Source organism: Heteronotia binoei, chromosome 14 (genome assembly GCF_032191835.1).
Source record: "Heteronotia binoei isolate CCM8104 ecotype False Entrance Well chromosome 14, APGP_CSIRO_Hbin_v1, whole genome shotgun sequence".
Taxonomy (NCBI): Eukaryota; Metazoa; Chordata; class Lepidosauria; order Squamata; family Gekkonidae; genus Heteronotia; species Heteronotia binoei.
This window is the reverse complement of record NC_083236.1, coordinates 52,589,790-52,712,408: the sequence shown is the minus strand read 5'-3', so window position 1 is coordinate 52,712,408 and position 122,619 is coordinate 52,589,790. Positions and strand designations below refer to the sequence as shown.

The 122,619-nt window shown below is 45.7% G+C and overlaps 3 protein-coding genes across 5 annotated transcripts; 1 reads left to right on the top strand and 2 right to left on the bottom strand.

The window, feature by feature from the left end:
* Window positions 1-4,778: 4,778 nt before the first annotated feature.
* LOC132582562 (borealin-2-like) lies at window positions 4,779-19,686 on the bottom strand. Of its 3 annotated transcripts, none has more exons than XM_060254185.1 (10): window positions 19,296-19,686; window positions 18,780-18,908; window positions 17,317-17,366; window positions 16,864-16,924; window positions 15,676-15,809; window positions 13,887-13,951; window positions 12,361-12,459; window positions 9,001-9,130; window positions 6,243-6,329; window positions 4,779-4,981 (listed from the first exon to the last, which is right to left on the bottom strand). In XM_060254185.1, the coding sequence occupies exons 1-10, from the start codon at window positions 19,429-19,431 to the stop codon at window positions 4,934-4,936; spliced, it is 939 nt and encodes a 312-aa protein (XP_060110168.1). In that variant the 5' UTR covers window positions 19,432-19,686; the 3' UTR covers window positions 4,779-4,933. The 3 variants fall into 3 exon arrangements, with proteins under 3 accessions (XP_060110168.1, XP_060110169.1, XP_060110170.1); XM_060254186.1 differs by having other exon boundaries at window positions 15,676-15,752; XM_060254187.1 differs by lacking the exon at window positions 18,780-18,908 and having other exon boundaries at window positions 15,676-15,752; window positions 19,296-19,443.
* A 4,168-nt stretch (window positions 19,687-23,854) lies between these two features.
* On the bottom strand, window positions 23,855-70,763 carry GPT2 (glutamic--pyruvic transaminase 2). The gene is made up of 11 exons (XM_060254184.1): window positions 69,915-70,763; window positions 48,631-48,720; window positions 47,681-47,789; window positions 42,611-42,744; window positions 35,202-35,445; window positions 33,372-33,451; window positions 33,120-33,256; window positions 31,010-31,184; window positions 28,762-28,917; window positions 27,507-27,619; window positions 23,855-26,649 (listed from the first exon to the last, which is right to left on the bottom strand). The coding sequence occupies exons 1-11, from the start codon at window positions 70,257-70,259 to the stop codon at window positions 26,559-26,561; spliced, it is 1,674 nt and encodes a 557-aa protein (XP_060110167.1). The 5' UTR covers window positions 70,260-70,763; the 3' UTR covers window positions 23,855-26,558.
* A 14,633-nt stretch (window positions 70,764-85,396) lies between these two features.
* C14H16orf87 (chromosome 14 C16orf87 homolog) lies at window positions 85,397-104,047 on the top strand. Its single transcript, XM_060254183.1, has 4 exons — window positions 85,397-85,546; window positions 101,123-101,219; window positions 102,383-102,565; window positions 103,481-104,047. Exons 1-4 carry the CDS (start codon window positions 85,481-85,483, stop codon window positions 103,597-103,599), a joined length of 465 nt encoding a protein of 154 aa, XP_060110166.1. The 5' UTR covers window positions 85,397-85,480; the 3' UTR covers window positions 103,600-104,047.
* The last annotated feature ends 18,572 nt before the right edge of the window (window positions 104,048-122,619 follow it).

Sequence of the window (122,619 nt, the reverse complement as noted above, 5' to 3'; positions counted from 1 at the left end):
CCCAAAGAGTGATTAACACATGGAATTCACTGCCGCAGGAGGTGGTGGCAGCTACATAGATGGCTTCAAGAGGGGACTGGATAAACATACGGAGCAGAGGTCCATCAGTGGCTATTAGCCACAGGGTATAGATGAAACTCTCTACCTGGGGCAGTGATGCTCTGTATTCTTGGTGCTTGGGGGGGCAACAGTGGGAGGGCTTCTAGTGTCCTGGCCCCACTGGTGGACCTCCTGATGGCACCTGTTTTTTTGGCCACTGTGAGATGCAGAGTGTTGGACTGTCTGGATGGACCATTGGCCTGATCCAACTTCGCTTCTCTTTTGTTCTTATGATCCCAACTGTTCTCGTTGCCCATCTTAATCCGCTTTTCCCTTAAAACTCTATGGTGCCACAGAGACCACCACCCTGCTGCCCTACTTGTCACATAAATTATGGAAGATGGCTAATAGAATTCAAACAGGCTTGGGCAGCTGTTGTTTAAATGGGGTAAAATACCAGGACCCAAATAGGACTGTGGTACAGCCCACCAAACTATTTTTCTCCATGTCAACTGTAAACAAGACAGCCATACACCTGGCTAAAGATACAGGAATCCTGCACAGGCTGAGAAGATAAGGCCAGTGCTTTTGTTGCTGTAAGAATCTATTAATAACCACCAGTTGCTTAGGGACTGAGCAAACCTTAACAGAAACATCCCTTGAGCAAAGCTCCAACTAAGACCTTGGCCATCTGCCAGCACCCACTAACCTGCTCTGCTCACTCTCAAGCTAGCCTGACATCATTCAGCAACGGGGTTGCCCGGGGACAGCCCCGGATCAACTGGGACACGCTCAGTGCCAGCCAAGTTCCCTCACGGTCCACGCATCTGACCCAAGTCTTTAAAAGAAAAAAAAAATCTTCATTTACGGCAAAAATAACACACAAGGTAAACTTTGAGGAACAGCAAAATAACACAACATGAGGTAAGTTTTAAGGAAAAAGCAGGTTAAGATGAGCAACAAGAACCGTTGGGATCGTAAGAACATAAGCCATGTTGGATCAGGCCAATGGCCTATCCAGTCCAACACTGTCACACAACGGCCAAAGAAAGGTGCCAACAGGAGGTCCGCCAGTGGAGCCAGGACACTAGAAGCCCTCCCACTGTGCCCCCCAAGCACCAAGAATAAAGAGCATCACCGTCATGGCCTGGTGGCAGAGTTATCTGCTTGGCAGGCAGAAGGGCCCAGGTTCAACCCTCAGCATCTCTGTTTAAAAGGACCAGGCAGTAGATGATGTGAAAGATCTCTGCCCGAGACCCTGGAGAGCTGCTGCCAGTCAGAGTCGGCAATTCTGACCTTCATGAACCAAGAGTGAGGCCTTTTTTTTGAGCAGGAATGCAGTTAAGAACATAAGAGAAGCCATGTTGGATCAGGCCAATGGCCCATCCAGTTCAGCACTCTGTGTCACACAGTAGCCAAAAAACGAAGTGCCATCAGGGGATCCATCAGTGAGGCCAGGACACTAGAAGCCCTCCCACTGTTGCCCCCCAAGCACCAAGAATACAGAGCATCACTGCCCCAGACAGAGTTCCATCTATACCCTGTGACTAATAACTACTGATGGACCTCTGCTCCATATGTTTACCAATCCCCTCTTGAAGTTGTCTATGCTTGTAGCCACCACCACTTCCTGTAGCAGTGAATTCAATCATGAAAGCTACTGTCAGACTGGGAACTAGGAGACCTGATCTTTGACATTCCTACCATGCTTGCTGGGTGGCCTAACCTCCCTCACACCCTGACCTGAATTGCCTAGGTTAACTCGATCTCATGAGATCACAGAAACTAAGTAGGATCAGCCCTGGTTACTACTTGGATGGGAGACCGATCAAAGAGGTCTAAGGTTGCTATGCAGAGGAAGACAACGGCAACCACCCGTGTCAGCCTTGAAAACTCTACAGAATCGGCAGCTGTGACTTGGCAGCACTTTACACACACACAACCTCCCTCACAGGGTAGGGGATAACAGGAAGCAGGAAGCCATTTATGCCAGCCTAAACTCCTTGGATTTAGGGGTGGGAACAAAATAATCAGCCAATAGTGTTCTGCTTTGAGACAACCGTTCTCAAAAAGGCTTTAAAATAAGAATTGTATGAAGATAATGATGATATTGGATTTATTTCCTGCCCTTCACGCTGAATCTCAGAGCCGCTCACAATCTCCTTTACCTTCCTTCTCCACAAACACCATGTGAGGTAGGTGGGGCTGAGAGAGCTCTCCCAGAAGCTGTTCTTTCTGTGAGAGCTACGGCTGACCCAAGGCCATTCCAACAGGTGCATGTGAAGGAGTGGGGAATCAAACCCGGTTCTCCCAGATAAGAGGCTGTGCACTTAACTGCTACACCAAACTGGCTATACGTTTTCTTCTGCAGTTGCATTAACCCTAGTGACGATTCTACTTTCTACAAAAGTGTCATCAGAAGCAGGAAGGTTTTGTTGTTGTTTTTAAAAAGCACTATGCAACAACTTTTGGTCCACATATAAAAATCTGCTGTTGACCAGAGTCTACAATTCATTAGCTTTGATGTAAATTCAGTAGCATTGGTATTAAGTATTGCTGTCGTACAAGAAGTCAACGGAAAGAATTACTTGCAAGTAATGCGAGAGGAGCTGGAGGAGGGAAGGGGCTGTGGCTCAGAGATGGAGCATCTGCCTTGCATGCAGAAGGTCCCAGGTTCAATCCTCGGCATCTCCCGTTCAAGGGATCAGGCGGTGACATCTTGTGAAGTTATTTACGTGTATAATAATTTCTTCACGATGAAGAATATCGAGCCCTTTGTCGTGGGTTACCAGCATCGCTTGATGTCACTTCAATTAAATTAAATGTAAATTAGGTGGACAAGAACATCACTAGGAAATGCATGTCCTTTTGTTTTCCCTAGTCTTGTAGCAAAAGCAGTTAATAGGCAACTTTTATTACCTGCTATTCAGACCAAATGGTCTTCTTACTTATTACACTATTTTGCCATTTGATTCTTGGTATCAGTTTACACTCTTAACCCACCAGCTATATGTATTTCAGCTCACTGTACCCCATTTCCTCATCTGAAGTGTGCATGCATACGAAAGCTTACATTCTGAATAAAACTTTGTTGTCTTAAAGGTGCTACTGGACTCCTACTTTGTTCTATAATAACTCAAATTTGAATACATTTTAAGCTTTGCTAGTACTTAATGGATGTAATATAATTATGATAATAGATATATTAAGTTCACTCACCCTGCCTTATAAGAGCTGCACAGAATAAACACATCATATGTTTGACAGCTGCAAGAGGGAGGGAGGGAGGGAGGGAGGGAGGAAGGAAGGAAGGAAGGAAGGAAGGAAGGAAGGAAGGAAGGAAGGAAGGAAGGAAGGAAGGAAGGAAGGAAGGAAGGAAGGAAGGAAGGAAGGAAGGAAGGAAGGAAGGAAGGGGTGTCAAAAGATAGCAACTTCGATTTTAAATGCATTCTCCAAGCCGCCAGTTGGCTTGGCTTGAAGAAGTGATTTAAAGAGACATCCTTTCTCCGAGGTGGCTGACAAGAGGTGGGGGCTTTGAGAGCCACACAATATGTGTGAAAGAGCCGCATGCGGCTCCCGAGCTGCAGTTTGGCCACCCCCGATCCTAGTCTTATTGTTGACTTAGGGGAAGATTGTTTTTTTCTTCGATTGAAGGGGGTGGGGTGGGTTCGGGGAATACGCACTGTTTGATATTATATAAGTGTCACTGATAAAATGTATTGAGAATTGCTACAAATTTAAAATGAAAATAAAACGAGAATTGCAAAAGGACCGGGCAGTCGGTGATGCAGAAGTCCTTTGCCACTGCCACTCCTGAGTAGAGAAGACTGACCTTGAACAATTGAACATGTTTTATCATACACAGGCTCAAGTCCCACCAGTTTTCCATGGCAACAAGCATTCAAATCAATATAATGAATTGTAAGGACAGCATATGATTACAACACGGGGACACAGCTCAACACATATCAATATCACGCAGGGCTTTTTTTGTAGCAAGAATCCTTCGCACATTAGGCCACACACCCCTGATGTAGCCAATCCTCCAAGAGTTTACAGTAGGCCCTGTAACAGCAGCCCTGTAAGCTCTTGGAGGATTGGCTACATTGGGGGTGGGGGTGGAGCCTAATATGCAAAGGAGTTCCTGCTACAAAACAAGCCCTGAATACCAGTAATAAAGCCACAACCACTTCAAACTAGGGCCCTGCCAATACTCCCTCTAAACTGTGGAGGCTTGTGAGCAAAAACCCCACTTTGTGAGCTACTTTATAAATCAGTTTATTTGGGGGCAGTTTTTCCTGAGCTAAGACAGGAAAATGTGTGAGCTGGAGGCTAAAAAGCTGTGAGCTGGCACACACTACTCAGCTTAGAGGGAACACTGGGCCCCACCCTCAAATCTTGATCTGGTCTAGACCAGGGCTTTTTTTGAGCAGGCATGCACAGGACCGCAGTTCTGGCTTACTTGGTGTCAGGGGGCGTGGCCTAATAAGCAAATGAGTTGCTGCTGGGCTTTTCCTACAAAAAAGCCCAGCGTAAAACAATGATGACATCAGGGGTGTGGCCTAATATGTAAATGAGATACTGCTGGGCTTTTTCTACAAAAAAAGACCTGATCCAGCCTATTCTATTTATTGCAAAACATCAACATCTCACTCAAGCTGAGCAATCTGTGTGGAACAGGGGTAATTTTTATTGGTACCACACCTTCTTTGCACAAGCATCCACACTGAAGTCAGTTCTACGAAAGAATGCAAAGTTTAATATATAATGTATACGCCATTAAAAGCAAAGGGGGAAGGACTGTCCAATCCCATCACATCTGAGAGCACCACAGAGACCGAAGTTATTCAAGATGCTCCCATGCAAGGTTGCAAAGAGTTAATGGAAGATTCCATCAGCTTGGCTTAACTGTTGTTTTTCCACACAAGACCGTCAACTGGTTCTAAGGAATAAGCAAAAGCAACAACCATTAAGTAGAAGGTGTCAACTTTCTAACCTATCCCTCAACGTTATACCTGTTTATCATATATAGTCAGTCTGGAAAATAAAACCAGTCACTTTCTGGACTTCAGCAAGTCTGTACGTTTTATTTGCCACTTGATCCCAAACCCATCCCAATTAGCTTTGTGGCCAAGTATTAACCACCATGCAAATAAGAGGGTTCTAGATCAAATCAAGCCAGAACTCTCCCTAGAAGCTAAAACAACCAAACTGAGGCGATTGTACTTTGGACACCTCAGGAGAAGACGAGACTCACAGAAAAAGACAATACTGGGGGGAAAGTTGAAGGCAGCAGTAGGAAAAGAGGATTGACTCTATAAAGGAAGCTTCAGGGCTTTTTTTGTAGCAGGAACTCCTTTGCATATTAGGCCACACTCCCCTGATGGAGCCAATCCTCTTGGAGCTTACAATAGGCCCTGTACTAAGAGCCCTGTAACTTCTTGAAGGACTGGCTACATAAGGGGGTGTGGCCTAATATGCAAAGGAGTTTCTGCTACAAAAAAAGCCCTGGGAAGTTTTATTGATTCATAGGCTCACCATAAGCCAGGAACAACTCGATGGCGGTTAACACACTTTAATCACCGTTCTTTGGGCATTTATAGCACAAAGCATAAAACTTCCAATCCTGTTGAGGGCCATAGCCTAGTGGCAGAGCATCTGCTTAGCATGCAGAAGGTCCCAGGTTCAATCCCCAGCATCTCTGTTTAAAAAGACCAGGCAGTAGGTGATGTGAAAACCTCTGCCTGAGACCCTGGAGAGCCGCTGCCAGTCCAAGTAGACAAGACTGACTTTGATGGACCAAGAGTGAGGTCTTTTTTCTTTCTTTTTTAGCAGGAATGCAGTTTCAGCTGTCTTGGCATCAGGGTGTTTAGCCTACCATGCAAATGAGTTCCTGCTGGGCTTTTTCTACAAAAAAAGCCCTGTGTGAAACAATGGTGATGTCAGGGGGTGTGGCCTACTATGCAAATGAGTTCCTGCTGGGCTTTTTCTACAAAAAAAAAGCCCTGACAAAGAGTATAAGGCAGTTGTGTGTGTGTTCTGTGTTCATGTGCCAGCGAATCTATTTTTGAGTTAATACTTTAAGGACAAGCTACACTGGATTGTTCCTGCTTGGGTCTGGACCGGGGGAAGGCTACTTTGAGAAGGTGGACATTCAACAGACATGCTTTTTCTGTGGAAGGAGCTAGCTAATACACACTTACCACTAGAGTATGAATATGCCGGACAGTGTCATCATTTAACAAATCCACGTTGATGTTCTGGAGGTCACTGTTAGCTGAGCAGAGAGTCTGAGCAAGAGGAGAAAGACACCAGTTAGACCCAGCAATGCCAACCCCAATTCAAGAAATATCTGGGGACTTTAGGGGTGGAGCCAGGAGCAAGGTTGTGACAAGCACAGCTGAACTCCAAAGAGAGTTCTGGCCATCACATTTAAAGGGACCACACACCTTTTAAATGCCTTCCTTTCATTGGAAATAATGAAGGACAGGGGCACCTTTTTTTTTGGTGGTGGGGGGGGGAGTCATAGAATTGGACCCCTTGGTCTAATCTTTTTGAAATTTGGAGGGTGTTTTGAGGAGAGGCACCAGATGCTATGTGGAAAATCTGGTGCCTCTACTTCAAAAAACAGCCCCCCCCAAAGCCCCAGATAATCACAGATCAATTCTCCATTATACCCTATGGGAATCGGTCTCCATAGGGAATGATGGAGTGTCCAGCAGACATTTTCCTCCCCCTTCCCCACCGCTTTCTGATGACCCTGAAGTGGGAGGAGGGCCTCCAAACCATGGGGTCCCCTGCCCCTACCTGGGGATTAAACAATCAAAGAAGAGCAACGCAGGTAACAGAGCAGGAGAAAGGTATAAACCCTCTGCGAAAACCAGCCTCAAAAATCACAAACTCAATATTTTACATAAATATATGTGTAATGATAGACTTATGTTCACAAAGAATATAAACAATTGATACAAACAAGTAAGGAGTGTCTATGCCCACACCCAAAGTCTCTCAAACTGCAAAAATGTCCATATATTCCATAACAGAAGGGTGCAGGTGACTATCCCACAGGTAATGTTCTTCACTGAGACCAGAGCTCCAGATGATATTTCTGGAATGGCTAGGCACCAAGAATCATAAACAATGCAGTAGTACACAATCCCACATTTCACATAAGCTTCTACGAGTTTCCCAGAATATTTTGCAAATAAAACGCCATTGCTTTGTGCACATAAGTCTATCATTACATGTTATATATTTTTGTAAAATACTGAGTTTGTGATTTCTGAGGCTGGTTTCCATGGAGGGTTTACCCAGCAGTGCCTTCCAACACCAAGAAAACTGATTCCTGGGGCCATAAAACCCAGGCAGCTATCAGCCCACACCCAAGTGCCATGACCCCAGAAATAAACTTCCTTCCGTTGCCTTCGTCACCATGGGCTGGACCTTGCTGCACAAGCTCCGAGCTTTTCCCTTGCTGTTTCTTCCATCCCCAAGGAAGCGTGCAGCATTTTCCATAATCACTCCTCCACCCAGCTGAGGGTTGGCCAGAAACCCACATCAAGACTGGCACCCACTCTGGATTAGACAGGAGAGGGAATGTTCCCTTGGTAAGGAATGCAGGAAAAGAGGGGCTGCAGCAGCGAGGACAGTGTATGCGAGATGGTGGAAATTACAAGTAGTACCTAAGCGAGAAGAATTTATTCAAAAGCTTCCAGAAACTACAGAAATGGACATACTCTCTGTTAAATTAAAAGACGGCAATATACAAGAAAATAAAGAAGAAGATGATATTGGATTTATATACCGCCCTCCACTCCGAAGAGTCTCAGAGCGTCTCACAATCTCCTTTACCTTCCTCCCCCACAACAGACACCCTGTGAGGTGGGTGGGGCTGGAGAGGGCTCTCACAGCAGCTGCCCTTTCAAGGACAACCTCTGCCAGAGCTATGGCTGACCCAAGGCCATGCTAGCAGGTGCAAGTGGAGGAGTGGGGAATCAAACCCGGTTCTCCCAGATAAGAGTCCACACACTTAACCACTACACCAAACTGGCAACCATTATATGATTGGTTAAGTAGTATATGAAAAAATAGGGTATGAAATAAATTTTCTACAGTCTTTATAATCATGGAGACAACAATAAGACGTTAATGTTTATAAGATGTATATGATTGGACATAGGCATAATAAATAAGAGGTTGACAGGATGTATTGTAACAGTGGTAACCTGTATGATGTAATTACAAGAAAGGTGAAAATGTGAACTACAAAGGAGTCTTAACAAAATGTTTGGATGATATGAGAGATGAAGTGAAAGAGTAAATATAAATGCTAAGGTTATAAAGATTATGATACAATAGTAAATGTCAATTGATAAAATGAAAGGAAGATGTAAATAGAAAAGGCATATGCTCTCCCCCCCCCTCCAACCCGCTTTTTCCTCTTCCCCTTGTGTTTCTTTTTCCCTTCCCCGTAACTGAAATTTAATAAACTATTTATATAGCATGAGAGTCAAGGAAAAGGGGGGCTACAGGCAATGCTGTGACCTGGGTATTTGGCTCCCATTCCCACAAAATGCGGCCAATTCTGCAGAGTAGGTGATAAGAAACTCTAGGGCAGTGTTCCTTCTAAGCTGAGTTAGTGGGAGCAAGCTCAGTTTTTTAAGCCTCTGGTTCACACTTTTTTGTTGTAGCTCAGGAAAAATGGCCCCAGAGTAAATGAGTTTATGAAGCAGCCAGATTCCCCGCTCACAACATCAACGCCAGTAGCTCACCAAGCTAAGCAGCATCAGCCCTGGTCAGTATTTGGATGGGAAACCACCCAGGAAGTCCAGGGTCGCTGTGCAGAACCAGGCAATGGCAAACCACCTCTGAATGTCTCTTGAAAACCCTTTGGGGGTCCCGAAAAGTCAGCGGTGACTCAATGGCACTTTGCACCACCACACCACAGCCCCAGCACCATACCTGCCCATCAGCCAGAGGGATGTTGACAAAAGGAACTGCTTTCTTGTGCGGCATGGAAACGCTTCTCAGAGTCGGGCCGCAGGTTCTGTCTGGAGCAGATGCACTGTTGGAGAGGACCCTCTGGGGAAGTCTAGGATTAAGGAAGAAGAGGAAGCAGTCCTGGTACTGCCGACGTAAAAAGAAACCACCAACGGGCTAAGCTTGGGAACGGCTGCTCCACTGCTAAAGGAGATTTCTGGTTCCTAGCAAAGCAGCACATGCGAAAAGTCTGCTAATACGAAAAGCACACTGGAGAAAGAAATAGACCTGCCATCAAGTTCAGAGAGCTCATCTGGATTTGTGCACAGACACCACATTTGTGGAGGCATTATAAGCGTATCTCCACAGCACATTCAAATCCCTTGACTGACCATATCAGTAGAGAGGTTAGTGCCAGATATGGGATTGGGGAGACCCAGGGCTTTTTTGTAGCAGGAACTCCTTTGCATATTAGGCCACCCACCCCTGATGTAGCCAATCCTCCAAGAGCTTAGAGGGCTCTTAGTACAGGACCTATTGTAAGCTCTACGAGGATTGGCTACCTCAGGGGCGTGTGGCCTAATATGCAAAGGAATTCCTGCTACAAAAAAAGCCCTGGGAAAACCACAATTCAAACCAATCATGCATCTCACTGGGTAAGCCAACTAACTGGCTTCCTTATTTGAGAGCCGGTTCGGTGTAGTGGTTAAGAGCGTGGACTCTAATCGGGAGAACTAGGTTTGATTCCCGCTTCTCCACATGCAGCCAGTTTGGTGACCTTGGGCCAGTCACAGCTCTCAGAGCTGTTCCTGTCAAGAGCCATTCTGGGAGAGCCCTCTCAGCCTCACCTACCTCACAGGGTGTTAGTTGTGGGAAGAGGAAGGGAAGGAGATTATAAGCCGCTCTGAGACTGTGAGTGAAGGGTGGAGTATAAATCCAATCTCTTCTCTCCTCCTCCTCTTACTTCACCCCCAACAAGAAGCGGAAGTGCCTTATTTAGTTCTTTTCTCCATTTTATCCTCACAACGACCCTGTGACGTAGGTTTGGCTGAGACTGTGTGACCGGCTCAAGATCACCCAGTGATCTCCCATGGCAGAGTGGGAATTCAAACCTGGGTTTCCCAAATCCTAGCCCAGGGGTGGCCAAACTGCAGCTCAAGAGCTACATGTGGCTCTTTCACACATCTCGTGTGGCTCCTGAAGCCCCCACTGCTCCATCAGCTGGCGTGGAGAAGGCATTTCTCTCTCTAAATCACTTCTCCAAGCCAAGCCAGCCGGCAGCTTGGATAATGCATTTAAAGTTAAAGTTGCTTTCTTTCTATCTCTCCCCCTCCCTATCTATTTCCTTCTTTCCTTCTCTCCTTCCTGTCTTGCAGCTCTCAAACATCTGATATTTTTATCTCGTGGCTCTCAAACATCTGCAGTTTATTCTATGTGGCTCTTATGTTAAGCAAGTTTGGCCACCCCTGTCCTAGTCTGACAGCCTAATGTTCTCTGCTGTTGCATGGATTTCATGAACGTCTGCACCATTCACATATCCTTAAGAGAAGGATTCCATGAGGCGATATAAAAACCAGTGAACAAACCCAGCAAGTGTGGTCAATATCTTTATCCCAGCACTACAGGAAGGGTAACTGTAGGGCAGCTACTGGCTTAAAGCTGCCTTGCAGATTTTTAGCCAAGATGAAATTTGACTCAAGGACTTCCTGGAAAACAAACTCAGCCTCTTGGACACCACCAAGTCCCACTACGTTGGATTACAAGTTTGATGTAGCTACACTCAATACAACGAAATCAGGGGTGTCAAACTAATTTGTTATGAGGGGTGGATCTGACATCAATGAGACCTTGTAGGGCCGGGCCATGTCAGGCCAGGCCATGTGTGTGCCTATTTAAGATTAGGTAGCAGAGATATAAACTTTTTAAAGGACACAGACAAACACGACTAAAGATTTTTAAAAAAAACCCTTAAGCCATGCTTTAAAACATTAGCACTCGTTGGTCTTAAAGGTGCTTTCTTTGTATCTTTCCCATGAGATCTGGGGAACTGGGCAAAGGAAGCTCTGGCTCTTTCCCTCCCTCCCCAGGGGACCAGAAGGGGGAGGAGCCTCAACCAATGGAGAAAATCAAGATTTTGCTCTGTAGCTCCTGTGCGATTGAGCAAGCCTTGACAAGCAAGCTGAGATGAAGAAGGAAGCAAGAGAGAGGGAGAAGAAGCAGACAAGAGCCAGTTGCTTGGGGGCCTGATAGCAGCCCTCCGGGGGCCTCATTTGGCCCCTGAGTCACATGTTTGACACCCCTGGTCTAAATGGAGTCCTCCAGGATCATCTACTGATTCCTTCTCAGAGACCGCCGCCCTTTTGCCGTCCCTTCAAACTCCTTTCCCCCCTCCCCCAATCTCCTTCCTTCAGAGATCTCAAGGTGGCTTAAATGTGGCTTCTCTGAATTTATCTCCACAAGGTGAAGATTTAAACCAAGGGAGATGACTTCCAAGGCCATCTGGACAGAGTGTAGGACCAGGACCTGAGACAACCAGATTTGAATTGTTCACTCATAAAAACATAACAGAAGCTGTGTTGGCTTCGGTCAATGGCCCATCCAGCCCAACACTCAGGTGCCACCAGGAGGGCCAGAACTCCAGAAGACCTCCCCTGGTTCCCCCCCACACAAGCACTAAGAATACAGAGCATCACTGTCCTAGACATAAGAACATAAGAGAAGCCATACTGACCAGGCCAGTGGCCCATCCAATCCAACATTCTGTGTCATACAATGCCCACAACCCAGGGCCATCAGGAGGTCCACTGGTAGGACCACTCAACCATGGACGCCTGCCAGGTGCTTCTTGTTTCTGTCACCATCTCTCAGCCTACCCTACCCTCACAGGCTAGTTGTTGTGGGGATTAAGTGGAGGGGAGGAGGAACACAAGCGGAAAGCTGTTTCGAGTCCCTGATCAAGGAGAAAAGCAGGATATAAATTAAAAAAACAAACCAAAATAATCTTTTGAGCTTTTGCAGCCAAGCAGGGATCCAATCAAAAGCTCAATCCCAGGTACTACAGTCAGGGCTTTTTCTGAGCCGGAGCGCACAGGAACGCAGTTCTGGCTGGCTTGGTGTCAGAGGGTGTGGTCTAATATGCAAATGAGTCCCTGCTGGGCTTTTTCCTACAAAAAAACCCCTTGTGCAAAACAATGGTGATGTCAGGGTGTGTGGCTTAATATGCAAATGAGTACATTAAGGGGTTTAAAGAAAAAATTGCCTATATGGAAGTCCAAGTAAATTGTCTTTTATCACAGGTAACAAAGAACCTGAGACCAAAACTCAGAAAGGTGCCAGGCTGACCTCTTAGAGCCTACTGGAGTGCACTTTGGGGCAGACGCTGACCGTTCGAGCTTGCAGGGCTTCTCAGGATTCCTTGCATTTGGAGTGGAGCACGCAGACCTGCCCAAGGTGGACCAGAGAAGGAAAAGAAGAAAGTGACACACAAAATTACCACAATAGCCACTGACAGGTTTTCGAATCTAAAAAGAGCTTTCCCTTATACCTGCTCCCACATTAATCTTCCATTTGGCAGAAGTTTACCACAATCAAGCTGACAGTTAAGAACATAAGAGAAGCCATGTTGGATCAGGCCAATGGCCCATCCAGTCCAACACTCTGTGTCACATAAGAACATAAGAGAAGCCATGTTGGATCAGGCCAATGGCCCATCCAGTCCAACACTCTGTGTCACACAGTGGCAAAAAATTTTATACATACACACACACACTGTGGCTAATAGCCACTGATGGACCTCTGCTCCTTATTTTTATCTAACCCCCTCTTGAAGGTGGCTATGCTTGTGGCCGCCACCACCTCCTATGGCAGTGAATTCCACATGTTAATCACTCTTTGGGTGAAGAAGTACTTCCTTTTATCCGTTTTAACCTGGCTGCTCAGCAATTTCATCGAATGCCCACGAGTTCTTGTATTGTGAGAAAGGGAGAAAAGGACTTCTTTCTCTACTTTCTCCATCCCATGCATTATCTTGTAAACCTCTATCATGTCACCCCGCAGTCGACGTTTCTCCAAGCTAAAGAGTCCCAAGCGTTTCAACCTTTCTTCATAGGGAAAGTGCTCCAGCCCTTTAATCATTCTAGTTGCCCTTTTCTGGATTTTCTCCAATGCTATAATATCCTTTTTGAGGTGCGGCGACCAGAACTGCACACAGTACTCCAAATGAGATCGCACCATCGATTTATACAGGGGCATTATGATACAAGCGAGCCTTCTTGGTGGTGACTCGGACCAAGGGATTGCACTCCTAGTTTTCCAACGGCTGTTATTCCCACATGTCAGCACTTATAACCAGTGCTCCCTCTCTGCTGAGTTAATGTGAGCTAGCTCACAGTTTTTTAGTCTCTGGCTCACACATTTTTGTCTTAGCTCATGAAGGATAGCCGAGAGCAAACTCATTGACGCAATAGCTCACAACTTTAAGGCCAGTAGTTCATGAAGTAGAATTTTTGCTCACAAGTCTCCACAGCTTAGAGGGAGCATTGCCTATAACCCTCCACTTTGCAGGGCCGCACTTTGGAAGAATACATTTAAACCAACACAATTTTAAGAAATAAGAATGTAACACAGACAAAGCATTAACACTCTGAATGCCACAGGCGCTAACAGAAGAGGTATCTTAAGGAGAGGACTACTATTTATCGTCAGTTGGATTTGACCTTGGAGTTTCATTTCAGCTAGGCGGCGTGCAAATCCTCCACTGTCCAGCAAAACTGTGGTTTTGCAAGCTGATGCATTTTGTCATCTCAGCTAAACCTACTTCAAGACGTTGAATGAAGGATAGCAGAAAAGCAGCACCATATTCTTCTTACCGGGAAGTACTCTGCTTGCCTTTAAAGGAAGAAGTCAAGGAAGCCAGCGACTTGGTTTTAAAAATCTGGAGAAAGAGGAAGCAATAAAACCAAATTACAGGCAAAGACCTGGACGGGCCACACTGGACTGATCTCATCAGATCTTGGAAGCTAAACAGGTTCAGCCCTGGTTAGTACCAGGATGGGAGACCACCAAGACAGACAAGGGTTGCTACACATTCCCTGCCACTCTTTTCAAGTGCTCAGGTACGTACACACACACTACAGTGAAGCAACCCCAGCTTCCAAACGTATTCTTATTTTATTGCGCACATGCAGCCAGGGAAGAGCCCCTGTGGGAGGCCAGCACAGAAGGTACCCTCCAACCTTCGCACAGAGCAAACGCACATCGAAGTTACATCCGCCCCCTTTTCTTCTAAGGATCATATCACCAAAGCACTGGAGAACCAGTGAGGAGCAATGCTCCAGAGCAGGGGTGTCAAACACGAAGCCCAGGGGTTGAATCAGGCCCCTGGAGGGCTCCTAATAGGCCCCCGAGCAACTGGCTGTCATCTGCTTCCTTCTCCCTCTCTCTTGCTTCTTTCTGCATAACAGATTGCTTTGCAAGGCTTGCTCAATCACACCGGAGCTACAGAGCAAAGCCTCTATTTTCTCCATTGGCTGAGGCTCCTCTCTTGGGGAGGGAGAGCTTGATTTGCCAGGCTCTCTCAATTGCAGAACAAAAAATGCAAGCTAGTGACCAATTTACTAAGAAGTATATAGAAATCAGTCCAAATGTCCAAAACATGTATATTCAAGTCCCAAAATAGTGTGGTGACAAGCCAATCGATTAAGTACTTGTTTCTTTCCAGTCTTCATCAGACCTGGGACCAATATTGATTCAATTATATAGATTCTTTACACAATTTTCAAAAAAGAGGGACGCAGAGCGTCTCCAGCGAGAAGCCACAAACTGAGCTGTAGCCGATGTGAAATTGCTGCTGGAGACGCTCAGCGTCCCTCTTTTTTGAAAATTGTGTAAAGAATCTATATAACTGAATCAATATTGGTCCCAGGTCTGATGAAGACTGGAAAGAAACAAGTACTTAATCGACTGGCTTGTCACCACACTACTTTGGGACTTGAATGTACATGTTTTGGACATTTGGACTGATTTCTATATACTTCTTAGTAAATAGGTCACTAGTTTGCATTTTTTGTTGTGTAATCCATTATAGTGACCTCTCTCAGACTGTATTCTATTCTCTCTCAATTGTAGAGCAGAGCTACCGAGCCAAGTCTCCCTTCTATTGGCTGAGGCTCCTCCCCCTCCCGGTCCCCTGGGGAAGGAAGGAAAGAGCCAGAGCTTCCTTTGCCCAGTTCCCTGGACCCCATGGGAAGAGGCACAACGAAAGCACCTTTAAGACCAATGAATGCTAATGTTGTAAGCATATTTTTTAAAAAAATCTTTGTGTGTGTTTGTATAAAGTTTATATCTCTGCCACCTAATCTTAAGTAGGTACACGCATGGCCCAGCCCAACAAGGTCTCATTTATGTCAGATCTGGCCCTCATAACAAATGAGCTTGACATCTCTGCTCAAGAGAGCTCAATTTAGGACTGGGGAGCCTCCAGTTCAAATCCCCACTTAGCCATGCTACTCAGTGGGTGATCTTGGGTCAGACACTCTCTCAGCCACCCCTGCTGAGGATGGCTTTCGTTTTAAAAATCCAATCAAGACTTGCTCATCCACACGAAAGAAGAAGTTCTGAAAGACAAGAACCCCCGCGGAATACCCTTTCCGGACTTACTTTTTGCGATGTCTTCTTCCCCTGCAATCCACTTTCCCTATCGGAATCTTCGTATTCCACGATCGTGGTGACCTTCACTAGAAGAAGCATTTCACAGAGTGTCATCAGGCACACGGTGTTTGGCTTTCGATTAACTAGGGATGGAAGGCCAACCATCTTTCAAAGATTTGCAGGGATATTCTAGCTTGGACTGAAAGAGCCACATGATGTTCTGCGTAACCAACAAACTTTTACACACACACACACAGACAGAGAGAGAAACCCTGTTGTCTGTCCTGACCCCGTTGCCCACCAACGTCATTAGATGCCCTGGAGTTCTACCATTATGGGGCAGGGAGAAAAGTTCTCTCTTTCTCTGCTGTTTCCACACAGTTTCATAAACCTCTATTGGGTCCCCCTCAGTTGTTTTTTCAGAAATAACCACTGGGGAAGTCCCAGGCTCTTGAGCTTTCCCTGACAGGAAAGGTCTCCGATACCCTCTTGTGGGGAGGCTGTGCCATGGGCTGGCCCCTTTGGCTGCCCTGTGAGGCCTGCCCGTGTTTGGGGGCGGGCTTTCCCACTCAGCACTGACCCTCCTGGTCTTTATCCAGGCTGCCCCCTGGAGTCCTTTGGAAAGAACTGCACCCACCAGTGCCAGTGCTGGAATGAGCCGCAGTGCCGTCTGGAAACAGGGCGGTGCTCGTGTCTCTCTGGCTTCACTGGTGCCTGCCGTGAAACCAGTAAGTATGCCACTCTGTCCCACTTCCTCTCCCTCCCTTGATCTGGTCCCTGGGCAGGGCCCCCTAAATTACCTCCCTCAAAGGAGACCGACCTCCAGCTCAATTCCCCACATGCGGTCCAAGAGCTGAGATCAGCCACCTCCCGGAATACCCTTCAGGCCAGAGATCGCCATAACGTCCACTCACATTGAGACAGAGGGTGAGAGAGACAGGGAAGAACGGAAGGAAACAGTGGAGGAATTCAAGGTTTCATTTTACCGCGACTGTCCAAGGCCCCAATTACAGTCATAGCTTGAACAAAGCAGCAAATCCCTTGGGGACGTTCCGGAATAATCCCCACCCCATCCTGGGAATTGAAAAGACAACAAGAACTGCCTCTACCAGGCATAGTCCGTATCCTCTCAAGCGCATCTGCGGCAAAGACGCATCAGCCTTCCAGGCTGCCTTCTAGGCCCTGAGATTGGCTCACCTCGTTTGCTGCCTGACCTCACCAGCTTGGGAGTGGCCCCCTCTCCCACCGAGCAGTCAGTCTGCAGTGGAGACAGGTGGGGTCAAAAGAGAAACAGATGGCAGGTTCAGCTTGATGCACTGTAGTGGTTTAAAGCAGGGCTGGCCCTGGACTGTGTGTCACCCTAGGCAAAGCTAACTTCTGGTGCTCCCCCACTGCACTGATAACATTACCGAGTCACATGGGGACACCCAATTTGGTGCCCCCAGGCCAGCGCCCTAGGCAGTAGCCCAGTTTGCCTAGTGACAGGGCCGGCCCTGGTTTAAAGGCAGACCGACAACCAGGGTGGGGTTGGATTCAACACACGCCTTTAAATAGCTGTGCCGCAAAGGAGCTTACTGACACAGCTATCCAAAGTAACATGGCGATCCCATTTCTGTGAAGCTGAGAGCTGCTACATGTAAGAAAACTTACCACCATCGCTGCGGCCACAACTGTGGCGGCTGCTTCGTCTTCCTTCAGATCTGCAATGCAGGGATAAGACAGTTAGATCTATACTAGCCCTGTACTGAATCAGACCACTGGTCCGTCAAGATCGGTATTGTCTACTCAGATTGGCAGCCGCTCTCAGGCTGAGGTCTTTCGCCTCACCTCTTACCTGATCCTTTCAATTGGAGATGCCTAGGATTGAACCTGGGACTTCAGCATCCTAAGCAAATGCTCTACCACTGAGGCACAGTCCCAGATCCACACATAAAACTGCCTTATACTGAATCAGTGCTTTGGTCCATCAAGACCAGTATTGCTTGCTCAGACTGGCAGCAGCTCTCCAGGGTCTCAGGTGGAGGCCTTTCACAGGAGCCTTTTCACTGGAGAGGCTAGGGACTGAAACAGACCTTCCACCTTCCCGGCAGATGCCAGTTTGGTGTAGTGGTTAAGTGTGCGGACTCTTATCTGGGAGAACCGGGTTTGATTCCCCACTCCCCCACTCGCAGCTGCTAGCATGGCCTTGGGTCAGCCATAGCTCTGGCAGAGGTTGTCCTCGAAAGGGCAGCTGCTGTGAGAGCCCTCTCCAGCCCCACCCACCTCACAGGGTGTCTGTTGTGGGGGAGGAAGGTAAAAGAGATTGTGAGCCGCTCTGAGACTCTTCGGAGTGGAGGGCGGGATATAAATCCAATATCATCATCATCATCTTACCCCTGAGCCACAGCCCGCCCCCCCCTTAGAGGCAAACCACTGGTCCATCAAAGTCAGTATTGCCTTCTCTGATCAGCAGCAGCTCTCCAGGGTCTCAGGCAAAGGTTTGGAGGCCCACCCTCCCACCCTCGCCACTTTAGGGTCATTAGAAAGGGGGGGAAGGAAATGTCTGCTGGGCACTCCATTATTTCCTATGGAGACAGAGTCCCATAGGGTATAATGGAGAATTGATCAGCGGGTATCTGGGGCCCTAGAAGGGGGGCTGCTTTTTGAGGCAACAAATTTGCCACATACCATCCAGGGCCTTTCCCCAAAATACCCTCCACATTTCAAAAAGATTGGACCAGGGGGTCCAATTCTATGAGCCCCGAAAGAAGGTGCCTCTATCCATTATTTCCAATGGAGGGAAGGCATTTAAAAGGTGCGCTGTCCCTTTAAATATGATGGCCAGAACTCCCTTTGGAGGTCAACGATGCTTATCACAACCTTGCTCCTGGCTCCACCCCCAATGTCTCCTGGCTCCGCCCCCAAAGCCCCCAGATGTTTCTTCAACTGGACCGGGCAACCCTGAGACACACCCCTTCTTCTCCCTCTTTTTGAATTTTGCCCGTGCCTGCTGCGCAGGTCAAAGGAGCTTACTCCGCAATCGGCGGGCCGCTGGAGTTCCCCTCCCCCGACAGGAGGGAGAGCCCCGCGCGACCCCTCCCTTACCCCCGAGTAGACGCGGCCCGGCACTCAACTGAGCAGCTCCTTCCTCCTCATCCGCCGCATGACCACCGGCCGGGTGAGGAGCTCCACGCGGAACGCCTTCTCGGCCGTCTGGAGCAGGGACTCCAGGTCTTGCTTCATGGCTCGGAGGTGCTCCTTCGCTGGGGGAGGGAAACGAAAAGCCCCCCACGGAGACCGGTCAAAACAAGGCCAGCCCATTATTATAAAGGAGACCCCACCCACGTTGTGCTCGCTGCTTTCGTGCAGGCTGAAACCATGCGCGCTCTCCTTGCGCTCTGCGTGCGTCTTTTTGCCGTTGCGCGCACTGCAAACCAGTTCCAGGGTGGAGTGGGAAGGATATTATTCCGCGTGCATGGGGGGTTGGGGGGAGTGTCCCCTCACTGGTCCCGAAAGCGGCGCCCAAAGAGAGAAAGCTGGAACCGGACGCCGCGGATAAAAAAGGCTGCAGCCAAAACACTCCTCTTCTCCAAACACTGGGAGGGCCCCAATCCCGCGGCCCATTAACAGCCTCTGCCCCTCTCTCTCACCTTGCTGGTCGAAATCCTGGAGGAACAGGCTGATCCGCTGGTCCCGCTGCTCTTTGCTCAAGAGGCCCCGATCCGGCACCACTCCGGAGTCGCCGCTGCGCTTCTTGCTCCCGGAGTAATACTTTTTCAGCGCCATGGCTCACCCTCCTCTCTCGACGCGCAAGGGGAAGCCTTTATTAGGAACCCCGCCCCGGGGAAAGAGAGAGGCCAGACACGCCCTTTCCTGGGGAGGGGGAAGGAATATTTGAGATGGGGGCACTGGCGGGCTGGGACTTTGTTTTAGGGCTGCCAACTTCCAGGGGGGACCTGGAAATCACCCGGAATTACAAAAATTATAATTATGAATCATAGAATCACGGAGTTTGAAGGGGCCATACAGGCCATCTCCTCCAACCCCTTGCTCAAGGCAGGAAAAAGTCTAGAGCAGTGGAGTCAAACTTATTTGTTACGAGGGGCGGAGCTGCCATAAATGAGACCTTATCAAGCCCGGCCATGTGTGTACCTGTTTAAGATTAGGAAGCAGAGATATAAACTTTATAAAGGACATAGACAAACACAATTAAAGATTTTTTTTTAAAGCATACTTAAAACTTAGCACTCATTCTTAAAGGTGCTTTCTTTGTATTTCTCCCATGGGACCCAGGGAACTGGGCAAAGGAAGTTCTGGCTCTTTCCTTCCTTCCCCAGGAGACCAGGAGGGGGAGGAGCCTCAGCCAGTAGAAGGAGGAGAGGATTAGCTCAGTAGCTCTGCTGTGTGATTGAGAGAGCCTGACAGTGCAAGCTATTCTTCCCCAAGGGAGGAGCCTCAGCTTTGCTCTGTAGCTCCTGTGCGATTGGGCAAGCCTTGCAAAGCAAGCTGTTATTCAGAAAGAAGCAAAAGAGAGGGAGAAGGAAGCAGATGGCAGCCAGTGGCTTGGGGGCCTGAAAGTCCTCTGGGGGCCTGATTCGGCCCCCAGGCAGCATGTTTGACACCCTTGGTCTAGAGCATCCCTGATAAGTGTTATATCTGTATCGCATTTTTTAATTCAATAAAGCATTCTAGTTTTAAAAAAAGAAGCGGAGATTGGTTTTATACCTTGCCCTTCACTACTCGGAGTCTCAGAGCGGTTTACAATTTCCTTTCCCTTCCCCTCCCCACAACAGACACCCTGTGAAGGAGGTGGGGCTGAGAGAGCTCTAACAGAAACTGCTCAAGCAGAACAGCTCTGAGACTGTTATGACCAACCCAAGGTCACTCCAGCAGTTGCATGTGCAGGAGTGGGGAATCAAACCCGGTTCTCCCAGTTAAATTCACGTCCCAGTGTGGTGCATTTAACCACCACACCAAAATTGAATGGTGGCCTAAACATTGAATTTCATAGACAGTAATATTCACATGAATGCACTGTGTAAGAATTAAGGTGCTAGTCTTCATCAAAGAAGGGCCCATTCCTGGTGGTTCTTTCAAACTCAGCTCTTTGGGAGGTGTCTGTATTGAGGGCATTTGAAGCTTTATCGTTTGGTAGCTATCACCTGTGAGATACCCTCCCTACAGTGGCAAACTGGCATGATTGGGGGGGAAATCTGGCATGATTGGGGGGCACCGAGCACGTCTTCTGGTCCAATTCTGGACTCCTTCGGTCCACTCAGTCTGGAGGAAGTCGACAGGATCCTTGCAGCTGTGCACCCTACGACCTGTAGGTTAGATCCGTGCCAGTCTTGGTTTATAAAGGCTAGCCAAACGTGGCTGCGTGAACCACTACAGGACATCATCAATAGGTCCCTGATTGAAGGGATCTTTCCCACACCTCTTAAAGAGGCAGTGGTCCGTCCCCTCTTAAAAAAAACATCAGCAGACCCGGCCATATTGGCGAACTATCGGCCGGTGTCAAACCTTCCCTTTCTGGGTAAGGTCATAGAGCGGGCGGTGGCGATTCAGCTGCAGGGATTCCTGGAGGACACTTCCGCACTGGATCCATTCCAGTCCGGCTTCCGGCCAGGTCACGGGACGGAGACAGTTCTGGTCACTCTCATAGATGACTTTATGCGACATCTGGATCAGGGCGGCTCTGCAGTGCTGTTGTTATTAGATCTGTCAGCCGCTTTTGACACGGTTGACCATCAGCTACTGACTAGCCGCCTTGCCGATGTGGGGATTCAGGGATCTGCCTTACAGTGGCTGACCTCCTTTCTCCAAGATCGGGACAAAGGGTGGTGATAGGGGAGGAAGCATCCCAGAGGCACTCTCTTAGTTGTGGGGTGCCGCAGGGAGCGGTCCTATCCCCGATGCTATTTAATATCTATATGCGCCCCCTTGCCCAGATTGTCAGGAGGTACGGACTGGGTTGCCATCAATATGTGGATGACACCCAGCTCTACCTATTGATGGGTGGCCAGTCTGACTGTACCCTGGAAAATCTAGACCTGGCGTTACAAGCCGTGGCTTCTTGGCTCAGACTGAGTCGGCTCAAATTGAATCCGACGAAGACGGAGGTTCTCTACCTGGGTCGGGGCGGTCCGGGGAGAGAGATCCAGCTGCCGGCCCTTGATGGGGTACCACTGATACCGGTCCCTAAGGTCAAGAGCTTAGGCGTGCTCCTTGAGTCCTCCCTTACAATGGAGGCTCAGGTGGCAGCCACTGTTAGATCTGACTTTTTTCATCTTCGGCAAGCGCGGCAGCTGGCCCCTTACCTGGAGCACAACGACTTAGCGACGGTAATCCATGCTACGGTCACCTCAAGAATAGATCACTGTAATGCTCTCTACATGGGGCTACCCTTGACGCTAACCCGGAGACTACAACTAGTGCAGAACGCTGCTGCACGGCTGTTAATGGGGCTGCCACGACGGGAGCACATTCAGCCAGTGCTGAGAGAGCTGCACTGGTTGCCTGTTATGTTCCGAGTTCGCTTCAAGGTGTTGGTATTAACCTTTAAAGCCCTCTATGGTCAGGGACCTTCCTATCTACGGGACCGCCTTTCCCCATATATCCCCCAGAGAGCACTGCGATCAGGGACAAAAAAATCTGTTGTCTGCCCCTGGCCCAAAAGAAGCCAGGCTATGTATAACGAGATCCAGGGCTTTTTCAGTGGCAGCACCAGAACTTTGGAACACCCTCCCAGAAGCTATAAGGGCCCTGCGGGATTTGTCTGCGTTCTGCAGGGCCTGTAAGACCGAATTGTTTAAACAGGCTTTTGCAGTTTGATTGAAAAAGGGTTGCCACCAGACATCCTACAGAATGCTGGCGATCATAGTCGGGAAGTCAATACCGCCTACATTGGACTGAAACAGCGCTATAGAATGGTTTTAAAATTGATATAAGTAAATTATGGTTTTATATGTTTTATTGAATTGATTGTTTTTATGATGTTGTAAGCCGCCCTGAGTCCGCTTGTGGAGAGGGCAGGATATAAATGGAAAGTAATAAATAAATAAATAAATAAAAGAAAATCCCAACTTCATTGTCACCTGTAGGACACAGCTGGATTATTCAATGGCAAGGGTGGCCAAACTGTGGTTCAGGAGCCACATGTGGCTTTCACATATATTTTGTGGCTTTTGAAGCCCCCACCACCCCATCGGCCAACTTGGAGAAGGCATTTCTCTCTATCACTTCTCCAAGCCAAGCCAGCTGGCAGCTTGGAGAATGCAGTTAGTTAAAGTTGCTTTCTTTCTACCTCTCCCTCCCACATCTTCCTTCCGGCTCTCAAACATCTGTGTGGCTCTTACATGGAGCAAGTTTGGCCACCCCTGCTCAATGGTAACAGTGATTACTAAGGGCTAATAGCTGCTGAATGGAGAACAATGAAGATAGCTTTGATGTGTGACATGAAGAACTTCTTGCTTTGCATGCAGAAGGTACCAAGTTCAAGAAGACGACGACTGCAGATTTATACCCTGCCCTTCTCTCGAAATCAGTCTCGGAGCGGCTTACAATCTCCTTTATCTTCTTTCCCCACAACAGACACCCTGTGAGGTAGGTGAGGCTGAGAGAGCTCATACAGCGGCTGCCCTTTCAAGGACAACTCCTGCGAGAGCTATGGCTGACCCAAGGCCATTCCAGCAGGTACATGTGGAGGACAGGGGAATCAAACCCAGTTCTCCCAGATAAGAGTCCGCACACTTAACCACTACACCACATTGGGTACACCAAACTCAACTGCCTTAGTCAATTGTAGCTTTTTGGTTTAAAATGGGAAGTCTGGGTGTGCTTTCAACCCCTAGCATCTCCAGGATCAAGTAGCTGGTCTGGTGAGAGACCTCTGCCTGAGACTCTGGAGAGCAGCTGCCAGTCTGAGCAGACAATATTGGCTATGACGGACCAAAGGTCTCATTAAGATAGGTCCATATGCGATAATGTATTTATATGCACTTTTAATCCACTATCGGTGCACTCTGCAGTTGGATTTTACTGTGTGAAACGGCAAAATTCACTTGCAAACAGTTGCTAAAGTGTATCAAATAGTGTGTAATTCGACATGTGAATCCAAAGTATTAACCACTCAAAATTCTTCTCAGGATGCAACAGTCTACCATGTCTGTGAAAACTCAACCCCAGTAGACTTTGTAATGCCACAAACTGTTTTCAATAGCTTTTATTTATTTTGTTAGATACATTTAAAAAGTCATCTCGATACAGTAGGAGGAGCACCTGTAGGAAATTCGCACCTACGAGCATGCATCACAACAGCGATATCACTCAAGATCTGAACCTAAAAGGTAAATGACAGATCAAAAAAAAAGTCAGTGTCTAAACTTTCTTGGTTTCTTAGGTTGCAATCCTCAAATTTGTCGGTTTGCAGAAGTGTCCGTCCAAGTCCATTCCAGGTTTCGGAGGACAGAGGCCTCAGTTCAAGCATGACAGAATTTAAACGCGAACTCATTACAGCACATACAAATGCGGTCAATCAACCTCAACACGAGTATGTCATTTCCAAAGAAACGCAAAAGAACACGACCCTCCCCCCCCCTCCAAATCGTACATTCTCCTTTACCGTACCAGAAACCAAAAAGGCACCGTAATAGAGTTTATAAACGCAATTGAAAGTAGGACATCATTTCCTTGACTTAACAAGTAAGTTTTAAAGGATCGCTGCCCCTATTTTTAAGACAGAAGGAGAAAGAAAGAAAAAAACCCTTTTAAAACACCCGCAAAAGTGTTCTTTGGAAACATGTAAACCTCTTGCATTGTTTTCGGGAACATCGGGTGTAAACACAAGGTCAATACAAAACCCACTGGCTTGTTAAGACTACAAATTCTACCCACCCCTCCCACCCCTACAGTTCCCCATGAAAAAACCTCTACTTACAAAAAAATTATAAAAATAATGTACGAACTGCCGTTTTGAGCGCATGGGGTTGTACCTCCATGTTCGACACGGTAGCTTCTCCCAAACAAAGCTGGATTGGAGAAAAAAAGTGCAATTTTAAGAATTCTTATGAAAACGCTCCAAGCTCGACCGTTTCTTTCAACCTTTCACTGTTCCAGAGTTGCTTAATGTTTACAAAACCGTGGAAGAGCATAACGGTGGGAAGTCAAGTTTTTCTGTCAAAGGGCATGCTTTCTGCCACGGCTCTCCTCGTGAGTATGAACAGGACAGAGGGAATGAGAGTCAATGGATTGACAAGCCCTACAAGGGAAACAATGAAGTCTGAGCCTGCTGCTCCCAGTATCTGACACTTGATGGTATTCACTTTTGTTTCCCCTTGTCAGGTTGGCTGGTTTGTTTCTTGGAAGCCTACAGCCAAGTAAGGACAGTGGCCAGTCGTTTTCAACCAGAATAACTTCCTCCAGAATAACTATTCACTCGTCTGAGAACTTGGGCTGGTACCAAGAACAGGCACAAATACCAAGCCAAGAAGATGTATAGGATGTGATGTACCAACAAACAAGTTATAGTACTTTCACCTTTATCATAGCGTTAACCCCAACTGGATCTTTCGTGGAGGACTCCTGGCTACAATAATAGGGTGCGATGATGATCAAGTGGCAAAACCCACTCTGGTTTGCCCCATTTGCCACTACAACCTAGTACACGTTACAAAACCGGGAGCAGTTCTGCCACTCCGGGTGATGGGTTGGTTTGGATCGTTCCCACCAGAAATCTTACCGCCTTTCCAAAAGGAAAAAGCATCAGGAGGTAATAGGTTAATGTTTGTTGCTGAGCATCCAACATGGTGTTGGTTGAAAACGACAGCTCTGCTAGGGAGGTTGTGCAGACGGACAATATTGTACCTTTAGCTGGAAAACTGCCCCCTTTTTGAGACTGGCTTTGGCCTTTCAACATCAGGCGCTATTTGTGGACTGTCTGGTATCTTTCTCCTAGCACCAGTGTTTGGTATACATGTATGAACGCAGTGTTGTATTTTCTACTGGAATCCAATGGATTCCAATTAACAGCATTCTCTCCCTTGCATTACTCATTTACTCTGATTAGTTTCTAAAGCCGCATAGAGCCAAATGCAGCAGGAAAGCATGAATCTGATTATTTCTGTTCTCCTCTTACTTCAAGGCCCATAATTTCTTCCATGCTCATAAGCGGATGAATTGACATTATTTGTTTCCATGCAAAGACCCTGGATAGTAGTATTCTCATGCTTAGCCAGCCTAGCCCACAGAAGAAAGGCAGAATTCAACAGACAGAGCATAATTTTGGCAACTTCTTGAATCCCGCCCCCCCCACAAAAAAAGAAATTTGACACATTTTTTTTTTGCTATTAATGCTCAAATCGTGAGGATCCACAGAATGTCTGTGGGCATGATCCACCATGAACTTCTGCGTGAGACTCAAGTAAGTGAGAGTTACTTAAGAGCTCACACAGATGATATCTCAGACCAGTTACTAGCTTTCACGCAAGACAGAAATGTGTTTTCTGTATAGAAGGTAGGGTCTTCCTTCTTTAAAGTACAGCGAGGTATACACCAAGTTGTCACTCCGGTCCAATTTTGCTGACGTTTCATATTTAAATCTCAGTATTTCTCCAATAACATCCCCCACCCCTTAACCAGTCCAGCCACGGAAACTGAGCATCTAATTTCTGATCAAGGCACAAAATCTTACTTTTAAAAAAACAATTACAGCTCTTACTCCCCCCCCGCCCCTTTCCATCGTGTTAACACTTAGCGATACATGCCACAATGTACTCAGATTTCACCGCTGGGTTCTAGCTATCGTATTAGGGATTGGATTTAAGGAGATAAAAAAAGTATATTCCCTCCCTCCCCGTCACAGCTTTGTTTTATTTTCCAAGTTCACTCAAGGAAAAAAAAAGTCTTTGTTTTGCTTAAGAATATTCTTCAAGGAACTTTATATGAAACGCTTTCACTTTCTCCAACAAGATCTGTAGCTTCTCGACGGGAGGGAGAATCGTCATCCTGGGGAAACAGGAAAAGGTATTTTAAAGAAGAAGGAAGGAAGGAGAAGAAGAAGATGATGATCAGTGTTCCCTCTAAACTGAGTTAGTGTGAGTTAGCTCACAGATATTTAGCCTCCAGCTCACACATTTTTGTCTTAGCTCAGGAAAATTTATGAAGTAGCTCACAACTTTAATGCCGGTAGCTCACAAAGTAGAATTTTTGCTCACAAGACTCTGCAGCTTAGAGGGAACATTGATGATGGTATTGGATTTATATCCTGCCCTATACTCTGAATCTCAGAGCGATCACAATCTCCTTTACCTTCCCCCCACCCCGCACAACAGACACCCCGTGAGATGGGTGGGGCTGAGAGCTCTGATAGAAGCTGCCCTTTCAAGGACAACTCCTACGAAGCTATGGCTGACCTAAGGCCATTCCAGCAGGTACAAGTGGAGGAGTGGGGAACCAAACCTGGTTCCTTCCAGATAAGAGTCCGCACATTTAACCACTGCACCAAACTGGCTCTGAAAAAAAGAACAGAGACTTTGCAACTGCTGGTACAATCTGAAGCAGAATTATACCCAGGGCTTTTTTTGTAGCAAGAACTCCTTTACATATTAGGCCACACACCCTTGATGTAGCCAATCCCCCTGGAGCTTTCAGTAGGCCCTATACTAAGAGCCCTGTAAGCTCTTGGAGGATTGGTTATACTAGGCGGTGTGGCCTAACAGGCAAAAAAGTTCCTGTTGCAGAAAAAGCCCTGAATGCACCTTTCTTGGCCCAATGACTTCCATGGATTTGAAGGGGGTAACTGTGTTTAGGATTGCCCTGGGTATCTCCAAATCCCCATACTTGAGTGTCAAACCACCCTGTACCTGAAGTGGTATGTTCCTTCTCTTTGTCCGAACCCGCTGCCCGGAACCACACAGATCCCCGTTTCCTCCAGAAGTTTCATACAGTAGAACATGTCGGGGGCCATTTTGTGAACCTGAAGAGAAAAAAAGTGGACTAGTTTGTGTTCTCGCCAGATGAATCTAGATGAAATGTGATCAGAAGTTTCTTCCCTTCCCTTTTATTAACAACTGGATTTGAGCCCAGTAGCACCTTACAGATTTCGCAGGGCTTTTTTTGTAGCAGGAACTCCTTTGCATATTAGGCCACACACCCCTGATGTAGCCCATCCTCTTGGAGCTTACAGTAGGCCCTGTACTAACGGCCCTGTAAGCTCTTGGAGGATTGGCTACATCAAGGCAGATGTGGCCTAATATGCAAAGGAGTTCCTGCTACATAAAAAGCCCTGCAAAAGCAAGATTCTGGGGGATTAAAAGCTTTCAAGATCTGATTTGAGGGAGTTTTGACTCCTGAAAGCTTATACTCTGCAACTCTTCTCCATCTTTTTTTTTTTTGTATTTTGTGTGTGTGTGTGTGTGCGTGCATCTGGATGTCATGGCAACTTCTGGTGACTAACCTCTACTGTGGGCATGAAGGATATTCAGAGAGGTGTCAGAGAAGGAAGAGGAGAAGCAGCAGCAGCAGAAGATTATATTGGATTTATACCCCTCCAGTCTGAATTTGAGTCTCAGAGCAGCTTACAATCTCCTTCACCTTCCTCCCCCACAACAGACACCCTGTGAGGTGGGTGGGGCTGAGAGAGCTCTTATAGCAGCTGCCCTTTCAAGGACAACTTCTGCGAGAGCTATGACTGACCCAAGGCCATTCCAGCAGCTGCAAGTGGAGGAGTGGGGAATCAAAACTGGTTCTCCCAGATAAGTCTCTCTGCACTTAACCACTACACCAAACTGGCTCTCTATTAGGGTGCAATCTCTAATAGGTTACAAGTAGAAATACTAGATGTGATATGTCAAACAAATGCAGAAAATGAAGTAGACCACGCAGTGAGTGCTGTATGTATTATCCTGCTAAGAGGTAATACGTTCTGTATGCAATGGTATAGTCCACAGTGCCCTTCCTTTCATTTAAGCCCCGCCCCCACCATTCCATTATAATATAACCACGACATTAACTTTTTTGCCAGAGCCTAAATGGGAGTTAAACACTTTACCCATATGTTTTAGTTTGGTTACATCCAGGGTTGTCTCATTCTCTCCTCTGCTGGCACACAGTTCTCACCTTTGCAGTCTCAATAGCTTTGGCAGGGATAAAGATCTGCGGGAAAGCATACATGGCTCCCTGAAGTGGATTGCAGTGGATGCCCGGAACCTGATTAAACATGTCTTCTGCGAGTTTGGCTTTCCTTGCCAGGTTGTTCAAGACAGATTCCTTTTCCTGTTTCGGACAAGGGGAACAGACTCACACAGAGGGCAAACGAACCGCACAATGCAAAGCCACAGACCTAAGTTCCGTGCCTCTTCCTTTATTCCTAGCAAGCTGCGCTTCTGCTACTGGATTCAGGGCCGGCTCACCCACTAGGCAAGCTAGGTGGTTGCCTAGGGTGCCGGGAGGGTGGGTGCGCCAAATTGGGCTCCCCACACCCTCCCAGTGCCCCGGCAAGCACCTAGTTACTTGCCTCCTCCCCCGCTGGAAGCTACCACCACCTGCCGCTGCTCCACTTTTTTCCTCTTTGCCTCCCCCCCAGGACTCCTTTCCCAGGAGGGAAGGAGGCAGCAGCAGCAGAGATGCGTTTTCAGGATGCTGCCTGATGACAGACTGAACGCAGTGCGGCCCCATGGAACAGTTTTGTCCTCTGACCCAGAGATCAGGCGAGTGGAGGGGGGCTTTAGAGAGCCGGAACATGGTGGTAGAGCCAGTTCCAGCGTTGAAAACCAGGTGGCGTGGGGAAGGAAGGGTTGGGAGGGAGGAGGAGGAAGTGGCAGCGGGGAGGGGGGGAGGCGCGGGGGGAACACTGAGCCGTGGGGGGGGGGGGCTCCAGGCAGCGAGTCTGCCTAGGGCGCCATGGGGCGTTGGGTCGCCCCTGAATGGATTCGAGTCCTGCTCTCCTACGGCGATCCAAGACGGCTGCCCACCTGAAACTCCATAAAACTAGCAGCAGATCACCATTAGGAAGTTTGCTCTGAGCTCCTCCTCCTCCTGGAGCCAGCACTGAGGAGCCGACACAAGGCTGGCACCCCAGGCCAGGTGCCCCCGCCCACCCTTACCTCCTCAGTGAGGGCAAGCTCGATGGCAGCTGGCGCAGGGCTTCTGGGCGCAGCATGCAAGCGTGCACACCTGCTGTCACTCCAACCCTTGCAGTTGTGCCAGGAAGCACAGATGCGAGGGGCCGAGTGGCGGTGTGCATGCGTGTTGAGCCCAGAAACCCCATGCCAGCTATTTCCCTCACCTCCGAGGCGAGGGTGGGCAGGAGGACCAAAACCGGTGCCCTCTCCCAAGGGCCGTACTCCAGACATGGCTGTGTAGCCAGCTAGCCTGTCCCTGTCTAGGAAACCACCAGTCCTATTTTTGTTGCAAAATTTTGTGAGGAAAATTGTTTAAAATTTCCCAAACAATTCAATGGACTGCTGGATCACAAAAGAAATTGAGAGACCTTTACTATTGAAAAACATATATTTTATTCCTGAAGGGATAGGGACACTGGGACGAAAATAATAACGCTATAGACTACATCCTTACTCTATAGCTAACAAGCTTGGTACTCCGTCATCTGCCCACAGATCTGAAGCTGCCAACCGCTCTTTTTAAACCATCATTTCCAACTCTCTCTTTAACACTCCATCAGCTCTCATCTCATTGGCAGTGAGCCAGATATCCTTTCCCGAGTCAGCTAAACCAGGGGTCCGCAACCCACGGTCATCGGACCAGTTGCGGTCTGTGGCCTGTTAGCAACCGGGCCGTGAGTTGTATAATTATTTCATTATATATTACAATGTAGTAATAATAAGATGACGATGACATTGGATTTATATCCTGCCCTCCACTCCGAATCTCAGAGCCACTCACAATCTCCTTTATCTTCTTCCCCCACAACAGACACCCTGTGAGGTAGGTGGGGTTGAGAGAGCTCTCCCAGAAGCTGCCCTTTCAAGGACAATTCTTGTGAGAGACATGGTTGACCCAAGGCCATTCCAGCAGCTGCAAGCGGAGGAGTGGGGAATCAAACCCAGTTCTCCCACATAAGAGTCCGTGCATTTAACCACTACACCAAAATAAAGTGCACAATTGTATCACCCCGAAACCATTGCCCCCACCCCCTCCTGGTCCGTGGAAAAATTGCCTTCCACAAAACAGGTCCCTGGGGCCAAAAAGGTTGGGGACTACTGAGCTAAACAATACGAACTGGTAAACATATTTAACCCTATAAAGGCTGAACTTAGACACTGCCCGGACATGCAATATAAATCCTCAGAATGCCAACAATCTTGAGACCTGCGGGAGAAGGAGGAATGAAGCACACGCCACCCACCTTGATGAACTGTGCGTAAGATTCCTCTCCGGGGACTGGAGGGTTCACTACAATGTCCATAGCAGCTTGGCCCGAGACGGGTGGGCACAGGCGGACCGACAGGAGCTTGACCAGCTGCCCTTTGATCTCTGGGTGCAGGTTGATCACCTCCATGTACCCTCCTCTGTAGCCGCACCTGAGAGTAACGGGGTGGCAGGGAACAGGAGAGAGGAGAGAATTTAGCAACCGGCGGGCCGGCAGCCAAAGTGCATCGTTACAGAGAGAGGGCACTGTACTCTTTTCCCTGTACTCCGTGAAAGAGAGGACAGTAACGACAAACTGGAATAGCAACGAGAACTCTACTGACGCGGGGAGCTTTGCATTCTATAAACAAGTAAAAAGGTTTGCCTCTCCCTCAACACCACAGTTTTTAAGTTACATGACAAGCGGAGCTCAGTAGCTGCAATCCCAGGGCCAAATGACATGTGATTTTAAAATAGGCAGGATCTCGGTATACTCCCAGAAGAGCATTACGCTCTGGGGAAAAGAACTTCCTAGTAATCCCTGGCCTGAAAGATATCCAGTTGTGCTCGACCAGAGCCTTTCCAGCCCTGGGGCTGGCCCAGTAGAACTCTTTGCCTAACCACATCAGTACCTGCAGAACCTCGTGCAGCTCCGCAGGGCATGATGTTTTGACAGAGATGCTTCGCCAGGCCTATGGGGGAGGACAACAACAGTTTTCCCACCAAGCCTAGCCTCCCTCATTCTCTCCTCTCCCCTCATGGGGTAATGACATAAACTGGACCTTTAACACCAACTAAAATAGTTATAGAAGAAGAAGACTGCAGATTTATACCCCGGCCTTCTCTCTAAATCAGAGTCTCAGAGCGGCTTACAATCTCCTATATCTTCTCCCCCCACAACAGACACCCTGTGAGGTGGGTGGGGCTGAGAGGGCTCTCACATCAGCTGCCCTTTCAAGGACAACCTCTGCCAGAGCTATGGCTGACCCAAGGCCATTCCAGCAGGTGCAAGTGGAGGAGTGGGGAATCAAACCTGGTTCTCCCAGATAAAAGTCCGCACACTTAACCACTACACCAAATTGGCTTGTCTATTTTTAATTAATCTGATTGTAATGTGTTTATTGAATATGTTGTTCACTGACCTGAGCCCTATACAAAGGGGAGGGTGGAACAATAACAACGGCTTTTTTGAGCAGGAACGCACAGGCTTGCTTGGCATCAGGGGGTGTGGCCAAATATGCAAATCAGTTCCTGCTTGGCTTTTTCTACAAAAAAGCCCTGTCCGGAACAATGGTGACATCAGGGGGTATGGCCTAACATGCAAATGAGTTCCCGCTGGGATTCAGTCATTCATTTGATTTTTAGCCCGCCCTTCCCGTAGAACAGGCTCAGGGTGGGTTACATCATAGAAGACAATCAACAGTTAAATCTAAAATCTAAAATTACAGAATAACAATAGAGACTAAAATGGCAAATTCTGTCTCACAAACGTGGCCTATTGTCCACGTCCAGCAAGTCCTACAACACTGGGATGGAATGAAAGGGGGGGGCGCCAACAGCAACAATAACAACGGAAGGATCCCTTGACTGGACTGTCACATGTCAAGCGCAAGAAAACTCATTTCCAAAGCACACAAGACCCATTTTGGATCGAGGTCATAGGAAAGAAGCTCCATCCTCTCTCCTGCTAATTTTGCAGTCTTGAAATGGTTCTGGGGAGACACGGTCCGATTCCCCACTAGCCTTATGCCACTCTAATGCTCCTCAGCGGGGCTTCTGTCGGATTTCACACTATCTGCCCCAGGGATGCAACTTGCTTTGCCTTTTTCAGGCAGCAAACAGAAACCAGTTTTTAGAGGATCTTGTTTGCTGCACAAAAGAGGAAGAGCTACTTGCAGCCAGGGGACAGATAGTGTGGAATCTGACAGAAGCCCTGCGGAGAAGAGGAGAGTGAGAGCGGCATAAGGCTAGTGGGGAATTGTTCACGGTTTGCCCCGTTGAAAGGACTGAACCTGTGTTAATGGGACCTACAGCTGAGCTGTGACTCTCTGCCAATACTGCGGCACAAAATACAGTGGGGAGAAAAGGAGGGAAGGATAGGAACTTACTCGCCCATGTAGCCCTTGGAGGTGGAATGAAAGGAGGCCAGCTCCACGTTATTGTAGTAATCTGGGCCCATCTCATAAAGTACCTTTTTGAAAGAGCTAAACTGGCAGCTCTCAGAGTAAACATTATCTTGATAGACCTGCACCATTAGAGGGTGGAAGAGAGGAAAAACAGCATTAAAGGAGCTCTCAGCTTGATTAGGAGCCATCAAAAGCACTTTCCCAAGCTCGGGGGTTCTAACAGGGTGTTATTACCTCATCAGCCAGAAGAAAGAGCTTCTCTTCCCAAGCAAAGTGTATCACGTCTTCGATGCACTTTCTGCTTTGGACTTGACCTAAATACAGGGGTGAACGCGAAGAGTTCTGATCAGTTATGATTGCAGAAGGTACAGTGATAATTTTTCAGCCCAGTTCCCTGCTGGTCCCTTTTCAATAGGCTTTTGACTGCAGAAGGAACATTCGTACACATGCATCCTGCCATAAATGCATGAAGTAGGCAAACTCTAACAAAGTAAAGGCAGTAGGGGTGCTGCAAGAAACAGAGGGGCTGTGGCTCAGTGGTTAAGAGCATCTGCTTGACATGCAGAAAGCCCCAGGTTCAATCCTCAGCGCCTCCAGTTTAAAAGGACCAGGTGATGAGAAAGACTGCAACCACAGAGAACCTGTCTGTCAGAGCAGACAGTACTGCCCTTGAAGGACCGAGCATCTGATTCAGTATAAGGCAGCTTCCCGCGTATCCAGATGCCAAATAGCAAGGTATGCAATAGCCCACTATATTGCCAAGAGGCAGACGGCAAGCAGGTGAAATTGCAAATGCCATGTTAAAGACAGCACAGACAAAACCAAGCTTGGTCCCATTGAGATGTTTTCAGAATCAGGAACAGTTGGAACCCAGAATCAAGGTGCTAGTCCTCACCAAGGGGGCATTTACACAACACTAAATAATGTGTTTCGCAACTGGATTTTTGCTGTGTAAGAATACCAAGAATCCAGTTGCAAAATGCATTATTTAGTGCAGTGTGAATGTACCCAAGTGTCTTCAATCCAGCACTCTTGGCTGTTCAAAGGTCTCTTGCGCTCTTGAAGATTTCCACCCTTTCTCCCTTGCTGCCCATTATGGCTGGAACTGCCTCCCAGAGTGAGAGCCTGAAGTCACTTCCTTCCAACGCTTTCTCAAAGCCCACTTTATCCAGGAAGCCTTTGTCCCAACCCCTTTGTCCCCATCCCTCCTTTGCTTTGCTTATACCACTCTCCACTTTTCCCTGTCTCAAACTGGCTTTTCGGGGGAGTTGTATGCTCTTTGGGGCAGAGACTTATGTCCTGTAATCCATAAAATGCCATGCACCCTGTTGGTACTAGAGAAATGAATAATGTCCATAGCATGCAGTCCAGCCCTTATTCTGAGCCAAAAAAGCAACCCCACCTACCCAAAATGTAGAACAGTACTAGCAGTGACCAGCGTCTTGAACAGGGGTGGCCAAACTGTGGCTCAGGAGCCAAATGCAGCAATTTCACACATTCTGTGTGGCTCTTGAAACCCCTGCCACCTCACTGACCAGCTTGGAGAAGGCAATTGTCTCTTTTAACCCTTCTCCAAGCCACGGCAGCCTCCCCCCCTTCTTTCTCTTTCTCTCAGGAGCCAGAGAATGCTTGCCAAAATACATCACTTTTAAGCAGGGGTTGTTTTGTAGAAAAATAGGTGGTCGAGCTCATCCAGGGATTGTTATGCAGCTGCACCTACTATTCAACGGACAAGGAGGTGAAACTCTCAGAAGGAGGAGGTGGAGCTCTCAGAAAGGTTCAGGAGCTGCATTCCTGTGAGCTCCCACTGAATCTGAGGCCTGCTTTTAAGAAACAAACAGTTCCTGTTATCTAGCAGTTCAGTTTATTACTATCAAAGATCGGTTAAAATTTAAATAGCTGGTGGGTCAGAGCGACTCCAGCTGCATTCAAGTCTGGTGGCTCTCAACCATCTGACATTTATGCTATGTGGCTCTTACATTACGCAGGTTTGGCTACCCCTGGTCTTGAATGATACACAAAGCTTTCTTTGTTTGGTGCAGAGTTAACCGAAGTTCTGCTGACCTGTGGGGTTTCCCGGGTTGATGATACACAGAACTTTGGGATTGCAGTAAGCTTTGGCCTCTTCCAAAGAACGACGGAGCTCATTCACATTGAGGGCCCAGCAGTTCTCTTCGTCAAGGTAATAGTTCACCTGAACGGCATCCAACTCCGAAATGACTGCTGAATACAAGGGGTACTGAGGGATCGGGATCATGACTCCGGTTCGGGATTTCCCTCCTCCCGAGACGAGGATCTTTAGAATAGTCTGGAAGAGAACAATAAGGAAAGTTATTTTAACAAGGACATTGTTCAGCTGTTGACAATAATTAGCACCACTGCTGAAAAAGCAGTGAAAGAACAACAGGTCTCTAAGGAGGATGTTCTGAGATGGAGTCAAATCTCACCTCTAAGGGCAACGGTACCTAAAGCCAGGCTTATTTAAGAACATAAGAGAAGCCATGTTGGATCAAGGCAATGGCCCATTCAGTCCAACACTGTGTCACACAGTGGCCAAAAAAACCAAGTGCCATCAGCAGGTCCACCAATGGGAGCAGGACACTAGAACCCCTCCCACTGTGCCCCCCCCCCAAGCACCAAGAATATAGAGCATCACTGCTGCAGACAGGGAATTCCAAAAATAAACTGTGGCTAATAGCCACTGATGGACCTCTGCTCCATATGCTTATCCAATCCCCTCTAGAAGCTGTCTATGCTTGCAGCTGCCACCACCTCCTGTGGCAGTGAATTCCACATGTTGATCACCCTTTGGGTGAAGAAATACTTCCTTTTATCCTGACTGCTCAGCAATTTCACTGAGTGCCCACGAGTTCTCGTATTGTGAGAAAGGGAGAAAAGGACTTCTTTCTTTACCTTCTCTATCCCATGCATAATCTTGTAAACCTCTTATCATTCTGCGATATTAAAACAAGGGTAGGCACATTATAGGGACTCGGTCCACCTGGGATGTTAAAAATCACTGAAACTGGCACTTTTCAAACTAGCTAATGGTGGTTTACCCAGTAGAGTCTGCAACATTATTGCGCTCCTGACCTTCATGAGGCCCCCCAACCTGGAAGTCCCAGGCTAGCCCGATTCCATCAGATCTTGGAAGCTAAGCAGGGTTGACCCTGATTAGCTCCAGGATGGGAGACCACCAAGGAAATCCAGGGTTGCAATGCAGAGACAGGCAACGGCAAACCACCTCTGTTCATCTCTAGCCTTGATCACCCGATGGCGCTGTTGTAAGCCAGCTGCAACCCGATGGCAATTTTCACCCCCAGTCTTCATCGGAACAACAGGCCTTTGGCAAAGCTTTAATCAAAAATACCAAAAGGTATTAATGCTTGAGAGCTGCAAGTCAAGAACATCAGAGAGTCTGAGAGCCACAAGACAGAGAGGGAGGGAGCAGGGCCAGCTCACCCACTGGGCAATTGCCTAGGTTGCGGGGAGGGGGGTGCCGAATTGGGTACCCGGTATCCAAGACAACAGCCTAAATTTGCCTCTCCCCGCCCCCCGCCATTCCCTTCCCTTCCGCCATGCTTTGCCTGCCCTCCCTCTCAGAGAAGCTTGCCACAACAAGGCTGGGTCCTACCAGCTTCAAGGCAGCCAGCAACTGGGTATTTTTTGAAGAGCGCACTGGAGGAAACTTTGCTCCACCCCCACTTCCAGTTCCGGTAAGGAGAGGGGAGAAGCCGCCTCCAGTGGTTTCTTCAAAAAACTCAAAGCTGGTAGGGTCCAGCCTTGTTGTGCTTCTCTGAGGGAGGGGGGCACTGCAGAGGAAGGGCGGGAGGTGGTGGGGAGCAGCAGGCAGGGAGCCTGCCTGGGAGGCCATGCTTCCTAGGGCCGGCACTGGGAGGAAGGGAGGACAGAAGGAAGGAAGGAAGCAAGCAAAGCAAATCAGGTGTCCAGAAAACCAGCTCTTCATACAAAGGACACTCCTCATAGCAAATTAAATTGCAAGTTTAGGCCAAAGGCTTAAACTACCTAGGATCCAGGCACTCTGAAGGAATGCCTCCCCACAAACCTACCTGTGACCTTTGATCTCTTGCTGGGGCCCTGCTATGGCAATGGAAGCAAGCAGAATCGGCACACAGCGAAAAGCTTGCCTGAGCGCTGATGGAATGCATTTGCTCAAGCTATAGGTTTGATCTCCTCCCTCCCTCCCACCTCCCCAGTGATCCCTGCTACATGCCCAGAAGATGGCAAAAAAAACCCCACCCCTCCAGGATCCCTGGTCAAACTGGGCTGGAGATAAATTGCTTCCTGACCCCAAAGTGGCGATTGGCAGTTCTGTGGGCATGTAAGAAAGGGCCATGAGAACTAAGGACTGATACAACCCTTTCTGCCCTCCCTCTCACGATCTGCCTAAGTTTGCAGAATTAGCATTGCTGTCAGATGGCCATCTAGCTTCTGCTTGAACACCTCCATCATCTGGAGTTGTTCCACTGTCTTTTATTTTTAATTTTGTACGCCACCTCAGGAACCATTTATTCAGTGGGCGGGCTACAAGTTTCCTCAGGAAGTATCAGGGTTGCAAAGAACCGCTTCCCCTGGTTACCTGCACAAAGGCCACATCCAGGAAACCAGACAGGAAAGCTCTGCAAAAGTTTATTTATCTTTAGGCCATGTATAACGAACAGAAGGGCAGACGGACGAGACAAAACATTTTTGTGGGCTTGTAACTTCTGCCCTGTCTTGGATCGGGCTAGCTTGATCTCATAAGAACGTCATAAGAGAAGCCATGTTGGATCAGGCCAATGGCCCATCCTGTCCAACACTCTGTGTCACACAGTAGCCAAAAAACCCCAGGTGCCATCAGGAGGCCCATCAGTGGGGCCAGGACACTAGAGGCCCTCCCATTGTTGCCCCCCAACAAGCACCAAGAAAACAGAGCATCACTGCCACAGACACAGAGTTCCAACAATACACTGTGGCTAATAGCCACTGCTGGACCTTTGCTCCATATGCTTATCCAATCCCCTCTTGAAGTTGTTTATACTTGTAGTCGCCACCACCTCCTGTGGCAGTGAATTCCACGTATTAATCACCCTTTGGGTAAAGAAGTATCTCCTTTTATCCGTTCTAACCCGACTGATCAGCAATTTCATTGAGTGCCCACGAGTTCTTGTATTGTGAGAAAGGGAGAAAAGGACTTCTTTCTCTACCTTCTCTGTCTTGTCAGATCCTGGAAACTAAGCAGGGCTGGCCCTGATTACGCCTTGGATGGGAGACCACCAAGGAAGTCCAGGGTTGCTACGCAGAGGCAGGCAGGCAGATAATGCCAAACCACCACTGGTAATCGCTTCTCTTGAAAACTACCATCCTGGGGTCACCATAAGTCAGTTGCAACTTGAGGGCACTTCCCATCACCATCTTCAGCTTTTCCCCATAAACAATCCCTCATGTTTATTAGGGTTTGTAGAATCTTTCGGGCTCAAGTGACGCGGTTCTACTGGAGAAAGCAATTAACACAGAACAATGGTCACATTCAACAGCCGGTTTCCTTATCACTTCCCTTCCAGGAAGCCCCACCAAACAATGGACACATCCAAAAACCAATTGCCCTTTCACCACACCCCCTCCAGCCTAGAAATAGCAGCTCTCCAGCAGCCCTGGCCCCACTCAATGCACAGCAACCAAGAAGGTCAGAGCGCCTGCTCTGGCTGCAACGCCACTGAGGATGTTCTCCGCAGCTGAGAACGAAACGTCTGGAAGAAAAACTTTCTCCAGTAGAACACGGCACTTGAGCCCAAAAGATTCTACAAATCCTAATGATGTTACCAGCCGTGAAAACCTGAAATCTTTGATAATCCCTCATGTCTCTGGCTGTGGTGTTCTTCTCCACCATAGCCTACATATTGAGATTCTACCCCATAATGCTTTGCTAGGGTTGCCAGGTCCAGTTCAAGAAATATCTGTAGACTTTTGGGGGTGGAGCCAGGAGCAAGGTTGAGACAAGCATAATTGAACTCCAAAGGGAGTTCTGGCCATCACATTTAAAGGGACGGCACACCTTTTAAATGCCTTCCCTCCATTCAAAATAATAGATAGGAGCACCTTGTTTGGGGGCTCATAGAATTGGACCCCCTGGTCCAATCTGTTTGAGACTTGGAGGGAGTTTTGAGGAGAGGCACCGGATGCTATGCGGAAGATTTGGTGCCTCTATCTCATAAAACAGGCCCCTTCCCCAAAAAAGCCCCAGATTCCCATGGATCAATTCTCCATTATACCCTATGGGAATCGATCTCCATAGGGAATAATGGAGTGCCCAGCAGACATTCTCCCCCCGCTCCTGCTTTCTGATGACTGTGAAGTGGGGGGAGGGGCTCCAAACCAGGGGATCCCATGTGCTCGCCTGTGGACTGGCAACCCTACGCTGTGTGGACACTGCCTTGCCAAACACCAGAACATCTGGAGAAACGGCTACAGGAAACCAGCTCTTTCCCACTCAAAGGAATCACCTGATTCTCAACAGATGGCCTGCTGAAATGCCCATGATCCCAAAACCCAGCTGCTGCCATCAGCTATAAACCTGCCTGATTCATTGAGTCCTTTTGTCGTGAATGAAGCCATTCCAATTTCATTAGCGGGAAAGGCATGAGCAGAGTGCCAAGCCGTACTTTCTGGCAAAGTCTTCCATAAGCGTCTCATCGTGTTGGCGCACCGGCCTCTGAACAGCCGCCAACGTAAATGCCAAGAAAGCCGGACGGATCAATCAAGACTCCGGGCCAGAGAGCCCTGCAATACCAAACGGTGCCGGCGGCTGGCAGTTTAACTTTTTGCAAAGCGCTCTGGCTGGATAAAAGGGAAGGTTACGCACACAATGCACAAAAAAGCAAGGCAAATATTGACAGATCCGGGCTGAAGCAACCACAAGGTACGCCAAAGCGCAGATGAGCTTTCGGCTCAAGGTCAACCAAGCCATTTCCACGCACTATTGCACCCACTCGGTTACCTAACGCAAGTGGGAGGAAAGGAGGCGGCGAGAGGCGGAGGGTTTTAAAACAGGCTTACATAAAATTACCCAGATTCACGTGGGCAGTCGTGTCAGTCTGAAGCAACTGAACATAGTTGAACATAAGGGGAGGGACGGTGGCTCAGTGGTAGAGCATCTGCTTGGGAAGCAGAAGGTCCCAGGTTCAATCCCTGGCATCTCCAAAAAAGGGTCCAGGCAAATAGGTGTGAAAAACCTCAGCTTGAGACCCTGGAGAGCCGCTGCCGGTCTGAGTAGACAAGACTGACTTTGATGGACCAAGGGTCTGATTCAGTAGAAGGCAGCTTCATATGTTCATATTCATAGTTTGAGTCCAGAGACACCTTTAAGACCAAGAAAGTTTTATTCAAGGTATATACGAAAGCATATACCTTGAATAAAACTTCGTTGGTTTTAAAGAACATATGAAGCTGCCTTATACTGAATCAGACCCTCAGTCCATCAAAGTATTGTCTACTCAGACTGGCAGTGGCTCTCCAGGGTCTCAAGCTGAGGTTTTTCACACCTATGTGCCTGGACCCTTTTGAGTTGGAGATGCCGGGGATTGAACCTGGGACCTTCTGCTTCCCAAGCAGTTGCTCTACCACTGGGCCACCGTCCCTCCCAAAGGAGCCATTGGACTCATAAAATAATGCAATGAAGGTATTTAGCTGAGCAGGCTGAGAAATCAGGTATTCTTAAAGAGCGGGGGGGGGGTGTTCCCTTGGAGTGGTCAGAATATTATTTAGATGCTGTCATGGACACATGGAGCTGCCTTACGCTGAATCAGACCTTTGGTCCAACAGTCCATTTTCTCTACTCATTTTGGCAGTGGGTCTATGGGGTCTCAGGCAGAGGACCCTCACATCACCCTACTACCAGCATCTTTTAAACTGGAGGTGCTGGGGACTGAACCTGGGACCTTCTGTGTGCCAAGCAAATGCTCTACCACTGCACTGAGACCTCTCCCCATGATCATGGAGTGCATGAAACTCAAAGAACAGAATCCAGGAGGAATGGAAAACCATCAGTGGTCAGCAGGTCCTGCTAAGATTATAGATTCATAGAGCAGGAAAGGACCTCCAGGGTCACCTAGTCCAACCCCCTGCACAGTGCAGGAAATTCACAAATACCTCTCCCCCCAACCCCCTTCCACATACTTAGGCACATAGCAGTGTCATGGTTAATACTTTTCTGGTAGTGATCCAAGTGCACGCACACACACATTTTTTGGTCCAGCTGGTGCTAGGCTAAGAGCAGGGCATTTTTTCGTAGCAGGAGCTCCTTTGCATATTAGGCCACACACCCCTGCTGTAGCCAATCCTCCAAGAGCTTACAGAACTGTTGGTATAGCGCCTACTCTAAGCTCCAGGAGGATTGGCTATATCAGGAATGTGTGGCCTAATATGTAAAGGAGTTCCTGCTAAGAGCATCAGCAGCATCTTAACTGTGACTCTAATTCCCTCCCCAAACCCTCCAAGTCTGGATTCCTCACTTTATCCTCCATGATTCTCCTGGGAACCTTCAAACAACTTCCAAAACTCTGCAGCTACGCAAATTGTGCTGTCTGAAGAACTGAAAACCTGAAGAAGTGAGCAGTGACTCACAAAACTCCTCCCTTGCCAAAAATTTCATTAGTCCTTAAATTGCTGCTGGACTCTTGCTCCTTTCTACTGCTAAACGGTAAAGGTAGTCCCCTGTGAGAGCACCAGTCATTTTTGACTCTGGGGTGACATCGCATCACAACATTTTCACAGCAGACTTTTTACAGGGTGGTTTGCCATCGCCTTCCCCAGTCATCTACACATTCCCCCCAGCAAGCTGGGAACTCCTTTTACCGACCTCGGAAGGCTGGAAGGCTGAGTCAACCTTGAGCCAGCTACCTGAATCCAGCTTCCGCTGGGATCGAACTCAGGTTGTGAGCAGAAGGCTCTGACTGCAGTACTGCAACTTTACCACTCTGTGCCATGGGGCTCTTCACTTTCTACTGCTAGAGACAGATTAACACGGTGACCCATCTTGATCCATCCTGCAAGCTAAATACATCTGTGTGCATGCATTGACTCTGCACCTAGACTTTTTCCCCACTAGCCTAATGCCGGTCTCATGCTCCTCTTCTTCACAGGGCTTCTGTTGGATTTCACACTATCTGCCCCGGGGCTGCAACTAGCTTTGCCTTTTTCGCGCGACAAAGAGACACTGGTTTCTAGAGGATCTTGTTTGCTGCGCGAAAGAGGCGGAGCAAGTCACAGCCTCGGGCAAGCTGGTTCAAAATCCGACAGAAGCCCCGCTGAGAAGGGAAGAGTGAGACCAAGGTAAGGCTAGTGGGAAATCGGTGCTTTTTGAAGCATTGGATTTGGATTTTAGAAACCCCCAAATACTCACTGCTCAGAATCTCAGAAGCATGGCGACCCATTTAGTTTGCAACCACACAGCAGGCAAAAGGGACAAAACCTACCGCAATGCCGTCACTGGCTCCTGTCGTCAGGTAGATGTTATCTGGATCGGCAGGGACCCCTCCATCACGTCGTTCGATGTAAGCTGCAACGTCCTCTCGTATACAGTTGACACCTTGGCTGGCACTGTAAGAACCTGCCAGGGAAAGGGAAGACAGGAAGAAATGTTACAGTGGCAACCCACTGGCCATTGAGATGCCAGCAGTTGACGTTGAATTATAATTAAGAGAACAAGCAAGGATTTCAGTGTCACCTTTGCCACACACTGATTATCAGTGTGACAATGTCAGTGTGCTTGGGAGGGCCCAGGCCTCATTTTGGGCAGGAGCTCACAGGAGTTGCGCTCCGGAACATCTAAGCATAGCAAACTTCAAGAGGGGACTGGATAAACATATGGAGCAGAGGTCCATTAGTGGCTATTAGCCACAGCATATTGTTGGAACTCTCTGTCTGGGGCAAGTGATGCTCTGTATTCTAGGTGCTTGAGAGGGGCAACAGTGGGAGGGCTTCTAGTGTCCTGGCCCCACTGAAGGACCTCCTGATGGCACCTGGGGTTTTTTGGGCCATTGTGTGACACAGAGTGTTGGACTGGATGGGTCATTGGCCTGATCCAACATGGCTTCTCTTATGTTCAAAATTTTATTGTGCTCTTTCGCCCCGTCACAGAATACTATAAATACTGTGAATAGATTAATGACTGAACCATGAAAAGTTAACACAGTATCTGAGACAATCTCAGAAGTGCAACTGCGAAGTCCAGTATCAAAAGTCTCACTATAAAGTTCAGTCAATAAAGCTCCAGTCACAATTCAATCCATACGATTTTTGACAACTCCCCAAAGCGCTGTTGTCTTCTCTTATGGCTTCACAGATCAGCTGAAGTTCTGAAGTGCTTGTCCTATGAAATCCAATACTACTACTCGCAACAGTCTCGCGTGTGATTCCTTATTTCGTGTTGTACTTCCAACTTGGCAGATACGTCAATATGTAAAGCTGTTTCCCACCAATGCTTTCTCAAAGAGGCAGCCCACAATCCACCTCACCCAGGGCTTTTTTTCTGAGCAGGAATGCGCTTCCAGCTGGCCGTGGCCTAATATGCTAGGCTTTTTAACCAAAAAAAGCCCTGTGAAAAACTATGATGACATCAGGGGGTGTGGCCTAATACACAAATGAGTTCCTGCTGGGCTTTTTTATATCCAGGACAGCATTTATCAGCACCATTTTCGGACAAAAATATTGAGACTTTTGATACAGGACATTGAAGTTGCACTCATTAGATTGTCTCAAATAGATATTGCATTAACCTTTCGTTGTTTATTCATTAATTTATACACAGTTATAATATTCTCTGACAGTCAACTGTTCCGTGGATCTCTCTGTGCTGTGTCTTCCTGTCATCCTTGCAGTTAGAAATTCCAAAATGTTACCTCCTCGACTAACAGGAAAGTTTACTGTCAGGTCAATTATCTCATGTCCACTGGGGGGGGGGTGGATTCAGATCAACTCTGGGGCAGATTCTCTACCCAGCAGCCTCCTGAAAGCCTGCAGGCAGAAGGCAGTGAATTGGCTGTGTTCTTCCTCGGCCTGGCTGCCTCAGCCTCAGGGGGACTGCTAGCTCTTACTTGTTCCTCCCTCTTGAAATCCCATTTGGCCTCAGAGAAAAGGCTTGTCTTGCACATGAAATGGAACAGTAGTCGTGCTCTGTACCCGTGACTGCCAAAGCAGCTTTCCACCAAAGCGGGAGAGGTACAGCGTTTACGTGCAGCAGCAGGGATCTCTCACAGAGTTCGCACCAATGTATTTTAAACAAAAACTAAAATATATAGGTTTAACTTGCAGGGCTTTTTTTGTAGCAGGAACTCCTTTGCATATTAGGCCATACACCCCTGATGTAGCCAATCCTCCAAGAGCTTACAGGGCTCTTAGTACAGGGCCTACTGTAAGCTCCAGGAAGACTGGCCACATTGGGGGGGTGCGGCCTAATATGCAAAGGAGTTCCTGCTACAAAAAAAGCCCTGTAAAACAGTTTTGGCAGGTGACACACAGATGATCGAGTGCACACAGTCCTGTTTGCATGACCCACTGCCCGTCCGAATCCCAAGTTCTGGTCCTTATGACTGCAAAGAGATGCTGGGATTGTAAGTTGCCTTGAAACCCGAGGAAAGGTGGGAGTTAAATGTTTTAATAAAGGCTTCCGAAACAGGATCATGACACGGGCTGCGATCACACACGCTGAAGAGTGCGCGTCCAACCCACTTTCCAAACTGGATTTTGCCAGTTCACACAGTAAAATCCAGTTGGAAAAAGTGCACTGAAAGTGCATTGAAAGCATGTTATTTAATGTGTGTGATCACAGTCCAAGAACTCACAAACTAGAAAGTAAAATTAATCCATTGGGGTCCCCACCAATTAAAGAATTTTAATGCTTTCCCTGGGATATCTACAGTGGCATCCTAAACAGAGTGCCACCCTCCAAAGCCCATTGACTTCAACAGACTTAGAAGGGTTGCTTAGGCTACTAGCCACAGTGACTGAGGGAAACCTCCATGTTCAGTAGAGGTCAATCTGTAAACCCCAGTGCCAGGAGGCAACATCAGGAGAAGGCCTCAGCCTCTATGCCCTCTTGTTGACCCTCCAGAGGAACTGGTTGGCCACTGTGTGAGACAGGAGACTGGATGGGCCACTGATCTGATCCAGGAGAACTCTTCTTGGGTTCTTATCAAGGGAAAGCCTCGGCCTCTGTGCTCTGTGATTTCTCCTCTAGAAGAACTGCTTGGCCACTGTGAGAGACAGGAGGCTGGACTGGATGGACCACTGGTCTGAGCCAGCAGGGCTCTTCTGAAGTTCTTATACGACCACAGTGCAAGGGTGCTGCTGCCATTTGCCCAAAGCGTTTTTTATAATTGCAGGTGCTCAAAAGAGTTTGAATGCAAACGTACACAAACACATTCATACTGCTGGTTTCGTGCTGGACACCAAATTCCACATTGCATGTGGCTCGACTCCGTTTCCCAGAACCACATTTCCTTATACTGCAGTTAAACCAGTTCATAAACTGAATCAATAATTGCTTTGTGGGCGTGACCAGGATGTTGGAGAACACAACTCTCAAACAGAAGGTCAGGCAGCTGGATAGGTCACATGGATGCTTCTTTTTTTTAAAGATCAACCCAAGCAGGGTTTGTTTTGTAGCAGGAACTCCTTTGCATACTAGGCCACACCCTCACGATGTAGCCAATCCTCCTGGAGCTTACAGTAGGCTCTGTAATAAGAGCCCCGAAAGCTCTTGGAGAATTGGCCACATCAGGGGTCTGTAACGAAATATGCAAAGGAGCTCCTGCTACAAAACGAGCCCTGAACCCAAGCATTTGTCAACTGAATGGGAATTATTTCAGAAACCACACAATGCCCTGACCGGGATAACCCAGGCTTGCCCGATCTCATTTGGTCTTGGAAGCCAAGCAGGGTCGTCTCTGGCTAGTATCTGGATGGGAGACCACCAAGGAATCCCAGCATTGTGACGTGGAGGCAGGCAATGGCAAACTTCTGAACATCTCTTGCCTTGAAAACCCAACAAGGTCGCCATTCATCAGCTGTGACTTGACGGCAAAACACAACAAATGGACGCAGTCAGGGCTTTTTTTGTAGCAGGAATTCCTTTGCATATTAGGCCACACACCCCAATGTAGCCAATCCTCCTGGAGCTTACAGGGCTCTTAGTACAAGGTCTACTGTAAGCTCCAGGAGGATTGACTACATCAGGGGGGTGTAGCCTAATATGCAAAGGAGTTCCTGCTACAAAAAAAAAAACCCCTGGATGCAATACATTGTGCAAACCTTCAAGCTCACCAGAGTTCCTCATCGGCCTGATGAAGAGCTGTGGTGAGTTTGAAATCTTGCAGCACAGGGTCCATGCGGTTGATTGTAATAAAAGGTATTATGTGGAGTTCCTTCTTGTTTGGGGATAGTCTTTCAATCCTGGCTTCAATGTTAAGTAATGATACGTTTTTAATGTCAATTTTTAAAAATGTATTTCAGTAAACAATGACGACTACTCTTCCTTCCCCCCTGGCAAAGATAGTAATTGCAGCAGTAGGATCTCACGATTCATAAGGCAGAAACACACACACACACGCAATCTCTTGGCTGCATAAATAGTCACTGCTTATTGGAGGATAGATTTGGCAGATTCTGGTCATCAAGACCCAACATGTCTGTGTTGTGTGTCTGAAGAAGTTTTACATACTTCACTGGCTGTTTTTATACAGAAAAATCAAGACTGAAAAGTATTCATTCTCCAGCAAGAAGAGTGTTTTGGGTGCCTTTGTTTCCACACACTGGCAGCAGAAGACAAAACTGCCAGGCTATTTGAGTCCACTCTGGAACCCGTCGAAAGCTTGCAAGCAACTTGACAGTTAGGAGAACAGCAAAAACTTAGTCCAGCTGTTTTTGACCTTGAGAACAGGATCCTCAGGCTGATTCCACACTAACCCTGCTCCGCGCCAGGCTTCCGTTTCTCTCCGGAGCAAGCTAGAGATTTTGCACCAGCTGCTCCGTGCCACCATTTTGTGCCAGGGCAACCTGCGATTTGCTGTGCCACAGCGTGAACCTGGAAAAAACAGCGGGTGCGAAATTGCTAGTTTGCTCTGGAGAGAAACAAAAGCCTGGTGCGGAGCAAGGTTAGTGCAGAATCAGCCACAGTGAAATGCATTCCTTACATGAGGGTCCCTGACACAAGTACAGGTATTTCATCTTTGGGAGATCCTTAAATTCAAGTCAAATCAAGTAAAGATGCAAACCAGATGAACACAATCCAGTCTGTTAGGACTTCTGAAATATTAAACTTTTGGTAACATTTGGAAGCGGAGGACAAAAACCGTTAGCACGCAACTGGGGGAGAAAGAAGGCAATGCCAAGATGAAAAGAAACCAACAGAATCCGTGTGGCTGCCTGGCTGCCATTAAATACCCACAGAAAACAGACAACACACTTACCAATCCCCCCTCCCCCACCAATAAAAAGCCATGACCACGAAAGAAATGCCATTAAGATTCATCCTGTTCAAAGATTACCTAAGCTGTTCCCTCCACATCCTTGCAAGATCCGTCTTGCTCTTTTCTTTGAGTCCTCAGGGAAGCTTGGGCTGTCCAACAGGTTTGGGTATGTGCACAGTGCAACCACCTGCATGGCCCAGGAAAAACACACACACATGTTGTTATTGCTAAGAACGGAGGATTAACAACACTGCTTTCAGTTTTCAGAACACGATAACAAATCCTAAGCATCCCCCATGCATATTATGTTACACCACATTTGCAGTTTTCTTCCATGACCCCAAATATCCAACTGCTTTCAAAGGACATTATTGCTGAATGTCTTTTTAAATCAGAAAAGTATGGTTCCGAGGTGGGGGATGGGGGAGTGGGGAACAGCAGTATCGTTTCTTAAGATTCTTCTGTAGAGCTTGGAGACTACAGAGTGAAGGAGAGATCAACAAAAACCACTATTACTGCCAAGGGTCGTTTTGTAGAAAAACAGGTGGTGGAGCTCATTAGCATATGCTGCAGCCCCCCCCCCCCAGCCAAAAGCAATCCGATGTAAGAAAGGAGACTCCCAGGCGAGCGAGGTCTGCTTCCGCAGGCTAGAGATCCAACCAGCCCAAGCAGGCCTTGCTCACCTGGGGTTATCCTGGGCCGCCCCCAGTTGAAAGGCCAGCAAGCCACATAAGAAGCGGCGAAAGGGTGGTGTGGGCATCTCCAGGGGTTAATGAGGGTTCCTGGGGGTGCGGCAAAGCTCCTGGTGGTTGGCTGCTCTCCAAATCCAGGGATTGTTATGCAGCTGCACCTACTATTCAATTGACAAAGTAGGTGAGGAGGAAGAGGTGGAACCCTCGGAAAGGTTCAGGAGCTGCTCTCCTTTGAGCTCCTGCTGAATTCAAGGCCTGGTTACTGCTACTCTTGCAGGACAAATGGAAAGGGTTTTTCTCCCTCCCACCCTTGTAGGAGTTCAAAGGTCATCCTACCTGACGAAGGAAGGTGATTGGCCGCTGCCCCATTGCATGCGCATCTCCAATGTTGGCCTTGATGACTTCCGTAAAGGGCTTTTTGATTCCCTGTGAGGAAAAAAAAATACGCAAGTTGTGAATACGTACTGTCTAGAAAGAGAGCAAATTATGGAGGTGACCTTGCTCTGACATGCACTGTCATTTGCAAGTATCGCAGGGATCCTCATAGGTGGAGCTTCAAAAACATTTTTTTTGTCTAGGGTTATCTGGGGTTAAAAAGAAAAACTGCCATCATACTACTTGCAAAATGGCACCAGCCCAGGAAGAACTCCATGTGTGTCAAGAAAGCAAGAGTGGACAAATGTTTAGTTAGCTGTGCCGCCTTCTTAATCCATGTGTCTGAAGTAAAATAAACATTCACACCAGGCCTTCACACTCTTTCTACACATACGGCAGAGGACAAAAGGCACACCTTCAGTTGCCTTCTGCAGTGCCATATCCTGAGGAAAACAGTGGATAGGCAGGAACTGGAGTTACTTTGATTCATTTTTTTGGTCTTTTTTTGTTCAGTCACACAGTGGAGTTCGACTTTTTGCGACCCCATGGACCAAGTCGTGCCAGGCTCTCCTGTCTTCTGTCATCCTCCAAAGTCCGCTGTCCAGCCATCTCATGGAGAGCCAGTTTGGTGTAGTGGTTAAGTGTGCGGATTCTTGTCTGGGAGAACTGGGTTTGATTCTCCACTCCTCCACTTGCACCTGCTAGCATGGCCTTGGGTCAGCCATAGCTCTGGCAGAGGTTGTCTTTGAAAGGGCAGCTGCTGTGAGAGCCCTCTCCAGCCTCACCCACCTCACAGGGTGTCTGTTGTGGGGGAGGAAGGTAAAGGAGATTGTGAGCCGCTCTGAGACTCTTCGGAGTGGAGGGTGGGATATAAATCCAATATCTTCTTCTTCATCTTTTGCCGACCCCATCTTCTTTTGCCTTCTAGGACCAATTTCACACCAATTTCCAGGTGGAGAGCCCTTTTGCTCCCAGTTCTTTTGCTCCCTGGAGCTGACAGTTGGCACGCTGCTTTTCTGCTTCAAACGAGATCCTCTTACAAGTGGTTTCTGCTTGCTGCAGAAAAGCAGCGCACCAACTGCAGCTCTGGGGCAGCTTGTGCGGAAACGGAGAGAAGTGCCAGGAGCAAAAAGGCTCTCTACCCAGAACAAGCCCTAGTGCAAAATCGGTCTGTCTTTCCCAGCATCAGGGTCTTCTCCAGTGAGTGCTCCCTTCTCATTTGGTGGCCGAAGTATTTGAGCAACAAACAGAAGCAGAAGGAGGGCTGGTTTTTATACCCTACTTTTCTCTATGCAAAGGAATGTCCAAGTGGCTTACAACTGCCTTCCCCTCCTCTGCCCACAACAGTCACCATTGTGAGGGTGGTGGGATGAGAGACCTCTGAAAGAACTGTGACTAGCCCAAGGTCACCCAGCAGGCTTCATGTGGAGGAGGAGTGGTGACTCAAACCTGGTTCTCCAGATCAAAGTTCACCACTCTTCACCACTACACTACACTGGCTCTCCCCGAGGCAAGGCCTTGTCTTGCGACCCAACCTATTTCACAGGTTTCTATGGAGAAGATTTTTTAAAAAACACACATAATTCTACATATATCTCCTGAGCTTCTCAGAAATTCTTTTAAGTGTGGGATTCAGATGCAATTAATTTATTTTTTAAAACCCTTCTTGGGCACTCCCATGCCCTGCAGGGAACCAGATGTACTAACAACACAGCCCGTTTTCGTTCTGCACCAACCTGCCAGGTGTTTGGACTGACGGGAGCACAGTAGGTTGAAATATGCGGCAAGTCTGGACTAGAAGCATCAGAAGTGCTTATATCCCTGCAGCTGCTATAATCAGAGCGTATCTGAAATCAGGGGTCCCCAGTGTCAGGCGTTGGTTCATTGAAGCTCACAAGAACGCAGACTTAGTAGTTTAAAACAAAGTTGCATTTATTGGATACTTCAGAGTTACTCCAAGCAAGCAGGTAAATTGGAACTGATAGAGACTGTTTCAATCTATGGCTATTTATCCTCTACTTCAAAAGCATTCACATCTACCCCACAGTTCCCAAAACTTTTGCATGTGAAACATTCCCAGCGCTTCCCCCCTTATCTCTTCCGTTGGTGGTTACATTGCCTAGAGGCGCTGGCCTTGGAGCCCCTGGAGAGGAGGTGAGAAGCTGGCACCTACGGGTGGCTTCAAAGACTTTTGGCAACCTTTGACGGTCCTGGGAACGGCTCTCTACTCTTCCCCCCTCCCCCCTAGTTGGCCCCGTTTCTGGTTAGTAAGAATCTCCCCTGCATATTTGATCATGGTTAGTAGCAGTGATTAGTAGCATGGTTAGTAGCAGTGATGAATGAACAGAGCCTGACACCCAGTACCCTGCAACACCTTTCTTGGTGCTCACCAAATATTTATGGGCCACTGGAGACACAACTGGCTGTGCAGGTTTTGGTGTACAGCCAGTTTGGTGTAGAGGTTAAGTGTGTGAACTCTTATCTGAGAGAACTGAGTTTGATTCCCCACTCCTCCACTTGCAACTGCTACAATGGCCTTGGGTCAGCCATAGCTCTTGCAGGAGTTGTCCTTGAAAGGACAGCTGCTACGAGAGCCCTCTCAGCCCCAACCACCTCACAGGGTGTCTGTTGTGGCAGGGGGTAAAGGAGAGCCCCTGCCGCGAGAGCCCTCTCAGCCCCACCCACCTCACAGGGTGCCTTTTGTGGCAGGGGATAAAGGAGATTGGGACCACTCTGAGACTCAGTGTATAGGGCAGGATATAAATCCAGTATTTTCTTCATCTTCTTAAAATGTCACTTTGGCTCCAGTTGCTACCACTGCACAAGGATCTTCCCTGTGTGAATGAAGGTAAGCGGTGGCAGCCATTTTTTGCCTGTGTCCACCGTGCTGTGTCAGAATTCCATAGGTACCCATGGGCTCAGAAAGGTCAGGAGCAACTATCTTAAACCCAGGGTTTCTTTTCTAGCAGGAACTCCTTTGCATATTAGGCCACACACCCCTGATGTAACCAATCTTCCTGGTGCTTACAGCAGGCCCTGTAAGCTCTTGGAGGATTGGCTACATCAAGGGGGTGTGGCCTAATATGCAAAGGAGCTCCAGCTACAGAAAAAGTCCTGCTCAAACCTATATAGGAATCTGCCTCCTATGGAGTTGGAGCATCAAATTCATCCAAGTCTGTTATTACCTGCTCTGACTGGGAGCAACCCTCCACTGTCTCAGTTTAAGGCCCTGAGATCCTTGAAGGAGACAGGTCGTGGCTTAGCAGAAGAGCATCTTTTTTGCTTGCAGAAGATTCCCAAGTTCAATCCCTGGCATTTCCAGTTAAAAGGATCAGAGAGCAGGTGACAGGGCTTTTTTTGTAGCAGGAACTCCTTTGCATATTAGGCCACATCCCTTATGTAGCCAGTCCTCCAAGAGCTTACAGGGCTCTTAGCACAGGGCTGCTGTAAGCTCCAGGGAGATTGGCTACATCAGGGTAAGTGGCCTAATATGCAAAGGAGTTCCCGCTACAAAAAAAAGCCCTGGCAGGTGATGTGACGCACCTCTGCCTAAGACCCCGGAGAGCCACTGCCAATCTGAATAGACAACGGTCTGATTCAATAGAAGGCAAAAACATGTGGGAGTTCCACTCAGAGGAGGAGCTGTGGCTCAGTGGTAGAATAACTGCTTGGCACAAAGAAGGTCCCAGGTTCAATCCCTGGCATCTCCAGTTAAAAGGATCAGGTTGCAGGTGATGTGAAAGACCCTCACCTGAGACCCTGGAGAACTGCCGGCAGTCTGAGCAGACAACACTGACCATGATAGATCAATGCTGTGACTCAACACAAGGCAATTTTGGGTGTTTGTGAAATGCTAGTTATTCAAGCCAGGCCCTGCAATCTCCAAAAGCACACCCTCCACTATGGGACCTTATGAGCCATCCCCATAATGCTGCTCTTCAGAGAACGACTCAGCCACCAGACTTCTGACAACAGTGATGGCATATATTTCATTCATTCAGACTAAGATCTAAAGCAGGGGTGCCAAACATGTGGCCTGGGGGCCAAATCAGGCCCCTGGAGGGCTCCTTTCCGGCTCCCGAGCAACTGGTTGTCGTCTGCTTCCTTCTCCCTCTGCTTCCTTCTGCATAACAGCTTGCTTTGCCAGGCTTGCTCAATCGCACAGGAGGTACAAAGCAAAACCTCTGTTTTCTCCATTGGCTGAGGTTCCTCCCTTGGGGAAGAAGAGGGGGAGGCAGAGCTTGTTTCTCCAGGCTCTCTCAATTGCACAGTAGAGCTACTGAGCCAAGCCTCTCTTCCTTCTATTGGCTGAGGCTCCTCCTCGTCCCCAGTTGCCCAGTTCCCTGGATCCCATGGGAGAAATTCAAAGAAAGCACCTTTAAGACCAACAAGTGCTAATGTTTTAAGCATGTTTTATTTTAAGGGTTTTTTTTTTAAAAAAATCTTTGTGCTTGTCTGTGTTCTTTGTAAAGTTTATATCTCTGCTACCTAATCTTAAATAGTTACACACATGGCCCGGCCCGATAAGGTCTCATTTATGTCAGATCCGGCCCTCATAACAAATGAGTCCGACATCCCAGATCTAAAGTAATCTCTATCTCTAGAAGAGGGAGAAGAATATATATTGACCAAGCCACAACAGAACTTGAACCCCAAAGAGTGACTGTCTCAGCATTCAAAAGGTTTGAAATCGAAACAATGCAAAGAGAAGGCAGAAAACACAGCCTTTTATGAGGTTACACTGCCAAGCGCTGTTTACCCATGTCTGGCCTCTCACCTCTTTTGTAACGTAAAACACTTTCGTGACTCTGCACTTTTAAAATTTCATGCTATGCTTGGCACAAAGAGGACTGCGGTGACAAGTTATTAAAAATACACTCCAGAGGTACGGTGTGCCCCCTTTAGCATTATGATTTACAGCGCTTGGAAGAGGGTTTCTTTGAACAGCACACGCTGTTTCCTTTTTCTGGGACTACAGAGAGAAACTTTTCACGGCCGCCAATTTGCAATCAAGCTCTTAATCGAAAAATTCTTCTGCCAAGGATGATGGGACGCACAAAGACAACAATTAATGTTTCATTGGGAGATGCCAAAATACGCAAAACGCCCCCCCACCTCCAAGAGGATGAACTTGTTTGCTTGTTCTCGGTTTCCCGTGAAGATCAGAATGAAAAGAATGTTCTTTTGTTTGGAAAGAAAACCTATTAAACAGTAACTGGATACAGTTAGTATAGTCACGGCTGCCCTGAACGTAAAAATCTAAAATTCTCAAAAGTCAGCAAAGGGAAATTATGTTAGTTCAGATAATACAACTCAGACCAGTGTTCCCTCTAAGCTGAGTTAGCATGAGCTAGCTCACAGATTTTTAGCCCCCAGCTCACACATTTTTGTCTTAGCTCAGGAAGGATGACCCCAGAGTACACGAATTTATGCAGTAGCTCACAGCCAGTTTGGTGTAGTGGTTAAGCGTGCGGGCTCTTATCTGGGAGAACCGGGTTTGATTCCCCACTCCTCCACTTGCACCTGCTGGAATGGCCTTGGGTCAGCCATAGCTCTCGTAGGAGTTGTCCTTTAAAGGGCAGCTGCTGTAAGAGCTCTCTCAGCCCCACCTACCTCACAGGGTGTCTGCTGTGTGGGGAGGGGGAAGGTAAAGGAGAATGTGACCGCTCTGAGACGCTGAGACTCAGAGTATAGGGCGGGATATACATCCAATATCAGCATCTTCTTCTTTAATGCCAGTAGCTCACAAAGTAGAATTTTAGCTCACAAGACTCAGCATCTTAGGTGGAACATTGACTCAGACTTCTCCTTTCTTCTCCCAATTAAAACGCTGACAAAAGTAGAAGTGCTTCCTAGGAACTGGGAACTGAAACGCCATTCAGAGATCTGATTTCAGAAACAAGGTCTTCCTTGACAAGATGAGGGTTTAGTTGGAATTAGGGTTGCCAGCTCTGGTTCGGGAAATGACTGCAGATTTTGGGGGTGGAGCCTGGGGAGGACATGGTTTGTAGAGTGAAGGGATTTCAAGCAGAATGTAATGCCATGGAGTCCACCTTCCTGTGCAGCCATTTTCTCCACATGCACCAGTCTGTCATCTGGAGATCAGTTGTAATTGCAGAAGAAATTCAGCCCCCACCTGGAGAATACATGAACCTGTCTCACACTGCATAAGACCGCTGGTCCATCAAGGTCAGTATTCTCTACTGAGATGGACACTGGCTCTCCAAGGTCTCAGGCAGAGGTCTTCCACATCACCCCCTACCCAATCCTTTTAACTGGAGACACCGGGGATTGAACCTGGGACCTTCTGCAGGCCAAGCAGATGGTCGACCCCTGAGCCACAGACCCCCCCAAAGACACTGACAATCGAAGGCGGAACCAGAGCTGGAAAGAAATGGGGCCACAAACTTTCTTTATAGCGAGCCTCTTATATCACCATTTTTTGACTGACCAGTTCTTATTCATATTTGTAATCTCTCTTGAGTCCCACTGAGAAATCCCTCTTGAGTAGCCATCATCATCTACATACAGACCAACAAGTAAATCAGACCCTGGTTAGCTTTTGAGACCGGATAAGATCAGACTTGTTCAAGGTAGTACAGCTGCAGGCCAGGCTGAAAACCAACAGGTGAGCCCCTCCTTCATATCAGGAAAAGCTACAGAAATTCTGGAAAGGCAAAGAACTCCACCACCCCAAGCAGCTGGTGGCCCTAGATCAGAATCCCCCACACCGTGTCTCCTAAATTTTTCTACTGGAAAAATTGAAAAAAGAGTCCTTGGGAAAACTTCTCCACTTTTCCACCCCGGGTCTTCACATCTCTAAACCTACACCACCCCACTAGTTTTTTGACACTCTCTCTCTCCCTCTCCCCCGCTTTTATTGGTTGTATGTACTTAATAACTATTTTCCCTTTCCAAGGGAAAGAAGAACACTAAATTTAAGCCTGGACTGGTTTAGCATCCTATCAGATTAATACAGGAGATTAAAAACACACTAGAAATCACCCACCCTCTGGGGCGTCCAAGCGAACAAAAACTCTTTAAGGCCTGAATTAGCAATTTACGGCACCATTGTAAACAGAGTTAGACCCTTCCGGGCTCACTAATTTCAACAGACTCGGAAAGGTCTAACTCTGTTAACAGTACAATCCTAAACCCGTACTCCTGGGAATAAGCCCCATCGAAGACACCTGAGTAGGATTCTGAGCAGACCTGTCCAGGTCGGCACTGTTAATCTCCTTTTATCAAACAGCCCCCCAAGCCACACAACCGTCCTGCTCTGTCTTTTTCACTACGGTGACTTATGTTTAATGCAAGCTGACAGGGACGACCGTCACGGGGGAAGGAAGATAAAACTGCCTACTTATTGACCTCAGATGGCACAGGGACGCTTTGGTTAAGTCTTTCAGCTCCTGACAGAGGGGTGATGTAACTGCAGGAATTTCATAACTACAGTCCAACCTGAGGCTAAGAGATATCGAGTATATTGCAAAGTATTATGAACTTGGGGTGTGTGTATGGAGAAAGCATCCAGGGAAATGTAGAGTCTTGATGTATTTCAGCTGCAATGTGGGTTTTTTACTTCTCGGATAATGCCCAAGGGGATGTCACTGAATGTTCTTGCTTCTATTAAGGGATCTCCGAAGGGCCGGATAATTTGGAATAATTTGCAAGGAGAGGAATAGCCTTGGGTATTTCAACCTAAGTTCATCCAGCACACTGCATTATTCCTGTAAAGCCAACCGCTCCATCTTGAGTACGTAAAAGCTTAGTGCAAGGAACGTCCTACGGCCGCCTATCACAACATGCAACAATCTATCACCACTAAAATGCAAAGCAAACATATAATTTCAAGAAAAACATCCAAGTAGGCAAGAGCTTCTCTCCTTTCCTTGCAAAGAAGGTTCTTTTGTGGTGTCCATCGTACTAGAAAGTGCTGCAGAGTCCTCTAGGTCAGCTCGTCTTGTACCTTTCTGATTTCCTCCAAGTGTCTGGTATAAGAGACTCAGTGTCATCAAACAGCATTAGACTTCTATTAGCCAGCACAAAGACTAGGAGGATAAAAGAACATGTCTAATGTCCTTCCAATGCATAAATTAGGAAGCAGAAGTAGAGGGATCATGCCTAAGATCCTATATTCTCAAACTCTACTGCAGGGGTGGCCTCATGTGACTCTTTCACACTCACTGTGGCTCTTGAATCCCCCACCACCCCACTGGCCAGCTTGGAGAAGGCATCTGTCTCTTTAAATCACTTCTCCAAGCCAAGCCACTTAAAGTTGCTTTCTTTCCACTCCTTTCCCATTTGCCTTCCTTCCTGTCTTGCAACTCTCAAACATCTGAGGTACATGTCCTGTGGCTCTCTGACATCTGACGTTTATTCTAGGTGGCTCTTACGTTAAGCAAATTTGGCCATCGCTGCTCTACTGGAAGGGAAAGGATGTCCCCAGGATTGTTAACACTGATCGCTGGAATGCCTTCCAAGAATTTGGGGCCATTGTTTCTAGACTTTGCTGGTTTATGTGTAGGATGGTCCTGGATTCTTGGGGGGGAGGGGGGAGGTTGGAGGCCTCCACATCTAGAAGCTCACCAAGTGAAACACAGTCTTCTGGGCGAGTTCAATAAACCTTCCAATGGGCTCTGTTCAGCTTGCTGTATGTCTGCCCAGGGTTTTCAACCATGCCTACAGGCAGGGCTTTTTTTGTAGCAGGAACTCCTTTGCATATTAGGCCACACACCCCTGATGTAGCCAATCCTTCTGGAGCTTACAGGGCTCTTCTTAGAGGGCCTACTGTAACCTCCAGGAGGACTGGCTACATCAGGGGGGCGTGGCCTAATATGCAAAGGAGTTCCTGCTACAAAAAAAAGTTCTGCCTATGGGACTCAGTGCTTTTTGTCCCCTTGAGAAGTCTGGTGGTAGAGGAGGGGGGAAATGTCATCAAGACACAGCTGACTTATGAAAACCCCATAGGGCAGGGGTGGCCAACAGTAGCTCTCCAGATGTTTTTTGCCTACAACTTCCATCACCCCCAGCCATTGGCCATGCTGGCTGGGGCTGATGAAAGTTGTAGGCAAAAAAACATCTGGAGAGCTACCATTGGCCACCCCTGCCATAGGGTTTTCATGGCAAGAGACATTCAGAGGTGGTTTGCCATTGCTTGCCCTTTGTGTTACAACCCTGGTATTCTAAATACTAGCTAGGGCCTTGTTTACCTTCCAAGAACAGGTGAGATTGGGCATGCCTGGGCCATCCAGGTCTGGGCAAGAACTCTACTTTGTATTATACAGTGAACCAACGGCTGTCTCAATAGTTCAGCGTTAAAAAGGCAATAGGATAGCAAACACGAAGTAGAGATTCAAATTTTGCTGTGACACACTGTGCAATCACCATTCAAACGTGTGCCTCCAACCAAGCATATCTGATGAATTTGAATGACAAATGTCACTTCAAAATGTACATGTTCCCCAGAGAGTGCTTCAATCTAGCTCGCAAAATCTGCTGACAATCCCTGGGCCAGAGGAGGTCAAATTGAAAACAACAGGAGAGAGGGCCTTCTCGGTTACAGCACCCCGCTGGTGGAACCAGCTACCAGAAGAGGCACAGGCCTTGCGGGACCTTAACCAGTTCTGCTGGGCCTATAAGACCATCCTCTTCCAGCTGGCTTCTTAATGTGGAAGTATTATATCATCACTATGCAAGCTATGTGGTATTTGTAGCACCAAATTAAGCTGTGTTTTAAAATTGTTTTACTGATGTTTTAATGCTTACCTAATGTAATTTAAATCGGGGCATTTTGTTTGTTTATTATCTACTATTGCAATGCTGTATTTATGTTACAGTATGTTATGTGAGCCGCCCTGAGCCTGCTTCGGCGGGGAGGGCGGGATATAAATTAAAAATTATTATTATATTGCTGAGCCTGCCAATGTACATAACTGCTATTCCACATGGATAATCACATTCACCACTCGCAACATGTGGACATGCTCTTCATACCCATAGCATCCTTTCTCCCATATCCCTGGTAGGACTGAACCTATTAGACTGAACCTACGGGTGTACTGACAAGCATATCTTGTGTATACATTATCACGTAGCATTTGAAGCAAGAACTCCTTGAAGCAAGAACTCCTTTTTTGTAGCAGGAACTCCTTTGCAGTTTGGTGTAGTGGTTAAGTGTGCGGACTCTTATCTGGGAGAACCAGGTTTGATTCCCCACTCCTCCACTTGCACCTGCTAGCATGGCCTTGGGTCAGCCATAGCTCTGGCAGAGGTTGTCCTTGAAAGGGCAGCTGCTGTGAGAGCCCTCTCCAGCCCCACCCACCTCACAGGGTGTCTGTTGTGGGGGAGGAAGGTAAGGAGATTGTGAGCCGCTCTGAGACTCGGAGTGGAGGGCGGGATATAAATCCAATATCTTCATCTTCTATATCCATTTTCAGAGTACAGGAGGCAAGGGTCTTGGTTTCAGTTAATCCTTGACAACTTTGGTTTTGATTTCAGGTATGAAGCACTACACAAACAGCATTCTTTGCCTTAAGACCCTGGATAAGAGTAGATAAATACCATGCTAGACAACTCACGGTCTGATTCTGTATAAAGCAACTGCAGATGTTCAAGCATAGCTCGACATATCGCATGAGGGGAGAGGGCTGCTGTTCAACGAAAACAAATCCAAAACCCCATCGGGTGTACAGAATTCATTACTCAGGTGCCTTGGGATCCTGACCCACTCATGAGCTGCCTCAGTGTACTCTGGGAAAAGCCATTCTGGACACCGCTCAAGTTGTTTTTGTCAAACAAGTGAAACCAAGCCCAGCATCACACACTTAGTAAATGCACCGAATATAGACCTGGAGAGGGCCTTTGGGAAACCCAGGTTATATTACCCCTTGGAATGACTACCTCCTGCGTTTGTAGAGGGCTGTACGCACCGCAAAAGAAAGGAAGCGTCCCTCGAATTGTGGCACTTTTGAAGGAAAAAACAAGCAAACATTAATCATTGTGCCACACAAAGTTTTTTTTTTTTAATTACTGCTCCTAGGCCAGGGATGTCAAACTCAATTGTTATGAGGGCCGGATCTGACATAATTGAGACCTTGTCATGCCGAGCCCTGTGTGTCATAAAATGTAATGCCAGGTAGTGGAGATATAAACTTTATAAAGGACACAAACACAAAGATTTTTTTTTTAAAAAAAAACTTAAAATAAAACATGCTTAAAACATTAGCACTCTTGCAATATGTTGTTTATTTAACAGTCTCTGATAACTGACTACTCTTGCTCTGAGGAGCCTTAGTCAATAGAAGGAAGAGAGACTTGGCTCAGTAGTTCTGCTGTGCGATTGAGAGCCTGGAAAACAAGCTTTCCCTCCCCCCTTTTCCTCCCCAAGGGAGGAGACTCAGTCAACGGAGAAAACAGAGGCTTTGCTCCATAACTCCTGCATGACTGAGCAAGCCCGGCAAAGCAAGCTGTGATACAGAAGGAAGCCAAAGAGAAGGAAGCAGATGACAACCAGTTGCTCGTGGGCCTGAAAGGACCCCTCCAGGGGCCTGATCCGTTCCTCAGGCTGCATGTTTGACACCCCTGCCCTAGGCCATTCAAAAGAGAACAGAACACTTTTTATAAAATTAATTACCTACAGGCCTTGAATTCTGCAGGAGCTCACAGGAGCACAGCTCCTGAACCTTTCTGACGGTTCCCCCTCCTCCTCCCCACCTCGTCCATTGAAAAGCAGGTGCAGCTGCATAACAATCACTGGATGAGCTCCACTACCTATTTTTCTACAAAAGGACCCCTGGTTACCTCCATAAAATCTCAGCATACATCATTCATCTCAGAATAATCAAGAGGTTCAGGGTTAGAATCAGAGTAGACTGTGCACAGGATATTAACTCGGCCCATATTGTTGGGACACAGTACAGAAACTTCGCCACAGATAGAGGAATTCTTTGAGCGTGCAAAGGAACCGAGTGGCAAAACAAGAATTTGCTAACGAAGCATGTTCCCAGGCAGGCTGGTCCCGGAGTCCCTGCAGATAAACTTAACTCAGCTTTCTCAAATATCACCTTCTCTTCCCCCCTGACACACATTTGGGGGATGGTTCATTTTGTCGGCCTTACAGATGTCAATCAGCATCTACATTCACAAGGCTTGAAACATGGCTGGTCAGTAACAACGTCCTCCTGGAGTGACTAGAAGAGGGGGACCTTTTTTGATCATTTTACCCTACACTTATCCAGATAGCGAACACTTAGGTTGTAAAAGTTGACCTGGAGCAATGTTCCCTCTAAGCTGCAGAGTCTTGTGAGCGAAAATTCTACTTTGTGAGCTACTGGCATTAAAATTGTGAGCTACTGAGAAAGAAATGCCTTCTTTTTGGCCCAGGCTAATAACAACAGAGTGATTAACAGACATTCTCACATACTGACATATTACTGTTTTATTGCTTTCTCATGCTCATGCTACCCAGATCAAAGGTTTGCTCCATTAGTTAATTTTACTGTTCTGTCATTGGATCTTAAATTTGTACCATTTTGCATTCCAAACCACTGCCTACTTGCTATATATAGGTCTGCTCAAGGACAAGCTCTGCGAGAGCTACGGCTGACCCAAGGCCATTCCAGCAGCTGCAAGTGGAGGAGTGGGGAATCAAACCCAGTTCTCCCAGATAAGAGACCACACACTTAACCACTACACCAAACTGGAGGACAACGTCACACTCTGAGAGTCACGGCATTCTTCAGATCTGAAGCAAACCTGCTGACATCCTGATGATGGAAAATTCTACCAAGTCACAGCCAACATATGCTGAGCTCCACTGAGTTTTCAAGGCAAGAGGCATCCACGAGGTGGTTTGCTGCCTGTCTCCGCATAGCAACCCTGGACTTCCTTGGTGGTCTCCCATCCAGATACTAACCAGGCCCAACCCCGCTTATCTACCAAGATCTAATGACGTCAGGCTAACCTGGGACACGTTGGCCTTCCGGTATGCATACAAAGCTACCTACACCCATCTGGTTAAGTCATACTTATTCTGGCTGGCAGCATCTCTCCGGAGTCTCAGGCAGAGAAGGCTCTTCCTCAATTTGCCACCTGGTGTTTTTTGGTAAGGGAGGCCAAGGACTAACTCCGAGATGTCCTGCATGCGAGTTCTGCTCTTCTGACAGAACCACAGCCATCCCTGTACCCCCAAAATTGTGGGCAGGATGGGCGATAGCTAAATCTTACACAGTGACCACCTATTTCATATCGCCAATGACCTACATTTCAACCAATGTTCCCTCTAAGCTGCAGAGTCTTGTGAGCAAAAATACTACTTTGTGAGCTACTGGCATTAAAGTTGTGAGCTACTGCATACATGAGTTTGCTCTGGGGGTCATCCTTCCTGAGCTAAGACAAAAATGTGTGAGCCGGAAGCTAAAAAACTGTGAGCTAGCTCACACTAACTCGGCTTAGAGGAAACACTTCAACCACATGAAAATGAACATATCAAGACTCATAGTTAGCTAGCCTAGATTCACCCAAGTCAACTCTCAGTTTCCACGGGAAGCCTTTAAAAAACTTCTCTTGCTATCAGAACCAGAGCACTACAATTGTTGCTAATAGCGAGGCTCCCTATGTAAGCAAGAGTTACGCATTGAAACCGTCTGAGCAAACATTTAAAAGATAATGCAGACAGCTTGAGTAAATAATTCAAAGCTAAGCAACCCAGTGAATGGTTTTTAAGAATATATATTTGTTCCCAGGGCTTTTTTTGTAGCAGGTACTCCTTTGCATATTAGGCTACACTCCCCAATGTAGCCAGTCCTCTGAGCTTACAGTAGGTCCTGTGATATGAGCCCTGTAAGCTCTTGGAGGATTGGCTACATCAGGGGTGTTTGGCCTAATATGCAAAGGAGTTCCTGCTACAAAAAAAGCCCTCATTCCTAAAGGTTTCTTAGCTCAACAGGAACGAATTCTGAGTTAACTATGAGCAATTTCTTTGAAACTCCTGAACAAAGTCTGAGTCCAGTGGAACTCTGTTGGCCTTAAAGATGCTAGGACTCAAAATTTGTTTTGAAACTCCTAGTTTTGGTAAGTATCCACTGGAGAGCGAAAATGGAACGGTTATCTGCTATCCTGTTAGGTAAGGCAAAGAGAATTTTAACTGCATCAGAGAGTACCAGAAGCAGATGAAAAGTAAATATTCTTTGACTGATTATATAATAATACTTACGCCATTCAATGACACAGAAGGTAGAAGGGTGCTGTTTGTTTTGGTCTTTTTCTTTAAAGAGTTCTGAGTAATTGTCTGACAACAGTGTTGCAGAACAGAATGTTGGCATGGAACAGAGGGTGGCTGTGTTGGGTTATGAGGCTGGAACATTTCTATGCAAGCATTCTAATCAGGGCTTTTTTCCTGTCAGGAACTCCTTTGCATATTAGGCCACACACCCCTGATGTAGCCAATCCTCCAAGAGCTTCCAGTAGGTTCTGTACTAAGAGCCTTGTAAGCTCTTGGAGGATTGGCTACATGAGGGGTGTGTGGCCTAATATACAAAGGAGTTCCTGCTACAAAAAAACCCCCTCGTTTTTAAAGGTTTCTTAGCCCAACAGGAACAGATTCTGAGTTAACGATGAGGAATTTCTTTGAAACTCCTGAACATGAGTCCAATGGAACTCTGTTGGCCTTAAAGATGCTACAGGACTCAAAATTTGTTTTGAAACTCCTAGTTTAAGAACATAAGAAAAGCCATGTTGGATCAGGCCAATGGCCCATCCAGTCCAACACTCTGTATCACACAGTGGCCAAAATACACACACACACTATGGCTAATAGCCACTGATGGACCTCTGCTCCATATGTTTATCCAATCCCCTCTCGAAGCTGTCTATGCTTGCAGCCACCACCACCTCCTGTGGCAGTGAATTCCACATGTTAATCACCCTTTGGGTGAAGAAGTACTTAGTTTTGGCAAGTATTCACTGGAGAGCAAAAACGGAACGGTTATCTGCTATCCTGTTAGGTAAGGCAAAGAGAATTTTAATTGCATCAGAAAGTACCAGAAGCAGATGAAAAGTAAATATTCTTTGACTGATTATATAATAATACTTACGCCATTCAATGACACAGAAGGTAGGAGGTTGCTGTTTGTTTTGCTCTTTTTCTTTAAAGAGTTCTGAGTAATTGTCTGACAACAGTGTTGCAGAACAGAATGTTGGCATGGAACAGAGGGTGGCTGTGTTGGGTTATGAGGCTGGAACATTTCTATTCAAGCATTCTAATCAGGGCTTTTTTTCTAGCAGGAACTCCTTTGCATATTAGGCCACACACCCCTGATGTAGTCAATCCTCCAAGAACTTCCAGTAGGTCCTGCACTAAGAGCCTTGTAAGCTCTTGGAGGATTGGCTACATCAGAGGGGTGTGGCCTAATAGGCAAAGGAGTTCCTGCTACAAAAAAAGCCCAATTCTAATTCTTCAAACTATGAAGAACATTAACTGCCCTTTCCTCAATACTATTCGATAGTCTTTCAGCCCTCCACCCCCCAAAAAAGCCAATTTAGAAGGAGATCCAGTTGTTTTAAGAGTTTTACAGAGTCCACAGACTGCCCCAAAGACAAATAAGTGGGCTCTTCAGCTAATCAAGCCTGAAGTCTCCTTAGAACAGGATGGCCAAACTTGCTTAACATAAAAGCCACATAGAATAAATGTCTGATGTTTGAGAGTTACAAGTCATGAACATCAGATGAAGGAGGGAGGGAGGGAGGAAGGAAGAGAGAGAGAGGTAGAAAGAAAGCGACTTTAAATGCATTCTCCAAGCTGCCAGCTGTCTTGGCTTGGAGTAGTGATTTAAAGAGAGGAATACCTTCTCCAAGCCAGCCAATGGGGCGGTGGGGCTTCAAGAGACACATTATATGTGAAAGAGCCACATCTGGCTCCCAAGCTGCAGTTCGCCACCCCTGCCCTAGAAGTTAAAATGACTAAACTGAGGCTATTGTACTTGGTCACGTTATGAGAAGACAAGAGCAATAATGCTAGGAAAAGCTGAAGACAGCAGGAAAAGAGGAAGACCCAACATGAGATGTTTATCTGCTACCGGCTGGAGATGAGTACAGCGAGATACTTTTTTTTTTTACCAGTTTATAGCTCTGATTAATTTGGTCTCTGTAAGCTGGAGGCCTCTATTTCTTATGGGTTATTAACACCTGAGTAGGTATGGAACTGTCAGTAGAAAGAAGCAGACTCTCAAGTGGTACTGATATAGAAATTAAGCGGTTTATATGAATACCTGGGATTTTTTTTGTAGAACAAGCCCAGCAGGAACTTATTTGCATATCATATGGACATATGAAGCTGCCTTATACTGAATCAGACCCTTGGTCCATCAAAGTCAGTATTGTCTACTCAGACTGGCAGCGGCTCTCCAGGGTCTCAAGCTGAGGTTTTTCACACCTATTTGCCTGGACCCTTTTTTGGAGATGCCAGGGATTGAACCTGGGACCTTCTGCTTACCAAGCAGATGCTCTACCACTGAGCCACCGTCCCTCCCCAAATATCAGGCCATATCCCCTGATGACAAGCCAGTCAGAACTGTTTTCTTGCTCAAAAAAAGCCCTGATGAATACTACTCATGTCCTTGAAGCCCAACTGCTGCAGGAATCATGGAGTTTTCTCCCCCAGCAACTGCAGGTGCATATATTTCTGTTTGCTTTAACAGACCTTCTGTAGAACATTTTTCACTGATCTTTGTTACGTCTCTTTTCATACACTCCTCTGTGCAGTGCAAACAAACCAGAATGAAGCCAGGATCCTTGCATTCAGACATAACTGGCCAGTTACTATGAGCCAAAATTTAGAAAGTGAGATGTGACTTTGATGAAGAATTCCTGTTTGTGGCCAACAGCGATGAAGACAATATTGCCCGCATCAGTAGGTGGAAAAAATGCAGAAAACCAGGTGCAAGGTGAAATAATATTTATTAAGTTCTTGTAGATCCCAGATGAAATAATGTTTATTATCTGAAGAAGTGTGTATGTTGCACACAAAAGCTTATAAGCTTTCATGTGTTACATACACACTTCTTCAGATAATAAATATTATTTCACTCGGGATCTACAAGAAAATAAATATTTCACCTTGCACCTTGTTTTCCATATTTTTTCTGATTGCAGCCAAGCCAGAACTAGCAGTCTGGTATCATGCTAAGCCAGAGTTGAATCAAACCATGGTTGAGTGTCATGTCTAAATGCAGCCATTCTCATAAAGTATTATGGAAAACCAGACATTTGACAATATACAGGAATGCTTCACTGATTTGAAAACAGCAGAAACTGTATCATTCTGACCACATTTGTACAAAAGAATTCATTTCCACCTTAATGTGTTGATTTTATTTATTTCTGTTAATTTATATCCTGCTCCTTCCCATGAACGGCTTGATGATTAGGGTAATTCTAATATCATCAAATCAACAAGAAACTCATCAGTGAGTACATTCAGGGGTGGAATTCTAGCAGGAGCTCCTTTGCATGTTAGGCCACACCCCTGATGTAGCCAATCTTCCAGGAGCTCTTGGAGGATTGGCTACATCAGGGAGGTGTGGCCTAATATGCAAAGGACTGGAGCTCCTGCTAGAATTCTACCCCTGAGTACTTTCCACTGAAATCTATGGAATGTAATAGGTATAATCTAGATGCTGTGGATATACCACCCAAACTACTAGGGAGGAGACACCACTGAACTCAGTGGTTGTTTACTTCCAAACAGGGCCGGTGCGTGGGAGTAAGCAAAGTAGGCAGTCGCCTAGGGCGTCACCTGGCCTAGGGGGCACCACTGGGTGCCCCCTCCCCAATGCATGACTCTGGCTCCTGACCACTGTCCCCTTGTCCTCTCTCATCACCAAGCTGCCCTCAGCAAAGCAAAGCCACTCCCTCTTCCCGATGTGTGACTTGGCCTCCCACCTCATCCTATCCCACCACCCTCCTTCCCGGCATGACCAGCAAGCACTTATTCTCACCATTTTTTTAAATAACTTATCACATTTTTTGAAAAATTAAAAATCAGTAAATTAAAAATGTGAAAAGTTTCAAGTTTGGAATTCTTCATTTTCCCTATGTTTTTTAATAGCCGGGGGTGGGGGGGGGGTGCTAGTGGGTGATTCGCCTAGGGTGCCAGAAAGTCTATCCCCGGCCCTGCTTCCAAGTAAAACTGCACTTCCGTTACCCGCCTAAACCATATTGCTGTCAACTATCTTTATTCTAAAGGGATGAAAAGATAGCTTTATTCAAATTGTGGCCAACTGGGATTATTAATGTAGTAAGGAAGAATGGTTTTATTCCAGATACATTCTATTTTTCCACACGCAATCCAAGGAGGTGGCTGGGACAAGGGAGATCAGGATCCAAACACTAGCCTTACCATCAACTGACTCCATGGCCTTGGGCAAATCATTTTTTTCTGTACCCTGCTGGGGTGATGTTAAGGATGCCAAGCTAGGATCAGAGAGATCTGAGTTCAAATCCCTACTCTGTCAAGAAGCCTGCTAATGTAGAAGATGAAGAAGAAGAAGATATTGGATTTATATCCCGCCCTCCACTCCGAAGAGTCTCAGAGCGGCTCACAATCTCCTTTACCTTCCTCCCCCACAACAGACACCCTGTGAGGTGGGTGGGGCTGGAGAGGGCTCTCACAGCAGCTGCTCTTTCAAGGACAACCTCTGCCAGAGCTATGGCTGACCCAAGGCCATTCCAGCAGGTGCAAGTGGAGGAGTGGGGAATCAAACCCGGTTCTCCCAGATAAGAGTCCGCACACTTAACCACTACACCAAACTGGCTCTCCAATCACTTTTTTGTAACCCTCCAATCACCTTTTTTCGGCTTTACCTACCTCATAGGACAGACATAAGACTAGAACAGAGAAGGAAGAACACCCTGTGATCCTTGGAGGAAGAACAAGATAAAACTCTACTGGCAGGTGACTTTGGAACTGTCAAGTTGAAACGACAGCAGCTTTGCTCGGTGATGCTGTTGTGACAGTAACACACCGTGAGGGCTGTGGAAGCACCCTGCAAACTGACAAGTAAACACTACCCAAGTGTCATATAAATACTGTCACTTTGGCTTACCCCTGGAATCCTTCTTCCTAACTACAACAAAGCTTTAAGTACACAAAACTAGACATGCCCACAATTCATCCTTCCCTTTATTGATTCCCCCACTGCTAAGAACATAAGAGAAGCCACGTTGGATCAGGCCAATGGCCCATCCTGTCCAACACTCTGTGTCACACAGCGCTTGCTTCAGATTGTAAGCTCTTTGAGGGCAGGAACCTGCATACTAATAACAGTAACAATATATAACCTAAATACAGTTTCAGAGAGCAGCTTTGTTGGACCGCGGTAGAACAGGAAGATTCAAGTCCAGTAGCGCCTAAGAAACCAAAAATTTTGGGGGGAGATCGTGTTTTGAAGACTCAAAGATACTCCCTCCAAGTAACTGACCAAGGAAAGTTCGGCTCTCGAAGGCCTGCAACCCCGCCCCCCCCCAGAAGTGGAATTCTAGCAGGAGCTCCTTTGATTATTAGGCCACACACCCCAACGTACCCAATCCTCCAAGAGCTTACAAAGCTCTTTTTTGTAAGCTCTCAGAGGATTGGCTGCATCAGGGGTGTGTGGCCTAATATGCAAAGGAGCTCCTGCTAGAATTCCACTTCTGCCCACCCCCCTTTCTGCTGGCCTCTAAGTTTCTACTGAACTCGAACGTAGCTAACTTAAATATGTCACCTTGTTGCAACACATTATTTTCAAACCCTTAAGGAACAACAGAATTCGGGAGGGGAGGTAATATGACAGGAGCAAACATCAGCATGTGAGGGGCCTTGACTCAGTGGTAGAGCACCTGCTTGGCACATAGAAGGTCCCAGGTTCAATCCCTGGTGCCTCCAGGTGAAAAGGACCAGGTAGCAGGTGAGGTGAAAGATCTCTGCGTGAGACCCTGGAGAGCAGCTGTCAGTCTGAGCAGGCAACTGATCTTGATAGACCAAAAGTCTGATTCAGTGTATAAGGCAGCTTCACGTGTGGAGTCAGGACAGTGTCTCCGTGGCAGAGCACTTGCTCAGTATGCTGAAGGTTCCAGATTCCAACATTCTGGAGGGGAGGCAATACGATGGAAAGGCTCTGGCTCAGCGGTACCTCCTGATACTGTTTGGCACACAAGGTCCCAGGTTCGATCCCAGGCATCTCCAGTTGAAAGGACCAGCTAAGAGATGTTGCAAAAGATCTCCACCTGAGACCGTGGAGAGCCGCTGCCAGTCTGAGTAGGCAATACCGATCTTAATAGGCCCAAGGCTCTGATCCCGTTTTAAGGCAGCTAATGTGTTCTCCCCCTCGCTCAAGCTTGGAAATGAGCCACTGCCAAGGTCCCACCCACCCCGCCGCGCCAGCGTGCCCCGGGGTTCATGATGGGCGGAAAAGCAGCAGGAAGCGGCGCGCCTGCTTGGCGGTGGGCGGCTCGCCCCAATCAGGAGCCGCAGCGGCGGAGGAGTGGCCCAGGGGGGCGGCGGCGGCCCAAGCGGGCAGCAGAACCTGCAGGAGGGGGAGGGAAAAGCCCGGCCCTTCGGCTGCTCCAAGCCCCCGGGGCCAATTCGGAGCCTCTTGCAATGGCGGAGCCAGAGATCTTGCAAGGGATGAGCCATTGAGCATTGCCAACGTTCCCCTCTAAGCTGCAGAGTCTTGGGAGCCAAAACTCTGCTTCGTGAGCGGCTGGGGTTCAAGCGGTGAGCGGCTGCATCAATGCATCCTTCCTGAGCGGAGACAAAAAGGGGTGAGCCGGAGGCTAAAGATCCGCGAGCTGGCTCACACCGACGCAGCTTAGAGGGAACGCCGGCTGGCGACGTCGGAGGATGGGGGAAACCGAGAGGGCGGGGGCTGCCCATTGCAAGCCTAACGCGTGCAAAGGGGAGGGACGGTGGCTCAGAGGCAGAGCATCTGCTTGGGAAGCAGGTGTCCCAGGTTCAATCCGCGGCATCTCCAACTCAAAAGGCTCCGGGCAAATAGGCGTGAAAAACCTCAGCCTGAGAGCCGCTGCCAAGCTGAGTAGACAATACTGCCTCGGATGGACCCAGGGCCTGATTCAACAGAAGGCAGCTTCATACGTTCCTCCTTCCCACCCACCTCCCCCCTTGCTCGAGCCTTTGCGATGCCCCCGATGCATTCCAGGAGAAGCGGATCTCCTTCTTTCCCCTACGCGCCCCCCTCCCCGGCGCTCACCTTGCGCAGCTCCTTCTCGATCTCGCCGGCCTTGAGGACGATAGGGCCCCGCACGGCGTACTCCACCGCCTTCACCTGCGGGTTCATGGACTCCAGCGTCAGGATCTTCTCCCGAGCCGGCTTCTCCTGGAGCTTGACGGCCGAGGCCTTGGCGGCGCTGTTCCAGCGCACCGCTCCCTCTCTGCCCAGCGGGCGACTCCGGGGCCCGGGCTTGCTCTGCTGCTGCTGCTGCGGGGGCCCGCCGTTGAGCAGCGAAGCCAGGAACCGCACGGCCGGCTCTTTCCTTTCCGTCCTGCAGCCCGGCAGAGCCGAGGCTTCTTTGGCGAGCCCGGAAAAACGATGCATCGCTCCTCTTTCTTGTTCCCCTCCCCCAAGCGAATTTTTTGTGCAAAAGGGAAAATAAATGAATAAATGAGTCAGTCTCCCCCTTTAAAAAGTCTTTCTCCAAAATAGCAGCCAGGCAGGAGCGAGCTCGAGAGCTCGTCAGCAGCAAAAAGAGGCGGGCAAGTGCATGCTGCGATTGTCTGGGCGTGCAGGGTTTTATTGCCCTCTCTCTCCGCTTTTGGCAACTTGCAAGGGGGCAGGGTTTCCCCCTGGCCAAAATGGGAGGGGGGGGGAGCTCTCCTTCGCCTTCCCCACTTAGCAAAGAGTCCTAATCACGGCAACCATTCGGGATGCTAAAAAGCAGGTTTTCCGCAGACGCAAAAAGTCCAGAGGAAAGAAACTGGAAAGGCTTCCAAGCCGTCTTGACCCATTCGAAGAGCAACACGCACGGTCTCGGCTTCCCACCGCCGTCGGCGGGAGGTGTAAAAGATTGCACCAGCCAGAGCTCGCAGCCGCGCTGCCTGGTGGGGCGGGTAGTTCTTATAAGCCCCGGGCTTCCCCGACTCACGCCGTCATGTGACCAGGCAGAAAACTACCACTCCCAGACTGCCTCGGTCCTATCGCTCCGCTGGGGGAGATGCTGCTTCTTCTTTGTGCGGCGAGGGTGGGATGGAGAAAAGGAGAGAAAGGAAGGGTGGGGGTGGGGATCACGCCGCCTTTGGGAATGGGCTTTCTTCCCAGGTTTAGGTGCTTTAAACAGTGCTGTCTTTATCTTTTTTTCTTTTCTTTTTTTAAATGATAAGTTTATTAGAAATTCCAAGTTATACAGAACTTTGTTGGGTGAAGTAGTATCATGTAGATTAATTCCATACATAGCAAAATTTTACTATGCATAAAGTACTATGTTATATATAACATTGTAGAATATCTTATTTAGCATTTAAGATAACATCCAGTTTGTCAATCAATCAATCTACAGATAAATAAATAAATAAATATCTTCTAAGGATAAATTAACTGGTAATTGGGGTAGAATTTTGACTCAAGCTAAGAATACTGCCTTGCTCCATCCCAAGCCAAACAAAAGGGGATATTTAAATACAAAGAGAAAGAAGGGATAGCATGTTAGAAAGAAGTATAGTGAGAGAAATTGAAGGTAGGTTGTGTTAATAGGTAAAATGTTTTTTGATTCAGTATATTCCAGAAACGGAAGCCATTTTTCTTCAACAGATGTAACCTTGGGGTAAATGTCGGACAAGGAAAGTTGTGCTGTGATTTTCTCCATTATTAAAATGTCCCAGATTTTTGTAAACCAGAATTCAAGAGACGGTAAGGTGTTGGATTTCCATAGAGATGCTTCAGCCATTTTAGCAGCTGTAAGAAGACTTTCAATCAGTTTGCAAGACAGCTTTGGAATCTTCAAAGTTTGCCAATATTGCAAAAAAAAAAAAAAAAAAAAGACTTCAGGAGAGTGTGGGATGTTGTAGCCAGTAATGTGCTTAATGTGTTCAAGAATCTGTCTCCAGAAAGCTTCTATTGGTGGGCATTGCCACCAGCAATGTGCAAATGTACCAACATTCCCACAGCCTTTCCAACATAAATTGGAATATAATGAGGAAACTGAAGCAAGTCTTTTGGGGCTTAGGTACCATCGGGTTAAAATCTTGAAGTTCTGCAGCTTCATATGACGAGATGATGAATTGGCCAAAGCAGATTTCCAAATTTCTGACCAGTGCTCTTCTGTAAGTTCTGTAACACAGTCTCTGTTCCAAGATTGTTGATAGTGGAGTATCTTTGGTTTGGTATTAGTAAGCAATAGTTTGTAGATTTGTGAAGTCAGACCCCGAAAGTCACAATCAGTCATATCTAGTAGTTTTTCAAAGGCTCTCTGAGGAGTCTGCAATATTGAAGAAAGCTTTATCTGTGAAGCTACATGTCATAATTGAAAATAAGAAAACCATGGGATTTTTACCTTTAATTGATGCTCAAGCATCTGTTTTGGAAGAAGTTCCTACTTTGATGCCAAGTCTTTTAATCTTGTGATTCTGGCTTGTCTCCACTTTGAGATGGGTATAGGATTCAAAGTTGAGGGAAACCAGTTTTGTTGCAGAAATGTAGTATGCCTAGAGACTTTTGGTAAGAGTTTGTGTTTCAATGAGTCCCATGTTTTGAGTAAAATGGAAAACAGTGGATTCTGATGTACTTTTCTAGGTCTCGATGAGGGAGATGGCCAAAAGATTTCTGGGACAGACATGGGATAGATCAATGGAAGTAAAGTTAGAGTCCAGTCTGCGTAATCAACATTTCTAATAATCTTTACTGCAACTGAAAGTATAGCAGTTCTGCGGTAAAGTGTCACATCCGGAAAATTCAAGCCTCCTTGAGTGTAGTGTAATCTTAAGGTTTTGAAGCCAGTCCTTGGCTATTTGTGATGCCATAGAAACTCATGGAGAGAACTTTGCCATTGCTTCAGTGTAAACAAAGGAATGTCCAAATGAAGGGAGCGGAAGAGGAAGAGAAGTTTAGGAAGAACAAATGATTTTATTAAGTGGTATCGATCATACCTGTTGAGTGACAATTTCTCCCACCTTCCAAGATCTGATTTAATGTCCTGAAATTTGTCGAGGTAGTTGATTTTCAACAAATCTTTAATATTAGGTGTGAGAAGAATGCCCAAATAAGGCAAAGAGGTGTGTGATCATTGAAATGTGAAATTTTCTTTTAAGAACTGTTGTTGTCGATGTAAATAAGTTAACTGGAAGTATAGCAGATTTTGAGGTGTTTATTTTCAAGCCTGAAATTGTGTTAAACTGCTATAGAAGGTTTTGTAGACAATGGAGTGAGAAGTGTGGATCTGTAACATACAACAACATGTCATCGGTGAACATACTTAATTTGAATTCTTGATCATGCAGTTTAACTCCTTTAATGCAGGCGTTATGACGAATTTCACTTGCCAAAGGCTCTAAGGCCAAAACAAACAAGATAAGCAATAACGGGCAGCCTTGGCGCGTACCTCGTTGCAAATAAAAGGTTGTAGAAGTTACACCATTTACCTTGACTTGTGCTGCGGGAGATGAATAAATGGAAGATATTGCCCTGATGAAGTTATCCCCAAAGTTCATATGTTGAAGTAAAGAAAGCAAGTAGGTTGTTTCCAGAGAATCGAAAGCTTTCTCTATGTCCAGAGAAAGCAACAGTTTCAGGGCTGTTCGTAGAACATGTAGAGATGATACTTATAGCTTTAAAAATATTGTTCGTTAAATCACAGCCTGGCATAAAGCCGGATTGGTTAGGATGGATGTATTCAGTAATGAAGGTTGATAGATGTCTAGCCATGAGAGATGTGACAATTTTATAATCTTGATTTAGTAAAGATATTGGTCGATATGAAGATGGAAGTGTGGTGTCTTTACGTGGTTTAGGTATTGCTACGATGGAGGCATCATTCCAAGATTGAGGTAATTTTCCAGAGGACATGATTTCATTACAGGCATCTGCTAGCGGTGAAGCAAGCACAACAACAAATTTTTTATAGAACTCGGGAGGGTATCCATCAGGCCCAGCAGCTTTATTATGATTTGAAGAATTTCCTGAGGTTCAATAGGTTTATTTAATACCTCTCAATGAGCTTCTGTAAGAGATTTACTGTAAGGACTATCTTTGAGGTATTCCGCAATTGAGTTCGGTGATGGCTTTTTAGAAGTGTATAAAGTGCTATAATATTTCGCAAATATAGAGGCAATTTTCTGGGAATTAGAATGCAGACTGTTGTTCTTGTCCCGGATAAAAGTTACCATTCTACAGGAACATTGTGCCTTTACTCTCCAAGAAAGCAAACATAAAGCTTTGGAAGAATTACTCTATGTCTTTTGCTTCACGTATAGGAGATTCCTCCATATATTGGAGCATTCTGTTGTTTCCAATAATTTATGAGCTTGTTGTAATTGATTGTAGATTTTCAGCACAATCTGAGGGGGGGGGGGCAGAAAGTCTTTTGGGAGCAGATGAGCCGCTACATGGGCGCAGGAAGGGTTTGCGCCGATGTACAACCGGCGCCACCACAGTGGAGGGGGAGCATTCAGGTGGAAGAGAGGGTGGAGTTGGGGGCGTGGCCAGACTTAGGTGGCTTCCTGAGCAGTTTGGCCCATGACACGCCCCCCAAGAGGCGCAACATTATGCCTGAAAAAATAGTGGCGTGTCCCATAGGCACTCGTTGAAACCAAAAACAAAGTTCGCCTCCGCCGCTGCAGAAGCTTGCAAACCCCTTAGGGAGAGGCATGATTGCCTCATCAATCCCCTCGCTCCTTGGCCTGGCGAGCCCCCTCCCTGGCGCCCAATCGCGCCCCCCCTCCTAGAAATACTTCCGCTCTGCCTCACACAACTCAGTTGTTAGGGACAGGTTCGCGTGGCTGGAAGTTCTGCCAGCGAGCTCCTAGCCATACAGACTTCGAGTGTGGGACAAGCAGGCACGTTGGTGACGGGTTTTGCACTGTGTAGTTGCTTTGACAGTATCTTTGACTTGCGAGGGGGAGAGAGAGGTGTCTCCCCTGGGGCTAACTACTCTTGTTTCCAGGTCTCCACAGGTTCCGGGCTCCCGGAGGCTCTGCATGCGAGGACTGTCATCCATGGCTGAGTAAGTTCCATTGCCCCCCCGTCCTCCCCCTCCCTTCGCTCTCGACCACTCGGTATGCGAGCGTCTCTGGCACTTGAACCCGGCAGTGGACTCCAGCAGGGGGCATTTGCTGAGCCCACTCCCCTGTGCTGCTGCCTGCTCCCTTCCCTTGGTCTGCCCTCTGCTGCATTCCCAACCCCTGGAAGGGTATGGTGTGTGTGTGTGTGTGGCAGCTGCGCCGATGCAGGGAGGTGGGTCAGAGATTGTCTTTTTAAGATAGCGCCTGGTTGAAATGCAGCCTGCTTTTCCAGCTGCCGCCCCTGCAGGTGCTCTTGATCTCTGTCTCCGTTTTGCAGGTGGGACTCCAACACAGAGGTTTCTGCGTGTGTTTCTCCACCGCTCCCCCACTCCCTCAGCTGCTTCTGCCTGCCGCTCGGAATGGAGCCCCGCCCACGGCAAGACTGCCCAGCGTGCTCCAAGGAGACTGTTGCACTCTGTTTCAGAAAAATAAAGTCTGAGCTGTGCCCTCTGTTGTCTCGCCTGCTTGGCATCTGCTGCACATTCCTGGGGCAACCCCCCCTCTGTCAGTGGCCTCTCCAAGGGAATGGTTCTTTGGGGGGAGGATGAGCTATGAGCCGCCACACTGCCCCCGCGTGGCTGGACAGGGGAGGGGGGGTGCCTCCCCTCAGCCTGCCCGGGATGACGGCCTACCCAAACGCACAGAGCTGTTGTGCGCTGGGCACTTGGGTGGGGGCGCTGAAGTGGATGCATGTCTAGCGGCTCGCACTCTGAGTTCTGCGGCCCCCAAGGGAGGTGTTCCTTGCACATAGCAGGGGGCGGCAGCAGCGCAACACCAAAGGGGGGGCTCCAGGGGTGTCTTTCGGACTTGGTCTGGCTGCTCCAGACACACATTCCAGCCGCTGTATAGGACAGCGAACTCCTGCACTTGGCACTTCCTGCTTGTCCACACATGCCTCTGCCCGCCTGCCTGCCATTGGCAGAGTCTCTGACATCGGGAGAACTGCCTTGAGAGCATCCCAGTGGATGGGCGAGGAAGTTTCATCTGGTCGATTCTCTGATAAATATTGATGGATGCTATTTTCTAATTCGGATGTGTGAAGGGTAGAGTAAAGAAGGGATTTATTTAATGACCAGGCAGAGGAGCGCTTGGCTTCTTTATCAAACTGCATATAACAGGACACCCAGGCATGATCCGACCAATTCATATTTCCAATGTCTGTTTCTTTTATTCTATCCATTAAGGTAGCTGAAGTCAAAATAAAATAAATTCTGGTATAGACATTATGTCTTGGGGGAAAAAAGGTGTAATTTTTTTCAGTTGGATGCATATGGCATCATGTGTCCAGAAGATGAAATTCATCCAATAAGGAAGCCAGTTTTGTATTTTGGGAGCTTTGTTGTCTATGATGAGAGATAGGGAGAGAACGATCTAATTCATTGTTAACGATGCACCCTCTTCTCCGATTGAAAACAAAATCTCGATCCTTTTAAACTGACTGTTTACTTGTTCCTGCAATGACTTTAAGCTTGCCTCTTATCGAAGTGCCTAGTGTGTCACCTTGTTCGTGTGGGTAGCGTTATAAAGTTTAGCTTGTTTGAGATCTTGCGGGTTGGGGAGGAGGGGGGACGACGTTGTTTCAGTTGCTCCTTTCTTAGCCAGTTAGTGAGTTTGAGTGTGTGTGTTTACATTGGTTTCTGACAGCGTGTTGAACAGTCTGCCTTAGCGTCCAGCCTTACTGTTGTTACAGTTCTTTAAACTTGTATGAATCTGTGTGTGAAATAGTTTTAAGGGTTTTTTAAAATATACAGTACTACAGTTTCAATTACATTCTTTTACATTAATTTTAATCCAACAGAAAGAAAGAGAAAATAAGAAAAAAATTGCTAGGGACAGATATATTTAGAATATAGTTCTGTGTTTTATATATATATATATCTTGTGATTGCAATATTACATTCCAGGTTGTTGTTAAACACATACTGTTGCTATATTTCAGGAAATTTCTATAATGCTATAAGGAATAACTTGTTTTGCTTTGCCTTACTGTTGTTACAGTTCTTTAAACTTGTGTGAATTTGTGTGTGGAATAGTCAAGGTTTTTGGGGTTTTTTTATTATATAGTATTACAGTTCCAATTACATCCTTTTACATTCATTAGTTTTAGACTGATCCAATATAAAGAGAACATAAGAAAAAAAATTGCTTAGAGACAGATATATTTAGAATATAGTTCTGTTTTATATATATCTCTTGTGATTGCGATATTACATTCCAGGTTGATTCCAGGTTGGTGTTAAACACATACTGTTGCTGTATTTCAGGAAACTTCTATAATACTCTAAGGATTTACTAGTTTTACTGTGCAGATCCACAGCCTCTCCATAATTTTGAATAACTTTTCCCAAATCTACATACACCATCTATTGTAATATCCTCATACCCCTACTTCAGCTGACATTAGGAGATTATTGGTAACTTACTGATTATAGTGTGTTTAGTGCATAATCGATTCATAGGTAGTTGTGATTAAATGATTCATCAATTTTATATTATTTATTACAATTAATTCTGTCATATAGATACCGTCTACTATTTATTAGCGTGATTGTATTTATGCAATATTTATGCTTATTAACTATCTCATTAATTTTCATAATTAATTATTTCCCATTGTTAGGAAACTGAATATGATCAATTGTACCTTGTAATCTACCTATTCTCATTTGAGTAGCATAGTACTGCCTTCTCTACATAGCTTAGTTATATTACAAATCAGCCAGTATCATAATGCCCCTGTATAAATGGATGGTGTGGTCTCATTTGGAATACTGTGTGCAGTTCTGGTTGCCGCACCTCAGAAACGATATTATAGCATTGGAAAAGTGCAGAAAAGGGCAACTAGAATGATTAAAGGGTTGGAACACTTTCCCTATGAAGAAAGGTTAAAACGCTTGGGGCTCTTTAGCTTGGACAAACATCGCCTGCGGGGTGACATGATAGAGGTTTACAAGATAATACATGGGATGGAGAAAGTAAAGAAAGAAGTACTTTTCTCCCTTTCTCACAATAGAAGAACTCATGGGCATTCGATGAAATTGCTGAGCAGTCAGGTTAAAACGGATAAAAGGAAGTACTTCTTCACCCAAAGGGTGATTAACATGTTGAATTCACTGCCACAGGAGGTGGTGGTGGCTACAAGCATAGCCAGTTTCAAGGGGGGATTGGATAAAAATATGGAGCAGAGGTCCATCAGTGGCTATTAGCCACAGTGTGTGTGTGTGTGTGTACATATATATATATACACACACTGTGTCACACAGTGGCCAACAATTTTATATATATAAAATTTTTTTGGGACACTGTGTGAAACAGAGTGTTGGACTGGATGGGCCATTGACCTAATCCAACATGGCTTCTCTTATGTTCTTATCATTTGACTTCTAGAAATCTTTACATAGCACGTTACCTTGCATACCCCGAATCTAATTTTTTAAAAAACATAAATAAATAAATAATAAAACAAATCTATATTTTTATCTCTCATCTCATTCATTCTAAACTGCACAGACTTTTGTATTTTCTCTAAGCTCTTATACCTTACCTTAATTACCTAATCGTTATCTTTCACAAATCAGTTATTTTTATAATTATTTTCTCTCTCTCTCTCCACTTTGCTTTAACTTCTAGATACTCTGGCTCTCTTTTCACGGGGTTGCCTCTTTCTGTTCAACTGCTCAACTCTTTCTGATGTTTCATCAGAACTGTTTGCAGATGGCGCTGCTGTATCCTTTGTGAAATGCCTACCAGTTTTGAAGCTAACTTATTTCTTGAGTATTGCATCAAGAGCCTGGTTGGGACAAGTGAACTAAGAGACAAAACTGCAAATTTTATAAAACCCCTCTGCTTTTGTTATCATTCCATTACAAGGTTGCACATTTACATACTCCCGATGGTACAAGGTTGTGTATTGAAGATATATTGCCCCCCTTTGGAGAGTTTCGGAAATGTGCCCAAATCAGAAAAGACATGCATCACAGCTTAGGTCATGCAACTTAAATATTTATTTAGAGGACAAAGGAACTAATAGGGGAGTTGATATGACCTCTGTTCAGTTGCCGTCCAGTGCAATCCTAAACCAAGTTACTAAATCCACTGAAGTCAGTGGGCTTGGAATTAATTTAACCTGGAAAGTCCAGGCTGGCCTGGTTTTGTCAGATCTAGGAAGCTAAGCAGGGTTGACTGTGGTTAGTATTTTGGTGGGACTGGGAGACGACTGAGGAGAAGATTCAGGGTCACAATGCAGAGGCAGGCAATGGCAAGCCACTTCTGCAAGTCTTTTGCCTTAAAAACTCTATGGCAGAGGTCCCCAACCTTTTTGGCACCACAGACCGGTTTCGTAGAAGACAATTTTTCCACCAACAGGGATGGGGGGGGGGGGCAATGGTTTCTGGATGATACAATTGTGGGCTTTATTTCTAAAGTGTTTGGTGTGCTGGTTTAATGTGTGGACTCTTATCTGGGAGAACCGGGTTTGATTCCCCACTCCTCCATTTGAAGCTGCTGGAATGGCCTTGGGTCAGCCATATCTTCTCACAGAGTTGTCCTTGAAAGGGCAGCTTCTGGGAGAGCTCTCTCAGCCCCATCCACCTCACAGGGTGTTTGTTATGGGGGAGGAAGATAAAGGAGATTGTGAGCCACTCTGAGACTCTGAAATTTGGAGTGGACATGGCAGGATATAAATCCAATGTCGTCGTCTTATTATTAAAAAGGTAAAGGTAGTCCCCTGTGCAAGCACCAGTCGTTTTCAACTCTGGGGTGATGTTGCTTTCACAACGTTTTCACGGCAGACTTTTTGCAGGGTGGTTTACCATTGCTTTCCCCAGTCAAGCTGGGTACTCATTCTACCGACCTCGGAAGGATGGAAGGCTGAGTCAACCTGAGCCGGCTACCTGAACCAGCTTCCGCTGGGATCGAACTCAGGTCACTCGTGAGCAGTACTGCAACTTTACCACTCTGCACCACGGGGCTCTTCTTATTACTACATTGTAATATATAATGAAATATTTACACGACTCACGGCCTGGTTGCTAACAGTACCGGTCCATGGCCCGAGATTGGGGACCCCTGCTCTATTGGGTTGTCATGAGTCAGCTGTGACTTGACTGCAGTTTCACCAGCAGTGCCACTGCTGCTCTGTTTAGGATTGTACTGATACAGTCTTGAGATGGACCAGGTAAAGGCAGAGGGGAAACAGAATTTAATACAGTAGAAGAAAATTAGCATAGCAGATGATACATTAAATATTTAAGCAAAACACTGCATAAATGGCAGGTGCCCGATAGATTAAGCTATTAACCCCCAAATAAGTTTGTGGTGGAAACAAGCATTATACATAGCCATGCTGATTTATATGAAACAATGGTGTGATTCATTTGGCTTGGCTTTGTTTCTTAGAAGCACAATGTGTGCATTCACACTACACTAAATAAGGTGTTTTGCAACTGGATTTTTACTGTGTAAGAACAGCAAAAATCCAGTTGCAAAATTCATTATTTAGTGTAGTGTGAATGCACCCAGTGTATGCACATAAAATAATCTGGGCTAGGACAAATCTAGTAGGACAAAACCACTTCATTTTGGTAGATGGATCCAATAACTTAAAAATAAATCCAGTGGCTTTTATAACTAATTATAACTAATGTGTGAACGTATTTCTGAGTTTAATTCCCGCCCCCCCCTAAACTCAGGAACCAGACTTCCACTTTTCATATCTATACCTTTGGCTGCAGTCCTAGTTTAGAACAAAGACGCTATTTCTTTATGCATACAAGCAGGGAGGCTCTTTGAATGACATGCTGCAACCTGCACCAAGTTTGCAGAAAGGGAGGCTTGGTATTAGAGATAGGGTGTACCTTTTAAAAAGAAAGGGAAAGAGAGAGATTAGCAGTGTAATCCTAGCTGGAGTTCTATCTTTCTGAGCCCATTGGCTTCAATGGCTTGAGAAGGATGCAACTCTGACTAGGACTGCACTATAACTATGTCAAGAACTGGGTGTGTTATATTGTAACATACTTATTAATCGCATTTTAAAGCTTGGGAATTTCCTGGTTCAAAGCTCAGCCGCAGACTTGGAAGAAAGGAAAGGCTTTTGTCTAGAGTTCCCAACAACCTGGAGAGGAAAAAAGGGCTTAAAATATGGAAATAGGCATTTGAAGCTTTTCATGCACAATAACATTGCACTATTCCATTAAGCCTCTATTAAAGGGGAAGGACATTTTTTGCTCCAGGTTGGTGACAATCCTACTGTCACCCTTTGTTTCCCCACTTGCAGTACAGGGATAATGTTTCCAAACTCCTTGAAAGTTTATATACGGTATACCCAGGACTTTTTTAGTAGAAAAAGTCCATAAGGAACTTATTTGCATATTAGGACACACCCCCTGATGTCGCCATTGATTTACACAGGGTTTTTTGGTAGAAAAAGCCCATCAGGGACTTATTTGCATATTAGGCCACACACCCTGATGTCAAGCCAGCCGGTACTGCGTTCCTGCTCAAAAAAAGCTCAAACGGTCAAGTTATTTTGAAGGAGGAATTAGAGATGAAAATAGAACAAAAAATTTCCTGGTTGAATTATTATCAGTAAGACATTTGTTAGAGACCCTAAGAATAATCAGGTCCAGCCAGATGCCACTGACTCCATCTGAAATACTCTTAAAGCAGAGGGATAAACAACACAAAGTACTTTTATCTAAACTGTATAAATTATTGGTTGACCTGCAGAAGAAGACCCCAGCAAGGGCTATGAAAGCTTGGATGAAGGATTGTGAAGTTAGATTATCTGTAGAGGAATGGGAAGATACTTGGAAAGCACCAAGTTTTAACTCCAAAACACCTACAATTAAATTTAATGCATTAAAAATATTATACAGATGGCATTTTTCCCCTGTGACTTTCTCGATTTTATAAAGAGGTAAAAAAAAAATAAATGTTGGAAGGGCTGTGGACAAGTAGGTGATTCATATACACTGTTTCTGGAGTTGCCCGGTAATTAATTTTTTTTTTTGAATGAGGTGCTTTCTTAAATAGAAATAATAGTTGGAATACAAATCAGTAGAAACCCAGAGACCATCCTTTTTGAAGTAAGTAAAAGAAGAAGTTAGATAAAATAAAACAAGTCATGGAGTCAACATTATTAGCAATTGCTAAAATAGAAATTGCACATAAATGGAGACAGAAAAAAGGGCCCAGGTTGGAGGAATGGTATAACGCTATTTGGAAACATTTTGTGTTGGGTAAATTAAGCTCTCTCTTCAGGGTTACAAAATTTAGTTATTTATCAGAAAAAATTTAAATCAGTCTGGTTTACAATAGTTCAGTTTCTTCAAAAGAGGGAAATTCTGTCATCTAATCTTTTGTTTCAGGAGCTTTTTTGTTTTTTTTATAAGGATAAATCACTTTTAAATGATAATAATGTACAATGAACAGGGGAATAATGGAGTATCTAATTATAGGGGGGAATTTTGCTTAGGGTTTTAGATTGGTTGCAATTTTGTTTCATTTTTTATATTATTCTTTGTGTTACTAATTGTATCTTTTGTGTTGTTAATGCTTCAAATAATTTTTTTTTTAAAAGCTCTGGGTGTACCTATTCTTCAAACAACAGTAGTTTACTTCTCTTCTGCCTTGTTTACACTGCAGCTTGTGCAAATCATTTTGAAAAAGCATTGTGCGAGAAATGGACACCATTGCACACTGCATGGATAGGAATTCTGTCCTTGTTTATACTGACTGATCAATTGATTTGAATATGTTCACACATGGCCTTTCTAGCTGAACAGGTCCTAAGGCAGCAAACTGTTAAAAGTAACACCTTTCAAATGCTTATATTTTAAACTTCAGGGGTTTTTTTAAACTTTCTTATCTGTCTTTTTCTTTTCTATGATGAAAAATCACCCCTATGGATATAACAATAGGGCACAGATAGATAACTGCCAGGGCTTTTTTTTGTAATAGGAACTCCTTTGCATATTAGGCCACAATTTCCCTCTAAGCTGCAGGATCTTGTGAGCAAAAATTCTGCTTTGTGAGCTACTGGTATTAAAGCTGTGAGCAACTGGCATTAAAGTTGTGAGCTACTGCATAAATTATTGTGCTCTGGGGTCATCCTTCCTGAGGTAAGACAAAAAATGTGTGAGCTGTAGGGTTGCCAATCCGCAGATGGGGGCAGGGGATCCCCCGGTTTGGAGCCCCCCCCCTTCAGGGTCATCAGAAAGCAGGAGAGGGGGAGAGAAATGTCTGCTGGGCACTCCATGATCCCTTATGGAGAATTGATCTGCGGGTATCTGGGGCTCAGGGGGGGCCCTGTTTTTTTTTAGGTAGAGGCACCAATTTTTCAGCATAGCATCCATTGCCTCTCCTCAAAACACCCTCCAAGTTTCAAAAGGATTGGACCAGGGGGTCCATTTCTATGAGCCCCCAAATAAGGTGTCCCTATCCTTCACTATTTGCAATGGAGGAAAGGCATTTAAAAGGTGTGTGGTCCCTATAAATGTGATAGCCAGAACCTCCTTTGGAGTTCAATTATGCTTCTCACAACCTTGCTCCTGGCTCCACCCCCAAAGTCTCCTGGCTCCACCCCCAAAGTCCCCAGATATTTCTTGAATTGGACTTAGCAACCCTAGAGCTGGAGGCTAAAAATCTCTGAATCAGCTCACACTAGCTCAGCTTAGAGGGAACACTGGGCCACACACCCCTGATGTAGCCAATCCTCCAAGAGTTTACAGTAGGCCCTGTAAGCTCTTGGAGGATTGGCTACATTGGTGTATGTGGCCTAATATGCAAAGGAGTTCTTGCTACAAAAAAAAGCCCTGCTAACCACAATGGATGGTCATGTTAGGAGCAGAAACATGGAGATGATTCGTCATCTTTGGTTTGTTGTTGTACTCTCATAACACTTGTTCCATCTGTAGAAGAAGTCCTAAAAGATGTAATCTGTAGAAATGGTAGGATTCTCAGTTAAAAATTGAAAGCTCATCTAGGGGGAGTGGGGGAAATTAAGATAAAGTGATACCATGGGTAAAAGTTTAGAACTGGACACAATACATGTAGGTTCACAATTATTTATTTACTTCATTTTTACCCTCGGTTTCTTCCCAATGGGGACGCAAAACAGCAAGGATGGATCTAGGGAAGAGCAGAGGGGGCACTTGCCCCAGGCGCCACCAGAGTGGCGGGGGGACAAATTGAGTATGGAGTCCATTCTATTCTATGGGTCCATAAGATAGAATGGGCCCATAAGGGGGCGTCATTTTTTAATTTTGCCCCCCCTCAAAAAACATGTCGATCTCATCCTGTGAAACAGCTCCCATTATTCTCCTCTCCTCCATTTTATCTTCACAACACACCATGAGCTGGGTTAGGCTGAGTGTGTGCAACTGGCCCAAGGTCACCCAGCAAGCTTCAACAGCAGAGAGGAGACTTGAATTCTGGGCATCCCAGATCCTAGTCCAGCGTGCTGGCTTTCAGACTCACAGTGAACAATCCTAAACTGTACACAGAAGTAACCCCCATTTAATTCAGTGGCATTATGACCTGGGAAAGTTGCTTTGCACATCTGTTGTGCTTTCTCTCCTTGACTGCGATCACCCACATCAAATAATGCACTTTCAGTCCTCTTTCCAGCAGGCTTTTTACTTTGCACTTTCACACATGATAAATAATGCAGCTTCAATCCACTTCAGTGACCCTTAGCAATTGAATCTTGCTATTTCACACAGTAGAATCCAGTTGCAAAGTGCATTGAAAATGGATTGAAAGTGTGTTATTCAGAAAGTAAATGAAATTAATAAATTAATAAATAAATAAGTAGCCACAGTAAAATCCAGTTGCAAAGTGCATTATTGTGTGTGGAAGTGAACTGGCAAAATCCAGTTGGAAAGTGCATTGAGAGTGAATTGGAAGTGCCTTGTTTAGGGTATGTGAACGAAGCCCCTTTCTTGGCCGGGTGCAAACATCAGTTTCGAATTCTTTATTAGGCTGGCTGACCAGCCCGCTTGTTTAACAAAAACGAAAGAGCCTCAGAGAACTCTCACAAACTGCGCTTAAAGAACCAAGTATATGCTAACTTCCTTCACTTTTGTGCTTCACTACTTGTGTTCAACTGTGACAGCAGCTAATAGCATAAATAACTCATTGTGGCGGAATAACAGCTGCCCTTCTTGTCAACCGTCGCCCTCCCTGAAGCGACCAAAACCACCGCCCGCCTTTTTCCCCCAGCCCTTCCAGCCAATCCCAGCGCGGGACGACCTTCACTGTCACTGGAAGCCCCACCCCAGTTTTGCCACTGAGGGGGAGAGAAATAGAGAGGGGGCGTGGCTTTGGCCGGGAAAGGAACCGTTTCCTGTTTCCATTCCGGCGTCGGGAGCGCGCTGGCGAGGAGAGGCCGCGAGGCAAGCGCGAGCCGCGGGCCGATTCTCGGGCGGTCGCGAGCGCCGCGCAGGGCGGGCTCCCATTGGCTGTGGGGCGGCGCGCGGCCGGCCCCTGGGGAAGGGAGCGCGAGGGCGGCGCAGCTGGCAGCTGCTGCGGCTTTGCAGCCCAGGGAGCATGTCCGCAGGCCGGGCCAAGAAAGTGAAGATGGCCACCAAGTCCTGCCCGGAGTGCGACCAGCAGGTGAGCGGATCAGAGGCGTGCAAGGCGGCGAGGGCAGCTGCCCGGGGGTGGCTTGCAATGCAGCCTGTCCTGGCGCTGACCGGTGTGGGGCAAGTGGCTGACCCCCGTGGCTTTGTCCTACGTCCTGGGTGAGAAGCTTGACTTAGCCTCCCAGCAGCCAGGTGCCTTGGAGGGTCATCTGGGGGCACGGGCGAGGATTCAACTGCCGCTCTTGCGAGGTTCCGCATTGCACGGAGATTTCACTGGATTGGGTTGGGCACTTTGTCTCCAAAAAGGGTGGGGGGATTGGTTTCTAGATCTGGGGGATTGGCAACCGCAATTATTCGAATAAGTCAAGCTGAAGTGTTTTGTAGCTGGGGGGGGGGGGACGCTGATGGAGGTTTGAGGAGTGATGTGTAAGGGAGGAGGAAGTGGATAGAGGGGAAACAAATTTTTTTTTGCTCCCATAATTTACGGTCCTGAGCGTCTGAATGAAATGGGTGGGCAGTGCACCTAGGACGGCAAATCAGTTGCCAGGCAGTGCGTGGTTGGTTGCTGGAACTCATTGCCACAAGATGTCGAGATGGCCTCTGGTTTTAGGTAGCTTTAGATACAGTTGTGGCAGGTAGCTTTGGTCACCTGATGTCTCCTCTGAGAATTGAATGGACGCACTGCATGCAAAATTACCGGGACCAGTGGCTGACTGGCAGGGTTGTCAGCTTGCCCAATGGGCCCCTGATGAAGTTTTAATTGTACCTTTTTCCCACTTATGTATTTTTTGAAAATTATTTATTTATTACAAAAATTAAATGATAGCATTATGGTTGTGGGTGGGCTCCCCATGTGGGTGGCCTCTACGCGGGGCCAGGGCCTTCTCAGTGGTAGCACCAGTGCTGTGGAATGCTCTCCCTGAGGCCATAAGAGCCCTGCGGGATCTCTCCCAATTCTGCAGGGCTTGTAAAACCGAACTTTTAAAACAGGCCTATGACAACTAGGGGAAAAGGCTGTCACTTTTTATGCTGCCGGGCAATTCCACCAGGAGGACCACCGATAGATAAATTGTATATTCTGTCTAGCCCCAATACTTTGTTTTAAATCGTTTTAAACTGTAAATTGCATATGTCTTATTGTTTTATGCTGAAATTGAGATGTTGGTTTTATTATGATTGTTAGCCACCCTGAGTCCATTTGGAATGGGTGGGATATAAATCGAAAGTTAATAAATAAAATAAATAAATATGTCTCCTAGAAACCAACGTTTTTAGACCCAGTCTGCCACTGACCGTGACTGCGAGTTGTCAGGAGGGGGGCAAGGCCAGAAGGCGGCTGCTGCATTTGTATAGTGCTGATGGGGCTTCCCAGGAGCACGAAGCCACCTTATACGGAATCAGACCATTGGCCCATCATGTTCGGTATTGTCTACTCAGACTGGTGGCGACTCTCCAGGGCAGGGGTGGCCACACTTGCTTAATCTAAGAGCCACATAGAATAAACGTCAGATGTTGGAGAGCCACAAGATATGAATGTCAGATGTTTGAGAGCTGCAAAATATGAACGTCAGATGCTTGAGAGCCACAAGACAGGAAGGAAGGTAGGTAGGCAGGCTAATAGATGAGGGAGGGAGAGGTGGAAAGAAAGCAACTTTAACTTTAAATGCATTCTGCAAATCACAAACTGGCTTGGCTTGGAGAAGTGATGTAAAGAGAGCAATGCCTTCTCCAAGCAGGCCAACAGGACAGTGGGGCTTCAGGAGCCACACAATAGCTGTCAAAGAGCCATATGTGGCTCCCAAGCCGCAGTTTGGCCACCCCTGCTCCAGGGTCTCAGGCTGAGGTTTTTCACATCACCTACTCCCTAATTCTTTCAACTAGGGATGCCAGGGATTGAACTTGGGACCTTCTGTGTCCTGAGCAGCTGTGCTGCCATTGGGCCACTAAGGATCTGGCTGTTGGAAACAGGGTACTGGACTCGGTAGCTGTTTGGCTTGATCCGGCAGGGCTCTAAAATGCTGGCTTTGCATAGAGCTGGTTTACTACAGATGTCGTGGTTTGGAGTAGTTTCTGCTGCAATTGTATCACGAGGTGGTTCTGTGGGCGACTGGAACGCTTCAAATGTCAGTCTCTGGTGCAGTAATTCTGCAGTGCTGTGAATATTCTGCAACAAAAGTGTCCGTCATGGCTTCTTGAGGTGTAGTCTGGGTGAGAAATGGACGGTGAATGGGCGTACAATGTGAATATTTTATCTCACAAATGGGAAGGCATTTCTTCACCTTGTAATGGGGAGGGAGAAGAGTTGTGACTCATAAACTCCCTATCCAAGAATTAAATTGGCTTGCTACACCTCAATTTGGATATACTTTTTTTTTTTTTATTAAACTGCAGTCGTGACTGCATTTCCTGCAGACAATCCTGTTTTTTCCTTCCCATGTTTTGCTGTCCTGGCAGCCCGTTTCGGATTTGCCAGTGTTCCAATCATCAAGAAATGCAGGAGGACTTTTTTTATTATTGCAGTGGTGTGTGGCCCACTGCTGGCCATTGTTTGTGCATGTTTGAGCTGACAAAATCCCCAAATACTGTGAGACCAAGCCATTGTGGCTGAGCATACTTACAATTCATGCTTTGTTACGTAAGTGAAGTTATTGACTTTTGTCCTGCTGAAGAGATCTTTTTCGTTATAAGCTTGCATACTGTGAAACCTTAATGCAAGGAATGGAGATGTATATTTCACATTCACTGAAGTAACACAGGAAACTTATTTATGTAGAGGAAACAGGAATGTTTTTTCTGCCCTCCGAAGTTTGATCTTGTTTGTAGATGTGGCTTTTGACGTCACACCTTCAGACTTCTCTGCTACCTTTGTTAATTAGAATGACCACAATGGGCCCCTATAATTTAGTGGGTCTAGAATACACAGTTCTTCTAAATTTGTAGAGGTAAAGTGCCCAAGGTCAGTCACTCTTGGATGTATTGATTCTAGTGACTTCTGCATTATTATTTTTTGGATGGATTTACAATTGCTGTGAGAGCCACACTTTATATGGCAAACTTATTTGCACTGGTATTTTTCTGATGGACCTTTATAACATGCCTGTATGTATGTTTCAGACCGTGCCTGGGAAGTTGGTTTGAGATATCAAAGACTACTTTCTTCCATGTGTGCCTCTCTGAGACCCTGCATCACTTCTCTACTTTTTTGGAAATGAGAGGAGTAGCAAAGAGCAGGGCCTTCTCAGTTGTGATGCGCCAGTTTTGCAATGCCTTTGCCTTGTATGCCTGCCTAGTATTGGATTTTTTTGTCATTCCAACATCAGGCAAAACCTTGTTTATTCTCCCAGAGTGTCCCCCTCCCCATCCTCTCTGTATGGTAGTTCTGATTTTAAATTTTCTGCCTTTAATGCCTCCTGCCAGGTGTATTTTCCGCTACTTTACTGAGATTAATAACATTTCAATCATTTTAAATAGGTCAGACACTCTAGACAACATCCTTTTGGATAAGGAAAGACTAGAATAAAAACATCTAATACAGAAACATATGTACATGCATTTGTGTTGTTCACATGTGATATATTTGCTGCAGGAAACACTGGGGCAAATGCAGCAATCACATGTGCAATAAAATATGGCAGATATTCTTAGCTGGAAAATTTATGTGCCCAAACTCCCCTTCACCGGATGTTCCCTCTCTAAGGATGAATAAACAGACCAAATTTCATTCTATTCTCTGCTTTTTGCTGTCAGTTTGTGTAGATTCATTTGTATTATGTAAGCATGTATTTTAATGCACAGTTTGGTATTTATATGGACAATTTATTTTAATATGTATAATATGTGTATAATGTGCTGTGCTGGACAATAGATGCAGATGTACATTTGGAAATCTGTACATTTTGCGAGGGAACTTTGGTACAAGGATAATAAAGGCATTGGTGGGTTTGATTTATCATCCAAGGGAGAACCAAAACCACAACAGGGATTTTTCAGCTTGAAGCAGGAGCAACGAGGAATCTGGAAACCACCCTTTTCTCAAGACAGGGGATTGTTTTGTTCTATTCAAAGGATGTACTTCACCAAGCATGGAAAAGTTATTCAGAAGCCCACAAGTGTTGGAGTGCTTGTGTGATTGCCTCATGGCTCTGTAGGGCCTGGTTTCGCATGTCCCAAGGAGAATCTGCTCAGTGCTGTCTTTTGAGACTCCTGTTAAAACCACTACAACAAAGCCCTTGCTTTTCTCAGTGCATGTTCAGAATTGTGTCCTTATCTTGATCCATAACCCACTAAAACCAGGTCAAGCTGTTTCCTCTTTTCCTTTAGAGCTAGTCTGTAAAGAAATGGCTTTGTGTAATCTGCTCTTACACAAGAAACGGTCTCGTGCAAAATTCTGCAAATTCTGTACGTGGCTTGTACTCCGCTCCCCCGTTTTGAAAGGGTTTATATCCGAACAAAGGCCCCTGAGCTCTGGTTGTCTTGGTGAGGCAAACTAAAAAAAAAAAAAAAACAGTTGCCTAACCCAGCCTGAGTGTTGCACAGCTGTGCAGACTTGAAAACCGAAACTGGTTTTATTTTAAATTTGCCCCTGACATTGAGAGTACCAGGGCTTTTTTTGTAGCAGGAACTCCTTTGCATATTATGTCACACCCCTTTGCATATTAGGCCAATCCTCCAAGAGCTTACAATAGACCCTGTACTAAAAGCTCTGTAAGCTCTTGGGGGATTGGCTACATCAGGGGGTGGGGCCTAATATGCAAAGGGTTCCTGCTACAAAAAAAGCCCTGGAGAGTACCGTCTTGTCAGCATTCTTCTGGTCTATTTCATGGTTTTAACTTTAAATAATTTTGTATATTCTGTGTTTCCTTGTGAATGGCCAGAGTTAGGATTTCTTGTTTGGAGAAATATAAAATCACCTTCCCTCTGAATAGTTAAAGCGATCGCTTTAAAATGGATTACGGTTTTAGCTGAAAGGTGGCAAACACATGTGGTGTCTGTACAACAGTTGACAGGAGGTGGTTGGTACTGGGGGTAGATGGTTTCTTGATGAAGTTTGTGAGTTATATTATGACTGGCAATTGGGTTGTGACCTTACCGATGAGGGGCCTTGCTAGAGAAGTGAAATCTCATTTTGACAAGCCAAGCAGAAGGGGCGGGAGGGGAAAGGACAGATTTAGATCAGTCATGGTAAAAATGGACAAAAGTGGACCCTGTTTTTAAATCAGGGTGAGATTATTAACAGATCTTGGGTCTCGAAAGGTTAGAAAACTGGCTGTATCTGAGAGTTGTACTGCCACTTTGGTGCAAGATTAAGTTCTTGCTGAATACAAGTTGCCGTGTTTAGGTTTTTGCCTTTCACAATAGCCTGGGAGACTTAGGGATGTGTACACACAGTCACTGCGCTTTATCATGCAACAATAATGCATTTTTCTACTCTTATTGAGCAACGGAGGCCGGGTTAGGCAGTTTTGCTTGCTCAATAAAAACAAGACAGTATGGGAAAGGATTTCCCCCCCCTCTTCCCTTCCCCCTGCTGGACTGTGGAAGAGAACATCATGTGCTGCTTTGGGGGAAAATGTATTTAAATTCTAAGCATATGTGATGCTGTGGTGTGAAGTGGGATCTGGCTTTGTGCGGTGCCTGCCCTTTTAAAAACGCAAGGGAGTGCATTGTATCCACCCTCTAGGTTAACTTAAGCACAGGATCTTTACTCTTGTATGCGGGGGAGGCTTTTAGCTGAGTACAGTGGTAGAATACAACCCGATGTGTATCATCTTAGCGCAGGCACAGTTTTGAGCACGACCAGGGCTTTTTTTGCAGCAGAAACTCCTTTGCATCTTAGGCCACACACCCCTGATATAGCCAATCCTTCAAGAGCTTACAGTAGGCCCTGTAATAAGAGCCTTGTAAGCTCTCAGAGGATTGGCTACATCAGGAAGTGTGGCCTAATATGCAAAGGAGTTCCTGCTACAAAGAAAGCCCTGTGCATGACCAAAAGCTGCTTCTTTTTTTGGTGTGCATGCATGTGAGCATTTGGGTTTCTGTGCGCCTGGAAGTCATGGTTGACTTCTGGCAACCGCTAGTGGGGACATTTCAGAGAAGAGTGGGGACATTTCAGAGAAGAGGCTTGCTATTGCCTGCCCCTGCGTCCGAGCCCTGGTATTCTAAGAAGGTCTCCCATCGAAGTACTTGCCAGGGTCGACCCTGCTGAGCTTCCGAAATCTGACAAGGTCAGGCTTGCCTAGGCTATCCAGGTCAGGGGGCAACCAAAAGCTTTTGAAATTCCAATAAACAGGGTTTCTTTGGAGGTTAGGTTTGATTTAAATGGAGGTTTCCAGTTTCCTTTTTTGTGATAACTGAGCTTAAATTTTGATTTTTTTAAAAAAATCTTTGAATGCATTTTTCAGTTTTGTGGCCGTTTTCTGTATGATCCATTATAAATACTAACATATCCCAACTGTGCATAAAAAAGAGGGAGGAAACATGAAATCCAGATATCCAGGGTATTTAACCATCATTGTGTCATAAAATATACCGTTGAATATCTGTTGACTTTCAAAAGGCCTTCTTTCCTACACTGGTAGATTAGTTTTTCACAAGCACTTCATGGTGGTTTTTTCAAAAGTGTGGCAGTCTTTGATTCAGTTCATTTCTTGCTGGACAAAAGAAAACCTAAAAGCAATCCTGTGAATTCACATCTCTTCATTCTGAGTCTCTAGCCATTATACCACACTGCCACTCAGAGATGTATTTATCTTATTTATACAGAAGATTTATATCCTGCATTTCAGCCCCTTCAGGGCCACCAAGGTGACGTAATACTAAAAAGAAAGTAGTATAAAAACCCATCATTAAAAAAAAAATTAAAAAACAGAACTTCTTTACACAGAGAGTTAGCAAAATGTGGAGTTCTCTGCCAGAGGATATAATGATAAATAGCTTTAAAAGGGGATTAGATAGATTAATAGACAATAGGTCTGTCAGTGACTACTCACCATGGTGACCGAGGGAAACCTCAACCTCTGAATCCCAGTGGCAGGAGGCAGCATCAGGGGAAGGCCTCAGCCTCTATTGTTGGTCCTCCAGAGGAACTGGCTGGCCACTGTGTGAGACAGGATGCTGGACTTGATGGGCCACTGGTCTGATCCAGCAGGGCTCTTCTTGTTTTTATGAATTAATATACATATAAAACCAGAGAGACATCAGTTAAAAAGATAAGGTACAGTGGAGGGACTGAGGCAATGTCAAGACAGAACAAAAAAAGTGTTCTTGTGTGCGTGGAAATCCATGATAGAAGGGGGGCAGACAGATATCTCTGGGGAGGAGGTGCCCCAGTTCTGTTGGTTGCTGGTGCAGAGAAACCTGCTGTAGATTTTCTAGTGCTGCCGTGAGGGAATTTTTTAAAAGAAATTCGATGTTGGCATTAAATTTCGACCTGAAACCTGAAGTAGATTGTTCCATTAGCAAACACTCTCCTCTCCCCTGCTGCTTTAAGAATGACTTTAAGAATGCGCATAACTTGCTCAAGCCTGTTCTAGGACTCTTCCTTAGACTGGAGAAAAAAGGGCGTTCTTCCAACTGCCAGCTTTTGGCAACTAGGCAGAAGTAATAATCCGGTGTGGAGACACAGTCTCCAAAGAGACAGACACTTTGTTCAATGATGGATAGCCTTATAAGAACATAAGAGAAGACATGTTGGATCATAAAAACATAAGAGAAACCATGTTGGATCAGGCCAATGGCCTATCCAGTCCAACACTCTGTGTCATGCAGTGGCCAAAAAAGCCCAGGTGTCATCAGGAGGTCCATCAGTGGGGCCAGGACACTAGAAGCCCTCCCACTGTGCTCCTCCCAAAGCACCAAGAATACAGAGCATCACTGTCCCAGAGAGTTCCAACAATCTGCTCCATATGTTTATCCAACATTTATTATATATTTATTAAGCCTGAATCCATGCATCAGCCATATGTGGGTTAGGCTGCTTATGTGTGGGAATCTCACCTTCCCCCCACCCTCAGATTAGGACATTGGTATCTCCTACCCGTCCTGTCATGACAACCTTAATATTGGACATGATGCTCAATTCCATCTGCCCACTGGGCTGCAATCAAAACCTGTGACCCAGGGGAATTGAATTTAAGGGGCTGCTAACGGGAGTCTTGAACCGGCGTTTCTTTTTAAACCGGCCTTTTCATGCATGTGCCTGGCTTTGTGCATGAGCTGCAAAACATCCCCCTCCCCCTTGTGAATAGCGGCTTTGTGCCGCGCTAGAAGCTGCTTTTGAAATCAGGGACGTGGGGCGGGTGGGTGTGTCTGTTTGTCTGCGCTGCTTTGGATGTCTGGACATCCAGAATGTCTCGATTCGAAGGTTATTCAGCCCTGGGAACTGGGGGAGGGGAGAAGGGCATTACCATCCGTGTTGCAGCTCCTGCTGTTTTTTAGACTGCATTCAGAGAGGGTTATGGAATGACAGCTTTCTAAAAATTTCCTTTTTTAAAATAAACAATTGACCCTGTTCTCTGGTTTTGGTGTTTTGTGTGTGTGTGTTTTAATTGAATTTTATGTATACTTTCACATTTGCCGCCTCAGCAGACCCTATTTGGGTGGAAAGGTAGCAGGGAAATATTTTAAATACATTTAAACAGGGCTTTTTTTGGTAGCAGGAACTTCTTTGCATATTAGGCCACACCCCTGTGATGTAGCCAGTCCTCCCGGAGCTTACAGTAGGCCTTGTACTAAGAGCTTTATAAGCTCTTGGAGGATTGACTACATCAGGGGTGTGTGACCTAATATGCAAAGGAGTTCTTGCAAAAAAAAAAAAAAGCCCTGCATTTAAATATTCAGGGGCAAACTGCACACATTATCCGTGCTAGCTCTCTCGTGCTGTCTGTCCTAGCAATCTGCTTTTGGATGTCTGGTGAATGGGCTCTGTTGTTAATGACCCGAAGTCCTTGTGAACCTGCAGTGCATACTTGATGAGCAATAATCTGCTTTCTGAAGGTTGGGTTCTCATAAGAATGCACCTGCTCGGCACAGGAAGTAGCATTTTGCCCCTGTCACTTAACAGTTTGGCGTGATGCAAACAGCAGAAGAACCCTTTCTTCCCCCCCCTCCTCCAAATTAACATACCGGCAGAGTGATGTTTTTTCTGCTCACTTTTGGAAACTCTTCGAGCACAGGGTACAGCCCCTATTTTGCAGAAACCAATCCATTTAAAATGCAAGTTGGGCCACAGTTAATAATGCCTGTAAAAGCTGCCTCAGCTCCCAGTGCGGTATTTGCAGTGCGCATGTTCTTTTGAACATGTAGTCAAGACCTGTGCTGTCAAAAAGAACAACACCAAATTCTGTGCAGGGACGAGCAAGCTGCAGGATGCGCTGCTGTCATGCCATTTCTTGCTTTGGGCATTCATGCAACTTCCTCCTTGCACCCTTGGTTTTTATCATCAAGATAACGTCGCTTAATGAGCATCTACACAACAGTTAGCCAGCACAAACAGCAGGTGTTGTGGAAAAATTGTTTCCACGCTGCACCTAGCCTTTTTTTCTTTAAAAATTCCAGCTACCTGAGGAAGGCTTCTAGCGGTTTGCATTTCTTGGATAAGTATGGCAAGGTCGTTTGTTTCCATGTCCTGGTTCCATTGTCATGCGCTCTATGTGAGGCTACGATTTGAAAACTACAGGAAACTGATCCAAAGGGCTGCAGCAAACGCATTAGCAGGGACGTGCCACAGGAAATGCATTGAGTCCATTTTACAAGAATTTGATGGCTTTTGCTTTTGTTTCTGGGCACAAAGGGCTAGTTTAGCACTCTAGAGGCAGCAGTATTCTGGACTGGGATAACTGAAAAAAAATATGATTCCCCTATGGACAGATGTATGGACTGGGTAACTCCGGTTTGGTGTAGTAATTAAGTGCGTGGACTCTTATCTGGGAGAACTGGGTTTGATTCCCCACTCCTCCACTTGCACCTGCTGGAATGGCCTTGGGTCAGCCATAACTCTCGCAGAGCTGTCCTTGAAAGGGCAGCTTCTGGGAGAGCTCTCTCAGCCCCACCTACCTCACAGGGAGTCTGTTGTGGGGGAGGAAGGTAAAGGAGATTGGAAGCTGCTCTGAGATTCAGAGTAAAGGGTGGGGTATAAATCCAATATCATCATCATTGTCGTCGTCATCATCATCATAATTTTCATTACGATCTGGTGTTTAGTTGCCCTAAATTCAGGGAGAGAACAGTATTTGGCTGCTCTGAAGAGAACTTCTCTTTCTCGTACTTATTAGCAGTCCTTATCTTCAAAGCCCTGTTTGTTTCTTCCCACCACTGGGTGACAGGTGTAAGATGACCTAGCTCATCCTACTGTTTGGAATGGCTTAATGATTTCTTGACTGGTAGCCAGCAATTAGGACATAAGATGCCTAGTTTTAGATTCATAGAGTTGGGAGGGATCTCCAGGGTCATCTAGCCCAATCTCCTGTACAATGCAGGAAATTCACAAATACCTCCCCCCCCCCTTCCCCAATGACCCCTGTTCCATGCCCAGAAGATGGCAACAAATAAACCAACCCTCCAAGATCTCCCTGGCTAAGCTGGCCTGGAGAAAAATTGCTGCCTTACCCCAAAGTGGTGAACAGCCTTTCTCTGGGTGTGTAAGAAAGGGCCACGAGAACTAAGCACTGACTCATCCCTTCCTGCCCTCCTTCTCATGATCTGCCTGAGTTTACAGAATCAGCATTGTCAGATGGCCATCTGGCGAGCTTCGCTGTACGTGCGCGTGCTTGAAGCCTGGCAGACGGGAGCTTAGCTTGCATTTTCTGTGCATTTGATGGTTTATTACGTCTCCTTGTACACAAACGTGGATCTTGTGTATTATTTCCTTGGGATTTCTGCAAACCTGGAACAACAGGTCCTTTCGCTAAGAGGCTCTTTAGAAGCCCCTTGCTCTCTTTCCCCCCCTCACAAAAGTGGGTGGTGAATGGGGTAGGGCTCTTGTAGTGGGGGGGGGGAGCAGCCCCAATGCTCACCTGTATCAGTGGAGACTCCAGCTGAGGCAGACAGTCCAACCAGAGGTTGTAGAGAAGGAAACAAGGGCGAGGCCATGCCCAGAAAGGCCTCAGCCGCAGCATCAAAGGCAGGCAGAAGGCTGGGCCTGGGGACAAGTCAGCAGCCGCTGGGGCCTACATGGGCTGGGGCCTACATGGCCAGGCCGAGCAGCTTCTTAAAATGTCAGAGGAGGGCAGGGTAGGAAAAATGAAGGCCCAGCCAGGGAGGCCTAACACTTATCTTTGTTCTTATAAAAAGATCTTGTCCCTAAGGCTAGTTCTTCTAGGGTAAAAAGGTAAAGGTAGTCTCCTCGTTACCGACCCATGGAGGAATGTCACATCATGGCGGTTTTTTGGCAGACTTTTTACAGGATGGTTTGCCACTGCCTTCCCCAGTCATCTGCTGTTTGTCCCCAGCAAGCTGGGTACTCATTCTAGGATAGCAAACAGTATTTCAGTCCCTTTTTATTTTTAAGTAGTGAAATTTGCCCTCTGCCATCTACAGAACCCACAACCTAAAGCAGGTACAGTCCCGGAGTGAAATAAAACACACGTCCAATGGCAGTTTAAAGTCTAACAGATTTTATTGCAGTACAGGCTTTTAAAGAAATCATAAACAAAAAAATATTTTATTGAGATAAAATAATGAATACATACAAACAGAATATTAAAAAGCAACACAGTAACCTGTCAGGCAAGGTTATTGAATTATGCACCAAAGATAGTACAAAGAGCACCTTAAACATGATTACAACTCAGAGAGAAAACATATACCGGTATATCTATATATAAGCTTACTAAAGCCATCTGCGAGAGCAAAGATTTGGAAGCAAAACGAGTACTCAGAGCCGAGTTTTCCAGGGCGAATAAAGGTAGAGATGTAACCAAACATGAAAAGAACAATTGGTAGGGAAAAGATGATGTTCTGTCATGTATTTTAAAAGTATAGGCTTTTCATGAATCGGAATAGCACTGAAGTGCTCGTTCACCGGAGGGGACAATGCTTCTATATTAAGAACATAAGAGCAGCCATGTTGGATTGGGCCAGTGGCCCATCCAGTCCTACACTGTGTCCTAATGGCCAAAACACAGGTGCTATTGGGGGGGGGGCACCACTGGGGCCTAAACTCCAGAAGCCCTCCCACTGTGGCACCCTCCCCCCAAGCAGCAAGAATACAGAGCGTTGCTGCCCCAGATAGAGTCTTCCATTTATACCTTGTGGCTAACAGCTGCTGATGGACCTTTGCTCCATATGTTTATCCAATCCCTTCTGGAAACTACCTGTGCTTGTAGCTGCAACCACTTCCTGCTGCAGTGAATGCTACAAGTTAATGACTGCTTGGAATTCACTGCGTGATGCATGTGCGGAAAGTTACCCGTTCAGTATTTGCTCATTTCAATGTATTTGTTTTGTCTTGGTTTGAAGAGGTGCTTTATCGATTTCCATTGTTCATAGTCCACCTTTCTCCCAGGGACTAGAAGCAGATTTACACAGAGCAAGTCGGTATAAGCAATGGCATGGGACATCCAATAAATGGTGAAATAGGATTTGGATTGTAGAATCACACAGAGGTTCGAAATGGAACTGAAGCAAAGCCTAAGTATTAACTTGACATGTTAAACCAGGGGTGTCGAACTTGTTTGTTATGAGGGCCGGATCTGACCTAAATGAGACTTTGCTGGGCCAGACCAGGCTATGTTGGGCCGGGCCATGTGTGTACCTATTTAAGATTAGGTAGCAGAGATACAAACTTTTTAAAGGACACAGACAAACATGACTAAAGATTTTTTTAAAAAAACATACAATATTAGCAGTTGTTGGTCTTAAAGGTGCTTTCTTTGTATTTCTCCCATGGGATCCGGGGAACTGGGCAAAGGAAGCTCTGGCTCTTTCCCTTCCTCCCCAGGGGGCCAGGAGGGAGAGGAGCCTCAACCAATGGAGAAAATCAAGGTTTTGCTCTGTAGCTCCTGCACGATTGAACAAGCCTTGCAAAGCAAGCTGAGATGCAGAAGGAAGCAAGAGAGAAGGAGAAGGAAGCAGACAAAAGCCAGTTGCTCAGGGGGTCTGATTCGGCCCCTGGGCCACATGTTTGACACCCTTGTGTTAAACGATGCTAAATATTGGTGTGTTGTCCCCCCCCCCCCCCCCCCCGAATTTCCTGCCAAAACAAACATGTTGATCCTGTTTGAGCAGCGACAGATGCTGGAATTTGTGCAAAGAATGGTTTTGTTTGTTTAGCTATTGCTAAGGTATTGATTCTAAGTTAAGATTAAGTTGCAGATTTGATGGTGGTGATATGGAAGTTAGCATAGAGGAGGGAACAATTATGTTTGTATTTAAGGCGGGCAAAGCTGGACCCAGATGGATGGGCCAGGCCCTTCTGATCTCCTCAGATCACAGAAGCTGGATATTGGGGAAAACTTTTTTTACCATAGGAGTTATTCAACAGTGGATTCAGCTTCTGAGGGACGTGGTGAGTCCCCCTCACCGGCAGTCTTGAAGCATTGATTGGAGAAACACTTGTTAGGGGTGCTCTAGGCCAGGGATAGCCAAACTTGCTTAAAGGAAGAGCCACATAGAATAAGGAAGGAAGGAAAATGGAGGGGGGGAGGGAAGGAGAGGTGGAAATAAAGCAACTTTAACTTTAAATGCAGAACCAATTTGGTGTAGTGGTTAAGTGCCCGGACTCTTATCTGGGAGAACCGGGTTTGATTCCCCACTCTTCCACTTGCAGCTGCTGGAATGGCCTTGGGTCAGCCATAGCTCTGGCAAAGGTTGTCCTTGAAAGGGCAGCTGCTGTGAGAGCCCTCTCAGCCCCCACCCCACCTCACAGGGTGTCTTTTGTGGGGAAGGAAGATAAAGGAGATTGTGAGCTGCTCTGAGATTCGAAGTGAAGGCCGGATATAAATCCAGTATCATCAACATCTTCTCCAAGCCACCAGCTGACTTGGCTTGGATAAGTGCTTTAAAGACTCAAGTGCCTTCTTCAAGCTGGCTGACAGGGTGGGTGGGACTTCAGGAGCCACACAATATGTGTGAAAGAGCCACATGTGCCTAAGCCGCAGTTTGGCTACTTCTGCTCTAGGCTGATCCTTCATTGATCAGGGGGTTGGACTAGATCAGCCAGGGGTGGAAAAACTGTGGCTCAGGAGCCACATGTGGCCTTTTCACACATATTGTGTGGCTCTTGAAGCCCCCACTGCCCTGTTGGCCAGCTTAGAGAAGGCATTTGTCTCTTTAAATCACTTTTCCAAGCCAAGCCAGCCAGTGGCTTGGAGAATGCATTTAAAGTTGCTTTCTTTCCACCTCTCTCTCCCTCCTATTTGCTTTTCTCCCTCCCTGCCTTGCGGCTCTCAGACATCTAATGGTCATGTCTTGCAGCTCTCAGACATCTGACGTTTATTCTATGTGGCTTTTAAGTTAAGCAAGTTTGGCCAACCCCGGACTAGATGGCCTGTGTGGCCCAACTTTATGATTCTGTGATAAGCTAAGCAGTGTCAGCCATAACTTGTATTTGGATGGGAGACCACCCAGGAAGTCCAAGGTTGTGATGCAGAGGCAGGCAATGGCAAACCACCTCTGAATGTCTCTTGACTTGAAAACCCTACAGCAGGGGTGTCAAACATGTAGCCCAGGAGCCAAATCAGGCCCCTGGAGGGCTCCTATCAGGCTCCCGAGCAACTGGCTCTTGTCTGCTTCCTTCTGCATCTCAACTTGCTTTGCAAGGCTTGCTCAATTGCACAGGAGCTCTAGAGCAAAGCCTCTATTATCTCCATTGGTTGAGGCTCCTCCCCCTCCTGGTCTCCTGGGGAAAGAGGGAAAGAGCCAGAGCTTCCTTTGCCCAGTTCCCTGGATCCCATGGGAGAAATACAAAGAAAGCACCCTTAAGGCCAACAAGTGGTAATGTTTTAAGCATGCTTTATTTTAAGATGTTTTTTTTTAAAAAAAATATTTAGTCATGTTTGTCTGTGTCCTGTATCTTTGTTTAAAAAAGATAGTCCCCTGTGCAAGCACCAGTCGTTTTCGACTCTGGGGTGGCGTTGCTTTCACGTTTTCACGGCAGACTTTTTTTACGGGGTGGTTTGCCATTGCCTTCCTCAGTCATCTACACTTTCCCCCCAGCAAGCTGGGTACTCCTTTTACCGACCTCGGAAGGATGGAAGGCTGAGAAAACCTTGAGCCGGCTACCTGAACCAGCTTCTGCCGGGATCGAACTCAGGTCGTGAGCAGAGGGTTCCGACTGCAGTACTGCAGCTTTACCATTCTGCGCCACGGGGCTCTTGGGGTATCTCTGTTACCTAATCTTAAATAGATACACACATGGCCCGGCCCAACATGGCCCGGCAAGGTCTCATTTATGGCAAATCCGGCCCTCATGAGTTTGACACCCCTCTCCTATAGCCAGGATCACCATAAGTTAGCTGAGACTTGATTGGGCGGGGAGAGAGGGACTTGTGTTTCTTGAGCCTGTTGCTGCAGTGATTGTTAAAACTTTGCTTTTATTAATGCAATAAAAATAATCGTTAACGTGTTGATCCTTCAGAATGTATTTTTTAACTGTTTTATTCTTTTCCAGGTTCCCGTTGCGTGCAAATCCTGTCCTTGTGGTTATATATTTATTAGTCGCAAGCTCTTGCATGCAAAACGGTCGGAGAGACTGCCGCCCTCTGCAGGTATTTGGTTTTGCTTTACAGGTTTCTTTCAGCTCTCGGAGCATAAAAATAGTGGTGTTATATTTGCCAGATGGTGTTCTAAAGAGCTAATCTGTGTTATTAGGAGAGTCCTGCTGGCATTAGGGGTGTGCATTCCACTAAATCCAAGCCCCCCCCCCCAATTGAAAAATACCTTATTGGTATTTTCCAGATATTGTTTCAGCCAAATATTGTTTGGCTATCCAAAATGACCAAACCATTTTCGGGACTGCTGGATAATTGAACTTAAAGGACTTTTAAAGGGCTCACAGTCCTTCTGAGTGAACATGCCACTTTGAGAAGATGTTTAAAGGGACTGTGAGTCCTTTAAATCAGGGGTGTTAAACATGCGGCCCGGGGGCCGAATCAGGCCCTCAGAGGGTTCCTATCAGCCCCCCGAGCAACTGGCTGTCGTCTGCTTCCTTCTCCCTCTCCCTTGCTTCCTTCTGCATCACAGTTTGCTTTGCCAGGCTTCCTCAATTGCAAAGGGGCTACAGAGCAAAACCTCTGTTTTCTCCATTGGTTGAGGCTCTTTCCTCTCCTGATCACCTGGGGAGGGAGAGAAAGAGCCAGAACTTCCTTTGCCCAGTTTTCTTTAAGACCAACAAGTGCTAATGTTTTAAGTATGTTTTATTTTAAGGTGGGTTTTTCTTATCATGGTTGTCTGTGTCCTTTTTAAAGTTTATATCTCTGCTACCTAAACTTAAATAGGTACACACATGGCCCGGCCCGACAAGGTCTCATTTATGTCAGATCTGGCCCTCATAACAACTGAGTTTGACACCCCTGCTTTAAATGCCTTTGAGTTCACTTGCTGTGGAGTCACGTGGTTTAGAGGAGACATTTAAAGGGGCTGTGATTCCTTTTAAACTTTTGTTGGATTGTGTTGATGGAGGTCTTATTGTTTAGAATTTATTTATGGTGCTGAAGCATTTAGATCAGTGTTTTCAAAATTACATCTGAGAGATGAGGTCCTTCTTGTCAAGTTTCTGCACGGGGAGGGGGGGAGAACATGGAACAAACTGAGGGGGAGATTTTGAGGTAGGTTGAAAACTGAGACAGAAGTCATTCCAAAGTTTAAGGACCAGTAATTTAAACTTTGCTCTTTTTTCTTTTTTTTTTTTAAAAAAATTCTGTCGATGCAGATAGCAGGGGTGAAGCAAAAAGAAGGCGGACAGAAAGAGTTAAAAGAGAGAGGATAAACTCGGTGATTAACAAAGACTTGGAAAACCGGAGAAGGTCACGATCCAACAGCTGTTCAGATCACAGTAGGAGAGGAAGGGGGCGACCGAAGACTACCACAGCCAAAAAGCATGAAGAAGAAAGAGGTACATTCAAAACCCACTGGTGGCTTTGGGGTTTTTCAGATGGAGCCACCTTTCACATTTTCGTGTGTGTTGTACTGCTTCTGATGATCATGCTATTAGTGAGATCTAGTCAGAATTCCCCTCAGAAGTTCCATCTGTTCTGGATTTTTTTGGGGAGGGTGCGTTGAGGTGTTCGAGCATTTCAGCAGCCTCGTCCACTCTGCCTTCTTTACATTTTCGGGGTATAAGCCTTCGAGAGTCAAAACTCAGGGGAAGGCTTTGGCCTCTGTGCCCTGTTAGTTGCCCTGAAGGGCAACTGGCTTGCTGCTGTGTGGAAAAGAAGAAGAGTAAGTTTTTATACCTTGTTTTTCTCTACCCTGAGGAGTCTCAAAGTGGCTTACAATCACATTCCCTTCCTCTCTCCACAACAGACACCCTGTGAGGTTCTGAGAGAACTATGACTGGCCTAAGGTCACCCAGCAGGTTTCATGAGGAGGAATGGGGAATCAAACCCAGTTCTCTAGATTAGGGTCCACCGCACTTAACCACTAAACCATGCTGGATGCTGGACTAGATGGAGCACTGGCCTGATCCGTTGTGTTTTAAATTTAAATCCTCGTAAAATGACTGAGTGACGTTGTACAAGTTAAGAACATGCCTATAAGAACATAAGCTATAAGAACATAAGCAAAGCTGTATTGAATCAGGCCTGCGGCCCATCCAGTCCAACATTCTGTGTCCTACAGTGGCCAAAACCCAGGTGTCATCAGGAGGTCCACCAGTGTTATTCGCTTTCCACGTAGACTACCTCGCAGGTTTGTAGTGATAAAGAAGAGGAGGGAGTGTGTATATGATTTTCAGTGAGCGTGTGGTAAGTCCCCAAAGACACTTGGAAGGGTGGGGTGACTAACTGACCCTCCCCCTCTTCTTCTGCAGAAAAACAAGAGAAAGAAGTTGACATGTATGCAAACCTCTCGGACGAAAAGGCTTTTGTGTTTTCGGTGGCCTTGGCAGAAATAAACAGAAAAATCATCAACCAAAGACTGATTCTCTGATTATCTCTTCGGCTCAGATGCTGTCAGCGGCACAGAAGCCGAGTACTGGATTTCAGATATTTGGTGACCTCTTGAACAGCAAATCCTCTCATCTCTGTCGATGGAGGAGAGAGAGGGCAGGTCATACAGTTTCCTGGTTGAAATTCTGCTGTGGACGGTGGTTTTGGAAATCTACAGACTGTTATTGAACCAGCTGTCTGCCGAGAAGCAAAGCATTTAGCACTTCACCTACAGTGGAAGGAAACAAAAGCGAAATCCTTTAAATTCTGCAAAGACAACTACTTCAAGAATGCACGCAGTTATGGACTGTTATTTTTCCTTCTGGATTCGCTGCCCAAAATGCAATATCTTAATTAACTTAAATTTCCTCTATGACATCGATTTCCAGCTCTTTGAAGCTTACCTGTGTATAGTTCTAATCTTTTAATAAATCGGTATTTTATGGACATCGCTGATTCTTTGTGATGGATTTCATTTAAAACAATTCTGTATCCCCTTTCTCTTACGTCTTGACTTTGGAGTCGTTCCTTATGTATCAGGGGTGGCCAAACTGTGGCTCTTTCACACATGTTGTGTGGCTCTTGAAGCCCCCACCGCTCCATCAGCTGGCTTGGAGAAGAAGGCATTTCTCTCTCTAAATCATTTCTCCAAGCCAAGCCAGCTGGAGGCTTGGAGAATGCGTTTAAAGTTGTTTTCTTTCCACTTCTCCCTCCCCATCTTCCTCCCTCCCTCCCTCCCTGTCTTGCGGCTCTCCAACATTTGACGTCCATGTCTTGTGGCACTCCAACATCTGACCTTTATTCTATGTGGCTCTCATTTTAAGCAAGTTTGGCCACCCCTGGTATATATCAAAGAGGATTCTAGGGGAACCCTGAAATTAACACATGCAATATCCTGTGAGTCTTATCTCATGATGTTGTAATAATCGTGTTATAATTGTATTTGGTAAAGGAGGCTCTGAATCAATGAAAACTTGTCCTCCCTCCCTGTCTTGCGGCTCTCCAACATTTGACGTCCATGTCTTGCGGCACTCCAACATCTGACCTTTATTCTATGTGGCTCTCATGTTAAGCAAGTTTGGCCACCCCTGGTATATATCAAAGAGGAGTCTAGGGGAACCCTGAAATTAACACATGCAATATCCAGTGAGTCTTATCTCATGATGTTGTAATAATCGTGTTATAATTGTATTTGGTAAAGGAGGCTCTGAATCAATGAAAACTTGTCCTCGAATAAAATTGGTCTTCAGGGTGTAGCTGGAGTCCTGTTAAACTCTGCTGCAAGAGATGTAACACAGCTACCCCTGGGTTCATGATACACAGCTCTAAAGTCAATACACAGGTGACAGATGTATGATGTCTTGGCATTTTAGTGGAAAATTGAGTGAGTGTCTCTCTCAGAATCAGAAATGTAACCTTTCCTTTCATCAGATTTAAAGCTACTTGAACTCAAAGTCTTGAGCTATCAAAAACCCATCTGTTAAGTAACATCATCTGGATACAACACTAAGCCAATGGAAAAATCTCACAACAGCAAGCGTAAGGTTTGGAAATCTGTCAGATAAAAGCAGTAAAACTAGCTTGTGGTCAGACAATGATGAAAAATTATCTAGGTGCTGTGTTAAAAACCTATTAGGCTAATATAAAGAGGACACTCCCCCAAATATGTAATAAAGTACCAATTTTCCACTGAGGACAATCACAAAGGCAATCTGAGTACAGAATCTTTCTTAATCTTCCCTTTATAATGAGTAGACTGCGTGTTCAGTCAAGTTAAAAAGAAAGCTCTAATTTGGGAGTTAGATAAAATGCATAGGAAGGCAGTGATTTTGGTGGAGGAAGACCAAATAATACTGAAGAGCAAACCTTGTGGGAGAATGTGTTCTTATTGATTCAAAGTTATCCTTTCTTTAAAGGGATGTTGTACCACTCTTGGCGTATCAATTTTTTTTAACACTAACCTATTAACTACTGTGATTATTTATGTTACTTCGTTTATACCCTGCCTCTGTCCCCAATGGGAACTCAAAGCAATTTGCATCCTTCTTTCCTCTGTTTAACCTTCACAACAGCCCCGTGAGGTAGGTTGGGCTGAAAGTGTGTGACTGGTCCAAAGTCACCCAGAGGTCTTGGAATACACACTAAAGACTAGGGTTGCCCAGTCCGACTCAGGAAATATCTGGGGACTTAGGAGGTGGAGCCAGCAGCAAGGCTGTGACAAGCAGGACTGAACTCTGAAGGGAATTCTGGCCATGACATTTAAAGGGACCATGCTCCTTTTAAATGCCTTCCCTCCATTGGATATAATGGAGGAGAGGGACACCTTTGGGGTCTCTTAGAATTGGACCCCCTGGTCTAATCTTTTTCACACTTGATTTGTTTGTTTTTTTGGAGGAATGGCTCCAGATGTTCTGCTGAGAAGTTGGTGCCTCTAACTAAAAAAACCCCAGCCCCCCCCAGAGCACCCACATACCCACGGATCGATTCTCCACTATCGGTCTCTATAGGGTATAATGGAGTGCCCAGTGGACATTCAACACCCCCCCACCCTTCTGATGACTCTGAAGCTGGGAAATGGCCTCCAAACCAGGAGGTCCCCTGCCCCGAACTGGGGATTGGCAGCTCAAGTGGGGACTCAAATCTGGGTCTCACAGATCCTAGCCTGACGCTCTAACCACTACACCACACTGGCTCTGGCTGACAAGGCTTCTATTAAAATGTTTCCTCGCATTGGGAGCAGATGCCAAGTGGAATGGTCTTGGAGGGTGGATCTGAGCTCTTGGCCACCTGCTGGCCACCCTTGGTATTGAAGCAGAGGGTCACAGGTTCACTGCAAGTAGAAAGTCCCAGAGTTCAGTCTCCAACTCCGGGATCTTGGGTAGCGGAAGAAATTGTCTCAGATCCTGGAGAGCTACTGCCACTGAGTGGATACTACTGAGTTATCATCTGGGGCAACAGCCTGACTCTATTAACACAGCTTTGTACATGCACTGTGTTTGTATGGATGACTTGGGGAGGTTTCGTGGGCTAAATTTCCTGCCCTTGCTGCTGGGTGTGTGATACCAACTGTTGGGGTGGACAGTTCCCACCCCCCAAGATTCACTTTCTTAGATAGAGGAAGGGCTTTTTTTTTTGTAGAAAAAACCCAGCAGGAGGTCCCCTGTGCCTTCCCCAGCACACCCACTGCAGCAGGCATGCCAGGGAAGGGTGAAGCCACTGGGGAGGTCATAGAATCATAGGGTTGGAAGGGACCTCCAGGGTCATCTAGTCTAACCCCCCGCACAATGCAGGAAACTCACAAATACCTCCCCCTAAATTCACAGGAATTTCATTGCTGTCAGATGGCCATCGAGGCTCTGTTTAAAAACCTCCAAGGAAGGAGAGCCCACCAGCTCCCGAGGAAGCCTGTTCCACTGAGGAACTGCTCTAACTATCAGGAAGTTCTTCCTAATGTTGAGCTGGAAACTCTTTTGATCTAATTTCAACCCACTGGTTCTGGTTCTACCTTCTGGGGCCACAGAAAACAATCCCCCACCATCCTCTATATATGACAGCCCTTCAAGGACTTGAAGATGGTGATCATATCACCTCTCAGCTGCCTCCTCTCCAGGCTAAAGATGCCCAGCTCCTTCAACCTTTCTTCATAGGACTTGGGCTCCAAACCCCTCACCATCTTTGTCACCCTCCTCTGGACCCATTCCAGATTGTCTACATCCTTCTTAAAATGTGGTGCCCAAAACTGAACACAATACTCCAGGTGAGGTCTTACCAGAGCAGAATAAAGTGATACCATCACTTCATGTGATCTGGACACGTGATCTGGTGTTCAAAGATGCCTCCCCGTGCCTTCCCCAGTGTGCCAGCTGGAGCCCTGGCAAGCCCAGGCAGAGCTCCGCTCCTGCCTCCAAAAAGCCCTGGATAGAAGAATTTATATGTCTTACTCTCCTCTCTTTTTAAAGGAGGAGTTTCTCTTTCATTTCTCCTTGATTTCTCTTTGCAATCTCAGCCCTTGCAGTTTATTTTTTTAATGCTACACACCAGAGAATGGTGCTCTCGCCAGCCGATAGGAAGGTTTGGAAAGACATTACCTGCCTCTGAGCACCTACGGAGTGAAAATCTGGAATTATGCAGAACCTCCCTGCCCCCCTCCTCTCTCCAGATTTTTCGTTGCTCAAAATGGAATTGATCAGAGACCGATTCCAGATCCTGAAAAAAGAAAAAGAAGAACCGGATTGTTAGATTTCAGAGAGAAACTGGGTAAAGGAAGAGTTAAAAGAATGAACAGTGCCAGCTAAGTGGGTGTCTGGAGATAACTTCTGTGAGCAAAATAGCACACGGAAAGCTAGGAACAGCTTCATGGAAAAAGATGGGACACCCCACCCTTTATGTCTTGCAGAACAGAGCTGGTGTTTCTTTTCTAAAAAGCAATTTGATTTTCCAAATAAGGATTCAACATGAAACAGAATAGAAAAACTCTGCAAACCCCAATCTTTGGATTCTTCAGTTCTTAATAATAACTCTTGACTTAAGTGGAAAATATTAACCAAAGCCTTTCATTTCTAGCATTTTTGTGGTTTCTTCCTTCAAGTTCTCTACCTCTTTTAAATTGGATACTAGATCTTCCAACGTTTTTAAGTCTTGATATTATCTAAAGGCACAACTGCATGGGATGTTTCGCCTCTTGGAAGTTAGTATTTGCCAGCTTAGATCCAGGTGCTCTTTTGACTTAGGAGTGTGGACTGAGTCATTTGCTCCTGTGGCACTTGAAACTAGGATCCATTGAGGGTACAGAAGGGTAGAATTCACTATCTCAGGAATGGCCAAACTGCAGCTCCGGAGCCACATGTGGCTCTTTCACACATATTGCTCTCTTGAAGCATTTGAAGGGCTGAGCTACTGGCATTAAAACTGCGAGCAAATGATTTGGCTACTGCATAAATTCAGTTTGCTCTGGGGCCATCCTTCTTGCAGTAAGACAAAAACGTGTGATCCGAGGCTAAAAAACTGAGCTCACTCACGCTAACTCAGAGGGCACAATGGTGGTGAGCTCCCTGTCATTGGCAGTCTTGAAGCAGCGGCTGGACCAACCCTTGTGGATTCTCTAGGCTGATCCTACATTAAGCAGGGGGCGGGGGTTGGACTAGATGGCCTGTAGGGCCCCTTCCAACTCTGTGCGATTCTATGAAATTTCGAAAGTAAGGCATCTCCAGTGTGTACTTTGGGGCGCTAAATCATACCCTGCAAAGTCAGAGACAGAAAAGCCAAAGGGTGGGGTACAGAGAAACAAAATCACTGGCGGAAGAACTTGGCATCAGATCCAAAAAGCTGTCAGAAATTTAGCTCCAGGTGAGCAGTGAAAGGGAAGGCAGGTGTCCCACAGGTGAGGAGCCACCACCGAGAAGCCCCTGGCAGTGCTATGTCTGATGGTGAAAGTGTCATGCTTGAAGATGTAACACAGGAAAGCTGTCATTGCCACCTTTGGTTGCTAGGTGGCATTAGATTTCCAGGAGAAGAAAAGACATGCTGGCTAGGAATGGCAAACCACATTTGATTTCAACAGCTGTGGGTAATAGAGCTTGGAGACACCCCCCCCCCCTTCTCCCCTGCAAGGCATTTTCAGGAGGGGGTGATTGGCAAGTAGAGGATGGAAGGGAGTGTGATTCCCCTCCCTCACCAGCAGGATGTCTTCTTTATGCCTCCATCCCCTAGTGTTTTTGTCTTTGTGGGCTTGCAGGCCCATGTTGACAGAGTAAAAGCTCTTTTACTTTCATTGGGCAGGGGAGGGTCTTATTAACCTGGACATTTTGCGAGGAGCATCTTCATCATCACCAGCTGCTTGTGCACAGTGAAGGGAGAGCGCTGGAATTCAGTCACCAGTTATAAGCCCAATCAGCAAAAGCTTGGAGAAAAAAACCAGATCTCTACAGGGATCGTTTTGCAGAAAAATAGGTGGTGGAGCTCATTATCATAACTCATTAGCATATGCTACCCCTCCCCCAGCCAAAAGCAACCTGACGCAAGAAAGGAGAACCCCAGGCGAGCGAGGTCTGCTTGGGTTGGCTAGAGATTCATCCACCCCAAGCAGGCCTCGCTCACCTGGGGCTCTCCTTGGCCCCCCTCCCCGTCAAAAGGCCAGTGAGCCACCTGTCACCCAAAATCACACAAGAAGTGGAGTAAGGGTGGCGCAGGCTTCTCCAGGGGTTAATGAGGGCTGCTGGGGGTGTGACAAAGCCCATGGTGGCTGGCTGGCTGCCTTCTCTCCTAATCCAGGGATTGTTATGCAGCTGCACCTCCTATTCAATGGACAAGGTAGGTGGAGAGGAGGAGGGGGAACCCTCAGAAAGGTTCAGGAGCTGTGTTCCTGTGAGCTCCTGCTGAATTCAAGGCCTGGATCTCTATCTAAATTAGTTTCTTCCACCCACAACCTGTGCACGCCTTCATACTTATGCTTAGGAATTGTAGCAGAGAAGGCAACTCTCTGCCTAGGAAACCATACTGTGCTCCCTGTGGTGTGCATCATGTGCCCCGATGCATTTCCCCATAATTGGCTTGTGCGTGCTCCGTGTCTTACCAAGATGGCTGCTCTCCTGGAGGAAGAGGAGTTGGCAAGGGCTCACAGGTAAGTTTCCTACAGGTAAGTCGATTTCAGCACTTGGGGCTGATGGGTGGAACCAACTTGGGGGTGCATCGACTTCTGAGCATGTGCTGACAGACTTGGCTGGCTCGTTTGCTGGTTCCACAGCTATAAAGTTGGTCTATCACCTTGAAATAAAAAAACAGCGTGGTGTAGTGGCTAGAGCAAGGGTGGGCAAATTTGCTTAATGTAAGAGCCACGTCGAATCAATGTCAGATGTTTGAGAGCCGCAAGACATGAACATCAGATGTTTGAGAGCTGGGAAGAAGGAAGGAAGGAAGGAAGGAAGGAAGGAAGGAAGGAAGGAAGGAAGGAAGGAAGGAAGGAAGGAAGGAAGGAAGGAAGGAAGGAAGGAAGGAAGGAAAATACATGGGGGAGGGAGTGAGAGGTGGAAATGCCTTCTCCAAGCCACTGGCTTGGCTCAGAGAAGTGATTTAAAGACACAAATGTCTTCTCCAAGCCAACTGATGGGACTGTGGGGGCTTTGAGAGCCACACAATGTGTGTGAAACAGCCACATGTGGTTCCCAAGCTATAGTTTGGCCACTCCTGGGTTAGAGTGTTGGACTTGGATCAGGGAGACCCAGGTTTGAATCTCCAGTCCTACCGCAGAAACTCACTGGGATACCTTGGGCCAGTCACAGTCTCTCAGCCTAGCCTACCTCCCAGGGTTGTTGTGAGGATAAAATGGAGCAGAGAATGATGGAAGTTGCTTTGAGTCCCCACTGGGAAGAAAGGCGAGGTGCAAATGAGTATGGGCTTCCAAAATGTGTCTCTCTCTGTGGAAAGTGCTGTCAAGATGCGGCTGACTTACGGTTATAAGCAGGAGTGGAATTCTAGCAGGAGCTCCTTTGCATATTAGGCCACACCCACCTGATGTAGCCAATCCTCCTGGAGCTCACAAAAAATAGCCTTGTAAGCTCTTGGAGGATTGGCTACATCAGGGGTGTGTGGCCTAATATGCAAAGGAGCTCCTGTTAGAATTCCGCCCCTGGTTATAAGTATGTTCAGAGGTGGGTTGCCATTCCCTGCCTCTGCACAGCGACTCTGGGCTTCCTCGGTGTCTCCAATTCAAGCACTCATTGGGCTGACGCTGCTTAGCTTCCAAAATTTGATAAGATTGGAATGTCCTGGGCCATCCAGGTCAGGGCCAATGCAAATAAACATTTCCCAACTCTTTAAGAAGCCACCTGTTTGCTTTTTCTGCAACAGATTCTGAGACTGGGCTATCTTGGGCTATCCAGGTCAGGGCCGTATGGTTCTACTGTTAGCTAAATTTGAGTTTGCTCTGCAGCGTTGAGGATTTTGGGAACATTTCTGTGCTGCCTGGCAAATTTGTCAATACAAAGGGGTGGGGGAGGGACAGGGGACATAGAAATATTACAGAATGTTGGGTGGATTGGGGGCTTTTCTTTGCAGCAGGAACTCCTTTGTATACTTGGATATAGGGGAGGGACGGTGGCCCAGCAATGGAGCATCTGCTTGGTAAGCAGAAGGTCCCAGGTTCAATCCCCGGCATCTCCAACTAAAAAGGGTCCAGGCAAATAGGTCTGAAAAAACCACAGCTTGAAACCCTGGAGAGCCGCTGCCAGTCTGAGTAGACAACACTAACTTTGATGGACCAAGGGTCTCATTCAGTAGAAGGCAACTTCATATGTTCATATATGTTCATGTTCCTATTAGGTCACACACCCCTGATGTAGCCAATCCTGCAAGAGCTGACAGGACTGTTATTACAGGGCCTACTGTAAACTCTTGAGGGAGTCCAAGTAGGCAGCCGTGTTGGTCTGAAGTAGTAGAACAAAACAGGAGTCAAGTGGCACCTTTAAGACCAACTTAGTTTTATTCAGAACGTAAGCTTTCGTGTGCATACACACTTCTTCAGACTTCTTCTTCCTCGTCTGAAGAAGTGTGCATGCACACGAAAGCTTACGTTCTGAATAAAACTGAGTTGGTCTTAAAGGTGCCACTTGACTCCTGTTTTGTTCTACTCTTGAAGGAGTGGCTACATTAGGGGGTGTGGCCTAATATTCAAAGTGATTCCCGCTACAAAAAAAAAAGCCCTGGGTGGATTTATTGGGAAAGGATCTTCTGTTAAAATGTAGTTGTGGCGTGCTTTGTTTTTGCTGCAAGACTCTGCGGCGGGGCCTCTAAACCTAACCCTAACCCTATGGGACCATTCACTGTAATGAATCTCATAGGCTATAATGGAGAATGGAAAAACATACAAATTTTTTCACCATCAAGAGTGTACCATTTAGTGTGATATTAAAAATACATCTTACCCAACCCTAAACTAGACCCCAATTTTAAACCGAACATATGTGTGTCCTGAACTCTAACCCTAACCCTTACCACATGGGCCCATTCATTCTAATGAATCTCATAGGCTATAATGGAGAATGGAAAAACATCCAAAAATTTTTCCCATCAAGAGTATACCATTCAGTGTTATATTAAAAATACATCTTACCCAACCCTAAACCCAACCCCAATATTCACCCAAACATAACTGTGTCCAGAACTCTAACCCTACCCCTTACCATATGGGCCCATTCATTCTAAAGAATCTCATAGGCTATAATGTGGAATGGAAAAACATACAACATTTTTCGCCATCAATAGTGTACCATTTAGTGTGATATTAAAAATACATCTTACCCAACACAAAACCAGACCCCAATTTTAAACCGAACATATGTGTGTCCTGAACTCTAACCCTAACCCTTACCATATGGGCCCATTCATTCTAATGAATCTCATAGGCTATAATGGAGAATGGAAAAACATCCAAACATTGTTCCCATCAAGAGTATACCATTCAGTGTGATATTAAAAATACATCTTACCCAACCCTAAACCCAACCCCAATATTCACCCGAACATAAGTGTGTCCTGAACTCTAACCCTAACCCTAACCCTATGGGACCATTCACTATAATGAATCTCATAGGCTATAATGGAGAATGGAAAAACATCCAAACATTTTTCCCATCAAGAGTATACCATTCAGTGTGATATTAAAAATACATCTTACCCAACCCTAAACCCAACCCCAATATTCACCCAAACATAAGTGTGTCCTGAACTCTAACCCTAACCCTAACCCTTACCATATGGGCCCATTCATTCTAAAGAATCTCATAGGATATAATGGAGAATGTAAAAACATCCAACATTTTTCGCCATCAATAGTGTACCATTTAGTGTGATATTAAAAATACATCTTACCCAACACTAAACCAGACCCCAATTTTAAACCGAACATATGTGTGTCCTGAACTCTAACCCTAACCCTTACCATATGGGCCCATTCATTCTAATGAATCTCCTAGGCTATAATGGAGAATGGAAAAACATCCAAAAATTTTTCCCATCAAGAGTATACCATTCATTGTGATATTAAAAATACATCTTACCCAAGCCTAAACCCAACCGCAATATTCACCCAAACTTAACTGTGTCCTGAACTCTAACCCTAACCCTTACCATATGGGCCCATTCATTCTAATGAATCTCATAGGCTATAATGGAGAATGAAAAAACATCTAAAATTTTTCGCCATCAATAGTGTACCATTCAGTGTGATATTAAAAATACATCTTACCCAACCCTAAACCAAACCCCAATATTCACCCAAACATAAGTGTGTCTTGTACTCTAACCCCAACCCTATGGGACCATTCACTGTAATGAATCTCATAGGTTATAATGGCGAATGGAAAAACATCCAAAATTTTTCGCTATCAATAGTGTACCATTCAGTGTGATATTAAAAATACATCTTACCCAACCCTAAACCCAACCCCAATATTCACCCAGACATAACTGTGTCCTGAACTCTAACCCTAACCCTAACCCTATGGGACCATTCACTATAATGAATCTCATAGGCTATAATGGAGAATGGAAAAACATCCAAACATTTTTCCCATCAATAGTGTACCATTTAGTGTGATATTAAAAATACATCTTACCCAACCCTAAACCAGACCCCAATTTTAAACCGAACATATGTGTGTCCTGAACTCTAACCGTAACCCTAACCCTTACCATATGGGCCCATTCAGTCTAATGAATCTCATAGGCTATAATGGAGAATGGAAAAACATCCAAAAATGTTTCCCATCAAGAGTATACCATTCAGTGTGATATTAAAAATAAATCTTACCCAACCCTAAACCCAACCCCAATATTCAACCGAACATAAGTGTGTCCTGAACTCTAACCCTACCCCTAACCCTATGGGACCATTCACTATAATGAATCTCATAGGCTATAATGGAGAATGGAAAAACATCCAAACATTTTTCCCATCAATAGTGTACCATTTAGTGTGATATTAAAAATACATCTTACCCAACCCTAAACCAGACCCCAATTTTAAACCGAACATATGTGTGTCCTGAACTCTAACCGTAACCCTAACCCTTACCATATGGGCCCATTCATTCTAATGAATCTCATAGGCTATAATGGAGAATGGAAAAACATCCAAAAATGTTTCCCATCAAGAGTATACCATTCAGTGTGATATTAAAAATAAATCTTACCCAACCCTAAACCCAACCCCAATATTCAACCGAACATAAGTGTGTCCTGAACTCTAACCCTAACCCTAACCCTATGGGACCATTCACTATAATGAATCTCATAGGCTATAATGGAGAATGGAAAAACATCCAAACATTTTTCCCATCAAGAGTATACCATTCAGTGTGATATTAAAAATACATCCTACCCAACCCTAAACCCAACCCCAATATTCACCCAAACATAAGTGTGTCCTGAACTCTAACCCTAACCCTAACCCTATGGGCCCATTCATTCTAAGGAATCTCATAGGCTATAATGGGGAATGGAAAAACATCTAAAATTTTTCGCCATCAATAGTGTACCATTCAGTGTGATATTAAAAATACATCTTATCCAACACTAAACCAAACCCCAATATTCACCCAAACATAAGTGTGTCTTGAACTCTAACCTCAACCGTATGGGACCTTTCACTGTAATGAATCTCATAGGCTATAATGGAGAATGGAAAAACATCCAAAATTTTTCCCCATCAAGAGTATACCATTCAGTGTGATATTAAAAATACATCTTACCCAACCCTAAACCCAACCCCAATATTCACCCAAACATAACTGTGTCTAGAACTCTAACCCTAACCCTAACTGTTACCATATGGGCCCATTCATTCTAATGAATCTCATAGGCTTTAATGGAGAATGGAAAAACATCCAACATTTTTCGCCATCAATAGTGTACCATTCAGTGTGATATTAAAAATACATCTTACCCAACCCTAAACCAGACCCCAATTTTAAACCGAACATGTGTGTGTCCTGAACTCTAACCCTAACCCTAACCCTTACCATATGGGCCCATTCATTCTAATGAATCTCATAGGCTATAATGGAGAATGGAAAAACATCCAAAATTTTTCCCCATCAAGAGTGTACCATTCAGTGTGATATTAAAAATACATCTTATCCAACCCTAAACCCAACCCCAATATTCACCCAAACATAAGTGTATCCTGAACTCTAATCCTAAACCTAACCCTTACCATATGGGTCCATTCATTCTAATGAATCTCATAGGCTATAATGGAGAATGGAAAAACATCCAAAATTTTTCTCCATCAATAGTGTACCATTCAGTGTTATATTAAAAATACATCTTACCCAACCCTAAACCAGACCCCAATTTTAAACCGAACATATGTGTGTCCTGAACTCTAACCCTAACCCTAACCCTTACCATATGGGCCCATTCATTCTAATGAATCTCATAGGCTATAACGGAGAATGGAAAAACATCTAAAATTTTTCGCCATCAATAGTGTACCATTAAGTGTGATATTAAAAATACATCTTACCCAACCCTAAACCAGACCCCAAGTTTAAACCGAACATATGTGTGTCCTGAACTTTAACCCTAACCCTAACCCTTACCATATGGGCCCATTCATTCTAATGAATCTCATAGGCTATAATGGAGAATGGAAAAACATCCAAAAAATTTTCCCATCAAGAGTGTACCATTCAGTGTGATATTAAAAATACATCTTACCCAACCCTAAACCAGACCCCAATTTTAAACCGAACATATGTGTGTCCTGAACTCTAACCCTAACCCTAACTTTTACCATATGGGCCCATTCATTCTAATGAATCTCATAGGCTATAATGGAGAATGGAAAAACATCCAAAATTTTTCCCCATCAAGAGTGTACCATTCAGTGTGATATTAAAAATACATCTTATCCAACCCTAAACCCAACCCCAATATTCACCCAAACATAAGTGTGTCCAGAACTCTAACCCTACCCCTTACCATATGGGCCCATTCATTCTAAAGAATCTCATAGGCTATAATGTGGAATGGAAAAACATACAACATTTTTCGCCATCAATAGTGTACCATTTAGTGTGATATTAAAAATACATCTTACCCAACACAAAACCAGACCCCAATTTTAAACCGAACATATGTGTGTCCTGAACTCTAACCCTAACCCTTACCATATGGGCCCATTCATTCTAATGAATCTCATAGGCTATAATGGAGAATGGAAAAACATCCAAACATTGTTCCCATCAAGAGTATACCATTCAGTGTGATATTAAAAATACATCTTACCCAACCCTAAACCCAACCCCAATATTCACCCGAACATAAGTGTGTCCTGAACTCTAACCCTAACCCTAACCCTATGGGACCATTCACTATAATGAATCTCATAGGCTATAATGGAGAATGGAAAAACATCCAAACATTTTTCCCATCAAGAGTATACCATTCAGTGTGATATTAAAAATACATCTTACCCAACCCTAAACCCAACCCCAATATTCACCCAAACATAAGTGTGTCCTGAACTCTAACCCTAACCCTAACCCTTACCATATGGGCCCATTCATTCTAAAGAATCTCATAGGATATAATGGAGAATGTAAAAACATCCAACATTTTTCGCCATCAATAGTGTACCATTTAGTGTGATATTAAAAATACATCTTACCCAACACTAAACCAGACCCCAATTTTAAACCGAACATATGTGTGTCCTGAACTCTAACCCTAACCCTTACCATATGGGCCCATTCATTCTAATGAATCTCCTAGGCTATAATGGAGAATGGAAAAACATCCAAAAATTTTTCCCATCAAGAGTATACCATTCATTGTGATATTAAAAATACATCTTACCCAAGCCTAAACCCAACCGCAATATTCACCCAAACTTAACTGTGTCCTGAACTCTAACCCTAACCCTTACCATATGGGCCCATTCATTCTAATGAATCTCATAGGCTATAATGGAGAATGAAAAAACATCTAAAATTTTTCGCCATCAATAGTGTACCATTCAGTGTGATATTAAAAATACATCTTACCCAACCCTAAACCAAACCCCAATATTCACCCAAACATAAGTGTGTCTTGTACTCTAACCCCAACCCTATGGGACCATTCACTGTAATGAATCTCATAGGTTATAATGGCGAATGGAAAAACATCCAAAATTTTTCGCTATCAATAGTGTACCATTCAGTGTGATATTAAAAATACATCTTACCCAACCCTAAACCCAACCCCAATATTCACCCAGACATAACTGTGTCCTGAACTCTAACCCTAACCCTAACCCTATGGGACCATTCACTATAATGAATCTCATAGGCTATAATGGAGAATGGAAAAACATCCAAACATTTTTCCCATCAATAGTGTACCATTTAGTGTGATATTAAAAATACATCTTACCCAACCCTAAACCAGACCCCAATTTTAAACCGAACATATGTGTGTCCTGAACTCTAACCGTAACCCTAACCCTTACCATATGGGCCCATTCAGTCTAATGAATCTCATAGGCTATAATGGAGAATGGAAAAACATCCAAAAATGTTTCCCATCAAGAGTATACCATTCAGTGTGATATTAAAAATAAATCTTACCCAACCCTAAACCCAACCCCAATATTCAACCGAACATAAGTGTGTCCTGAACTCTAACCCTACCCCTAACCCTATGGGACCATTCACTATAATGAATCTCATAGGCTATAATGGAGAATGGAAAAACATCCAAACATTTTTCCCATCAATAGTGTACCATTTAGTGTGATATTAAAAATACATCTTACCCAACCCTAAACCAGACCCCAATTTTAAACCGAACATATGTGTGTCCTGAACTCTAACCGTAACCCTAACCCTTACCATATGGGCCCATTCATTCTAATGAATCTCATAGGCTATAATGGAGAATGGAAAAACATCCAAAAATGTTTCCCATCAAGAGTATACCATTCAGTGTGATATTAAAAATAAATCTTACCCAACCCTAAACCCAACCCCAATATTCAACCGAACATAAGTGTGTCCTGAACTCTAACCCTAACCCTAACCCTATGGGACCATTCACTATAATGAATCTCATAGGCTATAATGGAGAATGGAAAAACATCCAAACATTTTTCCCATCAAGAGTATACCATTCAGTGTGATATTAAAAATACATCCTACCCAACCCTAAACCCAACCCCAATATTCACCCAAACATAAGTGTGTCCTGAACTCTAACCCTAACCCTAACCCTATGGGCCCATTCATTCTAAGGAATCTCATAGGCTATAATGGGGAATGGAAAAACATCTAAAATTTTTCGCCATCAATAGTGTACCATTCAGTGTGATATTAAAAATACATCTTATCCAACACTAAACCAAACCCCAATATTCACCCAAACATAAGTGTGTCTTGAACTCTAACCTCAACCGTATGGGACCTTTCACTGTAATGAATCTCATAGGCTATAATGGAGAATGGAAAAACATCCAAAATTTTTCCCCATCAAGAGTATACCATTCAGTGTGATATTAAAAATACATCTTACCCAACCCTAAACCCAACCCCAATATTCACCCAAACATAACTGTGTCTAGAACTCTAACCCTAACCCTAACTGTTACCATATGGGCCCATTCATTCTAATGAATCTCATAGGCTTTAATGGAGAATGGAAAAACATCCAACATTTTTCGCCATCAATAGTGTACCATTCAGTGTGATATTAAAAATACATCTTACCCAACCCTAAACCAGACCCCAATTTTAAACCGAACATGTGTGTGTCCTGAACTCTAACCCTAACCCTAACCCTTACCATATGGGCCCATTCATTCTAATGAATCTCATAGGCTATAATGGAGAATGGAAAAACATCCAAAATTTTTCCCCATCAAGAGTGTACCATTCAGTGTGATATTAAAAATACATCTTATCCAACCCTAAACCCAACCCCAATATTCACCCAAACATAAGTGTATCCTGAACTCTAATCCTAAACCTAACCCTTACCATATGGGTCCATTCATTCTAATGAATCTCATAGGCTATAATGGAGAATGGAAAAACATCCAAAATTTTTCTCCATCAATAGTGTACCATTCAGTGTTATATTAAAAATACATCTTACCCAACCCTAAACCAGACCCCAATTTTAAACCGAACATATGTGTGTCCTGAACTCTAACCCTAACCCTAACCCTTACCATATGGGCCCATTCATTCTAATGAATCTCATAGGCTATAACGGAGAATGGAAAAACATCTAAAATTTTTCGCCATCAATAGTGTACCATTAAGTGTGATATTAAAAATACATCTTACCCAACCCTAAACCAGACCCCAAGTTTAAACCGAACATATGTGTGTCCTGAACTTTAACCCTAACCCTAACCCTTACCATATGGGCCCATTCATTCTAATGAATCTCATAGGCTATAATGGAGAATGGAAAAACATCCAAAAAATTTTCCCATCAAGAGTGTACCATTCAGTGTGATATTAAAAATACATCTTACCCAACCCTAAACCAGACCCCAATTTTAAACCGAACATATGTGTGTCCTGAACTCTAACCCTAACCCTAACTTTTACCATATGGGCCCATTCATTCTAATGAATCTCATAGGCTATAATGGAGAATGGAAAAACATCCAAAATTTTTCCCCATCAAGAGTGTACCATTCAGTGTGATATTAAAAATACATCTTATCCAACCCTAAACCCAACCCCAATATTCACCCAAACATAAGTGTATCCTGAACTCTAATCCTAAACCTAACCCTTACCATATGGGTCCATTCATTCTAATGAATCTCATAGGCTATAATGGAGAATGGAAAAACATCCAAAATTTTTCTCCATCAATAGTGTACCATTCAGTGTTATATTAAAAATACATCTTACCCAACCCTAAACCAGACCCCAATTTTAAACCGAACATATGTGTGTCCTGAACTCTAACCCTAACCCTAACCCTTACCATATGGGCCCATTCATTCTAATGAATCTCATAGGCTATAACGGAGAATGGAAAAACATCTAAAATTTTTCGCCATCAATAGTGTACCATTAAGTGTGATATTAAAAATACATCTTACCCAACCCTAAACCAGACCCCAAGTTTAAACCGAACATATGTGTGTCCTGAACTTTAACCCTAACCCTAACCCTTACCATATGGGCCCATTCATTCTAATGAATCTCATAGGCTATAATGGAGAATGGAAAAACATCCAAAAAATTTTCCCATCAAGAGTGTACCATTCAGTGTGATATTAAAAATACATCTTATCCAACCCTAAACCAGACCCCAATTTTAAACCGAACATATGTGTGTCCTGAACTCTAACCCTAACCCTAACTTTTACCATATGGGCCCATTCATTCTAATGAATCTCATAGGCTATAATGGAGAATGGAAAAACATCCTTTTTCCCCATGAAGAGTGTACCATTCAGTGTGATATGTTTTTTTTTGTCCAAAAACTTTTTTATTGAATTTAGTAAACATACAAATAAAGCAATCAATGACTGTATCTGCAATCATTCTTTGTGTATAAGCATAGCATACCAGCAGAAATACACACACACACACAAAATACAAACAAAACAACACATACATACATTCACACATACATACAAACTTGGCAGCTGAATTAAAAAATAAGTACTCTGTCCATATGTTAATTACATCAAATTAATAATGTCATAATATCTACCAGGAATACATGTACGCATCTGATCTACAGGACTAAAAGAAAATTTAAGAAATGGAAGCCACTTGTACATCAGAGAATCTTTACCTTCTGAATTATTTATATTGCATAAACTATCTGCTATCTTGTCCATAGCATAAACCTCCCAGATTTTAGCATACCAGGCTTTAACTGGAGGAATATTGGGAGATTTCCAAAATTGGGCTAACACCATTTTAGCAGCAGCTAGTAACAGGGATATCAGGGATTTATTGAGAGAAGTAATAGAAATACCTTTCCAACAGTCAAGCAAAATGAGTTCCAATCTTAAGGGTAAACTATAGCCCGTGATATCCTTGATTTTTGCCACAATTACTGCCCAGAACGACTGCACCCTCGGGCAAGACCACCAGCAGTGTATAAATGTGCCCACCTCTCCACAATTTTTCCAACATTTGGAGAATTGATTTATCGCCATATGGCTTAATCTCTGAGGTGTTAAATACCACCGGAACAAAATTTTTTGAGTTTGTAATTGTATATTCAATGATTTTGAAACAAACGAAGGAGATGACCAGATTTGTTGCCAAACATCCTCCTGAAAATTAATTGAACTATTCCTTTGCCAAATTTCTTGATAGGATAACAAATCAACAGCATCAATGTCTAGCAAACCCTTATAGATAAATGAAATCAGTCCCTTCCGCTTTAAAAAAGGAGATTGTAGCAAGGATTCAAAGAAAGTAAGAGGTCGATTAAAATTGTATTTCTTTGAGAGTGATGTCACCAAGTTGTTAGTTTGCAAGTATTCAAACCATGGGATTTTTGTCCCACCAGTTTTCTCTTCTAAAGATTTTTTGTCGAGCACTTTTCCATTGGACAAAATATCCACAAACCTATAAAGATTATATTTTTTCCAAATTGGAAAAGACTTGTAAAAAAACCCCGGTTGAAACCAAGGAACATCCATAAAATGAGATAGTGGAGACATAGGAGGGGCTAAAGAGAGGCGGCGTTTGTCCCAAATCTGAAAAATAGCTTTAAGGAAAAGGTTGGAGGAGATATTAGGAGGTCTCTTCTTTGGAAATTCCCATAATGTAGATTGAAACGATTTGTTATTTAGATAGGTATCTTCTAGGACCTTCCAGCCTGAATTTAAATCAGCATCATGGTATCTGACAAGGCCTCCTAAAATGGCAGCTTCATAAAATTTATGCAGATCCGGAAGAGCCAGACCACCTGCGGATTTAGAACGAATAAGAGTTGCATGCCCTATTCTAGATAAGCCCTTGTTCCAAATGTATCTTAAGAACGAACGACGCCAACC

Coding starts and splice junctions, on each gene's coding strand:
- LOC132582562 (XM_060254185.1), bottom strand. CDS start 19,431: ATGGCGCTGAAAAAGTATTACTCCGGGAGCAAGAAGCGCAGCGGCGAC. Junction 18,909..19,295: donor CCAGGATTTCGACCAGCAAG/GTGAGAGAGAGG, acceptor TCCCTCCCCCAG/CGAAGGAGCACCTCCGAGCC. Junction 4,982..6,242: donor GGCATATTCATACTCTAGTG/GTAAGTGTGTAT, acceptor CTTATTCCTTAG/AACCAGTTGACGGTCTTGTG.
- GPT2 (XM_060254184.1), bottom strand. CDS start 70,259: ATGCATCGTTTTTCCGGGCTCGCCAAAGAAGCCTCGGCTCTGCCGGGC. Junction 48,721..69,914: donor TCGAGAAGGAGCTGCGCAAG/GTGAGCGCCGGG, acceptor TTTTCCTCACAG/GGAATCAAAAAGCCCTTTAC. Junction 42,745..47,680: donor ATGTGGAGGGAACAGCTTAG/GTAATCTTTGAA, acceptor TTTCCCTGGCAG/GTTCTTACAGTGCCAGCCAA.
- C14H16orf87 (XM_060254183.1), top strand. CDS start 85,481: ATGTCCGCAGGCCGGGCCAAGAAAGTGAAGATGGCCACCAAGTCCTGC. Junction 85,547..101,122: donor GCCCGGAGTGCGACCAGCAG/GTGAGCGGATCA, acceptor ATTCTTTTCCAG/GTTCCCGTTGCGTGCAAATC. Junction 101,220..102,382: donor GAGACTGCCGCCCTCTGCAG/GTATTTGGTTTT, acceptor CTGTCGATGCAG/ATAGCAGGGGTGAAGCAAAA.